The sequence below is a fragment of the Equus quagga genome, unplaced genomic scaffold (assembly GCF_021613505.1).
Source record: "Equus quagga isolate Etosha38 unplaced genomic scaffold, UCLA_HA_Equagga_1.0 HiC_scaffold_35_RagTag, whole genome shotgun sequence".
Classification (NCBI taxonomy): domain Eukaryota; kingdom Metazoa; phylum Chordata; class Mammalia; order Perissodactyla; family Equidae; genus Equus; species Equus quagga.
Genome location: NW_025793616.1, coordinates 483369 through 627547, shown reverse-complemented (window position 1 = coordinate 627547; position 144179 = coordinate 483369). Strand labels below are relative to the sequence as shown.

Here is a 144179-nt window from a genome sequence, read left to right as displayed (position 1 = left end):
CCCTTAGAGTTTTGCAGTATGTTTCCAGATCCTGCAGGAGTTTGCTGAGAGCATTTAATTGTATAATGTTTCATACTAGATGAATGGGGAACCAGTTGATTTTATTTATCTGTCAAGTTTATTTGTTTCAAGATGTCATATTCAGAATCGGGGTTGATCAAGTGCATCGCTAAAAGTAAATTTACATAATGAGTGAGACACCGTTCCCTTGATTAGTTACTTATGTTCTTTGCTGTTTAAAATAAGCATCAGACTAGTTATTCTGAGAAAGAAAAATTGATTCTAGAATAAATTTACCTTTAAAGGACATTTTTTCTTTGCTAGAAATAGGAAATTGGCTAATAACATTCTTAGCTTTTGGAGACATTGCCATACAAGTGCAAAAGATAAGAGTGTTAAGCCCATTTAATAATACCGAATATCATACTGATAACTAAAAGTAATTTTGAGATCCTATTCAGAAACCACACATTTGAAGTACGGGAAAACTTTTTGAACTTCAGTATTTCTTTGGATAACACTGGTCTTTAGTCTATTTGAAATATTATTCTATGTCATCTTCATTAGGAATTTCAAGAACTGGATTAATCTCCAGTCTCTAGTTTTCTTCTTAATAATTTGAAAATAGTATTTAACTAATGTTTTTTTGTCTGTTCTTTCATAATATTGGAAAGCATTCAATATCTATGATGTAATTCCCTTAACAAAATTTTGTATCAGACATGGAGGAAGTTTTGAAATTTGGATCATCTTACGATGTCTGTGACATAAAAAATCTTCAGCTTTCACTACCTTATTGATGTATTTAATATCCTCACATTCTCATTTTGAGAGGCAGAATGAGTAGAATGGGGTGAGGCTGCATCCTAAAAATAATTAAATCGCTTCTCTTCTTTCTCCTGCTGTCTTTGGACATTTGTTGGGTCAAGCTCAAATAATGAGGTGGGTAAGGGCGTGAGGGAGGAGGCAGGAGGAATTTGTGTTTGTTTATTGAGTGGAGGGAATGAGTCTCCAAGAATAAAAGTGGATGCCCTAGTTCCGTGGTTAACACATTTCCCCAGCACTCAGTCTGGTAGTGCAAACTTCCGTGGACTCACACCAAGAACTGAAGTCCCATCAGCTTTTGCAGACCATTAGACATACCTGATCACAGCTCAGCACCTCTTGGACTCTAATTTTTTCAACCACTTTTCCCCTTTTCCCTTCATCATCCCCAAGCCACACCATGTGCCCCTCCTCCCCCATGCTCCATGATCATTCACATGCACTTTACTTTGCCACCCACAGTTTTAAGGAAGCCATATATAAAACCACGTGTGGGTTTTATACACACACACAGACACACTGATTATATATAGAATTAGTTTCTGTTTCTACGCTCTGTGGTTTCCACGTTGAGAATGTTCTCGAAGGGACTTGTTTATGGTGAAATGATCTGAGTCAACAACAAAGAATGTTCTCTAAGAACATTCTCAACATGAAAACCCAAATCAGTTTTGTGTGTATTCTTAGGCTCTTGCTTTCTCTCTCACACACACAGACCCAGAATTTCTTTTTTCCTCTTTGGCAGTTAGGGTTAATGAGTCATTTTTTAACTACAGAGACAAGTCTTCAGGCTCTTAACATGTTGAGAAAGATTTCACTTTACATCCTGCCTCCTTTCTGGTGGTGCTAGGGGAGGGATGCCCTGTGATCACATCTATATGACTTTACAAACCCCTCTTTTCAAAGATCTGCACGCGAGTTGCTGGTACTTCATGGTTTTCATGTACAGTAGTCCCTCTTACGCCTAGTTCTGCTCTCCACAGTTTCAATTACCTGCAGTCAAGAACAGTCTGAAAATATTAAGTGGAAAATTCCAGAAATAAACAATTGATGCGTTTTAAAATTGCACACTGTGCTGAGTATCTTGACGAACTCTCTCACTGTCCAGCTCCATCTCACATGGGACAGGACTTGGCCCTTTGTCCAGCGGATCCACACTGTAGAGGCCACCCACCCGAGAGGCACTTGGTAACTGTCTCCGTTATCACATCAACTGTTGCACTATCCAGAGCTGGTGTTCCAGTCACCCTTATTTTACTTAATAGTGGCCCCAAAGTGTAAGAGTAGCGATGCTGGCAATTTCCGTATGCCAAAGAGAAGCCTAAAGTGCTTTCTTTAGGTGAAAAAGTGAAAATTCTCCACTTAATAAGGAAAGAAAAAAAATCAAATGCTGAGATTGTTAAGATCTATAGGAACTTTTATTACAGTATATTGTTATAATTGCTCTATTTTATTATTAGTTATTGCTCATCTCTTATTGTGTCTAATTTATAAATTAAACCTTATGGGTATGTATGTATAGAAAAAAACATGGTCTATACAGGGTTTGGTACTATCCGTGGTTTCAGGCATCCACTGGGGGTCTTGGAACATGTCCCCTGTGGATAAGGGGGGCTACTCTATTTGGGGGTGTCCCACGCTGCTTTAGGGAACTGTGCCAGAGTTTTGATCCATTTGTCTTAGAACACTGATTTAAATGCTCCTGTCCTGCTATGTGGGTTTCAGGGACATAGAACAACCTGTGATACCATGTAAGAAGGGACAAAACTTTTGGGCTGGGGATGTGAGCCCTCCTCAGGCTAAAGGCCTTCAGTGTCCCCGGCTAGGACGGACCCCTGTAATCCTGACCACCAGGATCACGTTGTTCACTTCCTCCTCTGAGATGCATAGTGCTCTCAATTGGAAATGATCGTTCTACCTGTTATGTTTCTCCCTCTTGTCATCAGACAGCCCGGTGGTCATTTTCTTTTCTCTAGCTAAACATACCAAAAATATTGTAGTAAAGAAATGGAGCTTGTTAACTAGGGGTGAAGTTTCCAGAGGCCTGCCCGATGCCAGGCTTCAGACCTAGGGAATGTTGGCTGCTGCATTTTCAGAGGCTGGGATATTCTAATCAGAGCTTTCTTCCATGAGGAAAAAAAAGGAGAGATTAGAAATCTGTGTTAATTCAATTCTCTGCAACAAGTATTTATTAAGAACTTACCATGTGCTTCTTCTTAAAGAATAAGAACTTAAAAAGATTTCTCTAAAAAGAGAATCATTTTTTTTTTTTGATTGTGTGACAAGGGCCAGCTGCACAGTATTTGACAGAACATCATTATTTAAAAATCACAGCTCATCAGATGGGATTTGTCTAAATTAGGGTCTCTTCAGGCCAACTGGAAGCCCAGGTTCATTTTCTTTTTATTTCCATTAGCACAACTTATCATATTCAAGAAGTTTTGTAAATTTACTGTGACACTGTCTCCATCAGCAGAAAAGCAGTATGATTAAACTGTACTTTGTAAGCTTTTTTTTTCTGGTTATAAAAATAAGGAGAACATTTGACAAATACAAGAACGTATTAAATAAATCATACAAAAACCACTGGTAGTCCCACTCCCCCTAATACAAACAAAGTTACATCATCTTTCTTTCCAGTTATATAAATGCCTGTCTATATGCACATCTGCCCTAAAACATACATATCAATATATAAAAATGAATAGTTTTAAAAAAATATTTGTGATCACGTTACCTTTATTTAATGTCAGATTCTGCTTTTTCCACCCTAAAATTATACCATGAAGCTTTCCTTCATGACAAAATATTCTCCAAAAATCAATAAATTTAAGGACTACGTAATATTCTCTTAGGTAATTTATTTAACCTTGCCCCAGTTCTCCTAGAATTCACAGATTTCTAACTAATGCTGGTAGGAAAATATTGATTAATGATGTGTATGGCTCTCAATATTTTCATAGGATAAATTCTGAGAAATGAAAACACTGATTCAAAGAGTGTGAAACTGTTGAGACGCCTGTTATCTATTGTCAAATCTGCTCCCAAAAGTCCATCCACATTTACATGTCCACAATAAGTGAGCAAGATTCCCCATTTCACCACCTCTTTTCCAAGATACAGTGTTATCACATCATAATATTTGACAAATTGATAGGTCAAAAACACCATTTGCTTTATGTTTTCATTTTAATTTTCAATCTCTAGTGAGGGTGAACATTTTTTATGTTAATTTATAATTGTTTTCTTGTTGATAATTTGACATTTTTAAATTAGAATGGTCATCGCTCACCCATCCTTCCAGTTCTTCTTTCCCTCCCTCTCCTTCTTAACCAGTTGCTTATAATATCTTTCTCATTCTAAGATTATGGATAATAATAATATGTTTCCTTTGAACTACTCTGCGGCCCACACATTGTTTTACACCTTCAATTCTTCTCAAGGACAGTCTCTGTTGCCTGTTGTTGCAGTTAATGCTTGTGAGCTTAGACATGTGTGGTGGCCAGACCTCATGGAAAAAGGAAAAATACCTAGTTTGAGACCATTTTCCTGTAAAATAGATCCTTAGGCAAGCATAGATGGTCAGGCCAGCACCATGACAAGGGGTGAAGTTCATGTTCTTTTTGTTGGAGGAAGATTAGCCCTGAGCTGACATCTGCCACCAATCTTTCTCTTTTTGTTGAGGCAGAGTGGCCTAGGGCTAACGTCTGTGCCCATCCTCCTCTATTTTATATGTGGGATGCCTGCCACAGCATGGCTTGATGAGTGGTGTGTTGGTCCATGCCCAGGATCCAAACCTGCAAACCGTAGGCTGCCACAGCAGAGCATGCAAACTTAACTGCTATGCCACCGTCCTGGCCCCAGTGAAGTTCATGTGCTTAAGAGGTGGCTTTCATTCCGTTGAATTACACTGGAAGTAGGGAGTGATTTTCACTGCCTAGCCACCACCACCTGGTTTCACGGTGAATAAAGAGAATGAACAGAAATTGAATTATTGTGATTATTAGTAATCACGCTTCACTGTTGCCCCAAGCTGAACATGACGTATCTATCCAGTTGTTCTTCTTCGGGGATCTCATTTATGAGACTGCAGCAACCAGAACTGCAGTCGAGTGGGCATGAATGCTCTCTCCTCACATTAAGTAGCAGAGACCACCGCCTGAGCTGCAAATACTTGACACTCCATTCGAGTGGGCTCTATACATTGCAGTTCTGGGCCCCGTGGTTTGGCCGGAATAGAACTCCAAGTCAGAAATATTCTTCCTCTGGATTTTGCAGCCATTGCTTATCTACTGTTCAGTGTGGCTGTTGAAAGACAAAAGTCATTTGGAGTCTTATTTTTTGTTTATGTAACCCATCCACTCCCCTCCTCCCCATGCCTTTATGATATTTCCTTTGCCCTCAATGTCCTCAGAATCCTTGATAAGGGGCTTTGCTCTGGGTATGTTTTCATTCATCATTTTGGCCATGCAGTGATCTGCTCAATATGGAGAGTCGTATCTTTTCCTTCTAAAATGATGCATCATGGCCTTCATCATTTGTCGCCCTCATGCTTTCTCTTTCTTTATTCCTTTGGCTGGACCCCTGCTTATGATATCCCCATTTTAATATGTATTCTCCCTTGTTATCAATCACTTGCCTTTTTGTTCATCTTCCTTTGAGATGTACTCAACTCAATCTTCCCAGCATTCTGCTGAATTATTTCTTTGATCGTATGCTCCATTACCAAAAGTTCCCTTTTGTGCTCTAAATGTAGTTTTACAAAGCATCTTTTATATATGTACTCATTGATCAATTGGTTGGTGATTTATTTTCTTTGTCCTTTTTGTCTCTGACCTTCATGTTAGAGGTTCCTTTTAGCTGTATGCTGGTTCTTAGCTTCTGTTGCCAGTAAGAAGAGAGGTTTGCAGAGCTGAGTGGATGCTGTGTGCTGAGCTACACGCTTCTGTACTTGTTGGTCTTGTTAGAGCTGGCCTGTACATCTGTGGCCTCCCGCTGTCTATATCCATGGTCTGGGGCCATCCACTTTCTGCGGAGAAGAATCCTGTCTTCCAGAGACTCAGGACCCCCAACGAGGGGACCTTGGCTCTATGGCTCAGGGTGGCTCACTCTGTCTCAGTATCCGGTTCACCTCTGCAGCCCTCAGGTTTCAGCCTCATCTAGATGCTTATGTAGGGACCCTTGCAATGTCTAGTTGCCAGTCTCCAAAAATCGGTGGAAATTTCTCATCTGCTTTTGTCTTTGGTCTGTCTGCCTTTGTCCGACTAGGTTAATGGAGTTTAAAGATGTATTTCTTGGACTCCTAAGTGGTATTAAGAGGTCATTGATTATGATGCATCTCCCATTTTACCCTCAAAGCTCTCATTTGCTACCAGCCTCTCTGCAGAATTGCAATATTCTTATACTTCTTTTACGATGAGAAAACTGAGACTCAGAATAGTTGGGAAATTTCCCCAGAGTCACATACGTAATGTGTTAGAACTGAGGTGGCAGCCAATTTTGTCTCACTCCTAACTACACATCTACTAATTTGAGTCTCTGATATCCATTTGAGCAGTGTGGTGTTGCTGATAGTCAATCATTTTTGACCTACGGGAATGGCTTTTTTAGGGGCCAGCCCTGTGGCTGAGTGGTTAAGCTCAAGCGCTCTGATGCAGTGGCCCAGGGTTTCACCAGTTCGGATCCTGAGTGTAGACCTGGCACTGCTCATCAGACCATGCTGAGGCAGCATCCCACATAGCAGAGGCAGAAGTACCAATAATTAGAGTATACAACTGTATACTGGGGCGAGGGTGGGGGGGCTTTGAGGAGAAGAAGGAAACAAAGAAGAATATTGGCAACAGTTGTTAGCTCAGGGCCAAACTTTAACCAAAAAAAATGGCTTTTACGCATATTTCTTTTGATAAAAGATCTTATCCCATTTATCAATAATTAAAGCTTTTCTTTCTCATTACAAATAAACAGAACTATAGGATCCAAGAGCATTAAATAATAGGCATGGGTGTCCTTTTATTGAAAAAAATACAAATCGTAAATTGAAGAAAGAGCTAACTAAAGTTATGCTGAAAAGTTTTGTTGTGAATTTATTATTTGTTATATAGTACAAACCCAATAGTTTCCACAGAAACCAATTCATTAGTTTAGATTTGGCAAGCAAATTGATATTCTTTTCCTGTAATCCATTGCGAAAGCTTAAAATTTTATTAAAATTTACACCTGTTCCATCAAGTAAAGGAAACATTTTTAAGAGCTGCTGGTCGATTTTTCTGCATTACTCAGGAGTTACAATTTTATTCAGAAAATAACAATTAGCACGCTTTCCTGAAGTCACCTTTAAATTGCACATGTGAGTTTTGTTAGCCTTGTCTTCAAGCATTTCTGTGACATGTGCAAACTATAAGGATTAAGTGAGTACTGGAAGTGGAGGTTTGGAGAATATTGGTTATCTTTTAATAATTCAGTCAATAATTCTCTCATGAACACTTTCAGTCAGGGGAAGGACTGAATTTACAGTTTTCCCTGTTATTGAATTCATAAATATCAATTTTAGGTTTTATTTTTTCGAAATAATGTTGGAAAAAGGTCTTGTAGGTAATGATGAAATAACCAAACCCTACATTAAAGTTTCACTATATGGTACATATATAGTACGGACATACAGGTGGATAGACAAAAATTTAGAATTTCAAAGTATTTTTTTAATTAAGATTATGATAGTTAACAACCTTGTGAAATTACAGTTGTACATCGTTAGTCATGTTGTAGGCACACCACTTCACCCCTAGTGCCCTCCCCCCACCCCCCCTTTCTCCTGGTAACCACCGATCAGTTCTCTTTGTCCATGTTAACTACCACCTATGAGTGGAGTCATACAGAGTTCGTCTTTCTCTGTTTGGCTTATTTCGCTCAATATAATACCCTCAAGATCTATCCATGTTGTTGTGAATGGGACGACTTTGTCCTTTTTTATGGCTGAGTAGTATTCCATTGTATATATATACCACATCTTCTTTATCCAATCATCAGTTGCTGGGCACTTAGGTTGGTTTCATGACTTGGCTATTGTGAATAATGCTGCAATGAACATAGGGGTGCTTGGGACTTTTGGAATTGCTGATTTCGGGTTCTTAGGATAGATACCCAGTAGTGGGATGGCTGGGTCATAAGGTATTTCTATTTTTAACTTTTTGAGGAATCTCCATACTGTTTTCCATAGTGGCTGCACCAGTTTGCATTCCTCCAACAGTGTATGAGGGTTCCTTTTTCTCCACACCCTCTCCAACATTTGTCACTCTTGGCTTTGGATATTTTTGCCATTCTAATAGGTATAAGGTGATATCTTAGTGTAGTTTTGATTTGCATTTCCCTGGTGATTAGTGACGATGAGCATCTTTTCATGTGTCTGTTGGTCATCTGTATATCTTCTTTGGAGAAATGTCTGTTCACGTCCCCTGCCCATTTTGTAATTGGCTTGTTTGATTTTTTATTGTTGAGTTGTGTGAGTTTTTTGTATATTATGGAGATTAACCCTTTGTCAGATAAGTAGCTTGTAAATATTTTTTCCCAATTAGTGGGCTATTTTTTTTTGTTTCAATCCTGTTTTCCCTTGCCTTGAAGAAGCACTTTAGTCTGATGAAGTCCCATTTGTTTATTCTTTCTATTATTTCCCTCATGTGAGGGGTTATGGTGTCTGAAAAGATTCTTTTGAAGCTGATGTCAAAGAGTGTGCTGCCGATATTCTCTTCTAGAAGACTTATTGTTTCAGGCCTAATCTTTAGGTCTTTGATTCATTTTGAGTTTATTTTAGTGAACAGTGAAAAAGAATGGTTGATTTTCATTCTTTTACATGTGGCTGTCCAGTTTTCCCAGAACCAATTGTTGAAGAGACTTTCTTTCCTCCATTGTAGGCCCTCAGCTCCTTTGTCAAAGATCAGCTGTCCACAGATGATGTGGTTTTATTTCGGGGCTTTCAAATCTGTTCCATTGATCTGTGCATCTGTTTTTGTACCAGTACCATGCTGTTTTGATTACTGTAGCTTTGTAGTATGTTTTGAAGTCAGGGATTGTGATGCCTCTAGCTTTGTTTTTCTTTCCCAGGATTGGTTTAGCAATTTGGGGTCTTTTGTTACCCCATATGAATTTTAAGATTATTTGTCCAATTTCTGTAAAGAATAACATTGAAATTCTGATTGGGATAGCATAGAATAGATAGAATCTGTAGACTGCTTTAGGTAGTATGGACATTTTAACTATGTTTATTCTTCCAATCCATGTGGATGGAATGTCTTTCCATCTCTTTATGTTGTCGTTGATTTCTTTCAAGGAAGTCTTGTAGTTTGCATTGTATAGCTCTTTCACTTCCTTGGTTAAATTTATCCCAAGGTATTTTATTCTTTTTGTTGTGATTGTGAATGGGATTGAGTTCTTGAGATCTTTTTCTGTTAGTTCATTGTTAGCGTATAGAAATGCTACTGATTTATGTATGTTGATTTTATATCCTGCAACTTTGCTGTAGTTGTTGGTTGTTTCTAACAGTTTTTCTATGGATTCTTTGGGGTTTTCTATATGTAAGGTCAGGTCATCTGCAAACAGCAAGAGTTTTACTTCTTCATTACCTGTTTGGATTCCTTTGATTTCTTTTTCCTGCTGAATTGCTCTGGCCAAAACCTCCGGTACTATGTTGAATAAGAGTGGTGAAAGTGGGCACCCTTGTCTTGTTCCTGTTCTGAGAGGAATGGTTTTCAGTTTTCTCCGTTGAGTATGATGTTGGCTGTGGGTTTGTCATATATTGCCTTTATTATGTTCAGGTACTTTCCTTCTATACCCATTTTATTGAGGGTTTTTATCATAAACGGATGTTGGATCTTGTCGAATGCTTTCTCTGCATCTATTCAGATGATCATGTGGTTTTTGTTTCTCACTTTGTTAATGTAGTGAATCACGTTGATTGACTTGTGGATGTTGAACCATCCCTGTGTCCCTGGTATAAATCCCACTTGATCATGGTGTATAATCTTTTTGATGTATCCCTGTATTCAGTTTGCCAAAATTTTGTTGAGGATTTTTGCATCTATGATCATCAGTGATATTGGCCTGTAGTTTTCCTTCTTTGTGTTGTCCTTGTCAGGTTTGGGGATCAGGGTGATGTTGGCTTCATAGAATGTATTAGGGAGTGCTCCATCTTCCTCTATTTTCCAGAATAGTTTGAGAAGGATGGGTATTAAATCTTCTTTGAATGTTTGGTAGAATTCTCCAGAGAAGCATCTGGTCCTGTACTCTTATTTTCAGGGAGGTTTTTGATTACTGTTTATATTTCTTTACTTGTGATTGGTCTAGTCATATTCTCTATTTCTTCCTGTTTCAGTTTGGGGAGATTGTGTGAGTCTAGGAATTTATCCATTTCTTCTAGGTTGTTCAATTTGTTGGCATATAGTTTTTCTTAATATTCTCTTATGATCCTTTGTATTTCTTCAGTATCTCTTGTGATTTCTCCTGTCTCATTTCTAATTTTATTTATTTGAGATTTTTCTCTTTTTTTTTTTTTTTTTTTAGTGAGTGTGGCTAAGGTTTTGTCGATTTTGTTAATTTTTTTGAAGAACCAACTCTTTGTTTCATTGATCCTTTCTACTGTCTTTTTTGTTTCAATATCATTAATTTCTGCTCTAATTTTTATTTCCCTCCTTCTACTGACTTTGGGCTTTGTTTGTTCTTTTTCTAATTCGATAGGTGTTGTTTGAGGTTGTTTATGTAAGATTTTTCTTGCTTGTTGAGGTGAGCCTGTATGGCAATGAATTTTCCTCTTAGGACTGCCTTTTCTGCATCCCAAATAAGTTGGTATGGTGTGTTTTCATTTTCATTTGTCTCCAGATAATATTTGATGTATTCTTTAATTTCTTCAATAATCCATTGTTTGTTCAGTAGCATGTTGTCTATTCTCCACATTTTTGCCACTTTCCCAGCTTTATTCTTGTAGTTGATTTCTAGTTTCATAGCATTATGATCAGAAAAGATGCTTGATATTATTTCAACCCTCTCGAACTTATTGATGCTTGCTTTATTTCCCAGGACTTGATCTATCCTTGAGAATGTTCCATGCATGTTTGAGAAGAATGTGTAACCTGCTATTGTTGGATGAAGTGTCCTATATATATCTATTAGTTCCATCTGATCTAATTTTTAGTTTAATTCTATAATTTCCTTGTTGATTTTCTGTCTGGATGTTCTGTCCTTTGGTGATAATGCGGTGTTGAGGTCCCCTACTATTATTATATTGCTGTTGATGTCTCCTTTTAGTTTTGTTAATAGTTTCTTTACAAATTTTGGTGCTCCTGTGTTAGGTGCATATATATTTATAAGTGTTATGTCATCTTGGTGGAGCATCCCTTTTATCATTATACACTGCCCCTCTTTGTCTTTCTTTATCTGTTTTGCTTTGAAGTCTACATTGTCTGATATAAGTATGGCAACACCTGCTTTCTTTTGTTCATGATTATCTTGGAGTATTGTCTTCCATCCCTTCACTCTGAGTCTGTGTTTGTATTTGGGGCTGAGGTGTGTTTCCTGGAGGCAGCATATTGTTGGATCTTGTTCTTTGATCCATCCTGCCACTCTGTGCCTTTTGATTGGAGAGTTCAATCCATTTACATTTAGAGTGATTATTGAAACATGGGGGCCTACTGCTGCCATTTTATCACTTGTTTTCCGGTTCTTTTACATTTCCTTTGTTTCTCGCCTCATGATTTTTGGATTCCTAATTCAGGTAGGTAAATTTCTATATTGGCTTTCTTCTTACTTGCTATTTGTGTCTTGATTCTTGTTATTTGTTTAGTGATTACCAGGCAGTTTGTATAACACAGATATAACAAGTAGATGAGATACTCCTTTTTCCGATAGCATCTTATTTCCTTAAATTAAAATGATCCATCCCTTTTGTCTTCCCCTTCTAAGTTGTTATTGTCAGAGTTTTTTTTCTCATCTTTTTTGTGTTGTGAGTTTGTTGTTAAAATGACTAAGTTATGTTTATTCTTGGTGTTTCCGTTCTATTTATCTTTAATGTTTTATTTAACTTTTGCTAACCTGTCCTGATGGAGAGCTGTTACTTTGTGTTATTGTCCTTCTGCTTATCTCCTTTGTTCTGGATTTTGTAACTCCTTTCCTTTTTTTGATTTTTCAGGTATGAGGGTCTTCCTGAGCATTTCTTGAAGAGGAGATTTTGTGGTGATGAACTCCCTTAACTTTTGTTTATCTGGGAAAGTTTTTATTTCTCCATCGTATTTGAAGGATATTTTCAATGGGTAGAGTATTCTTGGCTGCAGGTTTTTGTCCTTCAGAGTTTTGAATATTTCATTCCAATCTCTTCTAGCCTGTAAGGTCTCTCCTGAGAAATCTGCTGATAGCCTTATGGGGGTTCCCTTGTAAGTTATTTTCTTCTGCCTGTCTGCCCTTAATATTTTCTGTTTGTCATTGACTTTTGCTAGTTTCACTACTATATGCCTTGGGGTTGGTCTTCTTGCATTAATAAAGTTTGGAGATCTATTGGCTTCTGTCACATGAAGCTCCATCTCTCTTCCCAAGTTTGGAAAGTTTGCAGCTATTATTTCTTTGAACAGGTCTTATGTCCCCTTCTCTTTCTCTTCTCCCTCTGATATACCTATAGTCCTTATGTCGCATCTCCTAATTGAGTCGGATAATTCTCGGAGAGTTTTTTCATTTCTTTTTAGTCAGTTCTCTCTCCTCCTCTCTCTGCTGCATTTCTATATTCCTATCCTCCAAATTGCCAATTCTGTCCTCCATATTATCGACCCTACTGTTCAGAGAGTCTAGATTTTTCTTAATCTCCTCCATTGTCTTCTTCATCTCCAGTATTTCTAATTACTTCTTCTTTATAGTAGCAAGCTCTTTCGTGATATAGCTCCTGAACTCATTGAGTTGTCTACCTGAATTCTCTTTTAACTCATTGAGTTTTTTAATAATGGCTGTTTTGAAATCATCGTGATTTAGGTTATAGATTTCATTGTCTTTGGGATTGTTTTCTGGGTGCTTATCATTTTCCTTCTGCTCTGGAGATTTAATATATTTTTTCATGCTCCTTGATGGTGTGGATTTGTGCCTCCGCATAGAGATAGACTTTAGTCACTGCTTCCACTTGTTGCGACTGGTGTCAGGTGGGAACATCTGTTTAGACTGCTCCAACCAGGAACCCTGTCAGCTGTTACTGACTGGACCTGGACCCCTCCTAAAGTCACAGAGGTCCTGTGGGTCCCTCGTTGGTTGTGAGGGCAATCACAAGGAGGCCTCAGGCTACTGGTGCCTACTGTTGCAGCCCAGTTAGATGCACTCCCTCCTTGGATTCTGCAGCGGTGTTATGGACTTTCCTAGCAGCCAGGAGCAGGATCACCTATAATCACAGCTTTGTCACTGACAGAGCCCACAAGATCACTCTTGTCCACTATAGGTCCCAGCAGAGCTATGGGTATCTTCTTCAGACTGTTGTTAGCTCACCTAGCTGTGCTACTTTTGCCCCAGGGCCTTCCAGCCTTGTGATTGTCAGTCAGGACCTCTCCACTAGTGCTGGGCAGAGGCTTTCACTGAGGCTGCTGTAGGAACCTGTAGTTCCCCCCTGGGCCACGTAGCAATTCCACTCTGCCCCACACCACTCTCACAGAATCTCTGGAAGCCCTTTGCCTCATCTGGGACATGGCCAGAGTTTGTGGGCCTGTTTCCACTGTCACTCCGCTGGTGAGTGCACACTCCTGCCCTTGGTGTGTGGCGATGCTATGGGGGAGTCAGCTGGAAGAGAGCCTCTTTCAGGTAGTAGGCTGTCCGGGGGTCGGGGGTCAGGGGCTGGAGAGTTTTCACCTATTTCTACCTCCTCCTGGGAGGAAATCCATCTGCCTTCTGATGTATAGCAGCACAAGTCTCTTAGGCATCTTGAGATGCTATCTGGATATCCTTTGTTAATCGGTGAATGTCCAATTAGTTGTAGATTCGAAGGGTGAGAGACAAAGAAGACCACTCACTCCACCATCTTGGTCCTGCCCTCCTCCAGAATTTCGAAGTATTTTAATGTTGTAATCCAAATTGTAGCTGTAATAGAAAAAAGATAATTATGTACAAATGAACTTGCATGTACTATTTATTGTATTTTTGTCAACTCAGTCATAATTATAAACTGGCCAGGAATCTAACAAGTAACTGAAGAATTATTCTCTAATTTAATGGAAGGGATCCTTTACATGGTAACTTATGGCAGGTCTAAGGTGATCCACACATCTCTTAAAATTCATGAGCACAAATCAGTGCATGACCAATATTTTCTCAGTGCCCCTCTGTCCTAGGAGTGGAGTTGATTGTCGGGGCACAAGAAGAATGGTTTCCTGGATTTTGTAGAACAGCAGGAAAAGTCATTGAATTGGATGCCATTGGAGCCAATGGAGAGTGTGGACAGCTGTCTTCTGTGTGAGGATGACACCGATGTTAGCTTCCCAAGCAGTGGCCCCAGGGAACAGCATTGTTGCTGCACTCACAATGTGATACAAACACACAGAAACAAGATACAGGTGTTATTTCTCTCATGAGATACTGAGTGCTCTTTATCCTTCAACTCTTTGTATTTTTTTAATATGTTTTTGCTTGGTTTTATTGTGGTAACAAAAGTAAGACGTTTATTGAAAAAAAATCCAAAAATCAGAAAAATATAAAAAGGAAACAAACATACCATAATCCTATTACCCATACTAACCACTATAATTGTTTATATATGTGTATATATATCTCCTTCCAGAATTTTCTAGGAATAATATATAGACATGACAACTTACTATTGATTCCACTGTATAATTTTTGTTTTCTAAATTTCATTTTGAAATAATCATAGGTTCACAGGTAGATATAAAAAGTAGTACAGAAAGATCTCTCCTACCTTTCACTTAGACCTTCCAATGGCAAAGAATTGTTGTTTGCAACAGACATATTTGCTATACTTCTAGTCCTGGAGACTTGTGAGTAATTCAAAGAATTGCTTGAGGCCCACGCCTGAGTGGTTAGGGTTCTGCTCTCTCCACTTCCATGGTCCAGGTACATGAGTTTGGATCCCAGGTGCAGACATACTTCACTCATCAGCCATGCTGTGGAGGCATCCCACTTACAAAGTAGAGGAAGATTGGTGCAATTGATAGCTCAGGGCTAATCTTCCTGAAGGAAAAAAAAAATGAGCAGGATTGGCAACGGATGTTAGTTCAGGGCCAGTCTTTCTTCCCCCAAAATAATAATAATAATAATTAATTAAAAAACGAATTGCTGTCTCCACCTCCTGCCTTCCTCCCTCCCTAACTTCCTGACTTTCTTCTTTCTTTCCTAATTTCCTCCCTATCTTCCTCCTTCCTTATATTCTTCCCTTTCTTTCTGTGTTAGGCTTCTGTGGCTGCTATAACAAATTACCGCAAACTTGATGGCTTAAAACAACATAAATTTCTTACCTTATGGTTCTGGAAGTCCGAAATCCACAGTTGGTTTCATTGGCTAAAATCAAGATATTGGCAGGCCTGGTTCCCTTCCAGAGGCTCTAGGAGAGAATCTGTTTCCTTGCCTTTTCCAGCTTCTTGAGGTGCCTGTATTCCTTGGTTTCTGGCCCCTTCCTTCATCTTCAAGATCAGCAGGCTAGCATCTTCCTGTTTCTCCCCAACTCCCTTTCATAAGAACCTTCGTGATGACTTTGGACCTAACTGGATAAGCCAGGCTCATCTCCCCATCTCGAGGTCCTTAACTTAATCGCACCCCTAGGGTCCCTTTGCCATGTAAAATAAGGTCATAACAGGTTCTGAAGATTAGACCCAGGCATCATTGGGGGGCTCTTAGTCAGCCCACCACACTTCCCTGTATTCTTCTGCTCTCAGGTTGGTGCCTCCAGACAATATATCCTGGGCCTTTACTAGATGCCTAGGGCTGTGCTAAGCCTCATGTAACATGTAACCTAGAGTTGTAGCTCAATACGTATTTGTAGATAGAAGGAGAGAAAAAAGAATTGGATACAAAGATGAATACCACAGATCTTTTGTTTTTCATAAGTGAGATATGCAAATACATTTATAAACCAAATATCCCTACCCCCAAATCTCTCTAGCTTTGGATAAGAAAACATTTGCTTTAACATTTATACCCACTGAATTCATTTTCTATTGTTTCATAGCAAACAGTGGCTTCAGATAATACCCATAGATATCCCCCAGCCTCTATAGGTCAGAAGTCCAAGCCAGGGATAGATTGTTCCTCTGCTCAGGGTGTCAGCAGGCTGACATCAAGGTGTTGGCAAGACTGTGTTCTCTTCTGAGGCTCAGGATCCTTCTCCAAGTTCATTGGGTACCAGCAGAATTCAGTTCCTTGCAGTTGAGGTCTCAGGACCACAATTCTTGCTGGCTGTAGATCCTGGGCTACTTTCAGGTCCTAGAGGCTACTCACATTCCTGGGCATGTGGCCCCAATTGGCAGATCACATCATAGCTGTTTGCTTCTTCTTTAGGGCCAGCTGGAGCGAATCTCTCTCACTTCTAGACTCGGCACGTGGTGGTTTTTTTTTTTTTTGAGGAAGATTAGCCCTGATCCAACTACTGCCAATCCTCTTCCTTTTGCTGAGGAAGACTGGCCCTGAACCAACATCCATGCCCATCTTCCTCTACTTTATAGGTGGGACCTCGACCACAGCATGGCTTTTTGCCACGTGGTGCATGCCCCACCTGGGATCCAAACTGGCGAAAACCGCACCACAGAGAAGGGGAACTGTGAACTTAACTGCTGCGCCACTGGGCCGGCCCCTAGACTCAGAAGCTTTTAACGGATCACTTGATTAGGTCAGGACCACCCAAGATAATCTCCCTTTTGAATTAACTCAAAATTAACAGATTAGTTACCTAGTTACAGGAATGAGATCCATTGCAATCACAGATGCTGCCTCCCTCTCAAGGGGCAGGGATTATACAGGGCATATACACCAGGGGGTAGGATTATTGCAGGCCATTTTAGAATTCCGCCTACCATGCCCACATTTCTCTGGCTTCTGTTGATTGGATCTCATCCCCTCCATGGAAAGTTGTCCTCCAAAACCCATCCTCCTTTTCTTTCCAACAACTATTCCTCATATTCCATAGTGTGGTACATCTGTGGCATGCTCCGGTTTCCTGGACCCCTCATCATTTGCTGAGATTCCCACAGGCATGAAGGTGTCTGCTGGTGGGGTTCAGGGAGAAGGCTGGACTGCTCTTGGACCTGACTGACACTGCCTGCCTTTTTTTCTGTTTAATCTCAGAGCTGGAGCAGCCCTGCCCTGCCCCAATGGGTGGAAGGCATCTCTCTGAGTCTGAAAGCCAGGCTGGGATTGAGTCCAAGCCTCTGCAGGTCTTTTTCCTCCCCTCCTTCTGGGGCCTCCCTCCTGCAGACCCACCAAGCAGATAGTTGTCTCCCTGTTCCTTTCTTCCTGCCTGTCCTTGGACAGTCAGGACCATTCTGTGATGCATAATTTAAGAAATGCAATGTGGGCTATGATAATAGTAGGTGTGTACACATTTGAATTTCAGAAGGGAGGTAGTTATAAATACTTACTATGTCTCAAGATAGACTAGAGTCTCTGAGACTTTATCTCACTGTGAGTTTGTTGTTCATGAGGGGATTTTACATTATACTTACATGTGACTTTGTACCTTCTTGCCCTAAGAATTGTTTTAAATAGGTAACTCCTCCACTGATCCTGAAGATGATCTCTCTGAGACAAACAAAATACTTACTTATTTACGTACATATAAGCCTTGCTTCTCCCCCTTTGATGTAAACGATGAGCAATTGCACTTAAACCATTTTCTTGCTAACAGGGACTGTGCTGTAATGAATTTGCATGATGTAACTGTAATCAGCATTAAATGTAATGCTTGCTATTTAAGTATCTACACACCTCCTTGTTATTGGAATGCTACCATGGAAAGTATTTTTTAATCAATATACAATTTTCTTAATGTTTCTTTTTATGTGTAAAAATTATATGCATCTCTGCCCTCAGGAGAGGAAGTGTATCTCTCCACCCTCTGAGGCAACTCCATACATTTTTGTGTGTCCTAGTTGGCTTTTTGCTTCCTCCTACCCATCTGAGCATATTTGCTCAAAAGATTATCTAATTTGTTGGACTACATCAACTCTTTTGGACCTTATTGTGTAGAGGACTTCTCTATAATCTTACATCACAGAAGATACTGTGCATGAGGACCAAGAGGGTCACACGTAGAACTGAATGTTGGAAGCTCAGCACTTGGGGTCCAATTCCTTTGTGTTAGATGTGGAAATAGGATCCCAATCACAGAATCCTGGAACTGACCACAGGGGGCCGTTGGTGTCTTGGCCTCAGAGACAGACAGTAGGGTACTGGAAGGGGGTGTTAGCAGAAGAGTTATTCTGTCTTCCATTGGATACCACTCTGGCTTCGATGTCCTATTAGGCATCCTCCATATTGTGCTTGTAGGGTTCAAGAAATATCCCATGAGAGAGACTTCCGTATCTAGGGTAAATACAAGAAAATACTTGTAGAGAGAGACCAGCTGGCAGATTAAGGTGCCTGAGGCACCACTCTGGACATACATGTGATTCCACAAGGTCACTGGGAGATGCAAAATAAATTCTGAAATATTCCATATCTTTTAGCAGACACTTGGTTTTGTGCACTTCCTTTGAGGACATGATTATTCTCTTTTCACAGATGGAGTTTCCTAAGAGAATAATTTTATTTTATCAAAAATATCCTTTCAACATTCAGCCTCCCTAAAGAGGCCACCGAAAAATAGCACAGGTGGCCTCATGTTGGAATTTAAAGTGATTGTTTCCAGCAGCCTGGACATTTTTTCTGGAATCTTACTTTTAAGTTCTCCTTTGTAGTTGCTTCTTAGATGTAGGACCTCATGCTATGACGTCAGCCAAATATTCCCCCTTCTGCAGTTATATCACACGTAGATTCATTTGGAGATAGGCCCACAAAAAAAGAAAAGGCACTCAGTAGATCTGACCCAGTCTTGGTCATACCACCTCATCATTTTGGCCTCAAAGTGATACATTCTGTGATCTTATTCCCTTGGGAGGGGATTGGGAGGAATCATTTCTTCTGTCTGAACACAGACCCCCAATGTTGGACAAGCTTGTCTCTGAATTTTCATCAAAAAGATGTTGGTTAGGTGTCCTCTGGCTTTCTATAGATGAGAAACAGCCAGGATGCTACACCAAGGGTTGTGATTCTGTCGTCTTTCTGTTGAGTGGGGGAAAATCCCCTTTCTTCCATTCTTGTGTTCTTATGGCTGGACAAACAGTAAAATTGACACAAGACTAGATTAACAGGAGAAAAACCCAGTTTAATGTGTTTGTACTGGAGACCATAGAGAAATGATGTTCGGAGAGTGAACAGAGCACGTAGTATATATATCCTTTACATAAAGAAGGAGAAATTTGTGAAGAGTTGACAGGACAAAGAAACTTAGGTTTGGGGTATGTAATTAGAGGGGAATTTCAGCAGAGTCTAGGCTTGAGGTAATAAATTACAAGGTTTGTTTATGCAGCTTCTGGACCCTGAATCTCCAGCTCTAGTGATGAGGATGCAGTGAGAGCCCCTTTCACAGGGGAGAGCGATTTCCTGCTTTCAGGGGGACAGAGACAGAGGATAAGAATGTCCTTTCCACTTCTCAAGTAACTTTAATTCAAAATAATTAATATGCCATTGTGGGATATTTTGGGGTGGCCTGCCCTGGGGTGCAACATTTCTGATATCTCACAGGAATGGAAGGCTGATTTTATATGAAAGACCAAACTTGAAAAGAACTCCAACTCTGCTGATCCAAGAGTCTTCTGTAGCCAACCTGGTCTGCACAGGGTCCAATAGAAAAACAAATGCTGACTCTGTAAGGGGAGACTTTTTTTCAAAGGGATTATTACAAGGGGGAATGGGATTATTGAAAGAAGGAAAATGCTCTGACCGTAAGGACGGTAAGCTTTTCAAAGGTTAGGCAAATGGTTTTTCTTTTATAGAGAAGAGTAAACAGGCTGGACAGAAGCAGGTGTGGGGAGGTGGGATGGAAGGGTCGCCTGATTGAACAGTAGACCCAGGTCTGGTTTACCCTGAGGCCAGCCTGTCTTCTTGGGGGCTATCTCCTGGCTCAGGCAGAGGGTGGTCCAAGGATCGGGGCCTGGGGTATGGAAAGAAGCTGAACCAAAGTTTAGTTAGCATTTTACTCTGATTGATCAGTAGGGACAAGCAATTCAGTGAATCATTTATGAGACAATGAATGAGAATTTAGAGGGTCTGTGTCTGGCCTTGCCCCTGGTGGGCATGGGTGGCATCCGTGAGTCTTATCTGAGTCGTATGGGTGAGGGATATTCTTTGCAGTCAGCCATTTTCCGGAAGACATAAGGTGAGAGCATTTCTTAACCATTACTGTTTTCCAAGATCACAGGGTCGGGAGGAACTTCAGCATTGTCTGTCGTATGACTTTACCTAACCACCTTTTCTTCCAGTGATTTTTGTTGAGCTGCAAGTGAGAAAATATTCAAGGGACACACCAAGAGAGTGTAACTTACGCACATCTTCATCATGTGACCTACACAAGCAGTGCTGTAGCAGAGCCAAGCTGTACAGTAAACATTTATTTGAGAGGAATGTCAAAACTTGGTTGGGCAGGCCCTGTTTCTAAGGAGAAGGCGCCTCCAGGGAATATGCTTCTTAGACTTCCACTGGTGCAGACACCGGGAACGAGGGTAAATGAATGAGGTTGCTGTGGTTTCGACCATGAGCCCAATGGGCAGAAGCTGGAGTTGCCTTGAAGATAGTGAGCGTGCTTGTTGGTTTTAACCTTGAAACAATCTGAGTTGGGAAGTTCAATGGGAGCTCCCTGCTTCTGTTAGATATTCTCTCAACATGTATTGTTGTATGCTTGTTTTTAAAATCTGTTATTTCTTGGTAATTTCCATTGATTATAATGATTTTCTGTGAGGTTTATGAAGGGAAGGTTTAGGAGGGTTTACCAAATGGGGCTAATTAGTAAGATGCAAATCACTTTTATGGCTGTTTCAAAACATTTAAATGGCCCATAATTAAGTTGTGTTGCCAAATTGTTTGTTAATTATCATCTTCCTATCAAGTTTATTTCATCAGGAGATCTCATCCAAACAGCATTGTGCAGGAGGGTGCTTTACAAAGATGGACAAGAATGCTTGTTTGGTTTGGTTCCTTTCTTATTGGTTCTGCTTTTATTTTTCATTTCTACTTCAATATATCATAGATGATGAATTTGCTTATGGACAGACAGCATGTCTTGGTTGGAAGGATTACAGTAGTCACTTTGCCCAACTTCCCTACTTGTTCATGAAGTAATCCCTTCTGCAATATCCCAGACAGATGAAGTTCGTCAGTCTCCACCCAGTCATGGCAGGAGAAAGATGCAATTTGGCAGGCTGATCATTTCATGTTCTGGCAGCTGTTGTAAGATCGTATGCGTTATTTTGGACACAGCCCTAGCTCTGGCCTTTGAGACAACAGCTAAATCCTTTCTCTCTTTCACAGCCAGCCACTCAAGCAAATTCGAAGACAACTCTATCGCCTTTTGTGCTCAGGGTGAAATGTTACCAGTTCCTGAGTAATCACTTATGCATAATGGTTTTTGTACCCTTAAGCATCCTGTTTGCTGTCCCCTTGATAAGCCAGTTTGTATCTATCCCTCTTAAATAGCAGTGATCTGAACTGAAAGATACTATTCCAACTATAGTTTCAGGTGTGTAGAGTCCAGTGGAATTTCTCTTCCTTGTCTCAAAAACATCTCCCTATTAACATATAAAACTGCATTAATTTTAACCTTTGCAACTTCAAGTCTTCTTTTGTCTTAGAAGTGAGCCATTAGATGTAAACATCTAGCTACAAGAGATTCAACTATTTAGAATGAAAATAATGAATCAGTAGCAATGCAGCTTTCTTTTGCAAAATTTGGGAAAACATTGAAATATTAACTTTTAAAAAGCATTGCTATTCATAGACATTTCAACATATTAATATAAGGTGATATGCGTAAGTATATAATCTATTTATCAACAGAGACAGATGTATCTTTTGTCATTCTAGATATATAGTATGTATTTGTCATTCTCTCTACATATGTATATATATGTAGTATATATAGTGTGTACATATCTGTGAGTAATATGCCAAAAGAGGATTTTTGTTTTTCAGTTATTTAAGAATTCAATGAGAAATTATATAATGAATAAAAATTTTCATTTGAGTTGTACATAAATGAAATGTCTCATATTCAGGGCAAATATAGCCAGATACACCTCAGACTGATCAAACATATTGTTAGCACATGCATTATGTAGTTATTTTGAAATATGTAGATGTTCACAAGTTTTAATCCTGTAAATAACCGAGAAAAGGAACTCTGTAACAGTGGTCAAGAGTCCAGGACTGGAGTTACTGGTGGTTAACTATCTGGTGACTTGTTTTGCATGTTTTTTTTTTTTTAATTATATAATTACCATCAACAGATGAATGGTGATGAAACAAAATGTGATGCATCCATACAATGGGGTGTTATTCCACCTTAAAAAGGAGTAAAGTCATGACACATCATGACATGGATGAACATTGAAGACATTATGCACAGGGAAATAAGCCATCCACAAAAAGGACAGACCTTATATGATTCCACTTACATGAGGTTCCTAGAGCAGTCAAAGTCATAGAGACAGAATGGAGAATGGTGGTTGCCACAGAGAAGGGAATAGGGAGTTGTTGTTTGATGGGGACAGAGTTTCAGTTTTGCAAGGTCTAAATCTCCTGCAGATGGCTGGTGGTGAGGATTGCATGACTATGTGCATGTACCTAATGCCACTGAACTGTACATTTAAGAGCAGTTAAGATGGGGGCCACCCCTGTGGTGTAGTGGTTAAGTTCATTGTGCTCCGCTTCAGTGGCCCAGATTCGTGGGTTCAGATCCCAGAAGCCAATCTACACTCGTCAACCCTGCTGTGGTGGCCACCCACATATAAAGAAGAGGAAGACTGGCACAAATGTTAGCTTAGGACCAATCTTCCTCAAGCAAAAGAAAAGAGGAAGATTGGTGACAGACATTAAAGGAAAAAAAAAAGAATGGTTGAGATGGCCAATTTTGTTATGTGGATTTTACTACAATTAAAAATAATTTTTAAATTGCATAATTAGTCATAAATATTCAATAACCCAGCTTTGTATAAAGTCAAATAGAATACTTGCTTCAGCCACATGTTGCCTTAGCCCCTCTCCTAGGTGGTCACTGCAGTTCACTCTTGGCTTGGCAACTCTCATCACCTTTCTCTGTGAGTGGATCTGGAGTCCAGCAGAACTAGACTGTGACCCCGGCTCCATCAGTCACTTGCTGCATGTCCTTGAGCAGATGATTTCACCTCTCAGCCTCACTTTCCTCACCTACAAAATGGGGACAGTGACAGGCCTGCCACATTGGTTGTTAAAAGTAAATGGTGATTTATATAAGATGGGCACATGAAGGCTAATGATGCCAACTGAAGGGTATGAGTTGTTATTGCTACTTTTGCTGGTAGTGTCTACGCTGCCCTAATTCTGAAGACTTCTGCTCTTGGTGTTGCTTTTCCCACTGGGGTTGAATTTCTTCTTTTCTGCTGTTCTGAACTCCAGAGGAGGGGCTCTCTTTCAGCTGCCTTGCCTGGCTGGGTCTTTCCAAGATCTCAGGAGAGTTAATACCATTGCCTGAGAAATTCCCCAACTCCTGGACTGGTCTGGAGGTACCTAATCTCATAACAAACTCACTCACATCTATGCCATAAATCCACCAGAGCCCAGGTACGACATCTGCCTTTCAGTGTTTCTCTGTCTCAGGGGCAACACTCGGCCTTACCACAGGGCCGAACGCCGGTTGAGGCAGCCAGAGATTTGCCCTGACAGTCTGGGGGAATGCTTTTCAGGAACTCAACATGATGCAGTGTCAAATGCTCTTCAGACTCTGGTTTTTACAATTTTTGTGGAATGTTTTGCTTTGTGTTGATGCTTTCAGAGACTGTCACTCTCCTATCTAGTTAGAAAAACGTGTGGAGTCAGTTCCAGGCTGACAAAGGGAAACCAACAGGCTGTGGGAGCATAAACATCACAGGAGTTTGGACATGATAGGACCCCTTTTATCATACCATGCAGAGACAGAGACCTGTGAAGCCTGGGCAACCTGTTCTAGTGTTGACAGCTCATTAACAGCAGCACCAGGATGGAGAGCATCATCTCTGGACTCCTTGCACACTGCCCTCCGTCTTCCACTCTGGAGGCATCAGCTGGACCAACAAGAGAGGTAAAGAAGTGAATGGGTCCAGGAGAGTCTTTGAACTTGTAGAAGTTGGTGTCTCCCCAACTGTTCTGAAGATTTCAAATGTAAACAAAGAGGTTGGTGAGACTTCCTTTTTAAAAAAAATAATTTTGCTTTATTAATACTCCTAAATTAATATAACTGATTCAATTCTACTAAGTATAATTGAGTGTATGGAGAAATACAAAGCCTAGAGCACCGGCTACTGTTGCAAAGTCAGTAAAAACAGGGGTTCTCTCAATAAATAAAAGACTATTATTTATTTTAGAAAACTAACAAGCAATTTAAACATGTATTTAAATTTACAGAAATACCTGTTTAAACACTTATTCAGATGGGGTTTTTGCTGTCCTGATTTCAGACTATTCTTCTTTATGAATCTAAAACAGGACATCGATTAGATAACATTCTGTTAACCAAATTTTATTTATTATATGTAGCTTGAATTGAACAAAAACTGCATTTCTTCTAAACAAAATATGGGTTGTAATGTAGGTGTGTTCAATAAGCCTTTTTCCCCACAGAGCAAGGAACATGTTTGTTGCCATGGTAAAGTTTCCGTTATGTAAGTGAAGTGTTAATTTTCTTTTAATGAACGAACTTAACGTAATTACATCTCTAGTTATGAAAATGTTCTTTTGTCTCTCTCTTTCATAGTACTTTTGTTTTAGGAATAGCTACTTTCTCAAAAAAGTTTTTTTCTTGTTTTTTCACCAAATTAAGGTTGTTCAGAAAAATTTTTAAGAGGTAAAATTAGGCAGTTTTTCGGGGCGTGTGCCATGCTCTTAATATTTTGGAGCACATTCATTTAATTTTTAAGTACTTTCATCAACTCCGTTTTAATAGTTTGAAGCATCTTTATAAACACCTTATTCTAATCCATGCTTGTGGGGAAAAATGAGGTTAGGTTACTTCAGACAGTAACAATTTATATGCAGTGGGAATCTAAGCGGCTATTAACGAGCAAACTTTAAAACATTCTTAATTGGGCTAGGTGGTATTTCTCACCCTTGGCCTAGTATTATCTACCCCAGGAACATTTTGGAGGTGTGATTAATGATACACTGTCACAGTGAGCTAACCAAAACCATTCAGCAATTCAGAAATTTATATAAACATTAATATTTATTAATGGGCTTTACCCCATTGGGTTTAATTTCAATGAAAAAGTTGTGTACCTGAACTAACTCTCTCATCAAAAGGCACAGAAAATTGGAAAGAATTTTTCCCAAGGAGCACACACGTATAAAATTGAACCCTATTATGGCGACATGTTGACCTGTAGCAGATTCATTAGCTTAAACCCCAAATATTTTCTGTTTTCATTGTTCTCTTTCACAGCTAATAGCCCCAGTATCTTTCCAGAGAGCAAGGGTGAAGTATCATTGACTGCCCTCTCTTTCTGACAGCTCACATCCAGTCAGTTACCAAGTGCTAGTGATTGCATCTCAAATCCATTGTGTTTTCTTCCACCTGCCCCCACCTATTATGGGTACCACATCTCTGTAGGGTCATGGCCATTATCTTCACATTCACTCCAGACTCTGCCCAATCCATCCTCCATGGCATAGCAGAATGACTGTCTGAGAATGTGAATCAATAGTGCCTGTGCCCCCCAAGACTAACATCTTCACTGTCTCCCCATCACTTCAGGATGAAGATAAATGTCCTTATTGGACTGACAGCACCCTCCATGTCTGAACCCTGCTATTTCTTGAGACTTGTCTCTACCGGATAGTAAGGGTTTTGTATGGAAAAACAAACAAAACGCCAAGGCATGCGGTCATAGGAATGCCACATGTGCTTAGCCATTTAGACCACAAGGATGTGGAGAGAAACCTAAGACCTGAGTGGTTCTCTGAATAGTCAGTTGGCTTATATTTTTTTTTCTATACATGTAGAATAAAAGTAAAAGCACAACAAAACAAAATTTACTTGAAAAATCAGATTAAATTTTTTCACATGGTAAAAGCAGTTGTAGCCCAAAGTAGGTCTTAAATAGCTGGATTTTGTGTGAAACTTTACTTAAGACTCACACAGAAATGGAATTTGGCTACATTTAATCTCTCTTTCAAACATATCCCTCTGGGCTATCATTAGTACTGTTTTCCATTCCTGGCATTTTCAGCTTTCAATTGTAAAACAAAAATTCATTTTTCACATGGTTGGTGAGCTGAGCAATGTATATTTAAGTTTCTTATATAAATTCTGGCTATTCATTACTAATGAAGCATGTTCTTAAAATACATTCATCATGAGCTTTTGAGCTACCACCATGGAAAGCCTTTTTCAAGTTCTCATTAACACAACTGAACTTCCCATCTTAAGCTGGTGTATTTTGTTTTAAGTATTTACTGCTGTGTAACAAATTAACTCAAAACTTAGCAGCTTAAAGCAACTCACTTTATTATCTCACAAGTCTCTGTGGGTCAGGAATCCGAGCATAGCTTAGCTGTTTCTTCTGCTGTCATCAAGGTGCCAGCCAAGGTGATGGCCTCATCTGAATGTTTGACAGAGGCAGGATCTGTTTCCATGGTCACTCAGATGCTTGAGGGCAGTTTCTTGTAGGCTGTTGGACTGAGAGCCTTATATGCTGGCTGGCTGTTGGCTGAGGCCTCCTTAGTTTCTCATCATGGGGGGTCTCTCCAACATAGCAGCTCACTTCATCAAAATCCATAAGAGGTGGAGTCTGCTAGCAAGGCAAAAGTCATAGTTTTTTGCAACCCAATCACAGAAATGATGTCCCATCACTATTTCCATCTTCTGTTCATTAGAACCAAGTCACAAGGTCCAGCCACACTGAAGGGGAGGGGATTATATAAAACGTGACTACCAGGAGGGGTGTCATTGGAGCTATCTTTTGGTTAGCATTCCACGTCTTTGTTTAAAATTCTACCAGAGTACTTACTACAGTTTACTCAAAATTATAATAGTAATGCTGATAATGACTACAACTGACAACTCTTGGCCCATAACTAGGATTCCGTGATTGACTCATAGTACTGAGTATATTATTTTACCTTCACGATAATACTTATAAGGTATAAGTATGATTATCCCCATTTTACCAAACAGACTGCTGACAAAGAGGCTAAGTGAATGGCCCTCAATCTCACCTCTCCCAAGGAGGGGAGCCAGTATTGAAACCTTATCTGCAGAAGCCACGTTTCTCAATCCATCACTCATTTTAGTGGGCTCTGTGCTTGTGGATTCCCTCATTTGGCCAGTCAGAGCCTTGCAGGATGATTCTGTGTCTCACTCAACCGTGAAAACATCACAAGACTGTCATAATGTCTTTTGTCCACTTTTTGCCCCATAAGTGTTTGTTGAATTGAAGTGGATTTGGTTGAATTGTTAGTAGATTGCTTTTGTTGCAAAGACATAGATAGATTAAAACACTCCTAGCAAGTTACATTTGTCTAGCACTTTATCATTTTGGAAACCTTTTCCTTCTTTTTCTTTGGGAGCAGGCAGGGGATTGCTCTCTTTTTTTCCCCCAGCTCTATGGAGATATAATTGACGAATAAAACTGTATACATTTAAAATAAAAATGTGAGGATCTGGTGTGCATATACATTGTAAAGCAATTACTACACTTAAGTTAGTTAATACATTCGTAACATCACATAGTTACCTTTTTGTGTTTGTGTGTGTGTGGTGAAAACACTTAAGATCTACCATTTTACAAAATGTCAAGTGTACATTATTATTAATTACAGTCACTATGTTGTATGTTCATTGGACCCGCCAGAATTTAGTCATATTATGACTTAAACTTTGTACCCTTTGAGCATCATGTCCCCATTTTCCCATTTCCCCATCCCCCAACCCCCGGCCACCACCATTCTACTCTCTGGTTCTATAACTTAAACTATTTTTTGTTTAGATTCCACATATGAATGAGATCATACAGTAGTTGTTTTTCTCTCTCTGGCTTATATACCTTAGCATAGCATCCTCCAGTTTCATCCATGTTGTCACAAATGACAGGATTTCCTTCTTTCTCACGGCTGAATAATGTTCAATTGCATATATGTACCACATCTTTATCCGTTCATCTGTTGACGAACATTTAGGTTGTTTCCATATCTTGGCTACTGTGAATAATGCTGCAGTGAATGTGGGAGTGCAGATGTCTGTCTGAGACCCTAACTTCGTAGAAACCTTTTATTTCCATCATCTCAGTTGACTGCCCTGTGGCAGAGACACCATTTCGGTAAATATGGATGGGAGTGAGGCACAAGGAGATCATGCTTCAAGCCCAAGAGGTCATAGCAGCTGGCCTCTGAGCTGGGGCCAGATCCCTGACTCGGAATTCTCCACTCGTTCTTCTGCTACCTGACAAACAGAATAAAAGCCACCAAAGAAAGACTAAACAGGAGAGTTAGGAATAAGAAAGTGGCGGCAAGAACAGCATGCTGAAAAGTGACATTTCTCTGCTTGGTTATCTTTAGAGGAAGGGAAGAATGGGAACCGAGTTTACTTTTGTGCAAAGGGAGGATCCTTGAAAGGGAGAGAGGAGAGACGGGGATTGGAAGTAGGTCAAGAGAGAGAGGAAGGTATTGCTCCAAATTCCCAATGCGTGGGAGGAAGGATGATTTGATCTGAGTCCCGGAAGGTACCTGGCAGGATGACTGTTGGAGAGGGTAACTGCAGATGAAAAGTCAGGTAGGGAAAGATGTGCCACCTGGACCAGTGACAGATCAGTAACAGGTAAGGGAGAGAAGCATTGCTTGGAGCCTAACCTTCTCTTGCAAGAGCCTGTTCAAGATCATCGCCCATGTGCACAGGAATTTAAGGGCTTCCGTAAATGCCGGGGCATATTATGGCCAAGGAAAATTATCTGTTAGCATTTAAGTTGTACTTGTGGGTGCAAAGGATAAATTTGTGGTTCCTTAAATGGTTGGAGTTTCAAATCACTCCATAGAAGCCAAGCTGCCCCATATGAGAGCAAAGGAAGTGGATCATAATTGCATTATGTACAGGAGTGAAGATTTCACACACTATTTCACAAATGATCAGAAGTGTGAGGGGCTAGGACTGACTCAGTGGTTCTTAACTGGGGATGACATTGTCCCCCAGGGGACATTTAGCAATGTCTGGAGACCTTTTTGGTGTTACAGCTCAGGGTGGGAAGGCATGCTACTGGTATCGAGTGGGTGGAGGCCAGGGGTGCTGCTGAGCATCCTCCAGTGAACAGCAGAGCCCCCCAGAACAGAGAACTGTCCAGTCCCAACTGGCAGTAGTGTCAAGGCTGAGAAACCCTTCTGACTAACTCTAAGACAGCCAAGTTGAACATGACTCAGAATAAACAAGTGTTCCCATGTTACCTTGTCACACAGGTGACCTGAGGAAGAAGCACAGTGCCTGTTGTGTACTAAGCACCAAGACAACTGTAGTTTTCAAATAAGAACATTTATTTATTTATTTTCTATATTAAATGAAGTATGAAAATATTAGCTAGCTGGAAACACACCACCACAGAATTCTGGCTCTCACCTTCTGTGGTGTGAATGCTACATGTGGCATTCCTATAGGGACAGGAGCTTATTAAGCATACTCTTTTCTATATAACTTGTGTTAGTTATGGATTTGCTTGCAGGTAAATCCACATAGGGACCCCTGATGTGCCAACCCTAAGTGTTTCGTAGGCATTACTAATGGTTCCTTTAGTAATCTTCAAAACCTCAAGTGTGTCTCACTTTAGGATGAACGCTAATTTTTTAATCTTTCTATTGCCTGTAAAACATTCCAACCATTTAAAAAATGGTTCACAGCCCTGCTTAATCACTTCTTTGGTTGAGTTACACTGAGGAATTTCTAATTCAACATCAAGAGTAAATGTTGGCTCTTGATTTCATGCCATTTTCTGTGACACTCATTCAACCAGGCACTGCCCTCATGGTGCCTACCATCCAGGTAGGGAGGAGAGCAGCCTTCCACTCTATCATCCACCAAAATTCTCAGTGGTTACTTACTCATTTGCTCAGTCAACAAATATTGACTTTGTACTGTTAGAGAGTGTGTTTAGTGAAGAGCGCATTTTGGTTTCGTTTGTGACTCCAAGGGAGCTGTGGGCAGCAAGTGAGGCCGGAGTGATGGAAGAGCAGATGAAGGCTAGGGTCAAGATGGTTCTGCTGGTGCACATACTGACAGATGCCTTTGTGCTGCAAAGACCTAGCCATGAGAGTCACAGCCTAAAGAGAGAACAGAGATACAGCAGTGCTCGAAAAGGGCTCTGTGAGCCAGTGAGGAACAGAAAGACAAAGTGATGAGTTCTGTCTCCTAGTCTCAGGGTCAGAGCAGGTGAAATCGCAGATTTGGCTCTGGGAGGTGTTGGGGGCAAGGAACTGGCTCAGGCTGGAAGCCAGGGACTGCAGGATCCCACCTACCGGCACTTGTGAGAGAGATTGAGAACAACATTGACGATGAACGTGGCCTGGGGCTGTGGTGTGTCTCCTGCACCCCTTCCTGCCACCCACCCAGCAGTCGAGCCAGGGGTCTCCCTAGGGCAGCCAGTCGAACGACATCCCCACTACCACTGCCAATCTAAAGTCTGGATCTGAACTGATAACACGTTGCAGGACAGCAAAACTGTGAGAAGAGTGACACAACACAGTGAGAAGAGACGCAAACAATGAAATGAACCAGAGAGCCGTAGTCCTCCCAGATGAGAGGGAATCATCCAAGTCTTCTGGAAGGGTGAACATGTACATTGCTACCCATCCAAGAGATGGGCAGAGAATGATGGAAGATGGCAAATCACTGGCAAAGCAGAAACTGACTTAGCAGGATAGGATAAGGGGATCCCCCCTGCCTGTTGGAGAAGCCAGCAAGAAGAGTGATTTTAGTACTGCAGACCCTGGAAAGGTCTACAACACGGAAGCTCCAGATACCTCTGAAGATGAGGTAAGGAGTAAGCCTGAAAACCAACGGACTGTTTGCATGTCTTTATGGAACAGGTTGGGTTTCTAGATCTCAGCCCCAAATCTGCAGAGCATGAAAACTTCCCACTCCTCCCAAACACACACACATTCCCAGCAGGATACAGGCTGGTTCTCTTGAGAAAGTGTATCAGGAAGGCTTGGGGCTCTGGATATCAGGACCAGCTCAGGCCACAGGGAAAATGAGGGGTTGGAATGAGAAGACTAATGAACTTCTCTGTCACAAATGGAGGGCATGCCAGCTCTTTCCCTTCCTCTAGCCCCAGAATGCAGCCAGCCACAAGGACCCACACCCCAAGCAGGGGACTGGGGCTCCTCAGTGGAGAAACAGGCCTACAAGAAAAGGGTTGCAAGGCTTGATGTTTGGAATCTCTTAAGGCCAAAGGCAGCCTGCCACCTGATCTCTCTAGGATAAAGGCTGCAACGGGCCACAGTCCCACACACACACTAACAGGCCTTTGAGCCAGCTTCCCAGGTCCCACTCTTAAATGAGAGGAGACTGCTGAGGACTCCAGGTATTTGAGCAAAGCCTCTAACATGGCAGAGGCAAAAATGTGAATGCCTGTTATGTGCCAAGGACCATTCTGTGTTGTAGGATCGAGCTGTGAACCAAACACATGCATAATACACAACACACCTGGTTAATGAGCCAGAGGAATTGGTTTCCCATGATGTTGTAACAAACTAGAACCATGTCAGTGGCTTAGAACAGCACAAATACATTTGTCTTGAAGTTCTGGAAGTCAGAAGACAGAAATGAGTCCTAGAGGGCTAAAATCAAGGTATCAGCAGAGGTAGGTCCTTCTAGAGGTTCTAGGGGAGAGTCCGAGTCCTTGCCTGTTCCACCTTCTAGAGGTGCCTGTATTCTTTGGCTCATAGACCCATATCACGTTGCCTTTCTCTCCATTGCTTTTGTCATCATGTCACCCTTCTCTTCTAATATCCCCCTGCCTCTCACTTATAAGGACACCTATGATTGTATTAGGGCCAACTGGACAATCCAGAATAGTTTCTCCATCTCAAGATCTTTAATCCCATTTGCAAATTGCCTTTTGCCATGTAAGGGAATATATCCACAGGATCCAGGGATTCAGGTACAGATGTCTTTGGGAGCAGGACTGTTATTCCACCCACCATGCCAAATGAGGATAAGCAGCAGAGAAAAAGAATGGGGAGGACCAGCATAGGGGTGGCCGGGAAGGCCTCCTGGCTTAGCGGCCAGGTGTCTTCCTCGGCAGGATCCAGATGGTTTCTCAGATGCATGCAGACGAAACCATCATGGGATTCCTGCTCAGCATGGCCATCAGTTGCCTCAGGCATAGCCCCACAGCTCCAGTGGGATCCACGTGTCCAGACCCCTCCCATCTGCATGAGTTCCTGATGCCATAGGTTCTGCTAAGGTCTTCCTTCACTTCTCCAGGTCTTGAATTCTCCCAGGATGAGCGGGAGAGCTCAGGTGGGTACCCTTCAGTCTGGCCTCATGGACATTTAACTGCCCCATATTCAGACAAGGCAATAGGGCTTGAGGATGTCACTGTCTCCCAGATGCTCAGATGCTAGCAGGCTCTCTTCCTCTTCTAATATTCACTTGGCAATTCTATGGGCAACATAGAGAGGGTTTCAGGTGTGTGTGCTCAAGCACAATCCTCTCCCAAATTCCTCCAGCCTGTTATTCCTGAAAGGAATGACATGCCACACAGTGAGTGTGCACTGTGATGACAGCCATTGAAGATGGCTGGATTCCCTTCCTTGGGTGCCTGCGCTCTGACCTACAAGCCAGCACCCAGAGCTGCCCAGTCAACGAACCTCATGCTCCTTGAGTTTTGAAAAGTTTGCCTATGTTTTTATGTTTCTCTTTGAAAAGCTCCTACACCAACACTCACAGCTCATTTTAGAAAGGATTTGACATTGAAAATTTACTTGTAATGACATGCCTGTCTTTCCAGTGCTCAAACAGAGAACTTTTTACTAGTTGTGGAACCTGCCTTCTGTACAGAGACAGTGAGAGGTGATTGTGTTTCCATTTTCTCAGTAGAACCTATGTTTTGGTCTAGGGTAGAATTAAGACATCCTCACTATCCATGGAAAAGGAACTGTTTGTTTTGGAAACAAACAGACAGAACAGAGAGGATAAAATTCTTTGCCCGGGGACCTCTTAGATAGTCATTGTGTCATTGGAGCACATATAGTCCAGGATGGACTGGTTGTAAGAATGCCTCTTCTCAAGAGTGGGTTAGGAGGGAGGAAGGTTCTAGAGAAGGAGATGAGTGGTCCACCTCATGCCAGTGTCCTTCACTTCCCTCTTCCCCTTGCCCTGTGCAGGAAGGTGAGGATCCTTGTGCTTCTGCTGTTGTTCCTGTGTGAGACCTGGAACCATGCAACCTCAAGGCCAAACTTCCTCTTGCTGATGGCTGATGACCTTGGCATTGGACATCCTGGGTGCTATGGAAACAAGACCCTCAGGTTGGGTAACATGGCTGCTGTGTAAACACATGGCTTTGTTCATAGGCAGTAGTCCCCAGTGACAGTGAACACACGTTCATAGCACTACCGAGCACAGTGCAGGTGGAAATGTTTAATATACTCCACACTGCACACTTTGATGTGTCACTTCATATAGATGCATGTGGATCCAGGTTTTAGGAAGGTAGGTGTGACTCTATCTGGTTGAATAAGTGTAGTCAGTTAGATAAACTCAGAGAGATCACTAGGAAGGTATTCAGAATAAATATTTCTTGCTTGTCACCTCTAGGCTGCTTTTTTCACATCCTCTCTTGTTTCTTCTCTTTCTTCCCTCTTCTGCTCTGACTTCTCTTTCTGGCATCTGACTTTGTTCCAATTGGTGCCCCATCCCATCCCAGCTTGTCAAACACTCCCTATCCCCTCCACACCTTCCTTCCCCTTCTTGCACAGGCTGTTCTCAATCATCAGCCAGCCACCCTGGCGGAGGACAGATGTCACAGGGACACATCATGTTGAATGACGGCAGAATTTTCACCAGCCAGATATGACTGCAATGGTAGGATAAACACAATGGTAGGAGCTGGACTTAGGGACAGAGGAGGGCATTTGGTTTCTAAGCCCTCTGCATAAAACCAGCTTAACATAAGAAGTATTTTCAGGGCCCTTTGTTTTAAAAAGGAAAGTTAGTTCTTGTATAGTAGAATATTGGCATTAACGCTGCATTTTTTCTTTAAAAGACGGGGGAAACCATGACATAAAAGAAGTTCTTTGGAGAGCTTCATGTCACATATGATCAATACAAACAACTAAAGGAGAGGATATGGAAAGACATCATTTGCTTTTACTAGAATTTTCTCATAAGATCTCTGAATAATAACTATCTGAAGCTGGGATGGACCCATTGCTAAGTGCCATGGGACACTGATTTATTTTTATGCCATTTCCTCTGACTCCTCATCTTCTTTGCAGAATGACTATTTGTCTTGGGATGTGTACTTCATTGTTATATGTCAGATCAAACAAAAATTAAGTAAATTATTCTTCTGAGGAGAAGGAGGCCCATGAGACATAGCCAAATAATATCAGCTCCAACCTGATTCTTCACATCAAATGTTGCTTGTCATTTTTAAAATCTACACTTAACAGGACAGTTGTTAGATTTGTAAAAGCATGTGCAGGCATATGATCTGCACTCAATGCTTTCTTAAAATTTTAAATGACCATGTATGTTTTGTGCCCAACATTTTGCCTCATTTTGTAAAAAGTTTAGATCTTACTTTTTTGACATCTGTGACATGAAGGTTGTTAGTAATTAAATTTTTCTTGTCAGGGTCATAATTTCCATTTGGGTTTTTTTTCATCTTATATATGATTTTAAATAGCATATAATAAGAAATATAATTTTAATATAATGTTAGATATAATATTACTAAAGTTCACTGAGAGAATAGATAACTGTTCCTACTAAGGTGTCTTACTTAAAAAATTATAATCAAGCCTTTAAGGTGCAATGTCTACCAATTACCAAAAGAAAAAAATGTCTATAAAATCCCAATGAAGAATTCACATCAATATCTACCCTAAATCTGTCTTACTGTTTATTTTAGATTTCAGTTCATTCTGAATTACATCTTTCAGTTTATATTTTATGACATCCTGCCAAAAGTAGTAAAATTTTTTTCACTGGGCCAGTATAGGCACTAAGAGGATTAAGTCAAATACACAGGCAGATTCAGTTTCCTAAAGCTTCTAAATCTTGTGATTTAAGGCAAAACTATAATATTGACAGTGGAAATATTGACAATTAAATGCATAAACTTAACTCATAGATAGACTAGTTTGACATTACAAATGCAATAAAATTATCTTCCCTTCAAGCTCTGCATTAATACATAAGGTGGCTTGGGGGCCACAATGAACAAAAGGCATGCTCACTCCTCAGGCCACCATCTTGTGGGGCAGAACAATTAGCCTTGCCGTTGTTTTACAGTGAGGAAGCTGCTTGATAGGGGAGTATGCCTGATCCCCTATAGATGGAACAGACCCCTCCCAGAGGACAAGGGAGGCCATAGGAGGCCCATGAGAATTCCATCTATACCCAGAATCTTCCTCAGCAAAAACAAAAATCTGCCCCAGAAAAACGTGTTTTTCAAGGTAGTTTTGTCTTCTGTCTATTAAGTATGTTAGGTATTTGAGCTTTGGTTTCTTTTATTTTGTATTTCCCTATCACTAAATTAGTTTCTTTTTTCCGGTAGAGTGAATGAGTTGTTTGTGGAACAGGAAGTGAAAACCTGTAGGGTTTTATCGAACAGGTCTTTGGCTCATAAATATGCAGAAAGATGCTTCTTTTCAGCATGTGGGAATCAGAAGCTGATATTCAAGTCCGGGTGTCTGTTGGGACTAAACATACCACCCACTTGTCTTGTCAGGGGAGTGGTACCTTGGGACCAACTGCCACAACAAAACCGACTTTTGTCACCACCCTTTAAGCCACAGCTTCGATTATTTCCATGAGCTTCGATTATTTCCATGGGCTCCCTGTGACCACCCTGAGAGATTGCAAGCCCGGAGAAGGCACCGTGTTCACCACAGGCATCAGGGCGCTGGTCTCTGTCCCTCTTCAGCTCATCGCCATCGCTCTCCTGACCCTGGCGGTGCTGAAGCGCCTGGGGCTTCTCCCTTCACCAGGCCTTGTCTTCTGCCTTCTCTTCTTGGCCGCAGTGATACCCGGCCAGGTAGTATGCTTCCTGCATTACTTCCGGCCCCGAACTGCTTTCTGATGAGGAACCACAAGATTACCCCATAGCCCCGGTCTTACGACCGCCTCACGCAGAGGCTGACGGAGGATGCAGTCCAGTTCACACGACGGTTGGTATTTCCTCTTATGCTGATGCTGCCTTCCCATGAAACGTAACGCTCCAGTATTTCCATGAAGGTGGAAGAACCAGGGAGCTCTTTCTAGCCACGTTTCCCCTACCGTACTTGGTAGATGGCTGCCGCCAGGCTCTGTGGAGGAGGGATATGGAAAAGGAAATGGCTCATGTTGGGTTGTTGCTGACCCCAAGCAGGTTTGTTTGCACGATGCTCTCTGGAAGAACCAGGTGAGGAGGCAAAGGTCTTTAACAGAAAGAACGGACTTTATTGCAGGGCAGCCAAGCAAGAAGACCGGAGGCAAAGCTCTCAAATCAGTCTCGTCCAGTGGCTTTTGTAGGGGATATTTATGAGGGAAGTAGGGAGTAGAAGGGAGGGCGTAGGAGGGTGTTAGGGCTGAAGTTTTAGGAGTCCTCTGCACAGGGGCAAGTGTCTTTTATATTTCTTCATGAGTCGCAGATGTAAATTTGGGTGTGCTCTGTGAGTTACAGCGGTGGAGTTTTGGCCTATGACATGCAAAGTTTACTGATCCATCATTCTGGTTGCTCAATGAACTTGCCTGATGTTTGGTTGAAGGAGGTTGTCAGCAAGTTATTTTCTTATCTGCAGTGTCCTTGCCATTCTGCAAGACAAGCTCAGAAACTTTGGTTAATTTGTTTCTCTCTTTAACCTTGTGGGCATAGGTCTGGTTTCAGGGTGGCCTTGGAAAGGTGTTGGGATGCAGCACCCTCTCCTCTGAGTGGCTTTGCCAATATCCCTCCTGTCATGTGCTTCTGAGGCCATGCTGAAAAGATGTCTGCTGGATGATCAAAGGGGCTTTACATATCACCGTGGTCTTTAATCTTCAAGTGTGCGACCAGGAGAGGAAAGGTCACTGTGTGTTGTGTAAGGGTGGAGGTCATCCTTGTGATGTAAATGGTGGAGGGAGATCCAAAGGATTCTAGGCAGATTTCTGAGCAAAACAACTCTGAGGAAACTGGATGGAGTGAGTGATCTCATTTGGTGTCTGGGAAGTCCCCTTTAGTTCAGAGTGTTGAGGATTGAGGTTAGCAAAGGGAATAATCTTCAACTGAGGGATTGACAACAATGCTGAGTAGAGTCTATAGCAGAAACACTTGCTATGGAAAACAAGCAGAACTGTTTTGATCCATATGTAACTTTAGAGAAAAATGGAAATTTCATCTGAGAATCAGACATTTGGTCTTTGTGGTTACTTGCCATGCCCATGTGGAGAGCTGGTCCAATCCAGGCACCAAATACTGGAGAAACCAATTTCTCCTGGCAAAATGGCAGGATGAAAGACATCATGTGATTCTTACGGAGGAAGTGTGTTAAAACTGAAGATCGCCAATCTTACCTCTAGAGATTCCTACTGAGTAGTTCTGAGGTAAGGTTACACATCTCCATATTAACAAGCTTCCCAAGAGATTCTAAAATGGGTGTCCCATAGGACACGCTGAGAAATGCTGGAGCATATGTGGGTTTTGGCTACAGGAGATAAAGATCACAATCATTATTACACCCCTAGATTTTTCTAAAAGGTGATGCTCATAGGTAAGCTTATGCAAAAGCTTTAACTTTATAAAATATATGTTTTACATCATCATCCAGTAAATACATAGATATTTCACTAAAACAAAACCTTCCCTAAATGATATTTTTCTTACCAGAGTGATTACTTCTGATTCTTTCTACCCTATTCTGTTCTGTTTTATTTAAAAAAGAAATTATCAGGCCAGCCCCAGTGGCCTAGTGTTTAAGTTTGGTGCACTCCACTTTGGCGGCCCAGGTTCAGTTCCCAAGTATGGACCTACACCATTTGTTTGTCAGTAGCCGTGCTGCTGTGGTGGCTCATGTACAAAAAGAGGAAGATTGGCAGCGTATGTTAGCTCAAAGTGAATCTTCCTCAGCAAAGAGAAAAGAAAAGAAAAAGAAATTTTCTGGTTTTGACACTCAATTAATGTCATGACTCAACAATGAGTCACGGTCACAGTCTGCATAGGTTGATGAAGCTCTCACCTGATGGGTTAATCTTATTGTATTTTATAAATAAGAGAGCAGCCATTCCAAGATACAGTGGTGCTCCATGGGATGGCAGACCTATCCATTTAAGCCGAATCACTGCCACAGTCTACCACGTGGCAAATTTACTGAACACTCTCATGTTACTCTCTGTCCAGTAACAACCTCTTAGGAACATACAGGGAGGAGATTAATAATATAATGCCAATTATAAAATGACAAGGTTCAGAAATGATGCTCAGCTTCCAGGGTGAATCACTTTTTTACGACGTTAACAGAAATGATTGAATCTATAAAGTCTAGGAAGATTCATGTAATTACAAGGCATTTTAATGGGTTCTTTGTCATGTGTTTTGGGAAGCAGACCAAAACAAATTTGATTATGATAAGAGTATAGTAGCCCAACCAGCTTATCTTGATTATATTGAGGTTTCTGCTATTTTTTTCTGAAACTAGAGATTTAAGATGTTCTAGCAACACCATAGTTGGAGGTTATGACTGTGGTTACTGTGTTATAGCAAAAGGGTTTATTCTTCAAAATAGATGGTTCTACTATAAGTGGCTGTTGCCCACCATGGAACAATGCATGCATGCTTGGTCAATACTAGTGAAAATACTAGCATTTGTATACTGCAATGCTATTCACAAAAAGCTTCTCACATATGTAATCTGAAGGTGCAGACATCTAAGGCATCTAGGTAAAATCATCCTCCAGTAAAATTGTCCTCTATGTTGTGTTAGATATCTGATTTGCTGAATGTGGAATGTAAGAATCTTGAGTGAATGGACTTAATATGCCACCTAAGAATCAGAACAATGGTGTTGCCACCATGTTTATAAAAAATGTTTTTTAAGGATCATAGCTGTTAGCTCATTGACCAGAATATCCTGAACAATTTAGGTGGGTTTTACCACCTCCTTAAGAAATGGATTTAGAGTTAGTCAGAAGCAGGAGAAGGAAACCCTCATCAAAACAGTGACAGTGTTCGTGAAATTTGTTCAAATGCTTTTGAATTTGGAATTTCCCAATTGAAATTGGTGCATTATTGCCACATATTCTCATGAAAAGCAATTTTTGAGTACACAGCTTCCCCTCTTTTTGTATGTCAAAGGCAATGAAGTGATTTAAACTCTTACTTCGAAAATTTATATTCTTTCTCTAAGCCTTGTTTTTAAAATGATTTATACTCAAGCCTTGCTGTCAAGATGCTAACTTGAGATGTGAAAATATGAATGACAGGGGCGGAAAGCAAAGACACTTCATTGGTTTCAGATGCTCTCAAATGAGGTCTGCCTAGCCAAATTTGGGACATGCCCTGAGATTACAAGTGTGGATTTCCAAGCTGAGGAGGGTGATGGGTTTGGAATATATAACCATGCACACTAATCTCTTACCCTCATTTACCCTTTTATCTTGGAGAGATGCTTCTACTGTTAAAGAGCTAGATAATTAGCTTACCACATGTTATAAACTGAATAGTAATTCAAGAGACAGGTTATCCTTAATACACTTTAATTAGCAAGAAATCCCTGTTGCTCTTATAGGGAAGAATGAACTGTAGATTTCGAGAGATGCTTAACTCTCCTTATGCACCCTGAAATGAAGGATCCTCCTTCATTCATTTTTTCCCTTTGCCATTACTATTTTCAGTGCTCGGTAAAACAGGTCCAACTTGGGTGCACAGTGCAAAACATGGCACAACACAGGGTGTGTTCAAGTGTAACCAATGCTTGCTGAGTGGGTGCCAGTTATGCACCAGGTACTGTGGATATACATGTCATCTTGGCACATTTCCAACTTATCACCTCTTTCACACTACAAAATGACATTGCGAGATGGGTAGAAAGATGTCATCTTGTGAAGGAATTTAGGGCTCAAAACTTTGGAGTGAGAGCTAGAGAAAACCCCACAGCTAATAGTAGAAACTGAATTAAAAATCACAGCTACACCTCTGGGAAGCCTCTCCCTGGTATTGAAGTAGACTGTAAGGGGGTTGCTGCCTTCTTTGCTCTGCCGTCTGCCCTGCAAACTTACTGATAAGGTCTGAGTACGTATTAGTTGGAAGAAGACGAGAATTGTACCAGGGTCTCAACACCCCTTCTCCAAGTGGAAGAGTCCAGGTCTAATGCCACAAAAGGAAAATGCATCCTGGTAATTCTTATGTAAGCTCTAAGGTTCGTAGTATAAGCATTACCCTGGTGATGGAGAAGAATGTGGGTATTCTGAAAAGAAAGTAAAGGCTACATGGTGACGGGTGAATTTAGCCAGTTAATTTTATTCCTAAGTAGTCTTTCTTTAGTTCAAGTCAAGGCTACCTTGAAAAAGATGTGATACCAGTGGGTAGAGTGAGATTCACATTTCACGTTGCCCTCAATAGAGCAGTGAACCTTGGTCATTCTGCTGCGTGGAGAGCCAGAGGTATCAGCCCCTTTCCTCCTTGAATTTGCTGAAAACAGTGCTTCATTACTAGGAAAAACATTTCAACTGAAAGAAATCACTCTGTTTTTCTCTGCAAATATACACATGTTCACTTTGAAGAGGAAGTTTCCAGGAACAATGATGACTTTATTATGGCACCCACATGATGTGTGTAGTTTATAGTAACCAGTTAGTGGATTTATAAATTCATATGAAATTTACCACAAGTATTCTGTTCTCCAGGGCCCAGTTAATGTAAGTTACATTAACATATTCAATATAGGCATGTGAGTATTTTAAGAGGCTATAATTAGAAGTGAAATAAATGCTAATAATTTTCAGTTAAGCTTTAATATGGGATATCTCTTGTATCTTTAGTGATGGGTCTACTGGGAAACAAAGCCAAAATCTGGAAATGATGTAGAGTTCTGTTATTAATTTCTGCTTTCCCAGAGTGGTAAGATCTCCTTTTTCTGACTTTAACAAACCCTGATCCCTGACTGCTCTCAAGAGGCAAGCCAACATGACATCAGAATTATGGAAAATGTGAGGAACCAGGGAGGACAAGATCTACATGACAAGATTATGCCATTAGTGGGGGGTCATGGGGAACAGCCCCCTCTACCATTTTCTGTGGTCTGTAGTTTTATACTAAATAAATACTTCTCTCTATGGGCATTGCTTCTGTAATCATAATGTCCTAAAATCTGTGACAACTGATAAATGTTTCATCGGAAGATATGACCTTTTACCCTCTTCTCCTGCCATCACAGTTTGACACAAAGTCCTAGAAATGCATTTACAAGGTACCTCCAACCCAGCCTTTCACATTTCCAGCTGGGCCGTGGTGAGGGTGGCCATGCTGAATAGCTGTGATTTGGCACAAAACTTCTTTTGAATAAAGGGATCATGGGATGATTTTATTAGCTTACATAAGGGTTTAAACCAGAAAGGAATGATTTTCATTCATGATGAGAAAAGTAAATCAGATTAAAGATTAAGGGCATCGCACAGGGACCCACACACATTCAGAAGTGGGAAGGTAAATAACAAATTGCCTTGCTCACTAAGGGTAGATGGTATTTGATTCATTTCTAATTTTCGTGGGTTGACAGGATACAAATTTAGGAATAGAGAGAGTCTTTGGATGAGCCACTTATTCCAGCCTCAGCATGCTGCAAGCTGCATACAGTCATGGAAGGGATGCTTGTCTTTCGCCATATTGGGTCCAGGTCCATGGCATTCCTAGCTGAATGGGTTGAGGGGGATAAAGGACTCTCAGACCTTTCTTTTTTCATCAAAACTAGAGGCCCTGGGATTATGACCTAAACTGGAATTAGGAAGCATGAGCTTTTGTATATCAGGCATTGAAGCACAAATATGCAGAGTTACAGGTTGGTGAGGAAATGAGTGATGAGTCTTGGGGCCCAACGGAACTGGATTTGGTCCACCTCATTCAGAGTGGTGATTCCAGCTAAGTGCTGTCCCACAGGAATGCAGACTAGAGCTGCTGACTTCCCAGGCTTCCAGATAAGTCAGAAATACCTATTTTTTGCTGCGGGAACTATTTGGGGGGACTTTTCTTAATGGGAAACTTCCAAATTTTTTCAATATTAGCCCTTTTTTTAGCACTTAGGCACAATGTTGAATGAATTGCTATGCTTTACCTGCCTTAGAATGGATCCCAGTTATGCTCACTTCCAAGGTTCTCTCTGGAGAAGCATGAGGGCCCTCTGCTCTTGTCATTCATGGGCTTCTCTCTCCATCTCCAGGCTGAGAATGAGCCTGAAGAGTAGTCATCTATCTTTATATTATCCATCAAAATAATAACAGAGGTATTCCTGACAGAGCAAATTTACTCGGATGAGGCTATCTTGTTTGTTTTTTTGGAGAGTCCATCGAAGGGGTTCTCTCCCATCCTTTTAGGGCAATCTTGAGCTGTCTGCATTATTCACCTCAGCCACACTTCCTCTAGCTGCTTCCAGAATGAGTTATGATGAACCCTTAGGCTCGCTGGTCCCCATTCACTCTCACCTGCATTGTCCCCAGAGATAGGCTATGAGGACCCTTGTGTCAGCTTATCTTGGGGCTGCTCCAGAGAGCAAGGGTGTCTGTCTAGAAAGCTTCTAGACTCAAGCACTGTGAGGCATGGGCAGTGCCTCTCGTCAATTTGTTGTGAGTCTATCATCTTTGCCAGGGACCAAAGAGAACACACATGAACTTGAAGAAGGAGGAGGAGTAGGAGGTGGAGGAGAAGCAGAAGGCAGAAGGAAAAGTCATCATCCATACCATTCTAGTTCTCTTCTAGTAACAAAAAAGAAATATGACTAACTTTCCAAAGTCACTTTGGAAATCGATCTCCTTCCTTAGGGTCACATTTCCAATTACAAGGATTTCAATTGTTTCTTATTTCATATTACCTAAAACACAGGGAAATTTTGAATCTTTTTTCCCCAAGAAGTTCAATATCTTATACTCTTTGGGTTAGGATACTTAATGAATGAATGCCAGGTAATTTAAAACCAAAAGCATCAAAGAATCTTCCCTCCACCTCTTTTGTGATGGGGCTTGTGGGTGAACTCAGGGTCTTTAATTCAAATTCAGGATGAGCTTGGGTGGTCAATGGCGATTGTGGATGATATCTGTAGTCTAGTATCCTCAGTTTATTTCATAGTGGGTACAGCACCATGTAATGTAAAGTCACATTGCACAGCCATGGGCAAGGCTGCCATGAAGGATGCTCTCACCAAAGGAGCCCAACGTGAAGCCCCAGAGATAAGGCCAGTGTGGGGAAGCTGGGATGCTTGTTGTAGCCAGAAGGGATAAAGGCAAGACTGAAATCAAGGCAGCATCTTAAGTCTGGTTACAGAAATTGACTTTCAGACCTGGGTATCTATTTCATCCACCTGTGTTTTTGTGGCTTTCATAGCTTTCCTGTATTCATTTTTATTTTTAAGATATGTCTTCATTTTTCTATGGTTATGAGAGTAACATGTGCTACTTAAAAAAATATGTGAAAACATATAAAGTGGAATGTTAGAATTTTTGCTGGTCTTCACTCCCCTACTCAGCCACTTGCCGTTCCCAACCCAAGAGACAGCAAAGCTGACATGTTTGTGGTATCTTTCTGGGCTTCTTTTCATGCATATGGATTTTTATTAAAAAGATTATTCTGAATTATTGAATGAATAGTTTGGGGCTACATGCTGTAGAAACTGGTTTTAGCTCACCAGGTAAATACCCAGAATGAGTCTCTGACATTGTCTATTTCCGTATCTCTGAACATAATACCTGGGAACAGCTCAAGCCCCCGCGTGCTTGAGGAAAGCATTCACATATGTGGGCATGCTGCATGAACCTTTGGAACCAGCCTCTCTCCAGGAGCAAGTCCTGACCCCTGTCAGATTGAGATGTTCTCCTCTCTGTGCATTATCTGATGCACTCTATAGTGGTACTTAAAGCAGCTCAAACTGATCGTTCATGCTCTTGTCTGAACTGTGGGTTGCTGATAGCAGGGTCTGGTCCAGATTACCTTCAATATTTTTAGTGCCTGGTAGTGTGTCAGCAAAATATTCTTTCCATAGATGTGAAATGCATGGATGGAAGAAACGAACAGCAGATGTATACATCTATCTGCCGTACACAGTGTTGGTCACATGAACTCCACTGGGTGGCTGTGGAGGCCATTTTCTGGTTTATGCCATCCTCTAATCAGCAGCATCCAGCAGCTTCCAGCAGCATCCAGCAGCAGCTGTCAGAAGGAATCCACAGATATTGCTCTTTGCATTCCACTTATTCCCTCTGCTGATGCAAGTTGGGACAGCAGTTGAATACTAAAGGTCAAACCCTCAGCTGAGAAATATTATATTCAAGACATTCATGGCAGACGAAAAAAAATAACACCATAGTCATCTTCTTGCCTAGATTTTCCTGCACACATTGATAAGATGTAAATCTTTTGATTCTGAGATTGAAATGATTGCAGGTTGCTGGAAAGGTGCAGAGCTGCCTTCTGTATTTCTAACAAATAGAGGGAAGGCATGTAGCAGCTGAAAGTTCTATCTTTTCACACAGCGTGCAAGACAGTGGCAATAAATTTTCAAAAGAGTTGTTTACTCAAGTGATCCACCTAATAAAAAAGAAGTTAAGGTGTTATTGAGAAATCTCCCTCCCACCAACTCGCTGAAGTGTCATTCAGTTCTCAAGGTCGTAGAGAAGAAGGGAGACCCAGGCCTCGTCAGTGAGGCTGGCCTGGAGGGAAATGGCCTTTCCTGCTCTCTTGAGGGACGTTACTAAGCGGGAATTCCTTCACCTGAGACCGAGCTGTCAGTCACACCCCAGGGTGTGTGCAGGGCAGCCCATGATTTATGTCTGTCTAGCTGGCCTTCCACGGTGGAATATACCTCTATTCCAGGATGGTAAATCTTTGTGGCATGGTGTTTTTGCAAGCTGGGTATCCTTTTCTACATTTTCTGGGTTTGTTTTTGTGTATAAAATCTGATCACTCTGCTTTGACACCCAGGACCTTGGCTCGTATCTGTGATGTCTAGTCTACTGACTGAAAAACTGCTGCTTTGAAGAGAGGAAGTAGAAAACGAGTTCTACAAATATGTATATTTTTATAATAAATGCATTAATGGCCTTTTTGCCTTCCACTGAGTGTCCTCCCACATTCCAAGATGAAGGCCACATTCCGCAGCTGTAGTTGAACTCCGAGGTGCCACATCTTCAGCGCACCTCCTCTCCCTACCCTCATGGTGAACCACACTTATCTGGAGATCCCTTATTTGCATATTGTGCCAACTTTATCATTTATTTTTTCATGCTCACATCACATTTTAAAATGTCCTGATCGTGTGATGCTGCCAATAATGTTGACTGCTGCCCCCTCTGATTCATCTTTTTCTCCCGAGCTGTTGGGAGTGGAATAGCTCTTCATTATCAGCAAATTCGCTCAGTCTCATGCTGTATTTCCAAGCATGACCATTTACGTACTTGGAAGGTTGACATTTTAAGCTTCCTTATCTATTTTCTTTAATTTTAAATCTAAAAATAAATGGGAGAACAGATGAGAGTGAAATTGTACCCATACATAATGTAACCATCTATTTAGGGACGAGTATGTAGATTGTGATTTCATGGTCATTTTGGGAAATCTAAGGCAGCTTTTAGGGCCTCGATCTACTTCTTGAGAAGGAGGTGCAGGTGTGTGTCAAGGTGTGGGTAAACTTCTACCAGAATGACTAATATGAAGGCCTAACAGGATGCCCTGTGTCACAAAAGTCCATGACATAACCATGGCTTATTTGCAGTTCCTCCAGGTTCTGCAAGGACATCTACCTTAGAAGTAGCCAAAGGGATACCTGCAATGCCTTGGTAGACATTCTCATGAGTGGATCATCAGCTAGAATGACATCTTGGTTCTTCCATCTGATCATTAGTATGTCTTCTTTTCTTTCCGAGAAGTAATGGTGAGAGTATAGACCAGATGTTGTGGGTTCTGGTTCTCATGCCTTCTAATTCCAGTTAATGGGAGAAGCGGGACAAGCCAGTTAAAAGCATTTTTCTTTTGCTTTCTTAGTTATGAAATCATAACAAAATTCCTTCATTTTATACTCTTGCGAAGAAAAAGTGACACAATTCATCTCCAGGCACAGAAGCCATAAATCGTTATACAAATGATAACTATAGCTTGCTGAATTTGGTGTGTTTTCACAGAACAAGAGGTGCCTGGCTCACTCAAAGTGTGATGGTGTGTGCTTATTTTGTTTCAAAAAGTAAGGAGTTAATCAATGCAAGGAATGACCTTAAAATGAAAGTAGTAACCAGTAGATCTGAGGAGTTGACCCACAAGGTGCTGTGTGGGCTGAAGGATCCCAAGATATGTTCACACTAGGAAATTAAAAATGCATTTAGAAAAGCGTGCATCCATTTATTAATTAGAGGGAATGTTATTAGAATCATGATACGCAGTTCTAGATTTTAAGTGTTTTTGCTTATCCTGAGGAGTTGCGGTATTAAGTAGATATAGACAAGCAAAGTTGATTTAATTAACTAGATTATTTCTTTAGAACTTTTGCTGGTTGGCAAAGATGCTGAACAAAGGGGATGATCCATTCAAAATGACCAGGAACTTCTGACTTAGGTTAGAAGCCCGGAGATGTATATTTATATGATGCTACCTACTCTAGAGCCACTTTTACATAAACCATGTTGCATTGACGAGTCCCTAAAGTTCACTGGACTGCTGGGTGAAACTGCCAAAGCTGAGAGAGCTGATGCAATGTTTCATATATTAACAGACCTTTACTGTACTTATGCAACATGCCAATCACTGTGCTGGTGTCAGGAACACAGATGTAAATGACATTCCCTTGCTCCTCATCTTGTGGGAGAGGGAATGCCCATAAACGATTCTTGGGTAGTGCAGCAAATGCTTTATTAGAAATTGCATTTGTCCATCCATCCATTCACTCACTCACACCTTCATTTGTGCCCCAATAGCCTTCGTAAGCCCACTCCCTCAATATTCCCTCTTAGCTGCAAAGGAATTGCTGATGCTTTCCTGGACAAAGATAAAGATTGAGGCTACTGTGTGAAATCAAAATGCAGCAATTTAGTGCATTTCTCAGGGTCAACATGATGTAAAGAGGAAGTGATTAGGCTTATTATGTGACTTGACTGTGAACCTCTTGACCTTCCCACGGGAATCTGGCTCACAGCAGTTGTCACAAGGCTGCATGTTGACAGTGACTCATAACTCTTGAGCATCACTATGTTCTCACCAATTGCAACAGAGTAGGTTTAGGTGTACTCTGAGTTAAGATGCTTTTGCAATAAAATGAAACTCTTTAGATTACAGATTTGGGTTGGTTCAAAGAATGCTCCATGTAACTTCCAAAATTTCAGTTTTGACAGTTGCCTGTTCATTCTGGGAGACTTGTTCTATAGTAGAAGGTGGGCAATATGGCAGAATACCTAGTCGAATTGGCATTAGAAAGGGTTGATATAAGAAGTTGAAGGGGCTGGCCCCATGACTCAGTGGTTAAGTTTGTGTGCTCCACTTTGTCACCACCTCAGGGTTTCACTGGTTCAGATCCTGGGCATGGAGCTAGCACCACTCATCAAGCCATGCTGAGGTGGCGTCCCACTTAGCAGAGCCAGAAGCACCTACAACTAGAATATACAACTATGTACTGGGGGGCTTTGGGGAGAAGAAGATTAAAAAAAAGATTGGCAAAAGATATTAGCTCAAGTGCCAATCATTAAAAAGAAAGTTGACAACTCAAGATACTGTCTTTACTAGGTAGTGATGTGCGTGTACATATATTTTCCAAAGAGAATACTCTTTTGAAGGGGATTCAGTTCATATTAACCACTACATAGACAGGGAAGAATAGAATTCAAGAAGAAAAGCAGACTATTCTCCACTACATTTTTTTCCTGAGTTGTGTCATCAGAGATTGTCTCCAGGATGCAGAACTTCAGTCTGCTAATCTGTAAAGGGTAACAGTGAGTTGCTTCAGAGAGTCACTATGCAGGCTTCCCTTTCTCTGAATAAGAGGTACAAGATTAGGCATCATTTTATGATGTTTTCTGAATTTTCAAATGGCATCGTGTGATAATAGTTTGATCCTAGTCAGAACGGCGGCAAATGTGCTTATATTGCTCTTGGGAATTTTTTTCCAGGAACGCTGAGACACCGTTTCTGCTTGTCTTGTCTTACCTTCACGTGAACACGGCCCTCTTCTCATGAAAGGATTTTGCTGGCAAAAGTAAACATGGTGCTTATGGGGATGCTGACGATGAAATGGATTGTAGTGTTGGTATGTGTCTTTGTCTTCAATATGTTGTAGCTTATTTCCTGTGAATTTCTAACTGCATTCCTGATACCTTTATAGACAGCAAATATTGTTTGTTGGTTTGTTTTCAGAAAGAGTAACTGAACAAACACTAGTTCTGAAAGGTGAACAGAATACAAAAAGCATCTTCAGTCCCGAACACATGATTTCAGTTGTCAATGGATGCATCACCAGCGAAAGTGTGGGCCTATGGGCCAGTGATCAGAGATTAATGGAGAAAAGGAGCCAAGGCCTTAGTCCTCATCATCACTTCTTCTAGTAACAATTAAATATGAGCATCACCTCACCTTTAGCAAAGTTAGATAAATGGTGGATTTGGGAGACCAAGGATCAGAAACTGTCTCCTGCCTTGGTGAATATCTCAAGGCAGCAGCCAAGGGGTCTTCCATGGGTGCTCTTATCGTTGCTACAGAAGTCCACCATGTTTTCTTCTTCTAGAGGTTGGGTGCTTCCCGCTGCATCTCTGAGGACTGCAAAATTCCCATGTTCTTGTGTCCCCTCTCTTTCCTCAGGAAATTACCCTATTCCTGAGGAATGTGGCATTTGTCAGGGGTACTGAGCAGATTTCTTATTCAGGCTTTCCTTAAACAATATATCTTGTTCATCCAAATGAGGTAGTCAGGAATGCTTTCTTCAAGTTTCTTTTGTACAGCTAAGCAGTCTTGGGTCGATTCCATAGCATGGTAGGCAAATATTAGTAGCAGGTTAGCAATGGGATGGAAAAATCAGTGGGCTCCAAACTTTTTATTCACTTCCTGTCTTTTCTAGTGACATCATCTCTCACGGTGACATTGCTTGGTCCATCTGGACAATATTAGACAACATATTGTCTAAAGGTCACCAGTCAACCAGGTTGCTTAGGATTTTCATGTATTTGCTTTCTTTTCCTTTCTTTTTCTTCTCTCTTTATTGTTCTTTTTTTTGTGCACTATATTGATAGTTTATATCTTTTTAATCTATGTGTTTTGGAAATACTTGAAGATTGCCACAGAGTGGTGTTGGTTGGTTTGTTTTAAACAACAAATTGAATGTGATGATAGTCACTTAGTCTGGTGATTGTAAGAAGAAGTTTGCTTTGTTTTTTAAATCACGGAATGAGCACCATCTTAAGAAACAAGACCCTTACTCTAGCATCTAGCTCTTTATCTATCTCTGTGGACTTGAGATATGTCTTCAGTCTCCAGGTCTCAGGTTAGTCATCTTGATGTGAAAAATTCAGATGAGGCCAGTTTTAAGTTTCTTCTTTAACACTCTGTGATTCTCTAAAATAACAGAAGTGACTACAGATGATAAATACAAGGAAAAACAAAACCAGAACATTCCCCTGAATGAGATTGAAAGGAAGAATCCATTATATGTAGGGCTTTTACATACATCGATACGAGCCTGCCTTTTTTTGTATTTCCTCCTTAAAAGGTTGCATGTAAATCGGTTTACATTTTTCACACGTTGGGAGGGTACATCAGTAGACTATTTTGTAGTGTGAATCAGTAAGTAGTTTCTCTCTTTAAAGAGCATTCTATTGCAATGCAACAGGTTTATTATACAACTTTAAGACGTTGGTTGGCTAGTAAGAAAGCTCAAACTGGTATCATCACCCTTACTGACTAATTTGTATTTAATTATAATGGCACATATGCCTACACTGACTCATTAAAAAGTCTAACTTCCAATGTTTTTCTTTTGTGGGTCCCTCTAGAATAGAATGGACAGTATTTTCAATTTTCAAGATCCACATTAGACTCTGATATAATAGTAACAGATGATTGTGTTCTTTCTTTTTTGCCAAAAAATAAAATCCTTCCCTTAAGCCATTACATTAATTTCTGAGGATGTTTCTATTGTTATAAATCCAGTGCATCTGAGTGTTTTGAAGAACATTCCTTCCCTCCAAGAAGAGCCTTTCATTATTACACAGAAGAGTGTAGCATTCTGAATAATTATGTAATAAAATAAAATGGGGATATTTGCTCAAAAAGAAATGCTCCCTGCACAAGGGGCAGCTGAGATAGAAGGAATTAACCAGAGAGAGCACATCTCTGTCCTTCAGAGCATTTTCTTTCAAAATTTTTGGAGGCAGCATAATTATATGGAGCATAGCTTTCTCTACTGCAGGTTTCTCTGCACCTGTAAAGGCATATTCATAATAAAGAACCTTTATTATTTAATTGTCCACTGTGGCTAATTCCACCCAACGTCATCGTGGTTTATTGCCTTATTCTTAGCTGTGGGATTGCTCTATCTTGTGTTGTTATAATAACTGAGGAAGGACTGGACTCACGGATATGAAAGGGGTCTTGCATTTAAAGCACACAGGGGTGGCTAAACTCCTGGAACTCTAATACCACTATGCAATTCAAGGCCTGGTCAACATTCCTTAATAACCACAGCTGCCGCCTATTAAGTGTGTGCCTTGCACCTGGCCCTGGACCTCACGTGCATTCCCTCCCTTTCTGCTGTCAACAATCCATGCAGCAGGTAGCCTGGACATCATTCCTATTGTATGGGTAAGACAGGGGATGCTTGGAGAAGCCTGAATACACTTGCCTCAGGTTACACAATTAATCAGGGATGAGCCAAAATGTGAATGCAGGTGTCCCAGCAGGGCCTGAAGACTATACCATCTTGTTCCACTGCCTTCCATGTAGTGAGAAAGGCTGCATCATAGCGGTGTAAGGTCCATAATGAATCATGGGGAAAGGGCTAGTTCATTCATTAGGCACATTTATTGAATGCCAGCTGTGTGCCCATTTTTTTTTTTTTTTTTTTTTGTGGGAGGAATGCAATAATGATAAGACCCTTGGCTTAAGATAATTTGGGGGCTACTAAGGGACTTACGATTCTTCTAGGAGATCTTATAATAACACAGAGCAAAAAGGGATGAATGGATGTCCTGAGTGAGGTGTCAATAAAGTGCTTGAGCAGTTTTGAAAAAGGAACGGTGGGCGTCTGTGGCCAGTGGATATAGTCAGCCCCATCATTTCAGCAGGACAAGCCTACAATGCAATCCTTTGGGCAATCATACACAGTCAAATTTTCAATCCCAATTAATTCTGCATCAGTGGAGCACTGGGGAGGAACAAATGAGTAAAATCTTGGTGTTTTCAAATGCACACCAGGGATTTTGGGGGTGTGTCATTCTGGCTGTTCTTCCAGAAATGGAGTGATATTTACCAGAGACCCGTGAATGGGATGGGGTTAGAGGGAGCAGCGGGGAGAGATGGACATTGTTCTCACCAGTGGTTTCTTGTCTGTGGCTCGTACCATTACACCGTCACAGCTCTGTTCTGTTAAGTGGGATTTCATGCCATCAGCATTTATTTAGAGCTCCATGCTATTAATAGAACCACATGAAGGAGTAATAAATCAGTGCTTGCTCAGGATCAGATTAGCGAATTCTGTATCCTACAAAGAGAAATGCAAGTCTAGAGCAATTAAGGTGAATGCTAAAATAAACCTCTGGCTTCAAGTCAAACCTTCATATTAAAAGTGTATGTATATCCTTGCCACTGCTAAGGGTTGGGATCCAGTGACATGTGAGATTATTTCTGTCAAACAAAAGCTGCAAGCCTTTTCTTAAGTGGAAGAAACGCCAACCATCCTAGTGGGACTCCAGAAGTCTTGAGAAAGTTTGATTTTCGGTTTCTCAGGATCTGTAATGTGGTACCCCTAGTGGCTGTGTCTGATAAGGCAACCCTCACTTTCTCCTCTTGATGTCTTCACCTCTGGGGCACTAGACAGTGTCACCTTCCGTGGGTGCAGGATGAAACAGAGAAAGGAAGGGGAAATAATGGATGAATTCATGAAATGTGAGCTGAGGGGATGGTACAGAATGAACTCCTCTTTCCCATACCTGACACATAGTTAAGCTTGGGCAACACAGCATCAATGGCCACACATCAATCCATCTTGAGGAATGGAGAATAAATTGGAGGGCGTCATTTAGCAAGAGGCAGGATAGTCACAAGAAAACTCTGAGAATGAGGAGCCTTAGGTATTGGTCAAAGCCCCTCAAACATACCGCATAATTCTATCCAGGGTTTGACTAATTGGACAGGAGTCTAATGGATTATCCATTTAAAAATGGGCTCTTTCTCAGACCATTGAAGTAAAATAGTTGTGTGAGCCTGAAATGCAGTGTGCAATGAATAGCCGCTCAGTTAATAGGTTTGTTTACCTGGGCAAAAGTACTCTGATTGAGTTTATGTAGAAGATATTTACTCTTAGAATGCTGTAGACCAGGGCCATGGTAGCTGTTCAGTAAGTTTTTACAGGTGACGTAATGGAGCAGCATTATACACAATAGCCAAGACTTTGAAGCAACGTAGGTGCCCACCAAGGGACGAATGGATAAAGAAGATGTGGTGTTTATACACTATAGAATACTACTCAGCCACAAGAAATGGTGAAATCTGGCCATTTGTGACAACATGGATGGACCTTGAGGGTATTATACTGAATGAAATAAGTCAGAGGAAGAAAGTCAAGCACCATATGATCTCACTCATAAGTAGAAGAAAAAAAATGGCAATCAACCACATAGCAACAGAGAATGGATTGGTGGTTACCATGGGCGGGAGAGGGCAAAAGAGGGTATTAGGCTCACATGTGAGGGGATGGAGTATAATTAGTTTTTGGGTGATGAACATGATGTAATCTAGACAGAATTTGGAATATATTATGATGCACATCTGAAAGCTGTATAATGTTATAATCCAACGTTACTGCAATAAATAAATAAAGGTGACATCATGGAGAGCAGGTACCTGATATTTACAAGGCCCTGTCTAAGGTGCTGAAATGGCTAGGAAAATGTGACTTCTTTTACATACGTGGGTAACGGTCCAACTCTGGGAGTAGATAAGATTGCTTTGCAAGAATGTTAAAAGTAGTTGAGCAAACTTGTGAATCAAGATTTATCTCAATATAAATTCAGGATAAAAGTTTAGAAATCAACCTCCTTGTTTCTACTTCTTGAAAACTAAAATTGGAGGACCTAAAAAAGCAATGCCAATACTCTTTTTCAATCTTTTGTTCCCTACAGAATGTAATCTAAGCCATAAGTCTGTGTATTGATTTCCCTTTGGATTGACTACATCAATTTTCTATGTCGAATTTTTAAAACACTTATTCTTCATAAATAGGGCCTTCTTTAAAACATGAGAATAATGTCCTCACTTCTGATGCATACTGAAAGTGGAAGGCCAGGCAGAGCATTCAAAAGAAGGTAACAGGAAGAATTCTCCAAATAGAAATGAAAGTACCACCAGAGACAGAGAAGGAAGACTAGGAGAAGTGGGATCAACATCAATTAGGATGTCAGAAGCATCATTTAAGGAAGAGGTGAAAACAGAACAGTGGATTTAGCTACTGTCAACTGAGGATTGTAGTGGCTTGCAAAGCGACTGATATTTGAGGAGGTAGGGGTCAGTGAGGTTGGATATCCCTTTCAAGAATTGTGAGAAGGGAGCTGGCCTCATGGCACAGCAGTTAAGTTCACGTGTTCCTCTTTGGTGGCCCGAGATTCGCCAGTGCGGATCCCAGGTGTGGACATGGCACTACTTGGCAAAGCCATGCTGTGGCAGGTGTCCCACATATAAAGTAGAGGAAGATGGGCACCAGTGTTAGCTCAGGGCCAGTCTTCCTCAGCAAAAAGGGGAAGATTGGCAGCAGATATTAGCTCAGGGCTAATATTCCTCAAAAAAAAAGCATGAAGGAACTTGAGAAGAGGGATGACATAGTGGACTGTGTCTGAGCTCAGCTCTTCTCGGAGGGAGACCAGGAGTCAGGGGTTGGCATCAATGTGTGGAACTGTGCTATTTTCGGTCCAGTGCCAGGTCAGGGAGAAGGATCATTGAGTTGACTGATGATTGAAGTTTCGCTGGGGAATGTCACAAAAGACAAGTGGGCATGGGGGTTTGGGCCATTAGCAAGAGAACAACTGAAGGAGGTGGCAGACTCTGGGAGGAGGCTGAGGAAAGAAGGGGCTGGTGCCTTGGGAGGTGATGGATTGGAGGTCCAAGCAAGATTGTAGGAAAGATGTTAGAAGTCCGAGACAAGGTGAAAGTATTTAAATTCAGAAGTAGAACAATTCCAGGTGTTCACAGATCCATGGCATGAGTTTAGGATGATGAATGAAGGACTGCAAAGCAAGTTCCTTGTGTGGAGCAGATCAAGGAACTGGGAAAGCAGGGCATTCAGCTGGTGCCTTCTTTGTGACAGCACACATACCCAAGAGGGCATGCTGGGCCATCCTATGACTGCTAGGGCTGGCTGATCAGCTGCCTTCGCTTTCAGAGCAGAGGTTCATGGCTGTGCAGGGAGCATGGAAAGATAACGGTGTACTTTACAGGGAGGAATGTAGGGTCATTATGGACCAAATGTTCATTAACTGCGCTTCCAGTTTAACAAACACTCAAAATTGAGCCTCAAAAATTATTTCAGTGGTTCTTCACCAGCCAAAGCTCCAGGTTTTTACCAGGTTTCAGGGAGAAAGGGAGGTGGTCTGTGCCCACTAAAGCATGTGGGCTTGCACCTATGTACAGCAAAGTCCCATCTGTCAGCTCAGTGACATGAAGGTTGCGTTAAGAGTGAAACACTCATAATGCACAACCCGTCAGTTTGCAGCTGTGGTGTATGTCACGTCTACAAATGACTGTTATTGCTCTGGTGGCTACACACACAGCTTCCATTGACTCCCTTTTCTTGTTGTGTGCCTTGACTTCACCATCTCTCCTCTGAGTGTACTTTCTGATGGCTTTTTGTTGGGCAAGGGAAGTAAATGGCCATAGATGTCCCAGGGCACGGTTTCATGTGGTAGAGACTGTGACCTTTTCTTGGTTTGATATCTAGCCATGAGAAAATAGAATAAGTGGAATCTCCCCATAGGCTTTGTGATTGAGATAATTGGAGCAGCACTCTCTGCCTACAGTCTGAAGGAGCTGCTTCTCCTAAAAGCCTTGTGGAGTGGCAATTCAGGATCACTCGCAGAGTCTGCTGGGAGCTAACTGTCTGTCTTCTCAGGTGATTTCTGGGCTCACCCACTTGGGCCATATCTCTCAACCTGGCTGCTGGAGGCCTAGGTTTATGTTCTGTCATCATGATGATCTGAGGGCTTCGTGCTCTTCTGTTAACTTAGTGAGATAAGCATTTGTAGAAGAAAGTGTTTTGATGGCAGGACTCTGTAAGTCATTTGTTTGCTCCCAAGCCTTAGAAAAAAGTGAAGGCAGGTCATAAAGTAGTATATTTCTGTAAATGACTCCTTCTCAATCTAATGTAGATCTTGTCATTGGGTCCTCCAGATACCACTGGTGCAAAAAATCAAAACAGAACAAACCTCTGTTGTTTCCAGAGTTTTGTGGGAGCTCGCTGTACTTAACATACAATTTCACTCATTTAAGGTCGCTAACAGCAGGCACACCCATTGGCTCTAATTTAGAGGAAGACGGCTTCTGATGTTTATCACTTAACTTTTAAAACAAATCCTCCATGACGTTCATCAACATGAACGTCTACATTAGTCAGCCATGGAAAAATATGACTTCTGCACATGTTCACCTTCCAAGTTTATAGAAAATTGATAGAGAAACAATACTGTTGTCATAATATTTTTTCGTTTGGAAGTAAGGCAATAGCTAGGAGAGCACAAAAATGACAAAATAACAGCATTTTAAGTCTTTTAACTTTAATCATTTGAAGGTAGAATTGCCTGTCAAATACCTCTGCTGACATTGGATTTCTTCCCTGCCAAATTTCATCAGTAACAACATCTCATAAATCATTTATCCGTCGGAGTTTTAGCAAGTAACTATACCACACTTTAGGAAGAAGAAGCCTACAGAAAATAAGCTTCTTTGACAATCTTTGGAGCTTTGAGTACTGACTTTGAGAAAAACCCTTTCACTTTGTGTACACAACTTGACATTTGGATTTTGTTTAGTGGCTTGCAGTTAAGCAAAGGGGAAGGAGATAAGTGCAAGGACATTCCAATTTATTTTGAAATAGAAGGAATTACCATATTCACAGATGGGGTAGATGTGTCCATTTTAGTAATTCTTTGTCGTTTTATCCTCACAGAACTTTCAAAGAGGGTATCTGTGCACAGGGATGCTTCCATACAAAACACATCTCTTCTAGATGGGAGCAGGTCTTGCTCAGGATCATTGGCCAGAGAAGGTGCAGTCCACTTGGTTTGGGTGAAAGAAAGGGAATGTTTGACCATAACAGTGTGAGTAGACTTATGACAACCACAAATGTTAGTGAGTACTGACACAATCCACACTATAGCATATACCTCCATCTGCATATGTATTTGCATGAGCTTGCAGACAGTGAACTACAAGGAATATGCTACATATTTTCTCCCACCCGGTCTCAGCAAAAGCCAAGAAATCTCTTAGCTAACTGTGGCTCTGCAGGTAATCTCTGCTTGCTTTTATCCATAGCTTTGTTTTTCATGACCTTGTTCTGCATTTCATGCCGTATGCCGTGATGGCCATCCTCAGAATGGGCATTTCCTGGAATAGGATCTTTATTCTCATGGAAGGAAGCTCTGCTTGCAGTTCCTCCAAAGTGCCACTTGAAACATTGCTTCAAAGGACTGCGCTTACTTTGCTGCTGAACAGGTCTAGTGATAGTGGAAATGGAGTTCATTAGACAGGGTCATCTCTTCCCCTCCACGTTGTCTCAAATTCCAGTTGCGTGCTATTTTTCATCAGTTTCTCCTTCTTCTATTAAAGCAACTGTGATGGAGGTTGTAGAGTTGCCTTTGTTTTAGAAGTGAGAGGAAATGACTTCCAGGTCTACGACTGCCTCAACATTGGAGGTCAACTCTACAAATCTTGCTGGCTCTCTGTTACAGTCTACAATGCAGGATCAGCCATCCATGCACTTGGGTAGCCTCCTGGAGTTTCGTAGATGAACGACTCATGCCCACAGAATGTGAGCCCCTGAAACATGTTTATTGGCTTATTTACTCAGTGCTTTTCTTTTTATTTAAGTGAGGAAGATTGTCCCTGAGCTAGCATTTGTGCCAATCTTCCTCTATTTTGTACATAGGATGCCACCGCAGCATGGCTTGATGAGCGGTGTATAGGTCCATACTCAGGATCCAAAACCAGGCACCTGGGCCACCAAAGCACAGCACACAGACTTAACTGCTATGCCACCAGGCTGGCCCCTACTTGGCACTTTTTAAAGCATAGAGGAATGGAATTCCTAATCCAGAGACAATATCAAGAGCTAACATAACTAAGGCAAGTTATGGCCACGGGGGATATAAAAATTAGAACTGTTGAATTGTCCCTTTTTGCCTGTCTTGTATGGGTAGCAGTATTAAAGTTCTTTTCTGCTCTGATCCTCCATGACCCTTGTTGACCCATTTGCCCACCAATTTGACACGCTGCATACATGCTGTAGTTGGTCCTGGACTCTGCTCTCACTGCGTTAATTTTAAATGCTGTCTTCTTATGAATTAATCCTGATCTTCAAAAATGCTTTATTTTTGTCCATTAACCTGCTTGTCATCTTATATGTGTGCTTCAGGTATGCACATCTGGAAAGTTTAAGGTTAAGTGAAGGTATCAGAAAGTCCAGTGTTAATGGGCTAGCAAGAATAAAGAAAATACACACTGTGTATATTTTTCTTTCTCTTCATTTTCTATGTGAGTTTCCAGTAAATCTGTATTTGTGACAAAATAGTAAATTTCCTGCAGATAGAGGTTTTTGCAACCTTAGGCTGGGGATGTAAACACTGCATAGGAGGCCAGTTAGAAGTGCGGGAAGGGGGCACTGGCGCAGGACAAAGGGCTGGCGATCCAAACAAACTTTGGGCCATAATATTTAGGTGGAAAATCATTGTGTAGGATGTTGATTTTGGTTCTCTATATTAATTTAGCTTATAAATCATTAACCTCTGGATTTCATAAACTCTTAACAGTGTTAGCATTTTTATAAAGGCCGAAGCTGAATTTCATGTTCTCGGACTTAGGGTGGATATTATTTTGCCTTTATCGTACATCTCAAATTAAAATGAAAAGTTTGTAACACTATTTTATAATTCATTTCCATAAAGAAGATAACATCATAAATTATAAGAAATCAAGTTCCCAATTAGTTCAGACAGGACTAATAAAATATGTAGTGGCATTTTAATAATATGAATAATAGCAACAACCATGACAACAATAAAAGTAACCATTTATAGTTTAACGATAGCTAAAGTGTAAAAGCATTTGGTATACTCTAGTCCCTTATCAAAACATTTTACATGGATTATTTAGTTCATTGCCCTCAACTATACTATGAGACATTTTTATCATCATCTCTAGTTTCCAAGTGAAAAAGTGAAGTTTTGAGAGGTTAAGTAACTTGGGTGAGATTGCCCAGCAACCATGATGCCACTCTGCTTCTCAATAGTGTGAAAATATTTCTGGATCATTGAATTAATTAAGACATTAGACCTTTCTGCTCCTTTTCAGCTGCAGATTGTCTATGAGACAAGCCAATTTGGACCAAGCACCTCCAACGATTTTCTTCCAGCTCCTGTATTCTCAGATTCCATAAAGTCTTGAGTTCTTGAGTTTGCCTCATAGAGTGTAGATGTGGCTATTACAGAGATCTTTTGGATAATACTTCCTCCCACTTCAAACCCTTCCAATTAGCACATTTAATTTGCTAGTTAAATATTTAAAGGCATAGGAAGAAAAGATATGTTAGGATTCAGGAGATTGGGTTAAAGCAATGTTCAAATGATATCCCACTGAGTACCAATGTCTCTATTTAAAAGGTGAGGTCAAAGTAGGGATCAGGAATAGATTTGAATACCTGTTCCTTTTAAATCATGACTGAATTAATACTCATCAAAAAGTCAAATGCATAGATTTATTCTACCTGCTTAAATTTGTTGAAGGAGTTAAACCAATGAAATGAAATCATGTATTTAGAGTAGTCAGCACAGTGCTTGGCATGCAAAGAGTGCTCAGCAGATGCTAGTGGCCCTCATCATCATTGTTACTCTTCCTCTCCCATTCTCAGATGGCTAAAACATCCTTGCTTAAAATGCGTACATGCCCACATTACATTGAGTAGAAAAATCATGGATGACAATAAAGTCTATGATGGAAAAGTCAATACATATTTGCCCCATCTGTGTTTTTTTATGTTATTATTATTTCCCCTTATATTTGAGATGTCCTATGGACTCTCCAGAACCACCTGTCTACCCACAGCTTTGGTACTAAGGATCTAGGAGGAAGAGCTGAACTGCTTCCAAGAGCTTGAACTCTTCCCAAAAGTCAGCACATCACCCTGGAGTCAGGCAGACGTTGCAGGGCAGCTGCAGACAGGTGAACCACAGGTAACATTGATTAGGAGAAAAACTTAACAGAGGAGCTTAGTGGGGTGTCGGCCTACATGTCCGGGTTTTAATTTAAGCAGACAGGAGGGCTTGAATCTGTGATTAATGTGCAAGTTGTTAGCAAGGGGAAACATAATTTTCAGTTTTGTATCTTCAACTTTATAGATGGTAAAATCCAATGCAAAAAAAAATCTAGTCCTAAAATAAAAATGAGTATGGATAGTATGGTAGAGCATCATAAATAAGGAGAATTCTATAGTTTAGTTTCCTCGATAGTTGTTCCTCGCCTCTGGACATTCTGTACTCATAGCCCAGCTCAGACAGGAAGTCTCTGGTTGTCTGATGTTTCTAACATCAGATGTTGCTGCAGAAGTCCTGGTGGATCTGTTTCCGGAGCTCCACATTAGCTTCAATCATGGAAATGGTCCCATGGGCCACTGGGCAGCTTGGTACTCCATGACAAAACCTGGATCACCTCCAAGGGCAAGTCCAGCCATTCCAAAGAGCAAACGGCTGCACCAGAATCCTCAAGCCTTATTTTCTGCAAGTCAGTAAAGTCCAGGAAATGCCGTGGCATAGCTGGATCAAAAGTGGGAAGACTGTGTGTTCATTCTGACTGTTCCCCTTTCAAAAGGTTTCCTGCCAGTCCGATTGCCTGCTGCTCAGATCAGCCATCCCATTGTGATGTTTATGATTCCAGGGAAGCAGTGACCACAAGTACTTCCTCCAACTTGCAGGCATGCCATCTTTGGGTTTTCTTCTAGACACACAGGTGTAATTCCATTGGCCAGACACAATGACACTGTTCTTCCATGTGCCTTGGCTTCACTGATACAGGAAAACACTGACATGCTACATGAAAATGAGAACTGGTTGGAGTTATTAAAATTGTTCCCAGTAAATGCAGCACTCTGAAAAAACCACAAGTTATTGTTAATCCAGGAAGATCGCTGAGTTGAGCCATGAAAGCATCCCAGATGGTGAGAGCAGATGCAAGAGCAGAGGGATAAATCACACATTACAACTGTGATTAGGTCACAGATGGGTTTAATGGTGGAAATCACAACATTCTCGCAAAACCAGGTACAATACAAAATAAGGATGAATGTCCTGGAAACATATGACCGCAGACAGCAATACACCAAAGAGGGAAACACCAGCAAAGGGAAGAAGGGGACATTCGTAGAAAGGTGGCATTTCAGTCTTACAGTTTTCCATATCCTAACTACCCTAATAATCCTAATTATCCATTTATTATGTTTATTTACTGTGTGTGAAAGTTATATGTTCAATTGTCTGAAATTCTAGCTAAATCTCATTATCAAGGTAGTTCTTGAAATCTCTAAAATGCCAACCGTCTGCTTTTATTATATGTCAACATTTATTAAACATTTAATCACCCATAACATTTCTTCTAAAAGTATGGTACTCAAATAGGCATCATTTAGGAGCCTTTCAGAAATTCAAATTCTCAGACCTTATTCCAGATTTACTGAATCAGAATCTTCATTTAAGCATGGTCACCAGAGAATAAAGAAATCCACTAAAATTTAAGGAACACTGGTATATAATATGAACACCCTAGGGAACTTATATTCTAATTACAAGATCTTGATTATTAGTTTGGGTCAGCCAGAAGAATGAAAAGAATGCATGTCTTTTGCATAAAGTAGCCTAATCAGTTCTTTAATATTACATTTGCTTACTTTTACATAGCTGTTTGGAAAATGAGCAGGGATATCTTTCAAACATGTTTGGAGTGAAATGTTTGTGCTAACTTAGGAAAGGTGGAACTCAAATGAAATAATAAAAAGATGTTCCTAAAAAAATTAATGGACATGGTAAATCTGATTCGATAGAAGACAAACAAGGTGTGGCATTGGGTATGTTGGCATATAATTCAGCATCAGCTGTCAGGGAAGTGTTTATCCTTTTGTTAAAGGCCTTCAAAGAGAAGGTTCCGTGGCTCATCCATCATCTGCTTGCAGCAGGCATGTGCATTCTACATAAATTGCTCATGACAAAGTCCAAGCCCCTTTCTCTTGCTCAGTCATTAGTAGAGATGGGAGCCACCCTTTTCTCATCAGGCAGCATGTGGAAATACAATACAGATGTGGTAGAGTTCACACTCTGGCTTCCAGTTCCTTAGTTCCTAAAACCACCTTGCAAGACTTTCATTTTCAGTGCCTTCTTAGACCTTGATGTCCAGGTGGCATCTGAATAATTGAGTTCCAGACTACATTTCATGCAGCAGTTGCAGTAGATACAAGAATACTAAGGAAAACACCACATCTTCTAAGTATTGCAGTATTTTGCTTGCTTCTCTCTAAAAATACCCTCAAATCAAATAACTAGTGAAAAGCCATAGCAAACAATGCCAACTGTCCCTGCATATATCCCCCAAATGCCAGCATGTCATTTTTGTATCTCAACCAGTTTATGGAGTGCAGATAAATAATCCAATCTTAGGACTTTCATTGTTGGTCATATACTATTTTTCTTTTATGTGTAAGCTTTTGAACTTGATTTTATACTATAGATAACTTATATGCTTCCAAATGTCCCATCTGTGGGGTCCCATGAGCTCCATGCAGTGGAGAAGATCAGGACTTAAGTTTTGGAAATCTTAACCATTTATTTCAGCAAGAAGTACTAGATTAAGTTTACCTGCATTAAATGGACATTACTCCCCACTGGAGGCAATAAAGCTCTTTGTACACTGACAGATATGCCCTGATGTATGGGTTGTTGGTAATGCTTCCCATCCTACATAAGCTAACAAAAAATTGCCTTTCTAGGGCCAATGGCAGCAGAATTTCTCTGTGCTACTCATGACTGATTGAGGAGAGCATCAGACCATAGGTTACAGCTAGCTTCCTGGAACCACACCAAACATTTCACATGTGCAATGGAGTGTCATAGCTACCACCAGGCTCTACAATTGGATCCTCTCCCTTATCTTAAAACTTTTGCCTCAAAGGGAATATTAGAGTCCCACCATTAATCTGTTGATCAGATCAAGGACTTACTAACATAGGTTTATGGGAACGTTTTAGGGTTTCCTGTGTTTTCTAGAGTTACATTGAGTAGGCAGAAATTCTTTCTTAATTATGCATGATGGGCAGCTGCTTAAGGAGATATTTTTTCCTAATGAGCCCAATGCTTCCAAAAGGATAAATAGTTACCTCACAGCATTTTGCTCCAATGTTTTGTCTGAGCAGACCTACCTCGTAGAAGAAAAGAGAGAGCGAAGTCAGCAGAAATAAAAAGCCTTCAGTTAGGCGAGCCGATTTTTGAACTCCATTGTAAGAGCTAAGGTGAATTGAACACTCATAGTGTGACAGTCCTGGGCTAAGTGTTTTTGACACATTTCTCATTCATTCCTCATGGCAACCCTCTACTGTCATACCTTATCATCCGTGAAGCATAGGCAAAGAACCCAGTGAACAAACCAGGGACCAAGGACTCAAACCAGGTCTGCTTCTCTCAGGACCCAGAAGGCAGAGCTTGAGTGCATAGTTCTATGTAACAGCCCCTCTCTCAGGCAAGACCTAGAATTCTGCCTGTGTGTTCAAACCCTTCTCTCTCCTGCATAGCATGTCCCAGTCCTGACTCTGCATAGTGGCTTGACACTTTTTGTGGGAGGAATAAATGGAATGAATGAACTCTCTAGAATTTAGACTTCTTCTGCAACCCACATTCACACCTGAAGGAGGAAGCTGCCAGATTTTCTCATTTCGAAGTTTTCTCCTTTAGGATTACAAAGGTCTGGTCAGGAAGTCCTCATTTTTTGATAAGCTTGCTGTTGCTGTCTTCAGTTAAATAACAAAGTGCTCTTGAAATGGCTTATTTCCTGTGTTTGTTTCATTCAAGGAACAGTGTGAGAAAGTTTTGGAAATAAAATATTTCATTTATATGCTATTCTATAGCCCACCATCGGTAATTCAAAACTATTCTCCTATATAAATTTGTATCATTATACCTTGAGAACCTTACTGAAAAATAATATTTGTGGACCTCTGACCTGCAATGTGTTATTCTGAAAGCAAGAATAACACAACAGCATTTGTATTCACGGGAGATTTCAGAATTTTTAGGATAAAAATTTGTTAGACCTTTATAGGACAATCTTATGAAAAATTAAATAGTTAATGGGGGGGCCGGCCGATTGGCACAGAGGTTAAGTGCACACGTCCTGCTTCTCGGAGGCCCGGGGTTTGCTGGTTCAGATCCTGGGTGCAGACATGGCACCGCTTGACAAGCCATGATGTGGTAGGTGTCCCGCGTATAAAATAGAGAAATATGGGCATGGATGTTAGCTCAAGGCCAGCCTTCCTTAGCAAAAAGAGGAGGCTTGGTGGCAGATGTTTGCTCAGGGTTAATGTTCCTCAAAAAAAAAAAAAAAAAAAGGAAAAGGTTAATGGGCTTCGGGCTTTACAAATGAGATTCTGGCATAAAACCTAAACAGAATGGGATCCAGACTATCTTTCAAGAAAGAAAGAACTGAAAGGAAATCAGAAATCTGATGATTTTTCCACAAGTTGGGTCAGAATCTCCACCACTTGTACATGGACTGTAGCTTCAACTAGAGTCTCTTGTATTAATCCCAGCCCAGTCCTATATGGCGCTTTTGATGAAAATGACAATTAAGGTTATCCATCTAGGCTATGAATAAGAAAAGCTGATGGAGACAATCTTAGCATGTTCATTTGAAATACTGGAATTTGGAGGAAATAATCCATGGAGGTAGATATGTAACTTAGTAGAAGGAATCAGTATAGTCAACATGGCTGCAGGTTTATCTGGAGCTGAGAATAGCTGGGAGGAGAAACTGTAGATAGGAGATGAAGTAGGCTTGAGCAGAGGAAACAAGTAAGTCATCAGAAGGCTTTAGGAGAAGCGCTGGCCTCATACTCTGTTGTGCCCCAGCCTTTAGCACGAAGCTCATGTTCAGTTGGTGCTTCATAAACATGTATTGGATGCATGGATGAGGAAGCCTAGGGTTAACATTGCATTTGAAAGGCATGTCTTAAAAATTAGTGGACTGTTTTCTTTTTAGCAGTTTTAGAGTTACAGAATCATTGAGTAGAATGTACAGAGAATTTTCATTATATTCCCTTTCTTCTGCACACCATTTCCCCTGTAATATTTTGTATTAATGTGGTACATTTGTTGCAATTGATGAGCCAACGTGAATGCATTATTATCAACTAACTTTCATAGTTTACATGAAGGTTCACTATTTGAGTTGTCCATTCTATAGATTTGGACAAACATGTAATGACATGTATCCACCATTACAGTATCATACACAATACTTCCACGGCCCTAAAAATCTTCTGTGCTCTGCTTATTCCTTCCTCCCTCCCTCTAAGCCTGTGGCAACTGATTCTTGTACTGTCTCCATAGTTTTGCCTTTTCCAGAATGTCATAGAGTTGGGATCATAGAGTATGTAACCTTTTCATATTGGCTTCTTGCACTTCGTAACATGCATTTAAGATTCCTCCATGTCTTTTCCTGGCTTGATAGTTCAGTTCTTTTTAGTGCTTTATAATATTCCATTATCTGTATGTACCACAGATTCTTTATGCTCTCCTAGTGAGGGTCTCTCGGTTGCTTCCAAGGTTTGGGCAATTGTGAATAAAGCTGCTATAAACATCCACGTGGAGGGTTTTTGCAGAAAGTTATCACAGAAACATTTTTTTAAAAAGGCACTTCTTCACAGGATTATTCTTTTCTTCATGCTAGGATATTTCTAAATATATGAAAGGTGAATTTCTTTTGAAACGGAACGGTATAGTTTCATGTGCTTTTGCAAAATGCTAATGACAACACAACAAAGTAAAACTGTCAATCCTCTGCTATCTACCTCGTCTGTATTATTTTAGAAATGGTTATATGAGCCAAAATGGGCATTTTTCCTTCATAGTATAAGTGGGAGTTATATCACCTTAATGCTTCTTCCTGTGTCAACTCATTAAACTTATTACCATTTGCAGAGTGATAAGCCTTAAATGAGTGTCAGAACCGAATAACCCCAACCTCAAGTACAGAGGTGGTTTGCCTTGCTGTACCAACAACGCCATAATAGCTGTCTGCCTGATAATGATTTGTCATGAGAGACAAATCGCTAAAATGGCCCTCATGCATCTTATTCCTTGGTTCTGAGTATGACATTTATGTATATGATGTGGCTTCTAGGAATGTTTATTATTTGAGTTAAAAAATTGAGAAAGATTGAACATACTCTAGCCTGTGCTGTTTACAACCAGAAAGCAAAAATATGTCTTGTAACAAATGACTGGATCCTGCTTTTGTGTCAGAAATCACCTCTGCCACCTCTGTGGGGAGTTGACTCTGTAGTCCTTCTCTCCCTTTTCTGAGCCAAGTCAGTGAGGGTGCTACCCCAGGATGGAAGGCCTGTCTCCACTGAGGCATGACCTACCTGTTGTATAGCATGTCCGCATATTCAGTTGTTATTTCTGCTGCGAATACTTGGCATCCTTGTAGAATTCATACTGCCCAAAAATTTGGTCCCCATGTGGAGAGTTATGATGCCACAACCACGCCAAGAAGACATGCAAAAGTTTATTGGTCACAAAGCAAGGAACTCTGGGGAGAGCAGGGTCACTTCTAAGCTGGTGGGAAAGTAGCTTGAGAGAGATGGGAATGAGACTGATTCTTCTTTCATGGTGGGTAGGAGGGGGGGCTCAGATGAGGGTCACCCTAGTTTTTATCTCCCATGGGTGCTGGAGGAGGGAGCACCCAGGCTTTAGTATCAGCCTCTGGGGCACAAGTGGAAGAGGAAGGGTGAGGCTTAAAACTCTTAGCAATCAAACATAAAAACCTGGAGGCAGACCCTTTAATACTTTAAAGTATGACATCATGCATTAACTGAGTAAATTAAACAGCAGCATTTGAGTATCTAGATCTCTGTGGAAATTATAAATGATTTGCCTCTAGTTTGACCATCATTTTCTTCTGATTTGAGAACTGGTGATAGTTTCCTAATCAGAGTCCATGTTTCCGCTGCTTCTCCAATCTTCCAATGGCTTCTATTTCTTTTCTCGTGGAAAATTTTAAGCATAAACAGAAGTAGACAGAAAAGTACCATAAACTCCCATGTGCCCTTGATCCACATTTAACAGTTATGAACTCATGCCTAATATGGTTTAATCTCTACCCCATACTCACTTCCCTTCTTCCTGCACTAATTTGAAGAAGACAGCAGCCATCATATCATTTCATCCATGAGTGTTTCAGTATGTATCTCTATTTTTTCTCCCTTAATGTCTTTGTTACTCTTCTGTGATTCTCACTGATTCCATCCACTTAACTACACACAGGGTTTGAGAGTCTGGGTTTTAGAATCAAATTTAACTGTTCCTTTCTTTATCTCCCACCTCCTAACTGTGTGGCCTTGAGCAGGTTGCTGATCTCTTCAGAGAATTGTTGCTCTTGTCTGTAAAATGGACCCAGTGATATTTACTCTAGGTTTTAGTGTGGTGTCCCCGAGAAAACATGTAATAAAATCCTTTGCACATAGAGAGTGCTCAGCAGATAGTAGCAATTATTCTTACTGTTGCTGTTGATACTGTTATTATTTTGAAGTCTTGTTATTTGGGGATAATAATCAATGTTAGGTTTGGGGAAAGAAGGTGAGGACAAGAAAATGGAAAATGTGGGGAATATTGATACTCATGATAGACAGTTTTAGACTTGGGTATCTACTAAGTGTTAAAAGAGGACATTATCATAAAATGTTTGTAGACCTATTTGTGCATGGAAGAGGAACATTGATAGTTTGTTTTTTTCCATTCAGTAAGGCAAAATAGTATACTTTATAACCTCAAGTCTATGGCCAGCTGGTGATTGCAGCAATTTGGCTTCTCTCTTATGACGGTTCTTCCACATGGCTCACAATCTATGAGCATGATTGTTCTAGAAGAGGTTATCAGGTCTCTCTACAGAATCACTCCATGATGCCTAGAGTTTCAAGTTATGCTTGTAAAGTGACACTTAATTCGGTGACTAAATCTTCTTGTCTTTTCCAAGAACCCTGCCACGGTTAGTCCCCCTGATTATGTTGCATCTCCTGTTGGGATCAGCTTATGAGAGCTCCAGTGTACAAGAGCATCTCCTTCCCACCTTTAGAAATTAACAGACATGTCGATGAAGGCAAATAATCTCCCTTTCTTTTGTAAAGCTTGAGTTGTTTTAAAATTGAGTATTTTCTCTCCTTCAGGGCAGATCTTGAATGTTCTAGATGAGTTGAGACTGGATAGTAACACCCTCATCTACTTCTCCTCAGAACAAGAAGCACATGTAGAAGAAGTGACCACCAACGGAGAAGTCCATGGAGGAAGTAACAGAATCTACAAAGGTGAGAAATGCCGATGTTGATCAGCTCTGGCCTTTCGGCTCACCTGGGTCACCTTCTCCTTGATCTTAGAGCTTTGGCATAGTTCTTCTGCCACTTTGCAATATCAGCAGCTTCATTTTGTCACAGGCACTGAGCAGTCAGATGGCCAAAGGGGCCATTTCTGATAGGGTCCCCACAGAAAATAAAAGCACACATTTCTATGTCAAGACAATGGAATGAGGATGTTTTCACCCAATGTAAATACTGTCCTGTGTTGTGTAGCTGATTAAAAAAAGAACCCCTCTCTCCACTATGTGTTAGTCTCCTATTGCTGTTGTAACAAATTAACATAAACTTCCTTGCTTAAAGCAACACCAATTTGTGAACTTCCAGTTCTGGAGGTCAGAAGTCTGAAATGGGTCGAGTGGTCTAAAATCAAGGTGACAGATGGACTGTGTTCCTTATGGAGGTTCTAGGGGAGAATCTGTTTCCCTGCCTTTTCCAGCTTCTAGAAGCCACTTGCATTCCTTGGCTCATGACCTCTTCTTCCATCTTTAAAGCCATCAATGTAATATCTTCAAACTCCCTCTCTCTCTGACCTCTGCTTCCATAATCCCATCTCCTTCACTTACTCTAACTCTCTTGCCTCTGATTTTAAGGACCCTTGTGATTATATTGGACTCACCCAGATAATCCACAGTAATTTTTCCCATTTCAAGACCCTTAACTTAATCACATCTACAAAGTCCCTTTTGGCATGGAAGGGGACAGTTTCTGGGAGATGAGGTTGTGGACATCTTTGGGAGGCCATTAGTCTCCTACCTCAACCTACAATAGCATTTTGAGCTGATACTTCATTCTTTATGCAGCATCAGCTAAGCCACTGCTATGATGGATCAGGCATCATGCTAGTTATTGGGGATGTTGGATAAGACCTAGCTACAGACCCCAAGTTACTTATACAGTATACACTCTGCAAATGTAAGACACACATATCTAATTATAATAAAATGTGGCCTATTTCACAAATACTTAGATGAGATGCCTAAAATGGCATATCAGCACTGAGGGTTAAGACTCCCACCCAAATCTGCAGTGGATGAGAGTTGAATGTACCACAGGGGAGGATGAGGAGAAGTGACTGTGCAAATAGGTGAAGCATGGTGTCCCAGACGGTGGGTCACCTGAATAAGGTAAGAATATGCACAAGACATAGAAAAGCACACGACCATCAAATTTTGCTTGCATAAAGGAATAAATTGTTTTCTTGCTCTTTCATTAGTCTCCCATATGGATGTTTCAAAGATTACCAGGAACTGTGGAAATCAGAGTTTACCTTCAAAGACATAAAAGGATAATATATGGAATCCTTTTGTCTATTAATTGGTTCAGCAATGTTGATTGAGCTGTGTATCTGGCAGTGGGTCAGAGGCAAAAATAAATACAAACTCTGGTTCCTTCCCTGAAGGAACACATGGTCAGCTGGTGGTTGGTTGCACTGGTGGGTGGGTGGTGGTGGCAAGCCTAGGGAGTCCCAAGCAATTTAATAGGGCATCAACATTTGTTTGCACAAGATGTTAGTGGTGCAGACCGCAAGGAGGGCCTCACTCAGCTGAGGGGGCCCAAGAAATGTTTCCAAAGTAGGTAGGGCTGGGAAGGAGTAGTCACAGGGTGTGCTTGCTCTCTTGCTCTCCTTCTAGCTCTTTCCACCCTCCCAACTACTACCCTCTTTTACTTTTTTTAAGATTTTTTTAAAATTTTTCATTTTTCTCCCAAAGCCCACTGTTATATAGTTGTGTATTTTTAGTTGTGGGTTCTTCTAGTTGTAGCATGTGGGATGCCACCTCAGCATGGCTTGATGAGCAGTGCCATGTCCCTGCTGAGAATCCAAACTGGTAAAGCCCTGGGCCACCGAAGCGAGCATGCAAACTTAACCACTTGACCACAGGACAGGGCCCCCAACCACTACCCTCTTTATCAGTCCTGAGAATGAGGAGAACCAGCAAATGGCTTGTTCTGCAGACTGCAAGGAGTTGAGTAATGCTGGATCACAGTATGCCTGAGGCAAAGAGATGGGGAAAGGGTAGTCTGTGATCCATCCCAATGGCAGCACATAGCCTATGAAACTTTATACTTCAAAAAGGTTATGTGCACATCTAGGGTCCTAATAAATTCTGAGCATCTCGGGGCAGGGACCATTTCTTACACTTGTGGTTACCTGGAATCTAGGATGAAAGGATTCCTCTTCACTGCTGGTCTGGATAGACTTCATAGGATGTTCATACCTCTTCCTGTCTTTGCATCCTATAGTTATCTTGCCAGCACGGGACACATGACTGAGATTTAATGTGGGTTAAATAAATGAACTAGTATGTTTAATCTGAACAGGATTATCCCTACTAGGCTGCCACTCTTTCAGCCAGGCCTCCTCTATTTACAGTCTTATTTTACAGTAGCAAGAAGTGAAAACTTGTCTTCCTATTTATTACGATGAGGTATTTCCATCATATTCTCGTGAGGTTACGGCCTGTGTGGAGAGAGTTGTTTTTATTTGATTTTATAGATGATGGCGTGTCTAAAGATGGAGTTACAGACTGCAGTTCGTGCACTGGTTCACCCAGTCATTCCTTCTGCTGAAGGCTTGTTGGGTTCTGAAGCAGCTTAGCAGCTACCCCTGTAAGCTGTACCTAAATCGCAGTAATAGAAGTGGCTAGAGAGTAACAAATGATTTAAGAAAGTTACATATACAAAGCTAGGGAGCCTCAGTTCTGGGAGAGGTGACTAGATGACCGTGAGCCGATGAATCTGAGGAAGACTGATGAGCAAGAGGAGACAGCACTGGCATTTGGCTTTGACAGCTGGCTCTTGGGAGCCATGAACCATATGGGTCAGAAAGAGAGTGTCCAGGGTCCTGAATGATGCTTGGGAACCCAGGGTTACCATGTAATCCCAGAGGCATGGCAATAGCTGCTCTATGATTTTTTTTAGAGACATATTTGATGTGTTAGAAATGTTTTGTTTGACTTCTGGAAATACCACCAATGTATGACACTGTATTTATAACTCTGTTGATACTCTATAGCGAAGCACTATCCTTTTGTCACATTTAGTTGAAATCAAATCACAGCAAAACATTGTTAAAACACAAGACACGGTTTTCTCCTAGCCATGGGGAATGACCAGATTTCTAAACATCAAAACATCTTGTTTTCTAAAGCTGTGAATCTGAACACACTCCTATGGTTTATGCAAACACAGAGGAATCACGCCATTTAAACTCCCTGATTAAAAGAGCATTTTTTTCTGAACAATAATGATGTCTGCTCCCAACTAAAACCCTTCCAAATGACCGCTACTCTTTGAGTTCAGTGACTCCATTGTATTTCCCAATCACATCTGTTTCACCAGTGAAATCGATGGGCTCACTTGATAGAATGGCTGCAATTAAGTCATCCTTTCACAGAATTCAGCAGGTTATCTCTTTTAATCCTAGGAACATTAGACCCCTGCTGTAGTTTGTATTTCATAAATAATGATTTAATATTATAGGGGTGAGGGAATGGTGACACCTCGAATTGTTTCTCTCACTTTTTTGTAAGAAAATGTGTTTGCGGAGTGATTACTCTGTTTGGGTTTAGATAGGGATAAGTTTTATCTTTGTGAAAAGGCTCTAACATAAGAGGAAATTAGGAGATGGAGGTAGAGTCCACTGTGCACATTTACTCTAACTCTAGTTAAAGTGTAGCAATCTTGGCAATGTCTTTCATATAATAGTTCCTGAAATATTTACTTCTGAGAACCTTCTAAAATAAATGTCCTTCTACTGTCCACATGTTCTGAATGATTGTGTCAATCTAATAAAACTAGTTTGCCAGTTAATTGTCCATATTCCTGTTTAAGAAGTAGGGAATCCGTGTCTCCATGAGAGCTTCTGGTTAATTTGACCGTGTTCCCATACTGCATTGTTAGGATTTTCAGTGAGAACAAAATAAATAAATAAGCAACAAAAACAAAAATCCCATCCCCTTTACATAAGCCTGTGACCACTTATAGTTGTTAAATGTGAAAATTCCATCAGGACTATCGAAATATTGAAAATGTCCACATTGCTACTTTGGGACTCAGGAATAAGACCCCCTGCTTTAACCTAACAGGATTTATGGTTTCCTTGCAATCCTCAACTGTCTACAGGAAACAGGTTATGGCTGTCAGTTTGTGTAACTGCACCCTGGGCTGCTATTGGGTCCCTTCAGATCAAGTGGGTGGGTGAGTCTTGAGAAGGCTCTTCATTCCACACCAAGACCTGTGACAGGGCAGTTGAATAGGCTCTCAGGACAATAGTCCTACAAATTGCAGTTTTCTTTTAAAAAAAGCAAGTGGCCCCACCCAGCTTCACTTGAGGTCTAAGTCAGGATTTTAAACCCTGGGGCATTCCTTGAGGAGATTGGTGCAATGGAACTCATGGAAGTTCCTTCTCAACTTTATTGCCGTTTCCTCTGACCTACCTCTCAAAGTTGGAGATCTCCAGGGCTCTCTCCTTAGCCCCTCCCTTCGTTATCTACATTCTCACACACTGTGATCTCATCCAAATACTTGACCTCAAATAATATTTGAGTTCTGGTAACCCCCATACCCAGACCTGACACTTCCTTGGAACCGCAAACTCCTCTGTCCCACTGCCCACATGACATAGGATATGGATGCTCAGTGGCACATCCATCAGCTCAAACTCATCTCCCCAATGGATGTCTAGGTGGTTTCCTCACTTTTTCTTCTTGTGAATTGTTGTCTGCAATTGACTGGCCACCTAGGCACCTGGATGAGCTTTAATAATCATGCAATGTACTGTATGAGTTTCTTAGGGCTGCTAACAAAGTAACACAAATGAGTGGTTTAGAACAACAGAAAGTTATTCTCTCTCTCAGTTCTGGAGACCCAAAGTCTGAAGTCAAAAGTCAGCAGGACCATGCTCCCCACAAAGGCTCTAGAGGAGGACTCTTCCTTACCTCCCCGAACTTTTCCTGGTTTCCAGCAATCCTTGGTGTTCCTTGGCTTGTAGATGCTTCACTCCAATCTCTGCCTACATCTTCACATGGCTTTTCTTTCTTTCTTAAAACACTCTAGTATATCCCCATCCACTGAGAATAAATGTGAAGTCTTAATCCTGGCTGTGGACGGTCATACCACAACCCAGTGCTCCTTCATTTTCTTCCTCTCTTTCTGGCTTTGTCTTGGGTCCCCTGATACCGTAATCTTCTTGCCAGCTTGGGGCCTTTCCATAGACAGCTCCTTCTGTTGGAAAGCTCATCTTCTGATCTTTGCATGGATTTGATCCTTCAATCACGTGTTGCCTTTGAAGTCTCCCTGGGCCACCAAATCGTAAGTTCTTGTCCCCACTCCCCCACCACAGGTACTCATCATAACTAACCTTATTTTAACTCCTTGCACATCTGATATTTTACCTGTTGATTAATTTATTTGCTCATAGTATGTCTGCCCTATTACAATGTAAGTTCTGTGGGAGCAGGGATCTGGGCTTCCTAACTCACCATTCTATCCCTGTGCCCCAAATAACCATGTAGTAGGTCAGTAAATACTTGCCGAACGAATAGTGAACGCTCCCTAGATTTCTTTCCCTTCTGCTCCTGGTACTCAACCTGAGGGTTTTCACCCTTTTCCCTAAAATACTCTCCCTTAACTGGGACCAGAATCACTTCCCTAAGATTTCCTTATAGTGCAGTTTAGAGTTTTTTGCCTGTTAATCGTAGCTGGAAATTTCCTGTAGTTTTGGAAGAGAATGGTTAAACTCTGAGTTCAGTCTTCATTTCCATTTCTCTCCCAAGTCAAGATCAGCCTGAAGGAGGTTCTCCTCCCCATCTCCCTTTTACTCTGCCTAAAGGCAAGTAATAAATGTCAATGGAATGGATAAATTAATTCTATAGAAAGTGTCTGCAGAAGCATGGGGAGAGAAGGAAATCATATTTTCCTGAGTGTTCAAGAATGTAGACTTTGTCCACATGCAGAGAAATGCTTTCAAAATTCACTGATGCCTTCATCTAAGGCACTGCATCTTCTGACATTTCTCCTTTACCTTAAGTGGAAATTCCAAAAGCAACTGATTGGCTTGAGTCCATATCACTCTGAGTTGCTTCTCATGGTCCCTGAATTTGGCATCTCTTTCCCTCATGCGATAGCACAGCTTTCAGAGAGCAATTGATACTTTTGTTAGAAAAAAAAATAGCAGCAAGAAACTCTCGTAGTTTATTGGAAGGTGGTTGTGTTCAGGTTCTATCTTCAGATTTTGGCAAAAGTTTTTGTCAGCTTCCCGAGAGTGGGAAAGCTGCCCCATCTTGCAAGTATCAATATTACGTAGCCCAGGAGGTATGCCACAGGTTTTTCACCTTTGAAAGAAGCTCACATGTTAGCTTCATTTATCAGATCACTCATTCAGTTAAATCTGAATGACATTCATTCATGTATTGATTGTATACAGTGGGCCAGGCATGGGGGTAGCTCCTAGGGTATAAAGGCAAAGAATACAGGGTCTCTGACCTCGTGTAGCTTACATTCTGTTTGTTGAGATAAATATCCAAACAGATCATTTCAGAATAATGAACTGGTAAGGGAGCTGTTACTGGTAAGAGTTAGAGGTAGTTAACTCAACCTGAGACTGCAGAGAACCTCCCGGGAGGAGCCAACATTTTGCAGGCTGACATTTTGAAGTATTGGCTAGGAGAGGAAAGGTGGGAAGTTTCTTCTCAGCAGGAGCGAGATGCTCATGGTGGGCAAAAAAGAAGCTCAGTATTGCTAGAGATGAACGTATAAACAAGAGGTGATGAGCTGATGAGGTACCCAACATCCAAGTTAATATGTCCAATAGGAAGGAATATATGCAATCATTGTTATTTGGGGAGTATTTAAAACTGCGGGTGAAGAACATCTCCCAAAGCCAGTATATGGAAAGGGTAGAGGAGTGGGAATATAGATAAATTGAGGAATGACTATGTATCAGTTCCCTCCTCTTTAGAATTGGAGTAATAGGATTGTTATTATAGAAATGTCATAGAGGATTGTCGTGATGATTAAAAGCCAACAAATAAAGTGTTTGTAAGTGCACCTAGTACGGATAAGATGTCCCTATCATCCACTAGAGTGTGAGATCTATGATAGCAGATGTGTTACTATACTCACATCTGTATCCCCAGAACCTAGAACAGTGGCTGACATTTTAAGAAATAATTTCTGACTGAATACATAAATGAAAAAATACTTGAGCTTGGGTTTGAAGGACAAAGAGTTTAACTAGATGAAGAAGGCAATGGAAGAGCATGGTTGCATTGGTAATCCTTTGGTATTGGCAATTGACTGGATATTGGGTTTAGGGGAAAGGAAGATATCAAAGATGTCTCTCATGGTTTTGGCTTGTGTGATTGGGTAGATGGAGGCTCCCTTTAGGAATTAGGACTCATGCGCAGAAACCTATATGTTGTTGGCATGTGGGGAGGTGTATGAGATCACTTGATATGAGGACAGAACAGGGTGAAGGACCAAGCCTTGAGGAACTCTCATATAAAAGGTGAGATGAATGATGATGATTAATAAAAAAGATAGTGAGAATGATTGGGGAAATGAGAAGAAAAAAGATTCAGGGAAAAGCATGATCAGTGAAATGAATGCTGCTAAAAAGTCAAGATGAGGATTAAAAGAGTTCATAGTATTTATCCACTACACATGTAATGCTAGTGAGTACATTTTCAGTGGAGAGGTCGGGGCAGAGGCCAGATGGATGGAGGGGTTTTGGAAGGTGGGAAATTTCTCCAATACAAGGAGAGTGTTTGTAGTGGGAAAGATTGGTATATATTTAATTCTCTTGAGTAAACTTTTATAGAGAGATAATTAAGATACAAGGGATAACTGAGAATGGCAAATTGCTGAGAAGATCTAGATTTATAAAGAACTCACAGATAATTTCATTGAGGGCTGGTTTCTTACTGGAGAGGTATGGATACTTATCACAGCTTCTATGTAATTTAGTGCTTTGGCAAGAATATGATGGAAATGATGTATTACATGATCTGAGCTGGCAGTCGGGGCCATATAGATAGGATGAAATTAGCTAAAAGCCCAAAAACTGCCATTTGGAATGAATGGGCAACTGGAACTGCTGAATGATCACAGTTTTAGTGTCTTGACAGAATGATTTGATTGCACTGGTTTCATTTGAAAAAACATGACCGTAATACCACAAAGTTAAATACTGTGGAGTTTGTGCCCATTGTTGAGAAAGCCATATAAGAAGACAGGGAGTTGTGGTTAGATAATGGGATGTTTGGATTAATCACTTTTGAGATGGAGCAGATTGAGTTGACATGGTCTAGCATGGTCTGTGGGAGAGGGAAGTTAAGGGTGTGCATGGCGGAAAAGTGGCAGGGAAGTGGGAAGGATGTGGCCACGTGGACACATTGAGATCTTGCAGGGCAGAGAGATGAGGTGTGTCATGCTCATGAACTCATTTTCCTGGATGAAATGGAAGATGAGGCTCTGTTTTGACAGTAAGAGGACAAGCAGTTTGGTAAGAGTCTGAAAGAGAGAACTTTTGGAATGGAACTGATTAGGGAAATGGAAAATCCTAGCAAAGTTGAGGGACCAAAGTGATTGGAAATATGAGTTTATAATCACACTCATGTGCAGGATTGTCTTTTTTCCCCAGCAATACTTTTCATTGATTAATCAGTTATTTCATACATTTCATAAATATATTGGACGCTATCTATTTGGAAGGTATTACACTGTGGACTTCAGTTGACTCAACAGTGAATTAGAGTTTATTTTTAAGTTCTCTTGGTCCCATTGGAATGATAATATGTGCATAGAATTGATTGTTAGACATTCCATAAATGAGCAACTTGAAAAATGCCAAAGAAATGGATAATAGGAAAAACATTTCCTGCAGTGGTGGTCATAGAAGGCTTATTTAAAAAGGAAGGGCAGAGGCCAGCATGGCCTAGTGGTTAAGTTCAGCATGCTCCATTTTGATGGCCTGGGTATGGTTACTGGGTGCAAACCTGTATGACTCATCAGTGGCCATGCTGTGCTGGCGACCCACATACAAAATAGATGAAGATTGGCACAGATGTTAGCTCAGGGTGAATCTTACTCAGCAAAGAAAAAAGGAAATGCATATTCCAGGCTTTCCAGGATTCGTAGAAATGATTTGGGGTTCGGAAAAGTCCTGCAGAGCAAATATCATGATGACAGAAATTTCCAGAAGGTGAGACGAGACAAGATGTTTACTGAGGCATTTAGATGAGACTCAACTTAACCAAGTTGTGATATTGAAAAGGTGGAGTGGAGCCAGGACATGGTTAGCTTTACATTCTAGGCTAAGATATGTTTTTTAGTTTTCCCTCTTGAAGAAGATATTAAGCAGGAATTCAATTAAGTGAAAAAATAAACTGTTAGGAGAAGTGGCAGTGACATTTCCCCCCTATACTGAAGAAGTCAGTGTTGCGGAGTAAGGTCGGGGTTGATGCACTCATCCTACCCCAGAATCTAAATTCACTAACAGTGCAGGGCCAACCAACCAGAGCAGGGCACATGGGCCAAATCCTGGCTGACTCCTGAGTTTGTAAATAAAGCTTTATTGAAACACAGCCGCACTCATTTGTAGATGGTTGATGTCTGTGCTCCTTCTGAGCTACAACAGCAGAACTGAGTAGTTGGGAAAGCAACTCACAAAACCTAAAATAGTTACTACCTGGCACTTTGGAGGAAAAGTTTGCCAATCTCTGACTCAGATTATTTAGCAGTTTGATATATTGTTTAAGTAGTCACCCTTAACTGTTAAAATAGTGTCAATTAATTTTGAGTGTTCTTCAATTCTTTATCCCTCATTTGAATACTGACATCAGCAGATTGTTCCTCTTTATTTTTGCCCTGATAATAAGTCGATGGAACCTGGATAATTTTGTCATATCTCCCATCTATAATTTGTGGGGTTTGGTTCCTGGAATGAATAAATCAAGGAGTGTGTGAAATCTAACATCTTGGGCAAGAAAGCATTTTATGCGAATTTCACTCATTTTATGCTTCATTGTGGTTTGCATCAATCCAAGGAATCCATGTTATCTGGGTAGGGAGATGCCCAAGAGGTGAAAAATGACAAATAGAATATTTCATAAAACTCTATGCCCAGATCGAGCATAAGAATGACTAGCATATGCTCTTGCCATTAAGAGTGATTTGACCTGCTGGGTGGCAGGATTTGAAAGGACAAAAATAGAAAACTGGTTTGGAAACAGCGCTTTCTAACAAGCGTCACAGAGTAAACTGTAGAATAATTTTCTCTGCGCTTACCTAGATAGATTGAGTAACTCAGCTATCATCCTCTGTGACTCCCCATCATGGCAATGTCCCATCAAGATGTTAAAAGCATGAATTTGACAATTACTTGATCAAATTTTAAATTTAGACGATGCTTTTTTCTCTGCTCATACATTTTCAGAAAAAAATAATCCAGATTCCTCAACGTATTTTTCTTTTATCTCTCTTGCAACTTCATCTCCAACTTTCCTAGTCTGTTTCTCCTCTGCAACCCAACTCAACATCTGTTGACTCAGGGCAGGTGTTCCCACATCAGAGGCATCCTTTGTGCTTTTTGTTGGCCCCCAATCAGAGTTATCTGTGGGTATATCTGAGCCATACTTCAAGACTTTGAGTTTCTGTAGGGCAAGATCCTTATTCATATATCTATGTGTTCCCTGTGGGGTTCTGAGAATCTGAGCACAGATTCTGGGTGCAGACTCTGCAGCTCCACCTGATACTGTCACTTACTTTGCTGTGTAATCTTAGCCAGAGTTTTCTCAGCTGTGAAACGGGAGTGATGGTGAGGAATGAATGAGTTAATGTCTCTAATGAACTTAAACAGTTCCTGGAATGTGGTAAACTCCATCATGATTCCTGATCATAGGAAGTCATTGCTTAATAATATGTGTCAAGGGTCCAGTGCTCACCATTTGAGTTCCTGTTAACTTCATTTAATGACAGTCATAGCATTTCCTGGGAGAGCAGTGTGCTGTACTTTCAAAGCCTAGTGGGCACATTTTGTGCATGTCTCTTTCCATCTAATATGGAAGGAGGAATATGACTCAAAGGTACACTGTCTGACAAGCGAGGATATTTGCTCATCAATACATGCCTGGGAATGTGTGGGCATACTTCATCAAACATGCTTTCCCATAGGCAGAGTGTGCCTGGATTTGTCTATCATCTGTTGAAAGTTTTAAAAAATATTTTGTTACCATTGCTGTTATAAAAACACTCCTTTTACGGCTTTGGAAAGTTGCATGAGATTTTATTTATTGATACATTTCTTTAGTTTCTGAATATAATTTAAGAACTATAAGACGAGAGTCTTATGATGTTCCACACAGTGGGTTCAGATTTTCCTGATGGAACATATCCTGAGTATGATAGTTTGTTATCATAAAACTAGCTGGTGATGAAACCCTACCTGGTGCTGCCACACCTGCATACAGGCTGTCAGCAGTAGCTGGGTCTGGGGACTACAGACACAACTGCCCTCCACAGTCCTCTGCCTTCCTCAAGGGTGCTCAGAGAATCTCACCTGAGCAGAGGTAAGCCCCTTCATTGCACCTGTGCAGACTGTTCCACCAGGGGGCTATTTGTGGCTTGGAGCTGTCTTGGGGATCTGGAATCTCTAGCAGGATGTGACATTTCTAGGGTCTTTCCAGCAATTTTGTTTTGTTTTCAAAGTGGTTATACATTGAGCGATGCTCTCATGGGCTTTTCCTCCATTACCTGTAGGTCTGCAAAGTCACCAGAGCAGGACAGACCCCTGATGTCTGAACCATGATGTACACACACTTTGGTTGCTCCCATGGATTTCTGTGGCACTCTCTGCTTTGTGTGTTTGTGTGTGTGCACACTCTGCAGTATTATCTGTTTTCACAACATAATATACATACATGGATAGGCTTTTATATAAATGGTAACAGATGGAAAGGCTGTTTCATTTTCTTATAGTGAAATTGAGTCACTCTACCAAACGAAAACAAGTATTTCCAATAAGTCTTTTTCAGTTTTCTTGGTATAATTGACTAACAAAAATTGTATATCTTTAAGATATTCATCTTGATGTCAGGATATACATATACATGGTGAGATGATCACCACAGTCAAACTAATTAACATGTCCATCAGTTCACATAGTTACCATTTTCTTTTTGTGGTTAGAACACTGAAGATCTACTGTCTTAGCAAATTTCAAGCATACCATACAGTATTGTTAACTATAGTCACCGTACTGCATACTAGATCTCCAGAACTTATTCATCCTGCATAACTGAAACTTTGTACCTTTTTACCAATGTCTCCTCATTTCCCCCTCCCCACAACCCCAGGCAACTATCATTCGACTCTCTGCTTCTATGAGTTTGACTATTTAAGGTTCCACATGAGATCATGCCGTATATGTCTTTCTGTATCCGGCTTATTTCACTTACCATAACGCCCTCAAGGTCCATCCAAGTTGTCACAAATGATAAAATTAACTTCCTTTTAAAGGCTGAATAATATTCTGTTTTTTATATAGACCATATTTCTTTATCCATTCATCCATTTATGGACATTTAGATTGTTGCTATATCTTGGCTATTGTGACAAAAGATAACAACTGTTGGGGAGGATATGGAGAAAAGGGAACCCTTGTGCACTGTTGCTGGGAATGTAAATTGGTGCAGCCACTATAGGAAACAGAATTGAAGTTCCTCAAGAAAGTAAAAATAGAACCACCATATGATCCAGCAATTCCGCTTCTGGGTATATAGCCAAAGGAAATGAAGTCAGAATCTCAAAGAGGTATCTGCACCCCTGTGTTCATTGCAACATTACTCACAATTGCCAAGATATGGAAACCACTCTCTACTCTTTAACCACACGCTTCTCACCCACGGTCTCTCATGTGGGTTTGTAGCCAGTTGTGCCCCCTACCATCACCTGGTGGCCCTTGCCTTTTGCCTTAAAGATGATATAGCTATTAACTCCTGGAGGAGTTCAGTGTCACAGTCCTTCTTAATTCTCCAGTTTAAGTTAGTCATTGTGAGTTTCTCTAACCAGCCAACCTGTGATCCTCTTCTGGCAGTATATGGACAAGTCAACACCAATTGTCCTGCTGGGGAGAACAAGTGGTATTGAGGGATTGTTCAGGTTTGCAGACAAAGCTGGATTGTATCTGCACTCCACCACTTATTAGATGAGTGACTTTCAGTATGTAACTTCTCTCAGCCTCAGATATTGTATCTATACAATGGAGAGAGATAGTAGCATCCTCATGGGGTAAAGTAAGGATTTAATGAGATGAAACGCATGTCATCATCCATGTCACGTAGTAGGTGATCAGTTCAATTTATCCATGAGAAATGATCCTTATACAACCCTGTGAGGTAATTCACATTGTTATGTCTACTTTGACCTAGAGAATGCAGAGCAGTTAGTCAACTGGGGAGACACACGTGTACTTATATCTCTATCTCTATCATCTCTATCTGTATATTAGTGAAATTTTTATTTTGGAATCACTTTAGATTGACAGGAGAATTACAGGGATAGCAAACAGAATTCCTGTATTGCCTTCCCCCAGCTTCCCCAAATGTTACCTTTCTGCGTAACCATGATGTATTTGTCAAAAAATTAACCTTGGTATATCACTATTAACTGAACTATAGATTTTCCACTGGTGTCGTTTTTCTATTTCATGATCCAGTTGCAACTGCCACATTGCATCTGGAAGATAAACTTTTACATCCTGCCTTTTCGTTATCTTAGTATTTTGGTCTACTTTCCCATTTATTTTTTCTGTTTTATTTTAACCAGTAGGGCAATAAGTTTATCCACTAGCTGTTAATTAAAATAGCCCTTTTATGCTAGCTAGCAACCACTTATTTTGTTGTTGTTAAACTTGGAGTGAAAATACTGTGAGCTTGATCTAGTAGAAGGGTAAGCAGGTGAATATTCTGAGAGTTTGATCCAGAAGGTTAAGCAGATAGAAATGCTGTGAGCTTGATCTAGGAGAAGGATAAGCTAGAAACATCCTGTGAGCTTAATGCAGTACAAGGATAAGCAAATGAACATTCTATGAGCTTGATCTAGTAGAAGGTTAAACAGATGAACATTCTATGAATTTACTCCAGTAGCATAAGCAGGAACATTCTATGAGTTTAATCTAGTAAAAGGATAAGCAGCTGAACATTCTATGAGCTTGATCTAGTAGAAGGTTAAACAGATGAACATTCTATGAGTTTAATCCAGTAGAAGCATAGGCAGGTGAACATTCTATGAGTTTGATCTAGTAGAAGGATAAGCAGATGAACATTCTATGAGTTTGATCTGGTAGAAGGATACGCAGGTGAGCATTCCATGAGTTTGATCTAATAGAAGGATAAGCAGGTGAACATTCTATGAGCTGGATCGAGTAGAAGAATAAGCAGATAGAAATGCTGTGAGATTGACTCAGTAGAAGGATGAACAGGTGAAGATTTTATGAGCTTGCTCTAATAGAAGGATAAGCTGGTGAACATCCTATGAGCTTAATGCAGTACAAGGATAAGCAGGTGGTAATTCCCATGCTGAGATTTTTCCTACAGCTCACTCTGTTACTGACAGCTTGAATAAACCATGGCAAATTATATAAACTTTCCGTTTCTTGGATGTGATATTTGTGAAGTGAGAATAGTATTTGTGAGATGATTACCTTAAGATCATGTTGAGAAGATGAAGAAAGTGGAAGAGTTTTAACGTTCTTGGGAGGACACCATAGAAACTACAAACTATCATATGAATTTTTGTATGAATTTTCCCTAAACCGTCTGTTCATATAAAATATATGAGTGCCTGCAGTTTAAAGATCATGCCTGTAACAGGAATTCAGTCTACAATTGTCAGCTGCAATTCAGTCTACAATCACCAGAATTCAGTCTACAACAGTCAGAAACTAGCATTAAGAAATAGTTTGCTTCGGGGCTGGCCCTGTGGCCGAGTGGTTAAGTTCGCGTGCTCCGCTGCAAGCGGCCCAGTGTTTCGTTGGTTCGAATCCTGGGCACGGACATGGCACTGCTCATCAAACCACGCTGAGGCAGCGTCCCACATGCCACAACTAGAAGGACCCACAACGAAGAATATACAACTATGTACTGGGGGGCTTTGGGGAGAAAAAGGAAAAAATAAAAATCTTAAAAAAAAAAATAGCCAACTGTTAAAAAAAAATAAAAAAAGAAATAGTTTGCTTCAAGATCCCTTAAATCTCTGTCTTCAGTAATTCATTTTTTAAATTTAAATGTCATTTATGTCCACAGTGAACCATGCATTATATCCCTGCTATGACTCAGTACTCTCTTTCCACTTTCTTCATTTATTTTAACTCTTTATTTTTAATTCTACATACCACTTGGTGGTTGAAAATGTATTTGCGAGTAGCCAAACTTGAACTATCTCCTTCCTCCTAGCCCACCCCCTGCGGTCATTACTCCCATGGTGTACAGCTCTATGCTCAGCTTGTTGTAAACTCAAGGGGAACTACTTTGGGCGAAACAGTGCATCTGTTTTTCCATCTGCCCATACGCTAACTGCATGGCTTCAGAGACTACAGCCTGGCCTCTCTAAGCCCTAGGCTAGCATGCTGCTGTCTCAGTCCCCCAAGACCCATTAATTACAGACCTTGGTGAGCATCTTCTGTGACATGCCTATTGACATTGTGACCCATTCCCAGCTCACCTCTCCAGCCCCTTCCAATACCCCTTTCTTGCTCTATTTAATTATATTCAAATCACTTCCTATGTACAAAGCTCTTTTCCTCAACTAAATGGTAAGAGCTATCCTGATCATAAACTGATAGCAATGATGACAATGGCCATTTTTGGTGCTCTTCCTCTCTTCCAGGCACTAGACTTGGCAATTTGGATCATAATCCCAGGTAATACTCATGCCTTTCATGTTGAGAATGTGAGGCACAGAATGCTTGATCCATTTGCCCAAGGGCACAGAACTGGTGTTTTCATTTTCTATGGCTGCTTAACAAATTACCACAAATTTGGTGGCTCTCAAAACAACAAAAATTGATTGTCTTATAGTTCTGGAGTCCAGATGTCCAAAATGGGTCCACTTGGGCTAAAATCAAGGTGTCAGCAGAGCTGCGGTCCTTTCTGGAGACTCTAGGGGAGAATCTGTTTCTTGGTCTTTTCCGGTGTCTAGAGGCCGCCTGCTTTCCTGGACTTGGGGCACCTTTCTTCATCTTCAGAGCCATCCGTGTAGCATCTTCCGATCTTTCTCTCTGACTACAATCTCTCCTTCTCTGATTCCAGTTCTCCTGCATCCCTCTTTCCTTTATAAGGATCCGCTCAGATTGTCCAAGATCATCTCCCCTTTTGCCATATAAAGTAAAATATCCCCAGGTTTTGGGGATTTGGGCATGGACATTTTGGGGCGCCATTATTTTGCCTACAATAGCTGGTAAAAAGTACTGATGGAATTTGAACTCTCTGACTCCAAAATCACTGATTTGAGTCCTTTATTGCTCTGAGATTTGAGTCTCCCTGATTATAGTCATCACTTATGACCACCAGGCAGTGCTGGCTATGATAGTAGTGATGATCTCATATGTATTTTTTCACCACAACGTGTACAGCCTTGCTCATGAAATTCTCATTGAATCTGTGTCATCAGAACACTTCCTCCTTCCATATTGGCCTCCCCACATTGAGCTTTGAAGTAAGCCCTAACCTGAGCGTTGAAAAGACTTACAAATCTCCTGCCCTCTCCTTGACATTTTAGGGGGGAAAGCAAACAACTAGGAAGGAGGTATCCAGGTTCCAGGCATTCTTCGTTGGCCGGGAGTGATACCGGCTGGGCTGGAGATTGACGAGCCGACGAGCAACGTGGACATGTTTACTACAGTGGCCAAACTTGTGGGATCACCACTGCCTAAAGACAGGTACTGTGACTCAGAGGCACTTGGTATTGTCTTGTTCAGATTTTGCAGGCAAGTATGTTCTGGTTTGCCTGCATGATGGCATGCTACCTCCAGCTGGACTTATAATCTGTGTGCAGTTATGGGCCTTAAGTGGTGGATCTGCCTAGGTAACCCCCTCACCCCCTGTCAATCCTGTTATCCCAGTGGGAGGTAAACCCTGAGGCATGATGTGGATGGATGATCTTTAATTGAGGCTTGCTGATCCTCCTTCCTGCCTGTGCCCATCATCAACTTGCCAAAGGGCAGCTGGGCAAATGCTCCTCTCACTCTCCACATTTTAATCCCATAGCTTTCCCTTTGGCCCCACTTCGTGGCTCTTTGCTGCAGCAGCAAGAAAAGCAGCTGGTTTCCTAGTTAAGGGCCCTATTTCCCAGCATGTTTTCCAAATTCAAGTCCTAAATGAAATGTCTTTCTCCTAAATTTAAATACAACTTCATATGACATTGCCAATGGTTTCTTCTTAAGTCTTATTACCAATCTGAAGAGTTTTAAGTGAAGCATGCTGATTAATTGTTTTCATTAGTTTGTGGCAGGCCAGGCTAATGTCATGCAGGCAGACTGAAAATCTTGTTTAAATTCTGCTGCCAGGGGAACGAAGAGGAAACAGGAAACCAGAGAGGAAACAGCAGCTCAGCCAGAGCTGAGTTCATGGATAGATGCTCACCTCCATTGTGTCAAGCTCGTTTCATTGTTTTGATTTTCTGTACTGTTTTCAAAATTCTGCTTTAGGTATATCTTTCCCCCAAACACACACACACACACACACACACACACACACACACAAATGTAAAAGGCGGCAGTGTAGAGTTCAGCCGTTCTCAAATTTTGTGATCTCAAGACCTAGGTACACTCCTCAGGTACACTCCCAAAGACCTTTTGTATTTTGGAGTTGTATCTAGTAATGGTTTCATATTAGCAATTACACCTGAAAGCACAAGAGCACCCAAGGACAATTCCATTGGCTCACAGAGAGATGATGTCATCACCTGCCATGTAGCCACTGGGAGAGTCCACTGTATGCTCCTGAAAGAGTCAGAGTCAAAAAGGCAAAGGATGCTGTGTATTACTGTGAAGATACGTTTTGACCTCATAGACCTCCTGAGAGGGTGTCAGGGATCCCTGCGGGTCTCTGGACCACACTTTGAGAGTAGCTGGTCCTGTGGATAAGAGCAGAGATCCAGTGCTGTACTGCTTGGGCTCAGATCTTGGCTTCAGTGCTAGCTAAGTGCGTAACTTACTGAGCCTTGGTTCCTTGTCTGAAAACTGGATTCAGTAACAGTGCTGACCTTACAGGGTCAATATGAGGATGAAAAACATTAGTGCATGTGAAGTGCGGTTTAGAGAATGCATGAATATTTGCCATTTTTGTTTCACTGGCCATACTGTGAGGTAAAATGTACAAAGTACAGTTCTTTCATCCCCACATTTAATATTCATCCAGAATCTTAGAATCATAAAATTTGAGGGCTGAATGGGACTTTTAAGATCTGCTCTAGTCAAATTACTCTTTTTCTCCTTTGGAGACAGACAGAAAACTTGGCAGCAGTAACTAATAAAAGGTCTTTTCTTATGTAAAGCCAAAGCTCTCACTCCTTACTATCTACTCATTGGCCCTAGTTCTTACTCTTGGAATAAAGCTTAACATTTCCTTAAGTAACTTACACAGAATGTCCAGGTAATTTCATTAATTGCATTCTTCTGTCATGGCTTATAACATTAAAATCATCACCACTCTTTGCTTTCACAATATCTTTAAATGTGTTTCCATCCAAATGGAGAAAGACAAGAGAAGGAAGAAGTTCAGAAGCAACGAGGAAAATCCATAAGGGAAACCTTGCTGCCAGAACCTCCTACCCACGCCAGTTGAGGCTGATGGAGGTCACTGTTTTTCTTGTACACGCTCATTGAAGAAGGAAGCAGCCACCCCTCTTAGGCAGACCCAGATATTTTGTGTGTGAGCCAGACCCTTCAGTAGAACCCATTCTCAATATTGAGGATTCTTTGTGATGCTTGTTGACCAAAGTCAACCCAATGATAGTGTCTCTGGGTTGAGGCCCAAGGCCCTATAAAATGCCATCAGCATCCTAAAGACAGCACGGATAATAAAACAGAAATCTGCTTCCAAGCCCCTCATGGGGATAAAGGTACGGCACAATATCTTGCTTAAATCGCATTACCAACCAAGTCCAGAAAGCATCTTTATGTATCTGCCCTGGAGACTTTGAACATCTAAAGCAATGATTCTCACCCGGGGTGACAATTCCTCCCAGGGGCCATTTATCAATATCTGGAGACATTTTTGATTGTCTTGACTCAGGATGCTACTGACATCTAGTGGGTGGAGGCCAGGGATGCTGCTAAACATTCTACAAGGCACAAGGCGGCCCGCACAGCAAAGAATGATCCAGCCCAATATGTCAGTAGTACTGAGGTTGAGAATTGCAGCTTGAAAGCTTATTATTGCTCTTTTATAGAAAATGTTGATTTAATGTAGAACCTTATCAACACTTTTCAATAAAAAGCATCTGGATAATATCCTCATATCTATATTCACCTACAAATTAGATCCACAGATATCTACTCTTTAGAAAATACCTTCAACTCTTTCCCACTAAATGAATGGAAATCAGCTTTCTTGATGTTTTGCTTGAGTGATATTGCATTGATATTTTTCAAGAGAATAAACTCAGACGGTCGGATCCAAGCTGTTTGAGGAGCACTTAATGAGGTGTCCTCACTGGTTTCTACATGCTTTGTCAGAATGAGAGGATTTCTGGGTAGAAGACCCTTGGCCTTCAAGTGCAACCTTGTAATGCTCAAGAAGCATTTTCTGCCTGGGGGGTGCCTTTCCTGACCAATCAAAGCTTGGTGGGAGATGAGAAGCCCTTTAATGCAGTTCTACGTAGGAGGGCCAGGGGTACACATAAGAGATTTTTGCTTTGCAGTCTCAGCACTGCTGTGAGAATAGTTCCCTAATTTGACCCTGTGGTGTGCCTCTGAGATTCCTTTCTGCAATGCATTTTTCCTTCATACATACTAAAGCAGTTCATTTGCATTCTGTGACACAGTTTATTAAAACAATTTTGGAGCCGTCACCCCTGGCGTATTCAGAAAAATCATTCCCCCTGTGTCACCAAATAAGCTGATTCTGGAAATAAATGGAGGGCAACCTTTTTTGGTGACAGAAAATCTATGCAACAGAGCCTTACATGAAAGAGAAGTATAATACCTAAATGTATTAGCTCATTAAAGTGAAAATCCTACCTGTCAGTCTCATCTTTGCAAGCAGGTAGAATATTTCCATGCTAAGGCCATGACCATGCTCCTTCTTAATGTTGGTAATAAAGGATTGCAAAATGCCGTAGTTGGTTAGACCTTTAGAAAACATCACAATTCTGGCCATAGCCTGTGTAGCTGGAAGGGAAGGAAAGGGAGTTCCTGAGAATCAACTTTTAGAAGTGAAATGCTTAAGTCTCCTATTCCATAATTAAGATAAAATTTGATTACTTTGTCTTTCCAAGTTAGGAAAAGAAATCAATACTTTAATGCTTGATATTACTTGTGTCTAATGAATATAAAGGAAGCAACTTAGTTCTCCCAGTAAATTTTGCTGACATACAGCCAGGCAACCACTTCAATCTATCACTACAATAAAATAGTCAGTGAGCTGTATGTAGTTCACCTTTGTTTTGCAGAATAAAAGGTGAAACTCTTCATGTACCTCCAACCACTTACAACTGTTCTTGCTTTATATTCAAATATGGCAGAGTGTTTAATGTTTATGAAAGGAAATATTTTTTAACTATAAAAATAACTTTCTGGATACTTGAGATTCCCTTTAGTTTATTTAAGATATACCTACTTTCTTTAAAAGTGTTTCCTCTCCTATTACTTTCTACATTGAAAAAAATCACATTATTTTGAATAGCGTACAGGTAAGTCACAAACATTGTGCCCCAAATTAACCTTTGTCAGTCACCAAAATTTTCCTTTCTTTGTGCCCCCTTCCCTGAGAAAACTTTCCCTTCTCCTGTGATCCCCAAATCCGACCCAGAGTTGGCCAGGCAGAGCAGGTGGGAAGCACATGCCAGCTAGATGGGTCAGTCAGCTGAGAGAGAGACAGCACATTCATGGAGAAATGCGGTCACTGTAGGCCAAGGAAAGTTCCAGAAACATGCTCTTTTCAATTATTTGGAAGTTGTCCCCATGCTAGTGACTTTACCCTGAAATTCAAAAACAAAGCTTCTTAAAAATGAATTTTTAACATTGCTACCCTTGTGATAAGTCAAGGACCCAAAGAGAATATTCTCATTTTCCAAATTAAAAACAACCTTGAACATATTTTTCAGAATCAAGCAGACACTACCAAAGAAAGAACTCATACAGTTTTATAGCAGTGTCTACAAACGTACTATGCAAACTTGAATTCGTTTGTAGAAAAGGCCAGTTAGATGAGTCCCATAGAAAACAGTGATGCTTTGTGTCTGTTGAAAGTGCTTGGGCTCTTCTCCCACAAATCACAATATAATGGAAACATTTACTTACTGGCAATGTCAAGGCAATTGTGCCGCCTCTGGCTTGTTGTGGTTAACTGTGACACGCACATATGATTTAAAACAATCACGAGTATTTGATAGCTTAGACACCCTGTAGAAGTTTAGCTCAACAGAATCACTTTCAGTTTTTCATGGCAGAAATGAGCCTTTTTTTGACAGCCCATGTTTCTGCAGCACTGTGAAATGGTGGCTTTCTCTAGCAGAGTGATTTATTGCTGGCTTCTAGGAAAGAGCACATTAGGTGTAGTATATTAAAAAAAAAACCCAAAATCCTGAGATCTATCTCTGCATTTGAAGAAAAAGAAGTTTGAAGACTAGACTTTGCTTCCCTCCTTTAAAAAACAAACACTGTTTTGCTTTTAAGTCAGAAAATACATTGTGAGATGTGGAGTCTTATTTTTTTAATCAAATCCTCCTCATATTATCATGACCCGGTTAAGTTATGAAATACTGGTCTGAAGAAAGCAGTTCTAGCTCCTGTGTTCTTAAATCAAGTGTGGAGTCTTGATGGCTTATGATGAAAAATGGCTTCAAGAAATAGAGGTAGAGATTGTGTCCAAAAAATGGAGATTCATTCTGGGCCCGGAGTGGCCAGGGAAAGGCCTCTGCACGTGGAGGTGGTGGAGAGGGATGGGAACTCTGTCCCATCTCCCACCGGCAGGTCACTTTTTACCACTAGCAGCTCTTCATGCTTATACTCCACACTTACCCTCTCATCCCTTCCTTTTTCCCCCACCCTATTTGGGATCTCATTTTCTTAAGGACTGAGACTTTCTTGAAAGGAATTTCAAAGGAACAAGGGACAAGAACTGCCACTTCAGGATTGAAATAACATTTCAGAGAACACACTGCTTCTAACTAGAACCATCTCTCCACCTTGCTTCTTTCTGTTCCTCTCATGGTGAACAGGAATGTAGCCTTGGGAAGTGAGCCAAGTCCATCTTTTGTTCTTATTTTTAACTTATGATAATAGAATATTTTCAGTCCATAGACTTCTGTGGAGTACATGATTAGTAACAAGGATTGAGGCCAGAGAAGTGCTAAGCAACGAGGCTACAATTACATTACAGGGTTTTTAGTGACACCAAAATAAACCGCAAAAAAATCTAAGAGATGCAGATCTCTCGGGAACACTTACCCAAACTATATAACCAAGTTCAACTTCGAGTTTCTATATTCCTTATAAGAGAGGATGACAGGGATGGAGAGCTTTTAATCAGAGAAAGAAAATCCTCGAGTTAAATAACTACTTCTTTCAAAGCAGCTCTCTGCCCCTTGTTTCGATGGCAGTGGCCTAGTGTGTCAGTGACTTTCATTCCTCTAGTCACTGTTAATATATGTTTAACTCAAAACAAAATTTGGGGCTTTTTTCCTTTATTTAAAATGCAAATAATTTTATTTTGCTCATCACCAGTTGTATATAGCTATTGTTTGCCATCTGGAAAGTTGCCCTTCTTTGCCTAGCTGAATCCCCAATATTAAAGGAGATATTTACATTTGGGAACACTCCATTCCCAGGTATTTAATATCATCATCATTATTATTTACAAATTAATTCATTCTGGTTTAGAAATTCCCTTTCATTAGAGTCTATCTACTCCAAGTTGCCTTATGCTATATATATATTTTTTTAACCCAAATTGTCAAGTATTCTTATTTTTGATAGAGCTATAGTTCATAATTAAAGCTTGCCCTTTGGTAAGACAATAGGCAGAAACTTTGGTATGAGAGAAGCAGTGGGGAGAGCAATTGAGAGCATGGATGCACAAGCAGCTGGGTTTCAGTCCTGTCAGTTCTTACTAGTCACATGACCTTGGATAAGTCACTTAGGCTTTCTGTCCTTCATTTCCTCATCTCATTGTCGTGGGATGAGAATGGTCCCAACTCATGTGCTGCTTGGAGGATTAAACGAGTCCATGCATGAACAGAGCTGGTCTTGCTGCGCTGCATTTGGCACCCAACAGGGGAACTTAACTATGACTATGTGGCTCTATAATGCTCTCCTTTGCTGGGAGGAGAGCTCAGAATTTGGCACGTTTTAGCCCAAGCACACTGTGGTCATTCACCAGCTGATGTCCACCTGATTTATCCCACAGGATCATTGATGGATGTGACCTGATCCCCCTGCTTCAAGGGAAAAGCCAATGCTCGGATCATGAGTTTCTCTTCCATTACTGTGACTTCTACCTAAATGCTGTGCTCTGGCACCCATGGAACAGTGAGTAGACAGACCTTGCGATGCTTCTAGTACTTTGTGCAATCAGTACCGCATGAGTAGATGAAATTGCAAGAGGGCTTTGCTCTACAGAAGCCAAGAGATGCCTACTTGCCACTGTGCTTTGCTTTGAAGTCTTCCTCCTCTTCCTGTTTTCTCTTATTCCTTCTGGTGCCATGGTTGTCCAGGTAGGACATCATTGGACCTTGGCATTCACCAGCCTTACTCCTCTTTCCCAGCAGAGAAGCTCAGGTTCTCAGCAGGGCCCTGCAGCCCCTTCCTTCATGTCCCAGCATGTCATCTCCTGGCTCATCTCTCTGAGTTTCAGCTAAACAGCCTCTCTGCTCTGTGCATGGCTGACTTGTGCTTGCAGCTTCCTCTACCTGGAAGGATATTTCTTCTTTTGTTTCCTGAATAACGATTGTCAGTACTCCCAAAACCCCACTGAAATGCCACCTCCACCCTCCCCCAACCCCGCCACCTGCTCTCAAAGCACTTCTGGCACTCCCATGGCTTTGCACTATGGCACTGAACTGCCTTTAGATGTTTACCCACCTTTCACTCCCAAGCCTCAAAGATGGCAGAGTGTGACTCATCCATGTGGATTTTGTCTCAGATCACTTATATGTGCTGGATTTAGATCTTTAAAGCAAAGTTCAAGTGCATTGATGTTATCATATTTCCCAAACCAGCTCTTTAAATTGTGTGCCCTATCAGTAACAGGATCTAATTTGGGTTTTCAATACCAGTTTTAGAGTTGTATTTCTAACAAACATAAGAACAAATGGGGCCAAGTGATAATCCAAAGTGTAGTGATAGGTTTCAGATTTTTTTTTTGCATATATTTGAACTTAGAATTACCATAATGTTCATATTATTAAGATGCCCAGGAGTCTATGGAAATCCAGGCACTGTTTTTATAAGTATTGTATATGCCAGAGGCAGACGTTTAGGTACAACTTTCAGTTCACTCTTCAGAGGTGAAGTGAGACGTCCCTTTTCTCTGTTGTGCTTTGGGGCTCTCCTCCTGAAGGCTATGCTCTCCGAGGACATGTAGTAACCTCCAAGCTGATGGCTCATTCTTAAACTCAGAGTGAGTCTTGTACTAGCTTTCAACACATCCCTCTCCCCACTCTACCCTGCCAATTTACCAAAGATTCATCATTTATAGAGCAGCCTCTCCATTATTTTTAAACAGAAAAATTGCAAATCTTCCATTAGCCACAGAAATCACACCAGGTTTACCCTTCAAAGTTTCTACTGTAAATCTGAGCAGTTTCCTTGCAATATTTTCTGGAAACTGAATATGACACAAACATGGGCCTAGGATTCTAGACCTGGAAGGACTCTGTTTACCTTTCTCATCAATGTGTCCCTAATGCCAAATTCCCATAGGAAAACTGTTTCTTTTTTAGATAAATTGACAGCATTTAGGTCTGAGCCATCTAACATGAGAGCTCTGCTCCTCACCACTTCTTTTCATAAGGTGCCTATGGGAACAGTAAAGAACAAAATTCTGTGACTCTTGGGTGTTTAAAGAAGTATGACTTCATGTCTTGAACCTTGCAAAATTGCATTTAAATAAAACCAAACCCCCAGTTAGAGAAGCCAGAAGGAACATATTGGATCAGGGTCAATATGTTACGTGGAGAAACACATTATTTGGAGGAGTAAAGAGAAAAGGGACAGGAAGAGACAGAAAATAGAGTAAGTGAGAAAAATAAGACCCAGTTTCTGATAGGCAGCTGTGCCTGAGTTAAAATTTCTTCTTAGGCAGACACAAGTAACATTTCCTCTTATACAATTCCTTAAAACCTTTTGCCTTGAACCAGCAAGAAAAGAGGAGGAATCACAGTATTTCAATGCTGAAATCATTCGTCTAGCTAAAGCATCTCAGTAAACCATGGATTTTATGAATCAACTCTTATTTTCCAGGTTATCTCTGAAACTCAGTGACATGGTTGCTGATGGTTGGCTATCGATGCTTGCTGTCTTGACTATCACACATGACTTCATGGTTATTTATTCAGTATCTCATCTGCTCATTTATTCTGCAAATATTTATTGAGCATCTACTATTTGGCACCTGCTGTGCTAGAATGGCCATCTAGTGAGCAAAGCAGATCAAATTCCCTGCCCCAAGGGGACTGTCAAAGAGGTTAATTTAGGGCACAATGTTTGTGCTTCTGTCTTAGACCATTATGTGCTTCGAGCTGTGTGATGGACTGGGAATGAAGAAATGCGTAAGGAAAGCATGACTCTCATCCATATGGGTGAGTTACCTGTCAAGTGGGGAAAATGGAAAGGAAACTAGTACTAGTTGGATGAATCTGCTTAGATCATCTCAGGCCACCTTGGTAGGAGATTGTCAGTAATCACCTGACTACCTCGTGGGACACTTTCCATAACTCTTAGGGATGAGAGCATTGCCACCTGACCTCAAAATACTTTATTATAAAAGAAAAGAGAAATTTAGTAACAGGTTGCAGTGTGTGCTGGAGCAGGTTCATGATTGGTCAGGAATCTCACCAGCCTGTGGTTAAGCGATTGCCAACCTGAAGTCAGCCAAGCTGGGAGTGTTTCTACCACAGCAGTTGGCACATACTGCAATCTGGGCTTCATCCCTCCCTCAGAGAGAGCTGGCCTACCAGCCCTTCACTGGCACCAGTAAAGTGGAATTGATGGGAAATGTTTTTGGGGTTTTTCTTGAAGATTGACCCTGATCTAACATCTGTTGCCAATCCTTTTCTTTTCTTTTCTTTCTCTTTTTCTCCCCAAAGCCCTCCAGTACGTAGTTTATATTCCAGTTGCAGGTCCTTCTAGTTCATCTGTGTGGGACACTGCCTCAGCATAACTTGATGAGCGGTGCTAGGTCCACCCATGTGATCTGAACCAGCGAAACTCTGGGCCACCAAAATGGAGTGCATGAACTTAACCACTTGACCATGGGACCAGCGCCAATGGGAAATGTTTTTAAGGTCCAGTTACCATTTGTCCTGACTAGTTGGGGGCACAACTATTACAATTCCAGATTTATTTTCCAAAAACTTAGAGCCAGAATGCTGTTTCCACTCTTTTAAAACATGAATCCCTTTTAAATTTTATACAGTGTCTGCTCTATGATTTAATCATTCTATAATTCTATAGCTATAGTATAATAATTCTATAATTTATTTGTCTTAGCAAGTTGAATGGCATAATTTAATTATGGTCTGATATCATTATTCCCATTACATTTTAAAAGAGCTCACAAAAGCAATATTGTAGCATGGATAACTTCTTGCATTAAAATGGGAATTTTGAGTTAAAATTTAGTGTTCAATGTGTATTAAAAAATTTGGTTTTAAGTTTTGACATATGAATCAATGTTATTAAAAATTCAATGCAATGACAACTTGATTTTATGGATAAACGTTTTCTTCGAAAGCGTAGGTACTTGGCTCCAGGATTCTCTTTCAGATTTTGAGCTGATGAATATAGTCTATAAAATAAATGCTCAAAGTAATGTGAGAGCCCGCAAACCAAAGCTGGTCATACAGAAATCCATGGGGTGGCTGTGGGCGTGTCCTGAAAACAACGGAATATAGTACATAATTAATAGTTTTAAGATATTTTCTGCCAACACATGTGAAATCTTGACATCATCTAGAAAAAATGTCCCTTTTATTTGAAATGTCATGCTTCTGTGAGGAAATGGGATCTTCAGGAAGTTTCGAAAATGGGGTGAGGAACAGATCACTGACATTATTCCTCCTCCTAGAGGAAAATGTGGCCATCCTCCTGCTGAACCCAAAGACCTCATAAATCCTGCTATGTTTTCAAGTCAAGTTTGTTGGAAACTGTTTTTCCTGTGATTTAAAGATGAAAATCATTTTAAAAGTCACAAGAAGAAGCAGTAGGATAATAGAATTCATTTTAAAGAAATCTCTGCTCATAATCCAACTTTTTAACATGTGCTGTCTTTCCAAAATAGAGATAAGTAAGATTTAAAATGATACAGCATTCCCATGGTAAGTAAAGAAAAATACTTGATTTTTTCACTATTTAAAACTTTCATACAATTAAAAATTTAATTTTGCCTTTAAAATACACCTAAGACAAGAGAGAAGGTTCTAATTACAGCTGCTTATGTCTTATGAGTTAACCAATGTAAGAACAGCTGTGCTTGGCTTTCATCTTCATTAATAATTTCAGTGGGAATTTGTTGGATGCCCTTTCTTGTCTGATTATTGGAAGTAGGATCTGAAGGGTCAGAAATAAAATATCGAGGGCTGAAGCTGAACTAACATGAGCTGCAGCATTTTCAAATGAAAGCTCTCTGAGAACTTTCCCATACTTCCACTTACCTTCAGAAAGACACCTTCTTGCCCCACTATAACTTTTGTTGCAATTAAAAACAAGCTTATATGTTTCAAGGGTACATTTTAAGTCATAGGATTTTTTTTTTTTCCTTTTTGAATACCTCAACCAAGTGCTGCATCCCACAAGCTTTTGGCCTTTCAGGTGTTCACCCCAGAATTCTTCTCAGCCCAGGAGTGTGGGACAACATGTGTACCTGTAATTGCAGCAGCACATGGTAACAGTGCCCCAGCGTGGAGGGAATCTGCTTTGGCAGCCTAGGAGAAGGAGTGACATAGTAGGATGGAGAACGCTTTCCTGAAATCATTAAGTTTTTATTTAATTTATTTAATCACATTATCACTCGGACTCTTCAGTAATGGGCTTAACTTCCCAAACATTCATTTTCTTTAATGGAAAAAAACTCTCATAAGTGGATTTTGTTTCCTCCACCTTAGTCTATTAAGAATATATTTTCTAGGGTACTTCATATTACCTTATACACAGTGTTAGACAATTCTTGAAATAAGCATCTAATTTGCTACTAAAGTTTTCATTTGTCTGACCTAAGACTACATTAATATAATGATTGAAAAAAGGGCCAACCAGGACTTCCATTAATTTGCTACAATGCAAACTTACTTCCTTATAGAGACAAAACAAATGAAAACTAAAGTTTCTTTTCTGAATACCAACAGAAAAAAGTGTTTCTGAATGCCCAAACCCTTTTCTTCATTCTTAGCTCAGCACCTAGCTTGTTCTGATCTTGCCATAGGTCACCACTTCTGCCCTTGTTACCCCTACACACTTGGTTCTATCATTTCATTGATTTTCTACGTATTTTGCAGATCTCTTTTCTGTGACTTCAACAAGGGGCATATCTCACTGCTCCCAATAGGTCTTCTGTCTCTAACCCCCGCCTCATTTACTGCCATCTGCTGTCAGATCTGGTATTTTCTACAGGGACATTTTAGTTCCAACCAAGGCATGCTGTATTTAAGAACTATTTGTATCTTCTTCACCTATGTATCTTCTATATAAAATGCTTCATAGGCGGTTATATACTTTCCCGTGTTGATCTCTTATTACAGAAACTTGTCATCTTTTTTATGCAACCATTGTATGTCTTTTGAAGAATACATTATAACAATAAACGCTTCCAATTGTTCCATATTGACTGTTCATCAGACACTCTACTAAGCACTTTGCATTTGATATCTCTCAATCCTCGTGATTAAAAGAGATTTTTATTATATCAGCATCAGATTTGGCTGTGAATAACAGAAAACAAAAAGTAGCAGTAGCTTACATCAGAGGGATGTTTATATCTCCATCTCATGAACAGAGTCTAGAGGTGGATGGTCTGCAAGTCTCAGGGATGCAGACTCCAAGCTCCCTTTCACCACCTGGAGGATGCAGCAGCTTCCTCTTCATCCTGAATGATGATAGTTTCCACCCAGGGAGAGCATGATGGATGAATGGATGGACAAGATGAAAGGAAAAGGTCATATGTCGGTTATGTCCTAAGGAAGATGTCCAGACTCTCCCAGTTGAACCCTATAGGCTGCAAGTTGGTCACCTATGCACACCCAGCTTCAAGGGAGACTGGAAAGTGGAGTCTTCATTATGAGTGTCTGTGTGCCCAGGTAACACTTGATAACTGTGGAAGGCTGGAAGAATAGCTAGCGGTCTCTCCCAAGTTATTTCTCTCATTTATAGATTGGGAAGCAGATATGTAGGAAGTCACATAATTGGGATACAGTAACAGAGTTGATAGCAGAGTTGAATTTTTACCCAACACTTTCTGTTTTCAGAGTCTGCCCCTCCGTTAATGGGAACTTCTTCACTTAAGATCATAGGTTCTCTTACTCACAATCACAAAGACCATTCTTCCTCCTAGTTGTCTATGTGGGCATCTCCACACCTCCATGGACTGTTTCTGGGATTCATCCATGTCATCAAATTGCCTAAGTATAGTCCTGCACAGCATAACGACTTTCTGGTTAACAGCAGACTGCACAGATGATGGAGGTCCCATAAGATTACTTACTATACAGCCTAGATGCGTAGTAGGCTATATAATCTAGGTTTGTGTAAGTACACTCTATGATGTTCGCACAATGACAAAATCAACTAATGACATATTTCTCAAAACGTATCCCCATTGCTAAGTAGTGCATGTCTGTGTAGCCTTCCATGGGGACATCAGCTCTGGTCTTCCCTCAACTGGCTCCATCCCTGATCCACACCTGCCGTCATATCCCTGGTTGCCTTCATGTCCATCCTTTATGCCCCTCCATGTACATTCTTTTCTGAAGGTGTGGTGACTTGTGCTTGCCACACTAATGCCTTATGACTGCCCATTTTTCAATGCCAAGAGACCCCAATATAAATGTAATTCCAAAGTCTCTGACTTCCTCGCTTATTTTTCTGCCATCCCCAGATGTCTTCAAGCAGGCTGGATCTCTGTCATGCTGGAGGCTGGGTTGAGCACTGAATGAATTTAGGTAGGGTTCTCTGGGTGGCGCCCAAGGAGAGTCAGCAGAATGTACCAGGCTTCCTGTGTACACACACACTGGCTTTCATGATGACAGCTGGCTTCTTCCCTCTCTTTCAGTTCCTTCCTACTCATCTCTTCATCTCATTCACATCTCATTCATTTACTAATTTACCCAGCAAATTTTTGTTGACCATCTATTCTATGTCAGAGACTAGGTTCTGTGCATGTAAGAGATGTGAGAGATACAGTTGTTGCGTTCAGAGAGCAAATAACCTAGCGAAAGAAATAGACTCCACAGAGAGTAATACACTTTAAGGGCTGAATGTGTGATTAATATTGGTGAAAGGGACAAAGAAACACTGATAACTTCTGGCTGGGGATCTGGATAGGCTCACGGAGGATGCATTGTTACAGACCTTGAAGGATGGGTAGGATGTCCATATACAGAGACAAAGAAGGGAATGGGAGTTTGGTGTGCATTTTATACCCACTTTGTACCAGGTTATACATTTCTGTCCCCCAACATGCAAAACTGAGGCTTATTCAAAGGTGTTCTGTTTTCGGACACTCAGGCATCAATGGGTGGAGCTAAGATTGCTCTAAATCCTACCTGGATTTGAAGCAGCTTCTCTTAGCCACAGCCCTTGGCTGCTTCCTCTTCCTTCTCACTCTTGGAATCATGCGTTCCAATGCAGCCAGCCGCAGGAAGCAGGCAGAACTTGATCTGTAATCCATTATCCCAGTGCTGAATAATGAGATGTCTGGACTATGGAGAACAGGTGGGAATGAGCCTCAGGAGTCAAGAAGAGGACTTGGGCCCACAGTGCTCTGGGATCATCTGTGTGTACTGAGTTAGACGATACTGGTGCCCTAGGGCAGCTCCAGGTGTGGCCACACTGTAAGATCTTTGGGTCTAAGAAAGGAACGGGAGCACTGCTATAGGGTGGCTGGCTGAGGATGGGGCAACATATGGAATGATGTTTGAGGTGTATCGTGGAAGCGAGGAGGTACCATGGGCTTACGGACCATGGGATGGATTTTTAGACATCAGTTAAGTGGATGACATCAACATTACCAACGGGGCAAGCCTAGGGCCCATTGGGTGTGGGTCTCTCACAATGGGAAAGCAGCACAGTATTTGAAATGGTTCTTGAAGAACTCCAGGATAACGATAGGAAACACTGCCAAGACTGAAAACCGAAATGTCTGTGTATGGCGTATATGATATATACATGGAATCCTCCAAGCATCCAAAATAAATCTTGCCAAGACTAGCAGCTGAACAACATTCATCAAGGGAAGTCTAAATCTGAGTGATAAATTAAGAGCCAATGTGTTAAAGCCATTTACATTTAGTTGTCCATGTTCTTTAAGAAGCATTAGTGGAAAAAAGATGTCTTTAGATGTGCATTACAGTGGCAACAGATTTAAGAGCAGACAGAAACCATTGTGTTTTACACATAGCTTGACTTCAGCTTTATAGTCACAGCTATCATGTAGTTGCTCTTTACTTTGAGAGGTTTACATCAGGAATGAATAGTTAATCCTCAAAGCAGTGCCATGAGGCAGGTAGTGTTGTTATCCTCACTTAACAGAAGAGGAGACTGGGGCACAGACAGGTTAACAGTCATGCCCAGCATCACTCACTAGGAAATTGCAGAGCTGGGATTTGAACCCAAACTGTCAGAGCCTGGAGGTAAATGTGACTGCCAACAAAAAGGGTGGTAGAGGTAAGGCAGATCATCCCAAACAAGCTGCCAAAACACGAAATGCTTCTGAACTCAGAACAAAGGATGTCTACACACAGAACTGGTCACTGCTACAAACCCCCATAAATACTAACATAAAGTGAGACATGCTTTGAAAGGTGGACTGGCGTCTGTTGTGCATAATTAAGCATCTTCTGAATGTATCTGCAGAAGGCACTTCTGATGCCTCCATGAACAGTTCTGACTGCAGAGCAAAAGGGTCAGAGTCTGGGTGACTTTTTGTACCCAAGGAGAGCTCATCCATTTGTCCCTTAAGGATGCCCCTTTAAAAATGTTGACCCCAGCCCCTGCCTTCTGGCCAGTGCATTCCCTCTCTCTCTCTGTCTACCCTCTGTACAAGTCTCACGTACCATCATCAGCCTAAGTAAAGACATCATTTCTAACTTTCATAAAGACCTCGCTGTCACTTGGAACGAGGGAGGCCTTGAGCCCCTACACCCCCTCTTGTCTATCAAGCACAGCACAGCAATGCGTTTTCTTGTGTCTCATCCTCATCTATACATCCATTGTTCTGTGACACATGTTCTTTCCTTTAAAGCTGGTAATTCATTCACATGGGTTATTGCCAAGTCTTTGAGACTTATGATGACTGCATATCTCAGTCTGGCTTCTGATCTATTTCATTAAAAGTAAAAGTTTGTTTTATTTATAGTTTAACAATCAGATATTATGGGAGTAAGGAGATACTAGGTTATACTGTGATAATGTTAGCCCTGAAATATCAGGGTCTCAGCCCAGCAAAGGTTTATTCTCACTCCTGCCTTATACAAGATTTTCTCAACCTGGACACCATTGGCATTTGGGGCCAGGTACTTTGTGCTTGAGGGCCGTGCGGCTGTCCTGTGCATTGTCAGATGTTTAGCAGCATGTCTGACCTCTATCCTCTAGATACCGGGAGTAACCCCACCTGTCCCCAGCTGTGACCACCAAACTTGTCTCCAGACTTTACCAAATGTCTTGTTAATGGTGGGGAGTTGAGTGTCTAGGAGGAAGGGGCTCAGCTGTCCTGAGTCACTCAGGGAACACACTCATAGAGGCTCCCTTAACTGCAGTGTCACCAGCAAAAGACATGGCTTTTCTGTACTTTGGCCTGGCAAAGATGTGTCACATTCTGCTCTCGTTTGGCAAGAGCTCCTCACGGGGCCTCACCTAACTGCAGGGAAGCTGTGAAGTTTGCAGGAGCAGGTGGATTATCCATGGTCTCCAGGACAGAGGGAATCATTTTATTTTTGTGGCTTCAAAGATTTAGGTGGGAAGCACTTTTCTTCAGCCCCCATAGGTTAGAAACAGGTGCCCAAAATGTGCTGTAGCAATGTGCGACATTTCTGATCATCTGCTGTGGTGCAACATTTATACTTGCACATGAGAAGAGTTTTCCCAAGTCGGCTTTGTTTTCTCTAACACGGTGGTGCTGAGACTTCTGCAGGGCAGCAGTTTGGAAATTCAGAGGGGCCTAGAAGGGAGAGTGTCCTGGGGCCTGGGTTCTGGGAGCTCTGTTGAGGGCTGCTACTGCTGCTAAATCCAATGTTCAGGATGCAGTGCAAGATTCCTGTCTCATCACTGGAGGCCAGAAGTGCTCAGGGTCCTTGGAGTAAAGACAAATGCAGCCTAGAGGACCCCTCCAGGAGGACATTATCATTTTAAGGAGTGGAGCATGTTCCGACTCAAAAAGGTCAGGGGGGAGCATGTACTGGATATGTTTTTTTTTATATTTTAGGACATAACTAAATTTCAGGTTTGGAGTTCAGCTCCTTTCTTTCCAGAGAAGCAGCAGCATTGCCAAGTGGGCTATACTTCCTCTGTGTTTTTGTTCTTGGGGACCATGGGTGCTCATTCGTGGGGCTTCTGTGCCAAGTAGCCCCGAAACTGCTTCCTGGGGCTGAGTTCCTATAACCTGGAGTAATCAAAGTCCTAACAGCTATTCCTGTTGTGGGATCGTATGCTCCTCAGGTCCCCAGGGAGTCCCAGGGAACCCCAAAACCATGGGATTCAGCTTATCTCATAGCTTATGTCCATTTTAATGAAATAGCTGTTTTAGGATTATACCTGGAAGTTGCTGAATCAGGGTCCAGCTTAGGAGTCAAGCTTTTCTCACTTAAATTCTATTTGCCTTTCTGTCAAAGGACTGTAAACTTCCTTTCATGAATTAAATCATATTTCTTTAGAGGTGATTTTCCATAAAAACGCTTCACCAGATAGGTAGTGATTTCCACTGCATTTTGTATTACAATGAGAAAGCAGTAGTCTAACTATGATATGAGAGTGACATCTTTGACCATTAATTGTGACAATTATTTTTCTTAATTTTTTAAACATTAGTAGAATTACTGTTCTCATCATTACTTGGAATACTTTTTAAAAAATGTTCCATTTAATTTTCCCGCATACTTGCTATAAAATTTAATAACTGTTTCGTCAGATCTTTGGACCTCAGTTATAAATGAGTTTAAGATCCCTTTGTGGTCAAAATATTTATCTGTTACAGAGGTGAGAAAGAAACAATCGTTTTTTCGAGTAGACTGGAATTTTAACAATGGAGAAAAAATTTTTTTAAAAAAACCAACATTTTTCTAGTATATTGAGAAATCTGGGGTGAAATATATTGTCAAAATAATTTTGGAAGACGGAACTAAATATCACCTATTGGGAATGCGAGTTGACATGAGTGGCTCCTGTGTTATCACATGACTGGGATGTACTCTTTCCCTTTGAAATCATACCTTTGGAGATAGCGATTCCCAGGTTCCTGGTGAATAACAAGACAGAGTCCTGAAGTAAGGACCGTATCTTATGAAGCTACAGGGAATAAAATGTAGTCCCACTTCTCTCGTTTGATTAATTCCAAACTGCTTCAGAAAACTACTACAGAGAATAAGCAAATCTATCTTTTTATATAAAGTTTTAAAAATTCAGGTTAGAAGATAAGAAGGCGAACACCCAGATGGCATACCCAAACAAATCTTCAGGAAAGTTAATTCTTAATTCTCCACATGTCTGAGCTACACCACTGCTCCTCCTGGGCGGGAATGCCTGAGGTCTCCTGACGGGCCTCTCGCTTAGCATTTCGGTTCACATCTGGGCAGGACTGAGCTAAGGCAGTAACACAGTCCACGTGCGCGGCTTTCAAAAGCCAAGCGGGAGATACAGGCCCTTCAAATGAATTTGCTCCAGAAGCCTACACTCTCCTGGGGTTTTAAACATACAGAGACTTGACTCGAATGTTAAGTTCGAAGCACCCTCTAGATTTGCAGCATTCGGAGCAAGAGAAGAAGAGGCTTCCCATACATCTCTCTCTGTAACAGCCTTGGCCCAGCTGACCCTCACTGAGGATGGGCTCTAAGTGGCTGCAGTGTCACGGAAAAGGCTTCTGAAGGAAATCTGTCATCCCTGGGAGGAAAGGGGAATGAGAGGAGTTGGTATGAAGAATCTTAAGGTAACCTACTTCCTGTTTAAACTCTGCCACAGGTGGTAAACATGCCCAGGAATTGTTTCTGCAGCCTAACAGGTCCGCGTGTCAGCCTGACTTCATTTTTAAAAGGCAGATGTGCTGAGCACATGTACGTTGACATAGATATTGTGTCCCACCACTCCCAGCATTTACTAAGCCTCAGATGGAGGCATCCCTTTATGCATGCCCTAGTAGAGTCATGTGGAACAGGTCCACATTGCCTGCTCTCTTTCCCAGTTCTTCCCAAACATCCACAGAGAGGATCACATTCCCTTGAATAAGCTTGTCTGCAGTCATGGGCTGTTTGGGGATGGCAGAGACACCCATGACAGTTTTTTTTATGTTGATTCCATTATTTTCTATTTGGACCACTTGGTCCTAAATACCTATAATTACCTAAGGCACTTTGCCATTATATATGCAAGTTATCAAAGCAAATTGAAGAAATGTGTGATGCTACCTAGTGGGAAAATCTCTACAGTTTGATGTAAAAAAGCTGTAAGGATAATGCAAAAAAGGCTGTTCGCATTCTACACCTAATTTCAGTGGGTTCATGCACATTAATTCTCTGTTTTTATCTGCTACCTTTTCATACCCAGGAAGCAGTTTTTAGGCTTCAGAGGATATTTGATTAGCAGTTAGCATCTAGGAAAGTCATAATATTGTGCAATAAACAGGAAATCAATTATTTCATAAGTATTTGTTTGAAAATCTATTTTTTTCCTGAAATTGAATATTTAGGGGTTTAATGGAACATAGAACTTACACTTTAAAAACTGTTTAACCATCCTACTGTAGGATCAATGAGTTCCCCTAATTTGGAACTTTTAACGCCTTTATTAAGGCATAACATACAGACCATAAAATTCCAATTCAATAATTTTTAGTAAAGTCATAGAATTCTGGAACTCTAGCCACCATCTAATATGAGAACATTTCCTTCACCCCCAAAAGATCTCTGTTATGCTTACAGTCCCTCCCCATCCTCACTCCCAGACTCACTTAATTCTGGATTTGATACATTTAGTATTTCCCAAAACTAGGAAAATAAAATGTGACCTGAGGTCCTAGCTTGTTTAAGATTGTTCCCGATGGCTATTTGTGTGTGTGTGTGCACGCACACGCGTGCAAGTGTAGTTTTATCATCTCTCACGTACATACTGGCATTGAGCCTACATTTTCCTTCTGCTTTGTTTTAAACAGAAATAGAAGCTACATGTTTAAAACCTTGAAGCTAGAGTGCAAGACGTGGCAGAGCTAAGAGCTTAAAAACTGTTAGTCAATATATATTTATTGAGAGTCTGCTCTGCATTCCCAAGATGTAAAATTTATTAGACTAAAATGACAATCCTGTTTGAGTTCTGTGCTCAAACAATGAATAGGCTTTTTCCTCTCTCACCAGCACGGCATAGCCTAAGAAATTAGGGATTGGGAAAAGGGAAGAAGGAGGGAGAGAAGAGAGAGAGATTCTGAATAAGAAGAAAATGCCATGGTAATAATAAGTCTAAATTTGCATGATGGCAGCTATGACTTAGTCAGTTGTATCTTGTATTCTTGGGCAGGTAAACAATAATGCATGATTTTTGTTTGTGGTTTTGTTTTTTTTTTTTTTTGTAAGATATGACTTTTACTCTTTGGTGAATTAAGCATGAGAAATATGTACATTTCATCCACAATTGAATCATCAGTCTTTGACTTCTTAAAGCACATGGCAGCATAATTTCTGTGCGTGTTCTCAGTGTGGTAAATATAATGACACTTTCCACATGACAGCAACTCCTGTCCCTGTAAACCACAGGCACGTCCATCTGGAAAGCCTTTTTCTTCACACCCAACTTCACTGCTGAGAGCACCAATGGATGTTTTTCCACACATGTGTGTTTCTGTCATGGAGATTACATCACCCACCATCACCTACATTTACTCTTTGATATTTCCAAAGGTCCAAGAGACAGAAACCCTTTAACTCTGACTACCGAGCCCCAGTTCCAAGAAATCCTGGAAGCTATGCAGCAAGCTACAGATCACTACACCAAGACCCTGCAAGAGGTCCCTAATCAATTGTCACTGGGAAACATTGTCTGGAAGCCATGGCTTCAGATGTGTTGTTCCTCCTCTGGCCTGTCTTGCCAGTGTGACCAAGAAAAACAAGATAGAACAGTCAGCCATTAGCCATTGTGTGTCTGGGGATGAGACAGACGCTCGGTACCTGCTCCAGCTCCTTTGTTACAATTGCACACTGGCAGTGGCACTGGGTGAAGCCAGCTCTGTCAGCACCTAAGATTGGGATCGACTCTTTATCCCATCACCTGAAGTCTCAATCAAGAGCCCACAGTTACGCCACGAGAAAAAAATCAAGGTTTTCAGTGTATAGAGAGACAGATGTTAGACTTAGGCCTTCTATGGCCAGAGTTCTTGGACTCATGTAAATGCTTTACAGGGGGTTCAAATGAGTATGTCCAACACCAGAGTAGACAGATAGTAGGAAGGTGCAGAAGGTAAGCTGTTCAACCCTCAGCAAATGCCTGTGATCAGCAGTATAAGGCATCATTTATTCCACATTCTGATGTGAGGCGGTGGACCACATGATTGCCTCAGTGCACCAATGAAAAAGAATAAAATTTTAAAAGTGTTTAGTAAATTTTAACATATGCAACTTTGTAATGAATAAAGGACCATCTTCTTTACTAATAATAGACAATGGTAAGTTCCAATTCAGTTATTGGAAGGCTATTACTATCAGTATTATTTAGAACACATGTTAAATAATATTGAAGATATCTATATTTATATGTATACAGTTTATTTCTTTCCTCAAGAAGGTTAAGATATTTATGATATGGAACTAGAAGCTTATCAGTATTTGGGTAAAAACAATAGAAGCTCACAGAGATTTGTTTGTGCAGCAGACCTTTTGTGAAATCCTTCAGGAACAGTAATCCCAAGACAAATCTTACCTGTACAGATTTCCATCCCATAATTTGTAGCGTTATACTTGGTTTCTACTGTTTCTTTGACGACTGAAAGTTCTGAACTAAAAGGCCTCTGTGGGGGTGCTACAGTTAAAGGAATCCCTTCCAACATCATTCAGAATCATTGGCATGGAAAGTGTGTTATCTTGAGCGGGGGAAGAACCACTTGCAAGCAGTCCGTGATCCACACACAGAAGGATGATATCTTTATTTCTTGCAGAATTTATGTGTTAGGATTACTGCTGATAATGTCGTGCAAAAACTATTTGCAGCCACTATGAGGAACTTGTGTTTTAAGATGATCATGTTTACTCAAAGTTTAACAGATTCAATGCAAACAGACTTTCAGAAAACACTTGCTGATGTGGGAATGTGTATTGGAGGATTGAATAACTTGAAGTGCTTTTATAGATTGTGTGAATACATATTTATGTATAGAATTAATTGTTTAATCTGTACAAAGTGACCAGCAAATGAAGGACAAATACACCTCCAAAGATAAAACAACTTTAAAGTATTTCCTTCAGAATGCCTAAGGTCACCTACATTTACTCTTTGATATTAGGGTATTCGAAATTGATGCAAACAGTAATAACTGTTATCTTAGATTTCAAACCATTTATCATCTTAAAGTTTGCTTGGAATGTGCAACACTAAATTTGAATTCTTTTGTCCAGGAGAGACCTATAAAACCTTCTTAAAATACCAAGTTTCTTTACAAAGCTGTAAGGCATGACTACTTGCTTTCAAAGCATCCCAGCAGTAGGACCTCCTGAGCTGTCTGCCCAAGTCTTAGTGGGTCTTGAAGCTTTAAGCAAATTCCTTAAAAACATAATTTGTATTCCTAGCAATTCATAGATCTTACAAGCTAAGCAGTTAGTAACGTATAGAGAGGCATTCTTTTACAAGGTCAGTAATGCTGCGTGAAAAGCAAAATTGCAGCATACATATCAAGGTAATTAAGGATTCAGGAAAGGAAGCAGACTTCAGATTGGCTGAAAGACATATAATGATGAGCAGAGAAACAGGACCAGTATTTGGCCCGTGTCTGATAAACGCTATCTATAAGGTGATAGCATCTGGTAAAGTTTTCTTAAAGCCTTGTTCTAATGTTAATGCAAAATTAAAATAAAATTTTCCTTGGTGATTAACATTTCTGTGCTCTGCTGCCATGCTCTGTCACGTGACTCCATTCATAAAGTGTGTGGACGGTTTACTATGTTTTGGGCATGATGTTAAGCAATGGGGATACAAGTTTCAGTCCAAGAAATATTTCTTGAGTCCCCAAGGCTCCAGGGAGGGGCTAAGAAATGCAGAGATGGATGAGAAATAAAATAACCCCAGACCTCCCTGATTAGAGGGCAGGGCGGGGTCAAATTGTCCATCATGCAGGCTGCCTCTGGCCTTCTCAGAGCTCACAAAACATAGCTTAATTTCTTTTAAAATCAAAAGAAAAAGAAATTAACATTTGGGGTTGAAGATCATATTAGTCTCTGTACCAGCACAGTCATAAAATAGAATTTTCATGTGTCTCAATATGTTTTATGTTTTTATGTAATATGTCTTTATCTTAATATCTTTGTAAGGTTTTCCTTCATGGGCCTGTGAAAGTCTTAATAGGCCCTGTGCCAAGTGAAGTGAAGCAGCTGCTTTGCTGTACAAATATATGAAGCAGAGAAGTTTAAAAGTCTGAATTTTGATGTGAAAAACCTTGTTCTCCCTTCTCTGTCTTTGACTAAGTTCCTTAGGAAAATGGGAACATAGAATAAATGTGGAAGCGGTAGGAAGGAGAAGGAAGCAGTGCCGTAGCATTATGACTCAGCTAGGCTCTCACTAGGTCCAGGAAATCTGGATAAAAGTTAAAAGGTGTCCCTAAGGAGAGGGGCAGATAATACTGGATAAGAGTAGGGAGAGATACATGTGGACAAAAGGTGTTGATTTGTGGAGGCTCCTGTCTGGCTTTCAAGCAATATAAAGCTAAGCCTTATTACCTCTTCTTTCGTCCTCAAAGCATGTAACTTGTGATGAAAATGACCAAGTCCCTCTTAAATTGGAGCTTCCTCCAGGACACCTCCAACCTGTCTGGGACAGCATGAGAGTGGAACTGAGCACCCTGGCCATCCTTGGTTTTCTGATACTGTGAACCTCTTCCACATTGCTAGAGCTACATCTAGCAAACATCACTTCATCCCAGTTCTTTGTTTAATGGGCTCTGAATAAAGTGATTGTCATTTGCCGGTATTTAACAGTGTCAAATATTACTTACAGGAGCCTTTTCAATTAAGGAAATGTAGACTTTCCTAATTAACATATTAGCAGCTTGAAAACTACCCATGTGGTCGTGCAAAGGAGACATTGTCAGGTGGCAATTTGTGAGTTTTCTAAGAAGAACTTAATGGACCTTCCATATAGGAGACCCTGCAATGGTTGCCCTAAGTGTTGTTCTCCTCATGAAGTCCAAATCCTCTAAATGACTTTTCATGATAAGGCTGAGTTTATCTCACCCAGCAAGTACTTCACATCTTCAGAGAAGCCAGCTCTACAGTGCCTGGGGATGCTTTCCCCAACAGGAAACATCCTCACTTTCATGCTGAGCTCTGAGATGGGAAATTGGCCTCAGTGATTACATGAGGATTTCAGGTTCGAAATTATGACCTGTGCTGAGGGTAGGTGGTGCTTTTCTAAAGGCAAAATTTCCAATGAATATGTCTTTATAAATATGTCCTTTCAATTGCCTACCAAATTTTATCTTGTCTAAATTTAACACTGGGTGTAAAAGTAAATACCTGAAGTGCCCTTTTTACAAAGATATGGTGGGGCCCCATTGTAACTACGTTTTAAGCAGAACCATCTCATGGCTCAAATGTAGTTGTATCTTGATGGGTACTGGGCAAGATGACGTTTCCTATTTCCCTTATAGTTATACTGGGACCATAGGAGACACTCAGTCTGGTCAGAAAGTTCCCTGCACACCCCTTTTGTGGCCACTGAATGCAGAACATCTAGGTAAGGACTCTGAAAAGGTCCTGAGGAATGGTGACACTACAGTAGTGGTTTGGGAGCCTACATCCCTGAGTCACCACCTGAGGCAGCTCCAGAGAACTGTCAGATCAGCAGGTGACTAGCCTGAACAAGATTTAAACTTGTTAGAAGCCATTGAGAGTTGAAGGTTCTTAGTGTGACAGCAGCTGGAGTTAATTAGCTAGTTAATATCGTAGGTTGGCCACATTATGTAAACATGACATTTTGTGATAGTTTTTTGGATTGCATAAAGATTTTTTGATTTACTGGGCTGCTTTACATAGAAGCCTATACATTAATTCTTATTTATTTTAAATTTCATTTCATTGTGGTAAGAACACTTAACATGAGATCTACCCTCTTAACAGATTTTTAAGTGTTTAGCTATAGACACGTTGTACAGCAGATCTTCAGAATTTATTCATCTTGCATAACTGAAACTTTATACTTAATTGTTGCAGCTCCCCATTTCTCCCATCACTCAGCCCCTGGCAGCCAGCCCTCATTCTGCTCTCTGCCTCTAAGAATTTGAGTATTTTAAATACCTCAAATAAGTGAGATCATGCACTATTGGTTCTGTTATGTGTAACTTATTTCACTTAGCATAATGTCCCAAAGATTCATACTTGTTGCATATTGCAGGATTTCCTTCATTTTTAATATTGAAAGGTGGCTATTATTATTTTTTTAAAAAAAGGCAACACATGTTGATGAGGATGTGGAGAAATTGGAACCCTTGTTCACTTTTGGTGGGAATGCAAAATGGTGCAGCTGCTGTAGAAAACAATAAATTAAAAGTAGAACTACTGTATGATCCAGCAATCCTACTTCTGGGTATTTATCCAAAAGAATTGAAATCAGGATGTCAAAGAGATATCTGTACTCCCATGTGTGTTGCAGCGTTATTCACAATAGTCAAGGAAGTAGAAACAACCTAAATGTTCATTGAGGGATAAATGGATAAAGGAAATGTGGTTTATGCATTAATTCCTTAAAGGCTATGAACTCTGTGAAGGTGGGAATCAGATAAACTTAAAGATAAAAGTATAGTGGGGTCTTCCACCAATTGATGGCAGCCCACAATGGAGAACCAGTGATTCTGCCACTTCAGTGCGAGTGAGTGAGAAGGCAGAGTTGGTATACACAACCAACAAGTTAATGATTACTTACATGTTAAGGCTCTTTCTCAAAGTGGAATGTTACATTTTGCTTCACTGATTATCTAAAGGTAGGAGATTTCAAAATGTATTACATATGTTGAGAGAGAATGGTATTTTTAATGGCCAAATCTTCCAATGATTGTATTTACATAAAATATTATTTGAATTCCCTATAAACTTTATCACTTTTGAAATATTTTAAAAAATATTTCCTGTGCATATGTAGAGGACTCCAGCAAATAAACTATTTTGGTTTTGTTTATGAGATTGTAGTCTTATAAAAAGATCAAAAGACGATGTAATATTTTTAAGCCAATTTCTCTGAAATAATACTATGTAACTTGTGTTTAATATCTCCAATTAATTCATGAGATTCTTGCTCCTTTTACTTTTCTTTAAAATTCAGGGTTGGACACATTCAACCCTGAGATGTTTCCTCCATAAAATGGAGCAAAGCATCAGCTTCATCTTAAAATCTGAGGGATGTTCTGCAGCCAGGTTTGAAAGTAGCATCATCTAGTGCCTCTCAGTGAAGGTGACAAGTGCCATATGCAAAGGCTGGGAGAAGATGTAGTTTCTACTCAGTCAGGAAGGGGCACCGGTGGCATTTTACCAGGCAAGGGAAATGCATTGGGTCAGTAACTGCTAAGAGAAAGAGGTCTCCACCAGGCCATCCGTTAGTATCAAGGAGGCTGTTCTCAGTGATCACATAAGGGGCAGAGATGAAATAAGCTTCTGCAGCACATCCCATGGCACTGAAGGGGAAGCAGAAAACAGTCCCTGGGGCCTTGTGCTCACGTGATAGGCTGCAGTATGGGACCAGGTTTCGTTAGACTCATTCATCCCCGGCCTGATTCCAAGTGTTTTATGGGTTCATCTATCTCATCTTCACTGCACTTCTATCAGGGAGATGTTATGATTCACATCCTGTTACACATGTGGAAACAGGTTCAGAAAACAGGACATAAATAGGCTTCTTTATGCTTAGATTACTTAGTGATCTCTTGGTTAAAAACAACAAAAAAAAAACGGTAAATGAAAAGACTTTGATGATCTCCATATCTGACAACACATGCTGTATACTGCACAACACCAGAGGTAACATTAACACCCTGCAGTGGGACAAGTGCTTCCGAAATTTATGCAGTGGGCAACCTGTGCTGCCGTATGTAGCAGTACAGGTTAGATTGTGACATTGTATAAGGAGATGGATACATAAGTCATTGATAGAACTTATTACCTTGATCTGTGGGCAAGGAGCACAGGAGGATACTCTGTAAATTAAACACATGAGTTGAATCCATGAGCTAGGTATAGATTTAGAATTTTCCAGAGTGGAAGAAGCACTCTGAGTGTACTGGTTGTTACAGTAGAGTTCAAATTAATAAAGAGTTGATTTGTTGCATTCAGAGAAAAAGGTACATTGTTTCATGTTTATCTCTTTGTTTGCTATTGTGCAGCCATCACCATTGTGTCTGCAAATGTTTCCCGCTTGCTCCGCAGTCCAGGTACATAGTAGGATGGAGCTTCTGGGCTCTAGTGAGCCATGAGGAGACAGGCCTGTGTTAATTTAGAACTGGAGCATCAGTTGCCAGTATGAAAATCCCCCAGCACTTTCTCAGCACGGAGAGAGGGTGCTCTCCTGGCTTCTCTCACAGTGAAGAAGCCAGCAAGCAGTGCTCCAGGTGACTCATGGTGAACAGAGAAGGGGAGCGAGAAAAAATCCTTTGTTGCTTAAGTGACTGAGATTTGGATGTTGTCACTGTAACACATTTACACTAAGTCATATCACCACCTTGCTTCTGCAAATGAATTATTATTAACTTGGCCAAAAATTTTTTCTCACTTGGAGAATTTCTACTAAGGAATCCTGGAACATTTTGGATCCTAGAATTTTTGTGGCTTAATCAGCTTTAGAACGATACCTTAGATAGTTGGAGGAGAAGATAAATGAGGATGGCTTCAGGCCAGGGTAAAAAAAAACAACAACAAAGAAACAAACAAAAATGAATGTTTAGGTTAACTATATCCTCAGAACTGCACATATTTGCTGACAATTCCTGAATGCATATTGTGGAGGTAAATATCACTTCAGTGGGTAACATCTTAGATCATGTGGAAATTTACCAACGATTCTGCAGTTCAGATCCCTCTGCTTTAACAGTAACAACAAACCCTACATTCTAATGCCATTTTCAACATGTTTAAAATGTTGAACCCTGTTTAATTGTATGTGAAAAATTTTTGATACTATATTAAAATAAAAGGAATATGTAGTAGGAACAACAAATGTTTATTTGCATCCTGCTATTAGCACTTTTAATGCAAGTAAACCATCTTTTGAGCTTTTATTATCTCAATTAAGTTTGCCACTTTTTTTTCCCCATTCCAATAGTGTTTAGTGAATTCTGGTTATAAAATATTATATAGTGCTATTATCTTCCATGGCAATATTTTAAAGGGCAACTTGTGTTAGGGAACTATTTAAAGCCATATTGTATAATCTCCATTGCAGCAAGGCAATGTTAATCATTTTCGGGGACCCTAAATAAGTGGATCCTCTTGTGTATAGTTGCTTCAATTCAACAGTGATGACAATTGTAACTATCAAGCAGATGTGAGAAAATGAGCTATGTGTTACAATGGGAGAAGGGTGAAGAAGGCAATAGGAAGATAAGTATGTGATGTAGGAGCAAGCTTTAAACTTCCCTGTTCTGTTTGTGATGCTGTTCTCTTAAAAGATGATAAACTAGAGCAGGAGTAACCCAGTTGCCATCAGTATCAGGGAGGCAATTACCCAGTCATCGTCCCTTGTTGATAATCTCAGGTAATGCACAGGAAAGCACTTGACAAATGCTTCTGTCCAAACAACTATTTAGCTCCAGGGCAGATAGAAGAGACAGAATTTCAGACCTTCACCTCTCACTGTCTCGTACATCTAAAATGTGCAAGGATCCAGTGTGAGCTTATCGCTTTCCATGCTTTAAAAATGCATATTTCTCTACAAATGATGGTCTCTGTGTGTCTCTACTACAAAGAAGTTTTCTAGAAATACAAGAAATTTCTTCTGAAAATACATATTTGTTCTAGAAAATGACAATGCTGTCTGGATTGTCTTTCAATGAGATCTGGCCATAAGCATCTCCCTAACTGCTAGATGGCAAGCTGTGCTTTCTGAAATTAAAGGCAATGATAAAACCATTTTTGCTGCAGCCCAGGCAGCTATGTTAATGAGTGTTCTGTGAATGCCATAGATACTTAACATTGCTCATCCATTTTGAAACATTCAGTAATAGCAATAGCATGGAACTATCCCTGTCTTCCTCTTTTTTTCTTTTGTATATCTAGACTAATCTCCTTGTCTGGGCTTCTAATTTCTCCTTTTTGCAATATGACTGCAGAAATTGGCATACTATGGGAGGAAAAGGATTTGGCCTAGTGAGTTAATGTTACTCTAAATCAGTAATTGTTATGATATAATTTCAACATAAAATAATTCAACTTCGATATGTAAGAAATTCCAATACCTGAGAAGGGTGGATGGTGAAGACAGTGGTAGCTGAATTTTAAAGCATTGTTGTGATTAAACACAATTATTTTATATCATACATTTTAGAAAATCTTTTCGGCACTACAGTGTTCTCATATCTCTTTCCTGCTGTTTTAATTGCAGTTTCTATGGACAAATGCAAATTAAAATAGTAGTGTAAACAATTGCCTATTTGGTCAGTGACTATTTTCCTTTCCTGAACCATAAAATATGGATTTGTCAGTGTAGAGAGTTATATTTCGCTAGATTTTCTTTTATCTTGGCAGAGAAATAGGGAGTTCTTTCCAGCATGGGACTCAGTTCTCTGATTACCTTGTGCTCCGTTTTAGCTGCCAATATCTTAGGAGTTATAGAAGCAAGACATATTCATCAAACATGAAAATATGACGTTGACTTCCACAGCAGACTGTGCATTTTTCATTTTTATGGTAAATGTGATATTAGTAACTATCATTCATTTATAATTTGCATGGGTTTGAATTGTGCTTCTCCTGAAAGGAAAATGCTTTCTCTCTTCCTATTGGAGCCTCAGAAATTTGGGTTGAAAGCTTAGAATAAAATAATTTAACTGTGCTTCTTGAGAAAGGCACAGATGAAAATTTAAATTTTTAAAACCTAGTTTCATCTATGCTCATCCAAATAGGAAGACAAGGTAGAAATAGTGCATAGAAATTGCTAACCATAATTTAAAAAACAAAAAACAAAAACATTGTATTGTCAAAAATTTCAAACAAACACAAAAGTAGAAAGATTGTAATATTGAACCCTATATGACCTTGTCTCCAAGTGTCAAAAATTATCACTAGGGCCTGGCCCCGCAGCTGAGTGGTTAAGTTCACGTGCTCTGCTGCAGGCGGCCCAGTGTTTCATTGGTTCGAATCCTGGGCATGGACATGGCACTTCTCATCAGACCATGCTGAGGCAGCATCCCACATGCCACAACTAGAAGGTCCCACAATGAAGAATATACAACTATGTACTGGAGGGCTTTGGGAGAAAAAGGAAAAATAAAATCTTTAAAAAAATTTATGAAAAAAAATTATCACCATGTGCCAATCTTCAAACACAATTATATTGTAGTGTAGTGTAAAATTTTGCATAGCCATCCATGAGCAGAACATAAAAATTTGAATGTTTCACAATATATTGCATAAATTGTTATGATAATATTTTTCTCCAGAATGTATGTATTTTCATAGAGGTAAATAGTGAAGGAGATGAATTTAGTAAAGATATAAACCATATCATAGTTCTCTGTATGTCACACCGTCTCAAAACTTAGTGTCTTAAGATAATACCCACTTATTTAGCTCATGATATTGTGGATTGACGTTTTGGCTGGACTCAGTTTGGTGGCTTTTCCTCTCTAGGTTCAGCTCATTGGATATTGTCTGGGCTTGCTCAAGCGTCATGTAATAGGCGGATGAACAGCTGGGGTGACTCGTTTATTATGGCCTCATCTGTGAAGGTGAGAACAGCTGGGTCCTCTCTCCACATGGTTCTTTCATTCTCCAGCAGGCTAGTGCAGCCTTGTCCCCAAGGCTCTGATCCCTGTGGTTTCAAGTTCACAGAAGAGGGAAAGGCCAGGGTGCATGATACCAACCCTGATATCAGTTTCCCCACATTAAACCCAGCGTGCATGGGGTTAAGACCAAAACACTCTTTCCCTGCTTACTCCCTGGCTTCCTGGCTCCAGAATCCACTATCCTCCATGCAGACAGACATAGCTAAGGACAAGCACCTGGATTCATTATCTCCTCCCAGCAAGGAGTTACAGGCTGGTGGGAAAGCTGCTGACCAGCAAGGTCACAGGCTCCCTCCTCTCTGTAGGTCGTCTCAAGGGCAAAGACAGGCTCATGGGAAAGCTCCAACCAGCAAGGCCATGGCTACCCCTCCCCTACCTAAAACCCCAAATAAAAACCCTTCTTTTTAGCTTTTTGGGAAGTTTGCGATTTCAGCATTAGCTGCCCTTTCTCCTTGCTCAGTGCTGTGCAATAATAAAATTCCTACTTTCTCCCACTATACCTGGTGTCAGATATTGGCTTGCTGCACAACACCTGAGCAAACTCACTTCAGGTTCAATATTGTGCAGATACTTTGCAAACGTCTGCTGGTGTGTATTTGCTGCTTTCCCTTTGGCCCCAACAAGTCATGTGGCCAAGCCACATGCAAGAGGTTGATAAATCAACCTCAACCCTTAAAAGAATAGTGGCACAGTCACATTGCAAAAGGCCATGCATACAAGGGAGGGAAAAATCTGTGGCCGGTATTACAATCTACTTCATAAAAGTTAAAGTTTTGTCAATGAATGCCAAAGAAAATGACATTGACATTGCTGAAAATGGCAGAGTAAAGACCAAAATTCTCTTCTCCATAAAATTAGTGATGCAACTAGAAAAAGTTGTCAGAAGTAGTTTTTTCAGGATACTGGAAATTAATTAAATGCTCGCAGCAACCAGGAAACATACATTCTAGAAAACTGGTTGAATCTCAGTAGGAACAGTGTGCTTCATGGTATTTTAACTTCTCTAGTTCAATCTGCCATCTCCAACTCTGTGGTAGCCTTTAAAAACAACAGCCCATGGCTTCCCAAGCAGGCAGCCGAGGGAGCAGATTGTGGCTGAACCTCTAGCCAATCCTCATTCCTAAGGGGTGGCTTATTGGTCTATTTTTGCCTGACTTGGAGCTTACCTAGTGAACAAAGCCTTTTCCTGGAGGGAATAAAGTACTGATACAGGCAACATCATGAATGAATGAATGTTGAAATCATTACACTAAGGGAAAAAAGCCACAGACAAGAAACCACATATTCTATGATTCCATCTATAAGAAACTGAAAATATGCAAATCTGTAGACATAGAAAGTTGGTTAGTGGTTGCCAGGGTGCAATGGACTGCATTTTTGGATCCCCTGAAATTCATATTTTGACATTCTAACCCTCAATAGGATGGTATTAGGAGGTAGGACTTCTGTGAGGTAATTAAGTCCTGATGGTGGAGTTCTCATGAAGGGGATTAGTGCCCTTGTAAAAGAGACCCCAAAGAGTGTCCTCTCCCTTTCCACCATGTGACAACACAATGAGAAGTCTGCACGAAGAGGTGGATCCTCATCAGACACCAGATCTTCCGGCACTTTGATCTTGGACTTCCCAGTCTCCAAAATTGTGAAAAATAAATCTCTATTGTTTAAGCTACCCAGACTATGGCATTTCTCTTGTAACAGCTCAAACAGACAAAAAGAAACAGGAGTTGAGAGGAGAGTGGATGGGGAGTGACCTTTAATGGGTACAGGTGTTTGTTTGTGCAGTGATGAAAATGTTCTGAAATTAGATAGTGGTGATGGTCACATGACTTTGTGAATAGACTAAAATCCCCCAAATTGTCCGTGTTAGAATGCTGACTATAATGGGACGTGAATTATATCTCAGTAAAAAAAATAAAGTCTGTTATTTCAATAAATTTTAAAAAAAGATAAAGTAACTCTTTTAGCCTTCACTTATTCAAAATTGACTCTCTAGATGAATTTCTTTGCAAGTTGCTTAACTTCCTCACCATCTTTAGGATGGAATCATGGACTTTCAATGGCACTGTGTTACTTTAGTTTGCCTTGTTGATCAAGCTCCCAGGTCTATGTTCCAGCTACTCTCCATGCCTTGAATACTCCCTTCTCCTCACACCTACTCCTATCTCCAAATTTGTGAGCTTCTATTTATGTTAGAATTCTCAGTTCAGTCATCTCCTGGCTATGAAGACATACTATGGAAACACACTGTTTCCCACTGAAATCTGTAACCACTGCTATTATATCTTCGGTAACATGTGGTTTACAGGTTGCCATGTTTTTTAGATGTGTTTTAGACTGCCAACACCTTGAGAAAGGGCCCAGTTTTTATTCAACTTTATATCTAATGTGCACAGCATGGTGCCTGGCACCTTCAAAGGAATCAATGTTTTCTGAACACTAGGAACGTCCTACAATCTTGGGACATTTAACCCGGGGCCTCCACAGTGACCATTTCTCCTCCTCTGCTCATTTTGTAGAAGCACCTGAAATATAGAGTGGTCCCAAAAGAGTTGGAAACTTACATCCACACAAAAACCTGCACACAGATGTTTATAGCAGCTTTATTCATAATTGGAAAAATTTGGAAGCAAACAAGATGTTCTTCAGTAGGTCAATGGATAAATTAACTATAGTACATTCAGACAATAGAATATTATACAGCACTAAAAAGAAATGAGCTATCAAACTATGAAAAAACATGGAGGAAAGTTAAATGCTTGTTACTAAGTGCAAGAAGCCATCTGAAAAGGCTACGTACTGTATGATTCCAACTATGACTATCTGGAAAAGGCAAAACTATGGAGACAGTAAGATCAGTGGTTGCCAGCCAGAGTGGGTGGAAGGCATGAATAAATGGAGCACAGAGTATTTTTAGGGTGGTGAAACTGTAATCATACAGAATAGATACTGTAATGGTCAATACATGTTGCTACACATTTGGCAGAACCAATAGAATGTACACCACCAACAGTGAAGCCTAATGTAAATTATGCACTTTGGGTATTATGATGTGTCAATGTAGGTTCAGCAGTTGTAACAAATGTGGCAATCTTCTAGGGGATGTTGATAATGGGAGTATATCAGAAATCTCTATACTTGCCTCTCAATTTTGTTGTGAACCTAAAACTTCTCTAAAAATTAAAGTCTTTGACACACATACACACAAACACAAACAGATTGGCAGTAGTTGGTTTGCAAGGTGGCCTCCTATGTATACCCATTCAGCTTCTCCTGGCTCCTGAGGTACAGAGTGAGGTCTCCTAGCCAGAGAATGTTCTCTGTGCCTGACTTGAATATGAACCCTGGCAAAGAGCCATCCCAGCTCCAAGGAGTATATTTCACTTTGTGTATGAGAACAAGACTCTTGCTTTGGAGCACACCAGAGAATATCATGTGAGCAGTGCCCTCAGAAGTTGTGCACTGTAGCTGTACCCTGCTACAGTCCATTCCTTGTCTCCAAATCTCTGGTATCTCTGTCCTATCCAGCTTATCTGTGGGTACAGCTGACAACTTCAGGCACATATATTCTGGTCACGCTTCTCTGAATGTTCCTTCATGACCTAGCTCTGAATAATTAACCTGATTCTTCAGCTTTTATCCTGAGCTTTCGTGATGTCCCCCAGTTTGGTTCAGTAGTCTATAAATTCTGTTGTAGTTTTGCCCCACTGCTCCTAGTTATGTTTGTCACCTTTCAAGGAAAATATCTCCCACCTCTGTTATGACCACTGGCTGCCGTCATTCTCTATTTGCCCCATCAACCCTATGTGACTCTTTATCAGAACCTCTCTATGCCTCCCTGATATGATCCAGTGACTTCTGCAAAGCTCTGGAAAAATTCTTAGTAAGTCAGGGTGCTAGCATGATCTTTCAAAGAAGCACGCATTTTCAGACCCTCTCCTTGTCTAAGGCATCCAGAAAGTGAAGACCACGTGAGAGGCCCACATCAGCTCAGCTACTTTGCAGAGTGGTCTGAATTGCCTAATGGCTCTCTTACAAATAATTATTCTATAGGAATCAAAATGAATAAATATATATCATTTATATACCCAAGAAAGACATTTAATTTCTCATTGACCTCATCAACTAAATGACTGCTTTTTTGTCCTGAACTTTTGTATCCACTTTCCCCTTTAGCAAACAATTTCATATTTTTCTTTAGGTTACTTTGAAATAAATAAGACATCTCATGGAATGTCTTGTAATAGCAGATTCCAAAGTTTCTCTGGGTCTCAAATCTTAAGTGATATGTTAATATATTTGGAAATTTAGATTTTTAGCAATAAAAAACAAAAATGCAAACTTAGCTAGCTGTAGGAATAAAAATACTAGAGCCATGAGACCAAAAGTGACTTTTTTGCAGATAGCACAGGTTTAAAATAGCTTATCCCATGCTTGAAGATAATAAAAGTTGTAGTGCCTTGGCGTAATTAGAGTCACTCCAGAAGATACATATTATACATTCAATTTTCAGTTATCTAAGTGATGACATGCTGGGGGCTTTGTTAATAATAATTTTTAACTTCAGCTGTAGAATTAGTCTTAAAAAGGGCAAAACAATTTGTGTGTCTTTGCTCTACTCCTTCGAAAAAATCAATTGGTTAATTAGTCCCTTATTGTCTGAGCTGTTTTTGTATTTTGGGGGCAAAAGATATGAAGCAGTTTTCCTAAGGCTTGCCATTCTGAAAGAGGTATGGATTTTCCAAGTGCAAAGTAGAATCAATCTGTGCTGAGGTACCGACTTTGGCATCCAGAACTAAATGACTTACTCACTTACTGACTTGCCAGATGTATCACAGAAGGACTCAGCTTTGTATAAATTGTTAATGAATAAATGTCATAATTTTGATGACTTAAAAAAATAAAATTTCTTAGGCATATATGATGTTAATTTGTATAAACGCATAATTTTGAGTGTGTGGCATTCAGTGGATCTGGTTCAGAGCAGTTTGGCAATCATGGTTCTTCTACCCTTTGATGCCAGTTCCTTACTCTATTTAATTCCATGTGGCAGAGAGGCACAGGAGTAGACTTTCAGAGAAGTATGTCAACTGTGGTGCAAGTCTTGTGGCTTTTGGTTGTCAATGACCGTGTATTAGTCAGCTATTTCCACAGTAATGCTATGTAACAAGCCACCTCAAGAGCATAAAGATACATATTTATTATCGTGCTCATTGGTCTGTGGGTCCTGTGATGTCGCTCTGCTCCATGTGTTTCATCCAAGACCCAGGATTGAGGAGCAGAGGAGAGATGCACCTAAAACAGCAAAAAAAAAACACACACACTGTCCTTCAGATAGATGCCTATGTCTGTTGTTTGCCCACATTTCTTTGGCCAAAGCGCAAACACTTTGACAGGAAAGTCTCCTTCTCCTGTGGATGTTGGAGGGGATTGTTTTAGGTAATTTTCCATTGCTGTGTAATGAATTACCACAAACTTCACAGCCTAAAACAATACCCATTCATCATCTCACAGTTCTGTAAGTGAAAGTCCAGCACAGCTTAGCTGAGTTCTTTGCTGCTGGTCTCACTGGACTGAAACCAGCTTGCCAAGTGGGACCAACCACACTTCTCACCTGGGGTTTGAGGTACTCTTCCAGGTTCGCTTGTTATTTAAAGAATTAATGTCCTTCTCACACTTTCCACCTGGGTTCCTCCACCTTTAAACCAGCAAAGGCAGGTCAAGTCCTTCTCCATTCTTTGTTCTATTCAGTCCCTCAATGAATTAGATGAGAACCACCCACATTAGGGAGGGCCACCTGCTTTACTCATTCTGTTGATTCAAGTGCTAATCTTATCCAGAAAGACCCTCACATACAAACCCAGAAAATAATGTTTAGACAAATAACTGGGTACCTCATAGCCAAGTCAAGTTAATAAGTAAAATTTACCATCATAGAGCATGTCATGTTCACGAGCATAGTTTAAAAAAGTAGGAGAAAATGAAACTGGAGACCGAGGCAGGGACCATAGTATGGAAAGTCTCATTGAGGAGTTTGGATAGTGTTCTAGAGATGTTGGGAAATCATCAAAGGATTTTAAGCAGGGGAGAGGGCTGATCATATTTGAAAGACCATTTTTAGTGCAATGCAGAGGATAACAGAGCAGAGTGTGTGGGAGGGGGGCTACAGTTCAGTATTTAGATGGCTCTTTCAATAATCTAAACGAGAGCCTTGGGTGTAGCACTGGAGAATATAAGTGGACAGATTCAAGAATTCTTTGAAAGATGAAGTAGACAGCACTTGGTGTTTGACCAGATGGAGAAGACAGGGAAAAGAAAAGATGCTGCCAATTATGGGGCCCATGACAGTTGTAAAGATTTTGCGTATACTCTGGGGCGGTGCTTCTCAATTAGAATCTACAGATTGTCAGGGTGTCTGCAAGTTCTCTTAGAAATTCCTATCTTGTTTTCTTAATTTACTGATAAAATAGAAGAAAAAAACCACATTCTAGGTTGATCTAGATGATCAGTCTAGATGAGCTGGGCAACTACCTCATGCCTATGTACTGCCATGTTATTTCAATGTCTCTATTGGTATTTGCATGAACAATTACGTTCGTGTCATATGGACCACCTTGTGTTAAAATAAACTCTTTGAACAAAGGTTTGGTAATAGTTCAATAGAAAAAGTTTTGAGAGAATGGAGTCAACACCAGGCCCACAGTGATAGCAAATACAGAAAACTTTTATTTCAGGAATTAATATCAGTAGCAAGGATTCTTAGTAGCAATAATGATATGTACCAAGTCTATATATAAAGATATTAGCTCCAAGAACATCTCAGAAGGCCACAGAATATGTCTTGGAGATTACATAGCAGGGGACAGTGAAGCGAGGAAGAATCCAAGTACCACATACACCTAACTTATCTAGTGGAAATGTTGCCACCTACTACTTGATATCTATGATACCAGGGACTGGGCCCTGGAACCAAACCTGTCTGCTCTTCCCAGCATATCCAAACACTCCTTGTAAGTTGGGGCTGCCTTGAAGCTCCCACAGCACTCATTCCAAGTGTCTGATTAATGGAACCAAGTCATTGGCTCAGTCTCTTCAGGTCTCTGTCAATTGTGACCTTATCAAAGCACCTTGCCCTGATGCAGCTGTTTTTCCTCCTTATGCAGGGTTGTTTTTCTTAATAGCATTTGTCATCACCTTATTAGTTTGCCATCTCTCATGCCCCTAGCTGAAATCTAAGTTCCTTGCAAGCAAAGACTTCTTGTGTTGTGGTCACTGTTGTATGTTGTATACCCAGTACCATGCACAGAGACATGCCTAGAAGGCAGTCAATCAGGCTATGTAATAAATAAATTATTTTGTTGTTAGTGTGTCAACTCCTAGAGACTGTGTTCATCAGAACGGAATCCTGCCTGGTCTTTTGGTGCCATCCTCTCACCTTCCAGTGCTCTATCAGACAAGTTCCACTGCTATTCATAAGTTTTTCGTGGCCAGTTTTTTCCCAAATGGGTAGCCAGTTCCTTCTTCCTGGTCTGTCATAGTCTGGAAGCTCCGCTCACACCTGTCCACCATGGGTGACAGTGCTGGTGTTTGAAATACTGTTGGGACAGCTTTCAGCACCATAGCCACATGTAGCCAACATAGTGTGACAACCAACAGATGAGTTATATGATTCCCTGACTAGGACATGAATCTGGGACCTGGTGGGAGAGCACTGTATCTTAACCACTAGACTACCAGGGCTGGCCAATAAGTTATTAGTTAATATAAAATAAGTCCATGAATTAAGAAAATAGAAGAATGAGATCTTGCGTATGAATGTGCATAGAAGGCAGCTAGGACCACCACAATCCCCCATTCAGGAGCCTAAAGGCGGGCTTCAGTGAGAAATGGGTGAGGGGGGATTGCCTCAGTATGGAACTGAGGATCATAGAGACAGATACAAGCTCTGCTTCCTCACCTCACCCAAGGATTAATATGGTCGTTGTGGGGTCTCCCTTCATTTCTCAGAGATTACCACAGAGAAGGTGGTTAAAAATTATTGGGAGAGTCATTGCTGGGCTGCAGGCAGAATTCTGGGGACAGTGACATTTTAGAACTGCATGGAAGGAGAGGGACATGAGGAAGAGACACAAAGAAACACCCCAAGAGAAAAGGACAACTATCTTTTGGGTGGCTGGTCATTGAAGGGCTCAAGGTCTCCCATTCCTTCCCTTGCAGAATCTTGAGGAACCAGGGACTACAGATTGGAAGCCATTGAGCTGCAGGACAGACTGAGGGCAGCCTAAGACACTGGGATAGGGAACGGGAAGAGAGGGGAACCAGGAAGAGAGAGGCACTGAGAAGGGAGATGAGTACTTGTAATGAACTTTGCCTTACCGCTTGTCTGAGCTATAATTGCAGGAGATATTGGTTGGGATAAAGAGTTTTGCACTATTAATAGAGACCAAATTGACTGCAAATTATACAATATTGAAGCTTATTTCTCTCCCATGTAAAATGTGAGCTGGTTTTTGGATGGCATTCTGTTAAGATTTCGTCAAGTGTTCAAATTCCTTCCATGTTGTTCTTTTGTCATTCTTAGGGTGCTGTTTTCCAAGATAGTTCATCAATATATTATATTACAGTTACTTGGAAAAAGGAAAAGGAGAGAGGGAATGTATGCTTCTTCTCTCTATGAGCTTATTTTGGAAATTGGCTGGCGTTTGACTCTCATTTCTCATAGAAGAAAGTCCCCTGGCCAAACAAAGCCACAGAGGAGTTTGGGAAATATACTCTTTAGCAGGATAGTTATGTGCTCAGATAACAATTCTATAATTATGAAAGAAGTGCAGCATAGTTATTGACCTGCCATTGGCAGCCTCTATTATCCTCCATAATGACTGACATTTCAGCATGTCATCAGTCTTGCTTACATTACATCATTTTATTCTCACTATATCCATAAAAGAGTTATATTTTTCTCAATTTGCAAGTGAGGAAAAAGTACTTTGAAAAAGTAGCTTTCACTGAGTGGATAGAGCAGAGAAGGAATTGTAGACAGAAGATGGGAGAGGAGCCGAGAGTGGGAGGGAGAAATATTATTCTACATTCTAGCAACTGCAAGTCCTTTAATGTTCTTGTGCTTGTGTTTTTTTGTGTGTGGGTGTGTGTATACTCATGGATATTTTTCTATCTGAATTCATGTGTATGTTCGTGTGTGTGTCTGTGTTCAAATATGCTTTTGTATGTGTTAATTATGAGGGATGAAAATTAGAGCTGTAGTTCAAGAGGCAAGCATTGAAATGTTTTAAGAAAGAGGCTAAAATATTTCTCAGAAATTAAAATGTAGTAGCTGGGTCTTTGTTGCATTCACATGGGTGCCTTTAGAGCCTATGGGGATGAGTTGGGTGAAAGGACAATGGACATAAAAGTACAAGGTTTTGTACTTAATGTAAGTCAGTCAGTATGCCACTGTATAGATAAGCGATGTGAAACCTGTTTCACTGGAATGGATTAAATAGCCACCTCTGTACAATATTCTGTAAATGCAGGAATACTTCCACATGTTTCAGCAAGTTTCACTTTTGTGGTTCAAAGAATAAAAGTGAATATGTTAATATGTTTGGAATGTCCCTTCCAGAATTGAAAGTGTGATTTTCACAAAAGGCTCATGTTTCTCCTGGGATGAAGGAAGAATGACCCTTCTACAGAGGTTCTCATCCTGGGTTTCTTCTGACACCTCCCTGCCCCTCTGTCACTCTCTTCTGTGCTGAATGTCTTTTCAAGATCCTCAAGGATCATGTCACAAGGCAAATTTAAATCACATTAGGATTGTAAATGAATTTGAGTCGTAGCAGATGCAATAAACTGATTGCTGTCTTGAGAAATAACATCTGTGGCAACCCATCTATCTCTGAGGGAAGATGGCTATTCCTTCTTTCTCCCTCTTGACTCTGAGGCACCATATAAACTCTGCCACCATCAAACAAATGACGGCAGGACAAGGAGTGGAGGTGTTATAAATTCCATGCATAACAGTGTGTACTGGAGGTATTTCAAGGAAATGTCTCTAACCTGAAGTCTTTTCAAGCGTGACTCCTACCCAAAGTCCCTGTTAAAGGGCTAGGCCCTCTCTGAACTAGGTAACCCCCTTCTTCCTTCACCTCAATACTCCCTAATAACTCACACAAGCAACTAGGAATAGGAATAGAAAATGGATGTCTCTACAGGCTGATAAAAAGTGTGTGATCAGTAGGGCTGGATGTGAAGGCAGCAGCTGGGCCAAATTTATTGCCAAGAATTTGAAGTTGGGAACCTTGAAAACTGAAACACCCCTGGCTAGAAGAACTCTATCTGAGATGTTGCAAAGAGTCTCATCTTGGGATGACATTAGGAACCCCTGATGACTGGAGATACGTGAGAGAAGCCAGGCAAATAGCGGGAGGCAGCAGGTTGAGAGAACAGAGTGAAGCAGACAAGGCGAGAGAAGTGGAGAAGCAGAAAAGCTGAACGTGAGACAGTGGGAGAAGAAGAGCAAGGAAAAGATGTCTTTCCTGGAAAAATATGGCTCCCTTTCCACTACCCTTGGTGGTTGGCTATAGTTGATTTCCTTTTTCTGTGTTTCATGAGTTTTCCAAGGAACTCTCACAATAACATGCACTTTCTCCTCAGCCAGAATTAGTCAAGAGGATATCTGATTGTTACAAAAAACCACAAGCCCCACTTCAAATCAAAATTAGCTAATATTTATTGCTTATTTATTAGGTACCAGGCAGTATTCTAAAAGCTTTATGTGTATTGACTCAGTTATTTCTCAAAAAACATTATGAAGTATTTTATCTTCATTTTCCAGATATGAAAACTGAGGCTAGGAAAGGACAGTCCCTTGCTCTGAGTGCACACATAAGTGAGAGTTAGAGCTGCAGTTGGCAGTGTGACTCAGATGTCACACCCTTAGGCTCTGTATTATGTCACCAAACAGTGAGACTCAGGGGAACGTGTTGGGGTATATGTTCAGCTGAAGGAAATGTGAATTTTATGCATGACCTATTTTATGTGTTAAATGGTCCATTTTTAGTAAGATTCTCAACCATCCTGGATCACCCATTGGACTACCATTCCATAAAGACATATGTTGATAGCAAACCAGGGATTTCCATTGATTCTGTTGATGACCACAGTTAGATATTGCTAGAGAGAGCACAGCTCTACAAGACAAAGAAAGAGGAAGCTATCCCTGGGAGGAGCAACTTTAACGATGTAAGGAGAGGTAATGGAATAAATGACTAACCAGGAAAGTCGTTCTATAGACTGTCACTGGGCTAAGGAGTGGTTTGGACAGAGTTAGGTGAAGACAGTTGAAGGCAGAACTCCCTGCTATGAGTTTGGGGGGCAAATTTGTCATTCACATTCTTACCTGGATCCTTCAGGCATCCTCCTTCCCTCCTGGGGCAAGGGCTCCCTCCTTCTTTTGTTGTCTCACACTGTTGCAGGGAACATGGGCTTGTGAGCTACCAGAACTGCTTTTAAAACTCCATGGCTACTAGATGTAGGACCTTGAGCTCAATTCCCCTCCTGTAAGGTGGACATACAGACACCTGCAACCTTGGAGGCTTATAATGTGGTATGATTAACACACATACACACTTGTCTATCACAGTGTTTGCAGTACCTGAACTGTGTGCCTGACACTCATTTTTCAATACTCTGGCTGTCCACAAACACTGTGCATCATTCACTGCCCACTGGTAGTCTTTGCATCCTTCCTGCATGATCTATCCCACTCCCCATGGCAAATGTTTATGCTGTGTTCACTGTTTTCAAGTCTCTAGCTCTTTGCCCCTTTCCTTTCTCTGGATTCTTACTGAACAGACAACATGGAAGTTCATTGACCAACCTTCAGCTTTTCCACACTTCATCTCAAATATCCTCTGTGCCATTGCATTTAATTTTATTTCTGGCTTGGCAGACTCCTTTGAAGGTCTCACCTGTTCTGCTGGGCTCCTAAGCTCTCGAATTCACTCACTGTCTCTCTCTGGGATCTGGATCTATCTGAACGTTTCTTTCATAACTTCAGTCTCTTCTTTTCCACCAATGGCTCTCACCAGATTTCCTTCATCAGGATTCCCTTCAGCCCTCCCTCTCCTGCACAGCAATGCTTCATGCTTCATCCTAATCTTTGTTGCATCATAAAACCTTGCTACATCATGACACAGAAGTCTATCTACGTTAGTGTTCCTTCTGCCTCTCCAGCTCACCCTCCAATAATAGAACATAGCTTCTACTACTGCTGCCCACTTGGAGCTCTCCTTTCAAAGGTCACTAGTCTTTTGGTTGCCAACTCAAGTGGCCTCTTTTCATGTTCATTGTAATGGAATTCTCCATGCTATTTGACACTACTAACCAACTCTTCCTTTTTCAACCCCCCCTTGATGGATCTGTGACATCACACATTCCAGGTTCTCATCTTAGGTCATTAGATCACTCATTTTCCTTTGAGGAACTCTGTTTTTCCACCATTTCTCCCTTATCCTACCCCTGCTGCCTTTCTATTAAATGTAGGGGTTTTCCTGTTTGAGCTTTCTCATCTTTCATTTTCACTACTATAACTACTTCCTTTTAGAAATGACTTCAAATCTCCCTCACTAGCTCTTACCTGTACTTAAAGTTGCAATCAGTCTTATAAATTCCTCACTAGACACTTTAAACTCAACACATCCCAAACAGAATTAATTAACCTCCTCTTTCCCTGAGGAAAAAAAAAAAATGTGTTCAGCCCTACTCTTTTTCTCAGGTAATTGAATCACCATCTTCTGATTGTTAGCCTCAAAATATTGAATTCTCCTTTTCTTTTGCAACTCTTCCTTTAATTTTTTATCAAGTCCTATTGATTCCAATTTAGAAATATCTCTTGAACTTGTATACTTTTATTGATTCCAAATTCCACTCTCTTATTTTAGGGCCTTGTCATCTCTTACCTAGATTACCTCTGATTGCCCCTCCTTCCTCCATCTTCTTGCCCACTCAAATCTCTTCTACAGACAAACGCTGGAACTGTCTTTCTTCACACTCATTTCCTAGGCTTATCCTCCTGTCTTCATTTCTTCATCTCTTCATCTCTCCATCTAGCCATGTCAGATAAGTTGGCATTTCTTTTCCTTAGTCATGGCCATATATCTCAGCTCATGCTAACAGTTCCTGCTGTCTTGAATGACTTTTTTCCTTCCCCACATTGAAATCTGTGTTAATTTTCTGGTGTTGCCATAAAAAATTATCACAAACTTAGCAGCTCGAAACATCACACATTTATTACCACACAGTTACATAGGTCAGAAGTTTGGGGTAGGAAGGGATGGCCTTGGTTTGTTTCTCTGCTCTGGGTTTTATAAGGCTAAAATCAAATTGGTAGATGGCCTGAGATCTTATCTGGAGGTTCTGAGGAATAATCCACTCAAAGTCTTTTGTGTGTTTGGCAGAATTTAGTCCCTTCACGCTGTAGAATTGAGTCCCTTATTTCTTTGTGGGCTTTTAGCCAGGGGCCATTCTCAGTTCCTTATGGCCACCTGAGTTCTTTGCCATGTTACCCTCTCTGTCTTCAAACCAACAACAGCACACTGACTCCTTTCCATACTTCATATCTCTCCAACTTCTCCTCCTCCCACATCTCTCTCATTCCAGCTAGAAAGAGTTTCCTTCTTTTTCAGGGTTCATGTGATTGTATTGGACCAACCTGGGTAATTCTGGATTATGTCCATATCTTAAGGTCTGTAAACTTAACTTCATCTACAGATATAATTGTCCTATAACTTAATATGTTCATGAGTTCCAGGGATTAAGGTGTTGACATCTTTAAGGGGCAATTCTCCTTACCACAAAATCAAATGATTTTTTAAAATACAAACTCTGTCTCTGTAAAGCAACTTTGGCTTAGTTGCTTCCTTTGAGGTGTTATCATAAGATTGTGCTTATTAACATCCTCTTAATGTAAGACCTTACTTTATGCAGTATTTTATTATAGGAGCTTATTTATGTCTTTCTTCCACCATCAATGATAAATCACATGAGCTCAGAAAATGCACCCTGATCACTTTGATATTCATATGCAGAATTTAGCACAGTGCTTTACATGCATTTGCCAAATAAAATTAATATGTTCTATAATAATTTGGTGAATATTTATTAAATACTTGCTATGTCTAAGGCCCTGTGACCTCCAAAGCAACAGCACTTTGAAGACATCAATAGTGCAAAATATGATGGGTAAATCTTCCTAAGTGTTACTCATATTGACACACTGACTTACATAGAAGAAGAAATACCCCCAACACTCATTGTATTAGTTGTGTGTTACCGCATTACAAGAGACCACAGACTTAGGGGCTGAAAATGACACATTTATTATCTCAATCTCTGTGGATTAGGAAGCCATGGGTCCTCAGTTTCAGAGTCTCTTACAAGGCTACAACCAGTGTGTCAGCCAGGGCTGGGGTCTTATCCGAAGGTTTGATGGGGAAGGAGTCATCTCAAAGCTGATGTCGTTGTTGTCAGATTCTCTTGCTTCCCAGATATTTGCTGGAGACCTCTCTGAGTTCCTTTCCTCATGGGCAACTGCAACATGACAGTTTGCTTCTTCTCACTATACAAGCTGAGAGGGTAAAACAGACTGAAAGCAAGATGAAGTAACAATCTTTTGTCACCTAATGATGAAAGTGATATCCCATTGCCTTTGTTATATTCTGTTTATAGGTAGTAAGCGATTAACCCAGCCCACACACAAGGTAAGGCGATGACACAGGGTGTGGATTACCAGGAGGCAGGATGATTGTGGGCCTCTGAGAGTCTGCCTGCCACATCTGTCCTTGGAGAGACAAGTACTTAACCGCATGAAATCATCCAGTAGATTGAAGAACATGTGCAACAGGAGAGAACAAAAGCAAGTGATTTTAGAGTTCAGTGGGATGGTTATCAGGAATTTAGGTTGAGGAGTTGATATTTTGAGGAAAGTGATTTGGTAGAGAATGGAAGACTTTATTTATAAAGACTAAATTTAATAGTCTTGAAATAAATAATCAAGTCATATCCTAGCAGTTAACAACCCTGCCTGACCAGGTTTAACCATAGGAAAGCATAATATAGCTCTCAATTTCTTTCAGAAACTGAGATTTCTTCAGCTTGGTCTCAGGTCTCCTTTTCAATCTTAAAAATGATCAAGGACCTCAGAGATTTTATTTGTATGGGTTATAGCTATTGATGTTGATCAAATTAGCAAATTAGAAGTTAAAATGGAGGCACTTAAAAATATTTATACATTCATTTAAAAGTAGCAATAATAACCAAACCTATTTCACATTAACATAGTAACATGTTTATAAAAATAGCTATAGTTTTCAAAATAAAAGAAAATAGTGAAATGTAGCATTATCTTTTTTTACATTTTTGTAAACATTTTAATGTCTGGTTTTTATAATACATGGCAGGGTTCTCATAGCAGGTGAGGCACTCAATCTGTTGCAATATATTTTTTTTGGTTGGTGTGTATGAAGAAAATCTGACCTCCCACAGATGTGTAGTTTGAAAAAACAGGATAATTAAATAATTATGGATATTTTTCTTGAGTACCACACCAAAACCCAACACTGATAAATTCTCATACGTTAATTAAAAAGTATAATCTGAACCCATGTCAAGAAACATTTGTCCTCTGTAACATTAAAATTTGTTGATTTATCTTGGATTCATCCTTTAACCATGCATGATTTTGTAACATCATGCATTAGTCATTTGGAAAATATCAGTTCCCTAAGTTATACAGTATATCCAAACATTCACACATTTCATTGTTTAAGATCAAAAGCATATTTATTCATGTCACCACTGGTTTTATTAGAAAAGAATTTCCGTTTTGGGAAACTATCAGGTTCTGGTGGCAGATTTAAAATTTCTAAAATTCTAATTTTTTTCCCTGAATTTTATTATTGGCAGCAAATACTGTCAGTTGTTTTCCATGAAGTAACAGGCTCACTATGTGCACTTTTGAGAAAATGTCTGGCAAGTACTCAAGTCTGAATTACCATAGATTGTCTGTCAGTCGTTCTATCAAGTAAATATGGTAGCTCCTATCCCACTGCACTACTCAAACAATGGCACACTTTTTTCCATGGATAAAACCATCAAGCTTCATCATGTGGGAGAAGAGCTTTAAACGTACTTCCCATTTTGTTATGCAGAATATTCAGAAGACATGTGCTCAAGAGATATTTAAGAAATTTGATGATGTTTACAGCTTCCTCAACAACATTCTCAAGTTTACCTGGGCTTCTTCTATTCAAGAGCATGGTAGTGATGAATACTAGGACAGTTTGCAACCACTGCCTTGATCAGTGCTGAGGGGCCAGAAGTTTTCCTTACCACTGCTTTTGCACCATCAGTACGATTGTTAAGAAGGTGAAAATAGTAAAGGACATTTCAATATTATTATAAAGATAGATGAATTCACAAGGAAACATCTCCCAGGAGCCTAGGGTGCATACTTTGAACACCATTGTACTTCAATATAGCAAGCAGTATCCTTGAGTCCTACTTTAGGAGATCACAGAAGTTAAGATCTGCTTAACCCAGAACTCCTGTACTATCTCCCATCAACTCTACAGCTAAAACTCAGCTAAGCATTGTCTTTCTCTTCACTCACTTCTCTGACACAAAACAGAGCAAAATTTCTCACTTTGAAACTTATCACTGGCTACTCCCAGAGAGCTTTGGAACTTCCTGGATTTTTGTGGTTGTTGTCGTCATTTTTATTGTTTTTAAATAATTTACTTGGAGTTTATTCATTTGCTTGTAGCTTTTATTCATTTGCTTATAATTTTATTCATTTGTTAGTAATTCGTTTATTTCTAGTTGTGCAAATGTCTGTCTGTTCAACTCAATCCAGTACCTCTTTGAGGATTCTACACGTTTCCTAGTATATTATATTACTCTTTGAAATATTAAACACTTAAAAATCTTTGTGAAATAAGGATAAAGAAATACGTAGGGCAGCCTCGGTGGCCTGGTGTTAAATTTGACTCACCCTGCTTTGGCAGCCCGGGTTTGATTCCCAGGTGCAGATCTACACCACTCCTCTATCAGTGACCATGCTGTAATGGCAGCTCATGTACAAAATTGGCAACAGATGTTAGCTCTGCACAAATCTTCCTCAGCAAGAAGAAAGAAAGGAATATGTATCATCTAATCAAACTATAAAGAAAATAAAGATATAGTTAAGCATGTAAACCCCATGGAGGATGAAGCTGTCCTTGTTTTTGTAATAACAAAATAGTCATTTGCAAAGAAAAACAAATTTGAGCAATCTTTTAATTCTCTTCTTCAAAAACACACCTTGAATAGCTCACAGAAACATGTACCACAGGGAACACTAACAATCATAAATAAAAGCAGTACTAGACAGAGGGAAGTAGAAGTTAAAATGAAAATTGACTAAATAACAACAGACCTCTAAGAGCAAGTGTTTTATAAGTGCTTTTTAATCAATTGAGTTTGCATAAGAGACATATCTTAAAATTTAGTTGTGATTCTAAATGTTCATGGCCCAGCTTCATTTTCATTTTAAAGCTTGTTTTGCATAATATGGATTGGAGATGTATATAAATTCCTAATTATGGACCATTTTCCATCCCAGGTGTTATCACTTGATGTCTCCCTGAGACCTCGTTTCCCACATGGTACCTGGGGTGCCTTTCAGGAATGAAGCACAGACACATTTGTCTTCTCTACAGCATGGCAGACATGGGAGAGCCTTGGAGTTCTAGTAACAGACGTGTGACCATGATAACAGGAGAGTTCCTCGACATTTCTCCAAGCCTCGGTTCCCTTTTCTGTGCCATGGGAATAAAAACACCTACTGCCAATAGTGTTGTAAAAGTTAGAAGTAATATAGCTACAACTCTCTGCACACACTATATACTCAGTGTAACGGTAGTTTTTATAAGGCCTCTTCTATATTCTTACATAACCATTTTTCCATTTCATTGCTCTCTGAGAAATAATTTTTCTTAAAAATTCAATTATCCCCATAACTCACCTCTTGTAAGGTAGATTCTCAGAGGAGTTTCCTTTATTGCTAATGACACTAAATGACTTCTCCCTCTCTTTCCTACACAAATTTACCCTGACCTCATTTGCTCATCATGTCATGTGATTCCATCCATTGCTGGGTATTAAAGTTTATAATGGTCATTTCTTCTTAATAAACTCTTTTTGGGTAAAGGCCCTACAGGACTAGTTTCCTTTTTGATGACTCTCAATGGTGTACAGGTCTGGAACCTTCAGGAAAAGTGACTCTGCCTGCTATCATGACTATTGCATTCTTTCATTTGCACCATTAATGGTAGATCTCAAGTTCCCAGACAAATATGCCACGATTAGCCATTCCACTCCGGGTCTGCCTTAAGTATCAATTCCCAAGGACTGCTTCAAAGTTATTGGTGCCTCTTTGCCTTTCATTTGGCACTGCATTCTGAGAAGAGATGAAAGAGATGGAAAAAAGGCAGCTTTAGTTGGTTTCTGTTATTCTTATGCATTATTAATTTTCTTAACCAAAAAATAATTGTGCATATTGCCAAGACTGATTAGAAACCTTAATGGACATTTAATTTGAGGATTGTCACACCATGACTTCTACCCAAGAGAACCGATTGTTGAGGAGGAATGATGCACTGTCTACTAGCTATTCTAACAGTTCCATATGAATATCGTGTCTAATGAACTCAGACAAGCTGCCTGGTAACTGTGTGTCTATACATCCATTTACACTTGTTTTTCCTAGTTGAGATTAATTGGAATAAATATGTGTCAAATAGTTAAACTCAGTAACGTAATTGTAATGAAATGAGTGAGCTCTTTTTCATATTAATGAGCCTGGTTATTTTTTCTTCTTACAAATTTTTTCTTTGTTGTGCCTCTGAATGACAATATATTTTTTCATATTCCTAGGTTCTCAAATATCTCTGAAAGTAGAGTAAGGTAAGATTCAAAATCTGTCTGTAAGCAGCAAAAAGAGCTGGTCAATTTAATCACATCACAAAAGTAGCTATGATGTAGAGAAGTCAGATCTTTCATGCTAATTGGAAGCACATAGCTGTTACATGTAGTAATTATTCCACAGATGCTGAATAAATATATCTGAAATCAACAAAAGTTTTAGATTAGAATGTTTTTACCTTACTATTCTACACTCATAAGAGCATAGTCATAGATAACTGGTAGGCAAGATGTTTTGAGAGCTTATTGCACAGGAAAGACTTATTGATAGGCAAGGCTGTATTGGTATGTCATTACAAAATCTAAAATTGGCAATGGCCTTAAAAACAGTACATATGATTCCTGTATTCAAGGCTCTTAGCATAGTGCTCTATATTTTCCAAGTACTGCATGTTATTAGTATCCCATGGGATAATCTCCATGATCATCCAGAAGTTGTCCATGAAGAAGTTGGAATGGATTCCACGCAATAGGGTCAGATTTATCTTCTATACCTTTGTGATCTCATAAACTAGAGGACTTGATAGTGCCTGAGAGTCCAGCTTTTGATTGCTGGGGAGATTGAGGAAAAAGCCATGCACTAGGGGAAACCATGCTGAAACCAACAGTGTTGCCACATTAAGCTCTCATGTTGAATAATTCCAAAAATATCATCTGTGTGTTGATAAATCTGACTACTATTAAATATAATTACTATTACTGAGTCTATTATTTGGATATACATGTGGTTATTAAAATTTTTCATGTATTATATGGACAGATGCGTGGTTGATATGCAGGAAGCCCATAGCTTTCAAAAGCAATCCTAGTGACTATGGACACAAACACATAGGATGCCACTAAGTGCCAGCTTGGGAAACACAGCCTGACATCTTGGGAAAACTGGAATCTAATTGGATAGTTCACATTTCTTTGCATCCCGTTGTCAGCAACATATGCATCTTTTTGCAGCCTATGAATCATCAACCATATATCTGACTGGACCTAAGGAAATTAGTGCTAAGCATTTGTGTAAGGTTGGCAGATGAATTTGCATGAAGATCAGCTGGTGGGAAATTCACAGAAACAATGCAAGCAGAAGAGAAAATCGGGAGCCTTCCTCAGTCATGTGGGTAAGCTCTACGATTCTCTGATTCTGTTTGATTCGGGATTCAGGCTGTCGGGCGAATTCACAAAACAACCACCAAAAGTTAAGGGAAATCTTCTTTCATCAAGATTTCCACAGATCCCAGGGCCAAGAGGAAAACTTATGTGAAAATATTTCATACTACATTTCAGATGTGTGGGAGAAAAGAAGTAGCTTTAATTACTTTCTTTGAGGCCTCCTCTTATTATCAAAACTGCGTCTCCACTGGTGCTGGGGGAAGCAAAATATCTTAAACTTCAACCGGGCTTTCAGGTTAACCAATCTCTTCTGTTTTTTTTATATTTTGGGTAAATATTCTGAGTTCAAATTCCCTACCAGGTTGAAATCCTCCTCCACTTCATGTCAAAACCTGCCTCCCATCCTTTTCTCCAAGTAGTGACTGGGTTTAAAGGGAGCTTCTATAGTTTCTTGGAGGTGGGAGCGTGGCCTGGGGAAGTGAGGTGCCTTTGTTCTCTTCTTTTTTGCTTCCTGCCCTACTGAAGTACTGGCAGTTGACTTAGCTCAAGGTCAGTTGTCTGGATAAGAGCAATGCTCCCAGTTACCCCCACGGAGCTGCTAACAGGCCCCCACCTTGACTGATTCTGTTGTTCCCTAGATTCTGGCTATTATTTAATTCCAATTGTTCCCTGTTTTGGGTATTCTACTTTGCAGTCCTCAATATGGAGTAATTTTACTCCCTCTCCAGAGGACAAGCTTTGCAGCCGTCATCTTTAGCTGTCTTCCAAGTAGGAATTACCCAATCTCACCTGAGGTCAATGGAGGATATATGGACATCCAGAGCATTGAGATGTTTGGCAGAGTTCTCTGGAATTATTTCTGAGGCAACATTTCTTTGCATAAACAAGCCAGGTCACCAGTGCCCTCCACTGTGATTTCCTCTGCCTTAGACTTCTGTCTCAACCTTCAGGAGTCTCCTTCCCCTCAAGGGTTTAAGCTTAAAGAGCTCAGTACACTCACATCTCAACTCTCTAGCTTTCTCTCCTTTCGTCCTTAGTTCTTCTTCCTGACACCAAAAACTCCCTGTTTTTACCTCTGTGTCTGGTGAGGACTTTGCTTACATTTTAACTTTTGTTCCTCTTCATTGTATTACTAAGAGGAAAATGGAGGGCTCGAGCTTCCAAGTTTTGCTCTTGGTTTATCAAGAAAAACTTTTTGAACTCATAAAGCCTTCTCGTTTGTTGTCAACGCCTGGTATGCATAACTAGACTATCTCTAAAATTGGAACACATCCACTTTGCCACCCAACGTTGAGCAATGAGTTCTTGACTCTAGGGGTAGGTGCCTCCTTCTGAAGTAATTGAATTCACTGGTTCCCTGGGTGCAGTGGGCAAGGCCTCATCAACTATGAGGAATAAAATATATTTTGGCTTAATATTTCCAATAGACTATTATCTTTATATATGAAGACATGTGTATTTTCTCTCCAATCACTGAAGCCCTGTCTACAGTAAGTTATTAAAATACTCCAATTTTACAAATTTATATCTAGGATTTATACTCAGCAATTTTCAACTCAAATATTCTCAAGGGGAGAATGATCTGAGAGGGTGAGTAAAATACGAAGATCAGAAGTTGTCAGTCTTTTCCTCAAAGACAATGGACAGAGTGTCTTTATAGCTTGTGGTGGGTCCAAGTCCTCACCCCAAATCTGGACCTTCCTCTGTGCCCTTCACTCTTGGAGTCAGGTTGTTCAGCTCTCCAGGTTTGTCAACCTTGGAAAGGAATGAGGCTCCCCTCATTTCTCCTTGCCTCACTCTGTGGCAATGAAGGCAGGGGCCACCTGGGTCCTCCAGCTCTGGGGACCTTAGCATTTCCCTGTTTTGGGCCTCATTCCCCTCTTCTCTGACCCTTCTGTTGCCAAGATTCCCACTTTGTCTCCTAGTTCCTGCCTTTCTGCTTAGCTAGAATAGCCCCACTTTGCTTCTCTGCCTTTTTGAGTGGATAGGAACTAGGAAGTCAGTGGTCAGGAGTTGTGGGTGGTGGGGAAAGAAGGTAGACAGTGTAACTCTCATTCGCCCCCAAGCACCAGCATGGGGCCTAAGACACATGTCCACTGACTGGCTCACACCTGCTTAGGAAACCCTTTACTCCCCAAGTGTGGCGCAAACCAGAAGGAGCTTTACAGTCCTTGGTTCAGATTCCTGGTTGGGCATGCACTAGCTGTGTGACCCTGGGCAAGTTACTTCACCTAGTAAAACTGTACATTCCTCACCTGCAAAATCTCAGTAAGTTCCACATGCCTCCATCACAGGATTGGTAGGAGGAACAAATATTGCAAAGCAAAGTGGGGACATGGAGCATTCTCAGTAAGTCTTGATTTTACTTTTCCTTCTGGGGACTTACCCACAACAACCTGTTATCAGCTGTCTACTCCCTCATCTCCATCTTGACAACAGTGTCAGCAGCACCTCTAAACTCTGCATATCGTTTAACAATACAGGTCCTTCGATCCAGAGATTGACATGCAAAGTGGACCCCCAAAACTTTTTCATTTTTGAGTATTTATTTCAATGTGAGCACCTTTAATATTCATGGTTCTCAAGGTCAATGGAAAATCATGTTGATTCATGTGACATTTGCTGATTAGAGTGTAGGGCTTTTCATTTTATCACTTGTGTCTGTTTAATGGCTGGAGAATTAATGAAGGAGAGTGGCGTGACTAGAGTTGCATGATTGAAAAGTTTTACTTGTCTGGAAAAATCCATCTACTGCCTGTTTTTTTTTGAGGAAGATTGACCCTCAGCTAACATCTGCCACCAATCCTCCTCTTTTTGCTGAGGAAGCCTGGCCCTGAGCTAACGTCTGTCCCTATCTTCCTCTACTTTGTATGTGGGATGCTTACCACAGCGTAGCTTGCCAGGTGGTGCCATGTCCGCACCCAGGATCTGAACCGGTGAACCACAGGCCGATGAAGCGGAATGTGCACTCTTAACCTCTGCACCACCAAGCTGGCCCCTGCCATGACACTTTTGCTCATATACATGAACAAAATGCAATTTCTGCTAGTAGAATTGGGTTTTGCTCAGAGAAAAAGAAAATTGTGTCAAATGTATCAAGAGATGTAATCCAATGGGTGGGCAAAGAGAAAGATTCAGAGAGAATGCCTGAGAGGAGAAAAAGAGAGACATAAAGAGGAGGGTGGAAGGGAGAGAAGGAGGGAGAGAAATACCTTGAAGAGGTATTTTTTATCAACAGAAAACAAATGGATTCAACTAATATATGCCCATCCCTAAGCTTTTCCCTCAACACAATAGGACACAAAATCATTGGTTTGCCTTGAAGAACATTTTCTAATTTTATTTCCTCATTACTTGGCACACGTGGAGGTTTCCTAGCTTCAACTAGAAGCCAAAGGAAGGCTGTGATCACAGCCAGACACTCTTTGTGGCAAAGTCATCACATTACTGAATTCAGACCCTTCCCATATTCCCAGCCTCCTACAGATGTCAGGAAATATCTTATACATGGCCCATGAAAACTATTCCATTTTGATAGACTTCCTAAATCCATCTGCCACAACAACCACTATGTTAAGGTCAGATGTGGAGTGTGAAGGCATTTACTTGTGCCCTCCATTTTTGTTCACCTTATTCCTCATTCCTCTCAGTCCGTGAAGTTTCTATGAAAGCAAAAATTCTCTAGTTGAGAATGATCCATGTTCCTTCTTTTTAGATGCTCATCAATCTTAACATGTCTAGTGTATTTATGGATGCTTCACATACTCCTAACTTTTGACATCCTTAACTAACGAAGCTAGAAGGCTGCTCTAGCAGAAAAGTCATGTCCTATAGCTTTTCAGGAAAAGCTCTGAGCTGGAGGCCTGAGAATCCACAGGGAATTCCATGGATGTCCCAAATCATACTGTGTGACCTCGATCAAAGGGTATTTAATTTTTCAGGCTGAATTGAGTCATTATGACAATACAGAGGAGACTGAACAAACTCACACAGGGGCCAAAGCCAAACACTCTGACACCATTTTTAGGATGGGTCCTGGCTTGTCCTTTAGCTCCCAACCCATCTTTCTATACACTGCTCTATGAGGCTGTTGCTGGGGCTCGGAAAACTATTAGTTGGAATTAAGTGAAACTGATGGTCCCATGGATCAAAAACAGTGGGATATGGGCAAGTTCACATGGTCTAAGGCAGTACGCTTTCTCTTTTACTTCTTTGCTTCCTATTAGAGTATGCCAGTAGGGGATGCTAGAGAGATACAGTGAGGCAGGAGGAACAAGGAATTTCTGTGTCCTACTCCAGCCATAGCTCTCAGATGTAGTGACTGTCAGTCAGAGTTTTTATCTTCTTGGACCTTCCACACCAGTTTCCTGTGTCCTCAGATGTTCTGGTGCCAGCCAGGTTGAGTCCTCCCTCAGGGGTCCCCTCTTTCTATGCCTCTAGTTCTGTTAACACTGTGCCTTCTCTTTGTGCCCAGTGTAAGGATAGAAGCTGCTTTAGCAGCCATCACTTCCACCTCTCCTCTGTCATGCCTTTTTGCCTTTTAGAAGTCCACCAACTTTTGAAGCTGATTTTGAATATGAAATTCTCTTTGTTAGATTAACTAGTTTGTCCTTTCTTAGCTAGACCTGACACAAACATTCATGACTATGATTGGAGAAGGTTCCTTCCAAGCCCTCCTGCATGGAGACTTATGCACTGAGAGCAGACCTATAGTGTTTATGGCCCCAGTGCTTCACCCTAATTATGTTCACCTCCTTTTCCATGTTATCATAGAGTGGACCCATCGGTGTCTGGGCCAATGGAACGTTAGCAGACATTATGCAGGCAGAGGCTTGAGGAAGCATTTCTATACTTCCATTTGCTCTTTCTCCTTGCCAAAACTATGCCACGGATGAGCCCAGGCTTGCCTGTGGGTCTCCGGTAGAAGACGGAGCAGAACTTGTACAACGGCACTGAGTACCCTAGTCAACCTAGTAGAGGTCATTTGTCTGCTCCAACTTCCAGCCAACTCCCAGACATGAGAGCAAGCCCAGATGATGGGCAAACCTCCAATCCGGATGCATGAACAATATCTTCTAATTGCATATGGATTGAGGGTTATGTTATGCAGCAATCTATTGGATAGCACATATACCTTGAAGTAGCAGTGCATCCACCCATATGAAAGGAAGGCACAGATGTCCCTAAGTTAACTCTCTGGACCCTCTGCAGACCCATTTTCTCCCTGCTTAATATGCATGTGCTTTATTCTAAAGGGAAACTCAGGGACCATTCCTAGATTTTAGGACAGGCTTCTTGGCTTTTGTCAAGGCCCTTTTGTGTCAAGACTTTTGTGTTTTTATGGCCTCTTGTCCACTCTCTGGAGAGTTATCTGAGCTTCTGCTCAACTGTGGGGTAGATGAGTGGCTTCCCATGGTATCTTCTAGAAATTCCTACCTTTCTTCGCACTTCTGCATGACACTCATGGCCTCCTACACACATGGCTCAGAGCACTTGGCCAATAAATCCTTGTGATGGTCACCCAGCATTTTCCAGCTGCCTCTCCTGACATACAGCATCTCTGATATAATACTCTGATATAATATCTGATATAATATAATACACTTGAATGTACCAGTGTGAAATTATAAACACTTATTAACTCTTGTCCCCTGAGGAGAAGTGCTAGTCAATGTCATTTCTACCACTATTTTCATCTCACTTCCATACTTGCAAACTGAGCCTCAGTGAAGCCCACAGAGTTAAATCTGCTGAATCATGAAAGGGATAAGGTTTTCACTCATTCGACAAATGCTTTTCCTGCAGTTATGTCTGTGTGCCAGGAGATGGATATTGAAGTAAGCTCTGTGCTGAAGTGTTGTGTGGCAGGGAAACTAGAGACAATAAATGAATGCAGACAGAGATGGGCATGTCAGACAGTGGATTCCTCCAATCTAGGAACACAGGGCTTATTATGGGAGTCTTCCCCAGTGGGTTGCTACCTGAATAGGTCTTACAGGAGACCTAAGAGTCAGACAGATAAAGATTGTGGGGAGGGTATTCCAGGCAGGGACATGAGCAAGGGACAGAGGCACAGAGGTGTCTCCAGAGATCTGTGGACAAAAAGAAGTTCAGGAGGTACCTGGGGACCAAGGACATTCTGAGGAGTTGGTTTCTCATTTGAAAAGAGATGTAGTAGGAAATTTATATTGGCATTTCATAGAGATCACATCAGTAGAACTGATAGAATGTACCAGCTTCAAAATCTATGAGAGTGGTTCTGATCAGGGCGATTCTGCCCCCTACATCATATTTCCACCATATGAGGACACAGTGAGAATACGGCAATCTAGGAATGGGATAGCAGGCACTCACCAGACACCAGATCAGCTGGTGCCTCCATCTTGCGCTTCAAGCCTCCAGAACTGTAAGAAATAAATTTCTGTTGTTTATAAGTCACCCAGGCTCTGGTATTTTGTTAGAGCACCCCAAACAGACTAAGACACACATCATCCAAGTAGTTTTCTTCTCAGATTTGAGCTTCTCCTGATGATACTCAGGAAGGGAGAGAATAAGCTGACCACGCATCCAATCACGGCGGTCTGAATAGGAATTATAATTCTCATTCAAATGTTCGTGTTGGTGTTCTGTGGTACACACTGTTCATTTAAGCATATAAACCCTGAGCTACACCTTGGCTTAGAGAGAGGTCACCAGTGTGCTGGGGAGATGGTTGTTCCAGCCTGAGCCCCACAGGAAGGTGGATTACTGTCATTGCTTCCCTTAACTACAGAATCCCCTCCAAATCCTCCAGCCTTCCCTCCCAAGACTATCTCTCTTCTGAATGAACGTCATATCCTGGCTCAACATTTCCAAGTGGTATTCCTTCAAGCAAAGGGTCTGATGGCCCATTCATCTGGGAAATGGTGGTTCATGTAAGTAGGTTACTTACTTTTACTATGGGACTTCTCGGGCCTATTTATTTTTGAAAATGTGTTGTGAAAATCCAAGAAGGAGATACACTGTGAATCCTTTCCCAAATGTACTTCAATAAGGATCATGTTTTCCATGTTCTCTATTAATTTCATGTTTCTTTATTCTGCCATCTGCTCTTACTTGTGCCTGGTTTCCTTCTCTTCTCAAACAGTGGCAACCTGGGGGATCATTTCAGTGTCTTCTCTGATCCCTACTCAACAAAAAATAGTCATCCTCGTCTTTGTAAATATCTCTGTTACAGACTCAAGCACATTGTATTAATGTGTTTGTCCATATCTCTGTCTCTTTCACTAGAGACATTTTCTTACTCACGTTTTGTGCCAGGAAAGAGACGTTATTCTAATTCGGCTTCTCATCCTCTCTGTCTCCCCGCCGACCTCATTGGATGCCTGTGTCTGACTAACAGTGAGAATTTATTTAAACTCCAATTCAGAATAAAATGGCATTGAATCCACATATGTTATGAGTCAGGGCTGCTATAAGAGTGAG

The 144179-nt window shown here is 40.7% G+C and overlaps 1 pseudogene; it reads left to right on the top strand.

Moving 5' to 3' along the window:
• The first annotated feature begins 30297 nt into the window (after positions 1 to 30297).
• LOC124232229 (steryl-sulfatase-like) lies at positions 30298 to 106541 on the top strand (annotated as a pseudogene).
• Positions 106542 to 144179: the final 37638 nt, after the last annotated feature.